We start from the raw sequence: 112,751 nt of genomic DNA on the forward strand, positions 1-112,751 counted from the left end.
GAGTTCCTTCCCAGAGCACATGCGGCCTTGGGGAAGAAATATGACTGTCGGGAGGAAAGGGGTCAAGGACAGGTCTAGGCTGAGGGAATAATGGGGTTTTACAGTTAAGAAGAAAGTGGTCAATGGTGGTGGTGGTGATGATGATGATGATGATGATGATGATGATGATGATGGTGATTTATTGGCCTTCTGTACCCTGCACCACAGCCTGAGAATAAGAAACATTACTGCCAGGATTTTCACAGGTGGACCATGAGATTGGAGTGTTGGCAAACACTCTATGCTGTTACACAGTGCCTGGGAGGGAAGGAGGAAGTGAAGATGAGGGGAAGGAAGGGAAGGAGAGAGGGAAGGAGGGAGGGAGAGAGGGAAGAAGGGAGGGAGAGAGGGAGGGAGGGGTCCTTTTCTGGTTCCTTTGACCCAGGTATCTCCCATCTCAGGGGTCTGGTTACCTCCTCTCCTGGAAATGGTGAGTCTTCAATGGTCCCCCGAAGACCCACACCTCCCATAAGGGAGGGACAATCACCATTTTAGCACCAAGATGATTTTAGGAAATTTCTTTGTTTGGCCTTAATTTATTTCTAATTACTTGTAATTTGATTTTGCTTTGAACTGTGTGATTGTCAAGGGCAAGATTTGATTAGGTTTTTTTAAAAGATTTATTTATTTATTTATTTATTTAACGTACATTGGGGTTTTGCCTGCACGTATGTCTGTATAAGGATGTCAGATCCCCTGGAACTGGAGTTACAGACAGTTGTGAACTGCCATGTGAGTACTGGGAATTGAACCTGGGTCCTTTGGAAGAGCAGCCAGTACTCTTAACCACTGAGCCATCTCTCCAGTCCTAAAATTTCATTTTTAGTAAGAAGGATAGAACACATCCACTAATGCATGGCATTGTTTCTCATTGTTTGTATCTTTATTGTATTTATCTTTAAGGTCTATCTCTAGGATATAGATGGGTTTTGGGGTGTGTGTGTGTGTTGTTTTATTTTTAAAATAGGGTCTCATGTAGTCCAGGTGTCTTAGGTTTTCTATTGCTACAACAAAACACCATGACCAAAAAGCAAGTTGGGGAGGAAAGGGTTTATTTGGCTTACGCTTCCATATTGCTGTTCATCATAGAAGGAAGTCAGGACAGGAACTCAAACATGGCAGGGATCTGGAGGCAGGAGCTGATGCAGAGGCCCTGGAGGGGTGCTGCTTACTGGCTTGCTCAGCCTGCTTTCTTATAGAACCCAGGACCACCAGCCCAAGGATGGCTTCACCCACAGTGGACTGGGCCCTCCCCCATCAATCGCTAATTAAGAAAATGCCCTACAGCTGGATGTTTGGAAGCATCTTCTCAATGGAGGTTCCCTCCTTTCAGATAACTCTAGTTTTTGTGTTAAGTTGATGTAAGACTAGCCAGCACACCATGCTAGCTTCCAACTCACCTGTAGACAAGGATAGCTTTGAACTTCTGGTCTCCTGCTTCTACCCCCCAAGACTGAAACTATAGTTTTGTGCCACCGTTCCCAGTTTCTTCTGTTCTGGATTCAAACTCAGGGCAAGTCCTCTATCCACTGAGTCACAGCCCAGTCATGGTCTAGGTTACATGCAGCTGGTCTTCCATCCAGGGTGAGGATGTAATTTCCTTTGGATATTAAAGGGCTTTGGGGTGGGTATTTATTTGTTTTGGTTTAGTTTTTGAGACAGGGTCTTGTTATGTATATGGAAGGCCTAGAACTCACTACGTAACCCAAACTGACCTCAATTTTGAGATCTGCCTGCTTCTGGTCCCACTCCCACCCCAAGTGCTGGGATTACAGGTGTCTTAAGTAATTTGCTTTAAAGGAATGGGAGGACAGAGCCGGGAGGACAGGGGAGCACCAAGTGTAAGGACAGATGCTCCTGTCAATTCCGTTGGCAGAAGACCGGCTCTATGATGGGCTGCAGCGAGTGTACCCATCATCCTGCCCTCCCAGAACCCTCAACTCAGTCTTGATTCTTAATTCTTCAAGGCTGGATTTTTGGGGGTCTTTTGTTTGTTTGTTTTTGTTTGTTGTTTTTGAAATTCTGAAGATTTAATACAGAAGATACTCATTTACAGGAATGGGAGGCATGCTAAGTTCCAGCCCTTCCCTGTGTCCACTGCCTCCAGGAGTGGCCAAGTCACAAGTCACTAGAACCCAGGTTAGTTGAGAGCTGGGCTTTGGGAGTCAATGCTGCGTAGTCCACAGATGATCCGGCCCAGACTGGACAAGGGGCCAGACTGCATCAGTCATCCATGGGGTCAAGTTCTCACTCTCCACCTTGCCAGAGGGAAAATTCAGTTTCCACACCTCTCCAAGGGGATTTTGGGGAAAGGGGCCTGAAACATCACACTAGCTTGTCTGATGGACACAAGCTTCATAAAGTGTTCTGTGGCTTTGGGGACCTAGAATTTTTTTTTTAAACAGGGTCTCATTATGTAGTCTTGGTTGGCCTATAACTATACAGACCAGGTTGGCCTCAAACTCACAGAGATCTGCCTATGTCTGCCTCCCAAGCTCTGGGATTAAAGATGTGTGCCACCACACTCAGCTACCTAGAACTTTCTGTGAAGAAAATGTATCCTCTTCCATGGGGTGAACAAAGCTACCACATAGGGTTCTCAGGCACTTGAAATGTGACTGGAATAATTAAGGAACTAATCCACCCCGTGCAAAATCTCATGTAGGCCAGGCTGGCCTCCAGTTCACTATGTAGCTGAGGATGACTTTGAACTTTCGACTATCCTGCCTCCATCTCCTCAGTGCTGGTATTACAGGGGTTCACCACCACACCCAGGTCATACAGCACCGGGGATCAGTCAAACCCAGGGCTTTGTGCATGCTGAGCAAACACTCCGCCATCTGAGCTACATCCCAGCCCAAGAACTGAATTCTTCATTTGCTAAATTAGTGCTCACAGGAGCACTGGAGCCATAGCTTCCTTGTGTATGAGTGTGTATAAAAACAGAACAGTGTGTTTGCATCTATGCAGGTATGCACAAATACGCCCATGTGTCTGTGGGTCGGGCAAATAAAGTGCCTGAGACTAAGACACACACACACATACACCGTCACCCAGAACGGCAGTTTCTAAGTCGTTACTTTTTATTTTGAAAGATTCGTCAAGCTCTTCACGTCATTGTGAGAGTTGGCATGATTAATGAGAAGCAGCTTTTTCATGAAATGCTTGGAGGTGAACAAATTCTTCGCCTGTGAGATCCGACCATTCCACTGACTTGGAAGTTTCTCTTGATTAGTAGATGGTTAGTAGTGGGGTAGGGGTGGAGGGCGTGCTAGAAACTTCATGACAGTCATCTAGATGTGAAAATCAAACCAATTCGCCAGCTTCACTTTCTCGACGTTACAACCCTCTTTGTCTTCCTCTCGAGTCTCACTTTCCTGAAACAGCCTCCCAGTGCCTGGAGCCCCCAGGAAAAGGCCTGAACGCCCATAACCGGCAGAATCCTGTGAGATGTTCTGGTCCACCCATAGCCCCATGGCTTGCCAAAATTTGAACCAACAGCCAAACATGGAAAGAAACTGCCTGAAGAGTGGAGGAGATAGTGAGGTCTTGGGCTGCTGAGAGTCTGCACATGCACATCACAGCTCTGGAATATTCTCTCAGTCGTTGACCTATGCTACCATGACTATCTGGGTTCTGACTGGTGGATCCTCAGGTCTCAGAACATCCTTGTATCCTGTGTCTGTAACTTCCCTTTGCCTACCTCCAAACCATCAGGGGAAGACTCCCCATGTAGCCCCCACCCCAAAATGAAATAAGCACAGAGTCTGAGTGGGTGAGTGTTAGAGTCAAGTGGAGAATAGAAATGAAAGCTGAACACCTCATGCTTGTGGAAGGCAAACTTGTGCGACTCCATTTCCAACACAGCCCGTGAGACACTGGGCAGTGCAGAGGAGGAGGGGCCTGTGGATGCGTCACACCCCAGAGTCAAGTTATGTGGGGAAATGTCATGGCTTAGGTTATAGTATCCTTTTTTTTTTCTTTTAGCACCGTTAATGTATTCAGTTAAGTCTATGTTAGCACCTTATCCCCAGGCAGAACAGCCAACCATCCAAACATTTTAAACAAGGGGGGGAATGGAAGAGAGGGACATCAGAGGGAGAGAGAATCCAGGACTGCAGAGGGTGGTGTGAACTTAGATCACCAGGTCCTTGTTGATGTCCTCTGCAAAGGAAGAAGAGGTGGAGTTAAAATGAGGCTCAGCCACAGGAAAGCAGAAGGGGCTGGTTGAGAAGCGGACAGTAGGAGTGGGAGCAGGCGAGGGTAGCGAGCCGTGAAGACGATCAAAATATACTATGTAGATGTATGAAAACGCCATAATGAAAGCCATCACTGTGTATAATCACTATGCGCTGATAAAACAGAGAGGCCGGGTGTCCATCCTAGGGTCTGTTAGATTCCCTCCCATCCCAGGACCAGTGACCAGTCAAGGCCACTGAGAAGAGGGTGAGTGGGACCTTGATCTCCCTGACCCTAGCCTGTTTCTGTCTCTTGAACTGGCTGCCAAGTTAAACTTCCTGTTTCCTCTCCCCAAGCCAGTTCCCAAAATAGCACTTAGATGGAGTGAGGACTAACGTGTGACGTCCAGGAAAGAGACGTCCAGGGCGCAGAGACTAAGAGAGCAGAGCTGAGTTAAACAGGCAAAGGAGACAGGACAGACAAACGCCAGACAGAGCCACCAGAAGGGAAGTGACAGCATCCCATCCCTCGGGGGCACTTCTTCACCCTGAGCCCCGACACTTACGCTCCTTGATGCCGAAGCAGCCGGCCCACTCGTCCAGGGCAATGTACTTGTCACTGTCCAAGTCACAGGTCTCGAAGAAGCGTGTGGTGCAGTGTTCCATGGGGATCAGGGGAGCACGCAGTGGGGCCAGCTCAGTGTGGGACAGGTACCTGGCAGGGAAGAGAAGAGAGGGTGTGAGCATGTGAGAATCCACAACCAACATGGGAAGCCAGTGGTCGGAGTCCAGGGCTGGGATCCTGGCTTTACCCGCAGCTCTGCCCTGGGCCTATAGTGCTATACTGCCTGACTCTGAGCCTCAGTTTCCTACTCCATCTGACAGGGGAAGGAATAGGCTGTTCCAGTTCTGAGTCTCAATGACTTCTTTGTAAGGGTCAGTTGGCTGAGTGGTGGGGACATAGAAGCAATATATTCAGCTCCCGAGTTATAGTAAGTCAAAATCTAGTGAGATCACACTATAGACTTTTCAGTGTTCATACATCGATATATAGATGCTGGTACCCAGAAAAGGGTCTAGAAAGAGATCCATCAGTCCTGTAACAGGGCTGAGTTATAGCTAGGATATAGCTATAACTAGTGTGGAGTTATAGGCAGTGGAGCCCCTGCCTAGAATCCCCCACTGAGAATCCACCAGTAGAGGATTGGGGGACATGGCCCAGTGGTAGAGTATTTGACTAGAATCCTCTAGGAAGGGGCTATGGTGTGAGGTGGCTCAGGGGTCGAGCACCTTCCTAGAATTCCCTAATGAGAGGCTTGCCCAGCATGTTCCAGGCCCTGGGTTCCATTCTCAATGCCAAAAATAAGAAATAAGTGAACGTCAGGTAGTGGTGGTGCATGCCTTTAATCCCAGTACTCAGGAGGCAGAGCCAGGCGGATCTCTGTGAGTTCGAGGCCAGCCTGGTCTACAGAGTGCGTTCCAGGAAAGGCGCAAAGCTACACAGAGAAACCCTGTCTTGAGAGGAAAAAAAAAAAAAAGTACAACAAAACTGGTGATGGTTCTGACTCCTGGGAGGGGCTGAGCCAGGGCTGGCTGGGCAGCGGGATGGGAAGGGCACATGACCTTCTTGCATCCTCTGTGTATCATGCAATGAATGGCTTCAGGACTGCCCTCTGAGGTCCCTCCCACTGTCCATCCTGCTGGACTCCAGAGCATGACCTTTTCTTCTTTTCCTTTTCTTTCTTCAGAATCCCAATTAATTGTCCCTAGGACGCTATTACCCACAAGGGACTTCAGGGGACACCATGACTCCAGTGTTCCTCACAGCCTCCTGTTTACAAGAGGCACCATACAGAATCTGAACTGGCCAGGACCCTCCTTCACTGTCCTGTTTGAAAACAGGTTCAGGCGGCTGCAAGACCACCAGCAACTCTGACCAAGAGGAGACTGGAGCATTTTCCCAGCCATCCAGCTCCAGCAATCCATCTAGAACTTTCTCTAGGCCACTTGGCTCATGGGATCTGGATGTCCCCTAGGACTCTCCCCTCCTTACCCCCCCCCCCCCCGTGTCACTCAACTGGATCCCAGCCACAGCAAGAGCTTGGGAGAGGAACAGCTAAGAGCTTCCCAGAGCCTAGGGGAGCCAGGCAATGGGGGTGGGGTGGGGAGGGTTGACCAGCAGGGTGGGCAAGTGTCCTGGCGCACAGCCGGACACAGAGCGAGCAACGAGCATTTCAGAGAGGAGCCTTCCTGGCCTGGTATCTCTCTCCCAGACTTGCCAGCAGGGTGGCCCTGCCGGTCGCCTGAGTGACCATCTGTTTCTGACATTCAAAGCAAAGGGCAGAAATGGCTCCAGGAAGGATCGAATGAGTTGCCTCTTTGGAAGCTAAACAGGGCCTCTTACTCTCAAATTGTTGCATAAGGAGACCAGCAGTGACAGCGGGTGGAGGGGTGGGGGTGGGAGCAATGGGGAGGTGGGGGTGGGGAGGGGGGGCAGTTTTGCAGTGTCAGCTCAGGTACTGCTCTTCAAACTCCCTGCAGTCTCCTTAGTGCCCAGGTCATGTACAAGAGCACCCAAGTCAGGAATTTGTGCTGTGGAAGCCATTGACTGAAATTAGGGGAACTTCTGGAGCTAAACCTCAGGCTGGATCTGGGACAGGGCCGTTGGGACTTCTGCCCTCTTCTGCTGAAGGACCACACATGAGCGAGCATGAATGAGGCATGAGCACGGCTGCTGTGCCTTGGCCCTGGGTCACACAGGAGTCTGTTCCCGGATGCTCTCTCTCTGCATACAAGGGTCCCCTGGCCCTGCCTTCACGGGTATAGGGACCATTCTTTGTACTGCTGATTCCTGCTTCTGCTGTTAGAGGGCCTCGGGGCGTTCTTCCTCCCAACCCATCATCTCTCCTCAGACTGCTTGTTCCATCTGCTCTAACCCTAAACAGACCGTGGAGTCTTGGGCTGAGGAGCAGCAAAGATTGCCGAGGAGCCTGGTAGACTCACCCAGTACCCCTCCCAGCCTCAGCCCAGGCCAGAGCTGAACCTATGGTCCTGAGGATCCTGACTCTTACCCATCACTGGGGTGCTGGTCCAGCTGGCCAAACTGCCAGTGGACAGGGAAGATGTACATGTTGTAATTCTTCTCGAAGTCTCGGGCCAGCAGCTCCACAGGGTGATCTCCAGCCTCCAGACGCTTCTCATTCTCATGGATCTTCTTCACCTGTAGGTATGGAATCATCAGGTGACCAAGGGTCCAGGCCCGCTTCCATGGGTGACAAGAGGCCAGCCCAGGCCAGAGCCCACAGTGAGAGGAAGAGAGAGATGCTGGCGGGAGCCAGCAGCTTGTCCATAGATGGGGAGGCCATAGTACCACCTGCCTCAAGCCACCAATGCCTAAGGAGGCTTAAGAAGAGGCTGAGAAGTCAACATTCAGTCTCTGCCATGGGGCTAAATATGCCCGCTGAAGGAGAAGGCCTGTTGACTCAGATGCGGAAGGAATAAATAGGGTTACACTTTGGGTCTGTCCGCTACAGACCTTCTCAGAAAGGCAGCTGGAAGTTTGTGTCCTGGAATCCAGGGTGAAGGCACCCTGCAAAGTGAGGCATGGGTCACCTCGGGGCCTGGTTCTAGGAACTGGCCCTTAATCTCCATCAGCAAGGTCCAGGAAAGTCAATAGCAGGCACACTGGTCCACGCTGGGAGGAGACCACTTACCCGCAGCTTCTGCTTCTCAGTGAGGAGGTTGTTGCCCTCATCTCTCTCGTACAAAGTGACCAGGACATTCTTGAGCCAGTCACGCATGCGCAGAGGGAACTCGGTCAGCTCGGAATCCAGGCAGGGAGGGATGACTAGGGCACAGACGACAAGATTAGTCAACCTGGACCTGCCAGAGGGCAGACACACTCCCTGGCCACTCTCTCCTTCTTGTCCCCACTCCCCCCAGGCACTTCACTGGGCAGCCCCGGCCATGGTGCCTCTGGCCCTCTGAGCCAGACCCTTCACAACTCGGTAAGTAAAGAAGGCTGCATGGCGAAGCTCAAGGGTCTGGCTGCTTCCCAGCTTGCACCTAACCCAATGGGGCACACCGCCACCCCAGATGCTCCTGCATCTTCCTAGGTGATGGGCAGCCTGTGATCTCAGCAACAGGAAGCCGAACTCTGGAAGATATTTGAAGCAACCTCTATTCATAGGTCCAGCATAACGGCCCTGGGGAGAAGGCTCAAGAATGCACAACCCCCAGAACCTCTTTAGAGATCATCACCCCAGAATGTCACACCTGGAGAATTCGTTCAAGTTCTCCTGTCGCTGGACTTAGCAGTGGGAAAGAGAAGGCTCTTGCTTGCAGCCAGATTATCAGAACATGAGCCTGCATCCAGTTAGGATGGATACCTGGGGACCTGGTGTGTGCTCTTCCACTGCTTTGAATCCAAAGAATGTCCCCCTTTGAGGCTAGGACCACTGCCCTCTGGGAGTGGAAAGCCCCACATGGAGCTGGCCTGGGGAGGTGGGTGGCCTCAGAGGCGGCAGCAGCCACTTGCTAAGGGCTCCTTAGAGCATGCCTTGCCTCACAGCTCAGGCCTCTCCACCAATGTTCTCTACCCTGTCTTTCCTCAGGCTCTCTAATCTATGCCTTCCCTTTCACACCCCAGCCCAGTCATTAAGAGCTCAGGGCTAACTATTGGAACATTTGTTTCCTGACCTCACTTCCTACAGCTGAAAGCCTCAGGCAGGGGAGGGGCTTCCCTTTGTTTAGTTTGGTTCGGTTTGGCTTGCAGAGCTGGGGATGGGATCTTGTGCACAGCAGGCAATCATACTATCACATAGTTATAGTCCCAGCCCATCCGGAAGGATGCTCCCTATGTAGAACATGCTACAGATACACAGCTTAGGCTGTCTCACAGGCAGTGAGTATGGCTTGGGAAACCCCAGAGCCAGCAGAATTTGTTGCTTGGATCACTAACAATGGGCCAGTCAGAGCTCCTGACATCCCTCTTCAAAATCCCTAGGCTTCTAGAAAAGGAGGATGAGGAGTATGACGGAATAAGGAGCTAAGGGTCTGTGCCAATACAGAAGAGCAGAAGAAAAGGACAGGTATGCCCCTATTTTTAAATGCATTTATTTATTTATTTTAGTATAGATGTGTGCTCACAGTCATGTGTACATGTGTCCATGTATAGAGGCCTGAGGTCAGTCTCAGATATCACACCTCAGGGGACATCCTATTATTTTTTAAGACAAGCTTTCTCATTAGCCTGCTGCTCACTGTTTAAACTAAGAGGACTGGCCTGTGAGGCCCAGGGAACCTCCAGGCTCCACCTCCCCAGTACTGGGAGTCCAAGTGTGTGCTACCACACCTAGCCTTTTACATAGGTTCTGGGGGTGGAACTCAGTCCTTATGCTCATACAGCAAGCATTTTATCCTCTGAGCCATCTCTCCAGGCCCAGGCATGCTGCTATTTGAAAAGCATTCAAATTGAAAGATCTTTAAAATATTCCTCAGCCCAGGTCAAACATTGTTTTGGTTTTACTGTGTTGATGCAGGAAGGATTTGAGTTAGCTGCTGTGGGACGGTCTGTATGTCAAATTGCTCTGATTGGTCAATAAATAAAACACTGATTGGCCAGTGGCCAGGCAGGAAGTAGGTGGGACAAGGAGAGAGGAGAATTCTGGGAAGCAGAAGGCTGAGGCGGAGAGACACTGCAGCCGCCGCCATGACCAGCAGCATGTGAAGACACCGGTAAGCCACCAGCCACGTGGCAAGGTATAGATTTATGGAAATGGTTAATTTAAGATAAAAGAACAGTTAGCAAGAAGCCTGCCACGGCCATACAGTTTGTAAGCAATATAAGTCTCTGTGTTTACTTGGTTGGGTCTGAGCGGCTGTGGGACTGGCAGGTGACAAAGATTTGTCCTGACTGTGGGCAAAGCAGGAAAACTCTAGCTACAAATGGCGCCCAACGAGAGGGCAAGAGTTTCTACCTAAAACCTGAGAAAAGATTCTAAAATGGAGCTAAAAACAGCTTCCTAATTGTCTCTCTCAAAGGAGCGGCAGCCTGCCGGTTTGAGCTACTGGCGGGTTCCTAGCGTGCGAGCTTGATCTGCAGTATGGCGGGAATGAGGCCTCTGCAAGTGGCACATTAAGCTGCATGGTGGATTTAACCTTTGCTAGTACAAAACAAAAAGAGGTTTCTGGGCTACACACTGCTTGGATAAAAGCATAGACCCAGGATGGCTCCCAGAGCTGGCGGAAAAGGTACCATCGCCATGTTGGGAAGCTGAAGTGGGTGGAGCCAGCAGCCACAGCACCATTTCAGGCTTAGAAGGCTGAGTTTAAAGCAATAGGCTCAAGGTAATATAAAAAAATAAGCCACGTAAAGATGGCTACCACACAGAGAATCTGGATTATGTTCTCTTTGATATTCGTAACTGAAGAGAAACATTTGATTGCAAAAGCTGTTGAGTTATGCCAAAATGTGTATTTTAAAGGTACCTTAACTTCAAAATTTGGATGTAAGGATATGTTGCTTTGGAAAGGAGTCTCTGCATTTGTTTCCACAGAAAGCCAGAGGCTATGGATTTGTTCCAGATTAAGATACGTCAGGTTTGACCAGCCAAGACCACCTGAAAGGTCTCCGATGACACCATGGCCCAGATGATCCAACATCCAGAATCGTTTCAAGGCAATTGGCTCAGACGTTAAGGTCTCACGGACTACTCCATGATCCTAAAATTTTCTTTGTGTCCCCATAAGATACAGCGCCCCCCTCCAGCAGGAAGTAGTAAGAGAAGCTACGCCCAAATTCCCAAATATACCAAGCTGACTTTGGAGATGTGTAAAAGTTAAAACCTTCCTTTTAAAAAAAAGAAAGGGGAAGTGCTGTGGGACGGTCTGTATGTCAAATTGCTCTGATTGGTCAATAAATAAAACACTGATTGGCCAGTGGCCAGGCAGGAAGTAGGTGGGACAAGGAGAGAGGAGAATTCTGGGAAGCAGAAGGCTGAGGCGGAGAGACACTGCAGCCGCCGCCATGACCAGCAGCATGTGAAGACACCGGTAAGCCACCAGCCACGTGGCAAGGTATAGATTTATGGAAATGGTTAATTTAAGATAAAAGAACAGTTAGCAAGAAGCCTGCCACGGCCATACAGTTTGTAAGCAATATAAGTCTCTGTGTTTACTTGGTTGGGTCTGAGCGGCTGTGGGACTGGCAGGTGACAAAGATTTGTCCTGACTGTGGGCAAAGCAGGAAAACTCTAGCTACAGTTAGCCTTAGGAAAGAACATCCTTGCTTGGTGCTAGTGGCGCATGCCTTTAATCTCAGCACTCTGAAAAGCAGAGGCAGGCAGATCTCTGTCTGTGAGTTCGAGGGCAGCCTGGCCTACAGAGCAAGTTCCAGGACAGCCAGGGCTACACAGAGAAACCCTGTCTTGAAGAAAGAAAGAGAGAGAGAGAGAGAGAGAGAGAGAGAGAGAGAGAGAGAGAGAGAAGGAAGGAAGGAAGGAAGGAAGGAAGAAGGAAAGGAAGAAAGAAAGAAAGAAAGAAAGGAAGGAAGGAAGGAAGGAAGGAAGAAAGAAAGAAAGAAAGAAAGAAAGAAAGAAAGAAAGAAAGAAAGAAAGAAAGAAAGAAAGAAAGAAAGAAAGAAAGAAAGAGAAAGGGAGAAAGAAAGGAAGAAAGAATCCTCAATCTTTTCTAAAATGAGCTCATATGACAGCTAAGGTTCCTCCTAGGAGAAGATGGCCTGAATTCCCTTATGAATGGGTACACTGAAGCTCAGAGAGCTGACTGTGTGTGTGTGTGTGTGTCTTTTCCACAGCCCTACCTCTCAGTGTCCTTGAAGTACCTTTCTTGTCTTGGCCATGACTCGGATGAGCTGTCAGTGAGGACATAGAGCTAGCTCCCTGAGAAGGAGGCTAGAAGGTGTGAAGACACTCACATTTGCATGGCCCGATGTAGTCCAGGTGCAGCTTGTGACCCTTCTTGGTGCCCTCCAGGGTGCACTTGGTAGCGAAGAAGTGGCAGGAGGAGTCAAAGGTCTTGTTGTCATTGCTGCACACCTGTTGGCCAAGCACAGGGCACCTGGTCTTCACCCCAAAGCCCGACCTGGGATCCCTGTCCTTGCCCCTTTCAGAGATGGGGACACGGGACCCAAATGATGAATCATAACAGCCAAGTGCTCACACACATGGTGAACTAGAGATTGGGGAACAGAAGCCCACAGTGGTGGTCTGGAAGAAAATGGCCCACCTACGCCCAAAGGGAGTGGCACTATTAGTGATGGCCTTGTTGGAGGAAGTGGTCCTTGGGGTAGGGGGGCTTTGAGTTCTCAGATGCTCAAGCCACACCCTGTGTAGCAGTCTCTTCCTTCTGTCTGTGGATCAAGATGTAGAACTCTCAGCTCCTTCTCCAGCACCATGTCTGCCTTCATGCCACCATGCTTTCCACCATGATGATAATGGACTAACCCTCTGAAACTGTAAGCCAGCCCCCAGTTAAATGTTTTCCTTTATGAGAGTTGCTGTGGTCATGTGTCTCTTCACAGCAACAGAACAGTGACTAAGACAGTCACTCTAGACCCCACTGTTCCACCATGTGAGAGCGATGGGTGATTCTGGAGCAGAAGCACATCCGAGTCATGGCCAAGACAAGAAAGGTACTTCAAGGACACTGAAAGGTAGGGCTGTGGAAAAGACACACACACACACACACACACACACACACACACACACACACACACGGAAAAAAGTACACAGCAAGCCAGGAACCATGGTGGTGCACACCTTTAATTCCAGTACTCAGGAGGCAGAGGCAGGTGGATCTCAATGAGTTCAAGGCCAGCCTAGTCTACAGAGCTAGTTCCAGGACAGCCAGGGCTACATAGAGAAACCCTGCCTCAAAACAAAACAACAAAAACAAAAAAAACAGAAAACTAAGCAAAACAAAACAAAAACTTGCCACCAAGCTTACTGAACTGAGTTTGATCCTGGGTAGAAGAAGAGAATTGACTCAGCACAAACACACACGGGCACACACACAAACACAAAGAAGGAAGGAAGGAAGGAAGGAACAGAGGGAGGGAGGGAGGGAGGGAGGGAGGGAGGGAGGGAGGGAGGGAGGGAGGGAGGGAGGAGGGAGGAAGGAAGGAAGGAAGGAAGGAAGGAAGGAAGGAAGGAAGGAAGGAAGGAAGGAAGGAAGGAAGGAAGGAAGGAAGACAGCATAAGGGTGGCCATGGCCTGGGCCTGGAGCTTGGCTGATGGCAGGGCCCTAGTTGACAAGGATGTTCACTGAACATGGGCTACTTTAGGTGGAGCACCCATGCTCCCAGTGGGAGTCTGGAACTGGTCCCCGCTCAGAAGAAGGCAGCTATGGGACCAGTCCCTGGTGCAAACATTTTTGCAGTGCCAGAGCGGAATAGCTTGCGCATGGTAGGTGGATGCTCTATCACTGATTTAAAGCCTTATCCCTTCATTGTTTTAATTTAAGACACCGTCTCACTGCATTGGCCAAGCCAGCTTTAAACACACTGTAGTAGAGGGAAGCCTTGAACTTTCAACTGTCCTCTTAGTCCAGCCTCCCTGTACCACCAGGGTTTGCCCAAAGAAAACTGAAGGGCCAGTGAGACAATTCAGCAGGTAAAGGTACCACATGGTGGAAGGAGAGAGCTGACTCCAGGGGCTCCTCTAGGCAGGAGCATCACTGCCCCATGTATGGAGCTGGGTAAGAGAGACCTCTGTGTAACCCTCCCTCTGTGAAGACTCCCTGGATGCTGCAGCCTCTCTGCTTCCCATGTGGTCCAGATGGCTCTTCAGAATATGGACTGGGGTGAACCTCAGCTGGGCCAACTGACTCATTGAGTCCTGCCGGAAAACCTCTGGTCATAAAGGAACCAGAGAGGCTGAGGGTTAAGCAGGGACACAGACAGGAGCAGCCTTGGATAGCCCTTGGGTGTGGAGTCAGTAAAGGCTTACACGTTGCTGTAGGGGGAGACTGCAGCACCAGAGAGCAGTGGGATTTGGTGTGGGGGGGGAGTTAAAAGTAAAGCTAATATTTGAAGCCCAGAGGCAAGGTTTGTCTTGGAGAGATATTTAAGAATGAGCACCTAGACTGGAAGTTGCTGGAAGAATATTGGTACCAGGTTTTCTGCCCTGAGACAGATGGTCACTACCAACCACAATGGTTGACATAAGTAAGAGTTCAAAAGATATTTGCTTGAATGGCTGCATAGATGAGTATGTAGATAGATAGATGGATGGATAGATGGATGACTATATAGATGGATAGGTAGATAGATGAATGAATGGATGATGAGTTTTGAATGGATGAGTAGAGTGAGTGAATGGGTGGTTAAGTGGGTGGGTGGGTGGATAGATGAATGAATGAATAGATGGATGAGTGGATAGGTAGAAAGACAGATGGGTGGCTGGATGGGTGGGTGGGTGAGCTGATGGGTGTCTGAGTGGGTGGATGGATTCATGAGTGGATTTGTGGTGGTGTGGGTAGATGAATGCATAAGGATGGGTGCATATATACATGATGGATGTGTGGATGGGTGGGTGGGTGGATACATGGTGGGTGTGCGGATGAGTGGGTAGATGGATACATGGTGGGTGTGTGGATGGATGGGTGGATGGATACATGGTAGGTGCGCGCATATTGGAGATAGAATGGATAGGTTTGAGAAATAACAATGCTGGGTCCTTGTCACATACCTGGCATCCTTTAACAAACGCACAGCAGCTCTAGGAGTTCAGGATTCTCTCTCCCTTTTCAGTTGTGAGGGTACTTAGAGATACTCAGTACCTTAGCTGAGATCTCACAGCCATCAAGTGATGGAGATGAGGTTGGCAGTCAACCTTCAAGCAGACCCTAGACCCCCATCTCTGGGCACAATGCTTTGCTGACTACAGAGAACGCATGACAGGGCCAGTGAGATGGCTTAACAAGGAAAGATGCCTGTCACCAAGCCTGATGAGTTGGAATCCTGCACCCCACACGGTGGAAGGAGAGAACAGACCCCAGCAAGTCCTCTGACCTCCCTGTGTATGATACATACACTCATACCCACAAAATGAATAAAATGTAAAACTAAAAATAATAAAATTATGAGCAAGAGTGCATTCCATGCCAGGTGATGGTGGTGCATGCCTTTAATCCCAGCACTGGAGAGGCAGAGGCACGTGAATCTCTGTGAGTTCGAGGCCAGCCTGGCCTACAGAGTGAGTTTCAGGACAGCAATGTTATATAGAGAAACTGTCTTGAAAAAGAAAAAAAAAAAAGAAAAGAAAAAGAAAAAAAGAGTGCATTCCATCTAGGATTACATAGCACTTAGTGATCACGTTCAACACAGAGCCTGGAGCTTGGTGGTACAAGTAAATTCTTTTGAATTCTCAGCAGCCGCCAGAAGGGTGGGTGGGGCCAAGCAGGCCCTCAACTATGACTCAGCCCCACTTTCCTGTTGTGACTGGTCCTAGAGGGAGGACTTCCAAGAGCAGAGCTGCCCTGCCAGGTCCCCCATGCCCACAGATTCCTTAGCACACGGTGCTTCGCGGGGCCCAGGTCCCCACTCTTACCTTCTCGAACTCGCCGATGGGAGCAGGGCAGCTGGTGGGATCCTGGCACACACACATGGGGGTGTTGCTCTCATCCAGCTCGCACACCTTGCCGTGTTTGCAGTGGTGGTTCTGGCAGGGGTCTGGGAGATAGAGCATAGTGTCAGCTCACCAGGGTGGCACATTCCCCCACACTACACAGACGGGAGTTTGGGGCTGACCGCTTTGGGCTGTACTGGACTCCCAGCACCAGAGTTTTAAGCATCTCCCAATCCCCTGTGCTCAGTCACAGAGTTCAGGGGAGCAGTTGGCCCAGTCTACGGATTAGAGATTCAGTTCAAGGTCGGGACTAGGCCCCTTTTCAGAGGGCTAGAACCTCAATCTGGGACTCAGAAACCTAGGGTGCCTATGGATCCCCCAATGACTGAAACAACATCTAGATTCTCAGCTCTCTGCTGAGCAACCACAGGACAGCATTTCTCGATTCAAAGCACTCTCTAGAATGACTTGGAAGACTGAGCTGTTGTCATGGATTCAATGGGCTGTGAGGTCCAACAAAATAGAATCAGGTGTCCACAAAGGAAAAGGAAGAACCCAGAACCACAGTAGACAATGGGCCCAGCTATGACAGGAAACAATGGCTGGGCATGGAAGAGGAAAAGGATATGACTCAAGACCCCATGCCCAGCCCCTGCTTCAGCAAGCCTGCCCAGCTCTCTCCAGACACCCTTAACTGTCCCCTTGAGAAAGCTAAAGTGGGTGCTGGGGATTTGAACTTGGGTCTTCACGCTTGTGCAGCAAGTGATCTTACCCACTGAGCCATTTCCTTGGGGCTTCCATCTGCACCACTGCTTTGTTAAGACATAGAAGCCCTGGTTCAAGCCAGGCGGTGGTGGCGCATGCCTTTAATCCCAGCACTCGGGAGGCAGAGCCAGGTGGATCTCTGTGAGTTCGAGGCCAGCCTGGGCTACCAAGTGAGTTCCAGGAGAGGCAAAAAGCTACATAGAGAAACCAAAAAAAAAAAAAAAAAAAAAAAAAAAAAGAAGCCCTGGTTCAAAGGATTCAAATCTCGTTTGAATCTCTACTTCCAAAGTCCATGCCCTTGATCCCTTGGACACAGATGCCTCAGCCTATAGGCTGAAGCCTGGGGCCCTGAGACACTCCCTCTGTACTTGAGCCATCAGACTTTACATCCGGTTCCTTTCCTATAGGCCCTGCTTCCTTGGGCCAAGTGGAAATTGAATGAGCCAGTCAGCTTTTTCAGATGGGCTCCCGGGAGGAGCTTGAGCCCAGGCTGAGGCCCTGGGGGAATCTTGGTGACCAGATGTGACCATGACTTCTGTGGGAATGTGACACCCAAGTGTGGAGTTTCCTCTGCCCTTCACAGCTTGGACGGGCCTGGCTATAAATAACTCTATCCCAGACTCCCCTGGCCTGAGGATTCCCAGCTGGCCTTCCACAGCTACCAGGGCCCCACAATGCATCTCCTTGGTCAGAAACTTCCTGTGAGCTGTCCTTGGGCCTCCACGCAGGCAAGGGCAATCCAGATGTGCCAAGTGTCAGAAGAGACTTACTCTCAGCCACCACCTCCTCGACAGTTTCCTCAGCACCATCCTCAAACTCGCCCATTTCCACCTGGACTGGATTGGCACCCACGGGCACCTGCCATGGAAAAGAGAGAATGAGGCCAGGGGTCCCTACCCACCCCCAGACCTGGGAGAGAGCTGCAGAGAAGGAAGAGGGACCTACATGAAAGCTTCAGAAACCCAAAGAGGGTGTGAGGGACACACCGGAAAAAAGTGAGCTGGACCCAGATCACAGTGCAAAAGCTAGGGTGGAGAATTTAGGGGAAAGCCTATATTTATTATTAGTTTGTTCAATTTATTATTCTAGACTAAATATGTCTAGAGCCCTGAAATTCCATAAAGATAAATCAGAGGCCTCCCAGATGTTAGGACAAACAGCATACCAAGCCCTCTACTCCTGCCAGGCCCAACTGTATGGGTCCCTTTGTCTCAGACCAGGGGAAACTGCGGGTAATAAGAGAAGAAATATGAAACGCAAACATTTCTGAATCCTCCCAACCCCAGAGCTCCACTGAAGCTTTGGGGAACAGTCAGGAGTGTCTGGGGATATTCAGGTTAATATCTGTGTCCTGTGTGCACACAGGGAAAGGATGTGTGTCCCATTCCAGTGAGGAGACCCACTACACTTGTCTGGATGGCCCAAGGAAGGGAGTAGGCAGAAGGGGGTCGGGGGTGGGGGTGGGGAGTGGGGCGGGGCAGGGGCAGTCACCACCACTACACCACATCCGTACCCCAGTCTCCTCGACCACGGTTTCTTCTGCCACTATTTCCTCAGCCGCTTCGGTCTGCTGCTGCTGGAAAAGAAGACAGGATTCCGAGAGTTGGTCAAGGCCAAGGCCAGCTTCCTCTCTGAAGCGTCACTGGTTAGGAACGCAGCCTGGGGGCACTGAGGTCTCAGGCTGGACCACACAGTGCAACTCCATTCTCCTTCCTTCCTTTAAAAAATTCGTTATTACATTTCTTTTATTTGTATGTGTGAGTTATGTGTGTGGGATGGAGTAAGCACCCATGCCACAGTGAGGCAACTTGTGGGAGTTGGTTCTCTCTTTCCACCATGGGGATCCTGGAGATCGAACTCAGTTTGTCAGACTTGGCTGCTGAGTCATTTCACTAGCCCGCTCTTTATTTCTTTTTGTAAAGTGTGGGATTCTTCATGTATTCGTGTGTCCCCTTGCACTGGGGCTGGGCCAATCTTCTCTGTATCCTTCCAACTTTAGTCAATCTACTGCTGGAGCAAGCCTTCATCTCATTATTTCATTTCATTTGGACAGGCTCTTGCTACAGAGCACAGGCTGGCCTTGAACTGGCCAGTTATGTTTCAGCCTTCCAAGAGCTGGGACCATGAGCATGAGCTACCACACTTGGCTTTTTTATACTTTCCACCAAACCATCTAGCCCATCTATTATTTTACTGACAGGAGCATTTCTGCTGGTCAAGTCTCAATACAGCCTGAAAACAAAAAACACAGAAGAACTCGCAGATGGGGAAACAGAGACCCAGACAGAATGAACACCCTCTGTGACTTCTAACAGATGTCAAACCTTCCTGCCCCTCATGTGTGACTCATTTTATTGTTATTAGAAAATTGCCCTCCTGACATTTCAGACTCCAGGAGGAGCGGGACGGGGTGTGGCCAGGGGAGGGGGTGACACAAAACTTGGAGGCCCCTGATTGGCCGTAACTGCTTCCAAAATTATAGGCCACTGCACCAAGTCTTCTGCCTGCCTGATGAGCTTGGCCAGAAGCTGCCATCCACCCGCTAGTGAAGAGGGCAGGGAATGCCATTGAAAGAAGCTGTTTCTAGCCAGGCGTGGTGGCGGCACACGGAACCTAGGATTGGGAGTTGAAGGCAAACTGTATATAGAGAGACTCTGGAAGGGGTAGGGGGGCTAGGACCTCATTTGGCCAGATGGGCTCTCTTTAAATGTCTTTCTTCTTTTTTTTGTTCCATCTTGTGTTACATCCACACATTCCTGAAGATGGAGTAATGGCCATTTCTGGTTCATTCTGATGGCAACCTCTCCCTCTCCCTGAAAGCCTGCCCAGTTCCAGCCTCAAGATCTGATTGGGGCTGCCCCATCCCAGGCCTCCTACAGCCTCCGATGTCATAATCTCTGTCTGCATCTCCTCTACATCCAGACCTCACGCCCCCACCCCCACCCCCGTCGCCCCCGCAACTCACCTGGAGTCTGTTACATATAATCAAATGGCTTCATAGACTCAGAAGCCAACCTGTTCCTTTCCCAGGACCTACGTCCTTTCCCAGCTTCCTTCCCACCAACAGGCCTTCATCCCTGCTTTGACACCCTCAGAGAAGAGGTTCCAGCTAATGGGAGCCTGAACTGCTGTGTAAGCTCTGACCTGTGGGGTACAGAGAGCTCTCTCTTTTGGAACCTTTTCCCAATAGTTTCTTCCCATTGTTTCTCCTAACCATGCTGACTTAAGAAAAAGACTTACATATTTTTTCTTTAATTTTTAGATTTCTTTATTTTATTTTATGTGTATGAGTGTGTTGCTTGCATGTATGTCTGTATTCCATATGCATGCCTAGTACCCACAAGATGTCAGAAGAGGGCAACAGGGCCCCTGGTTGTAAGCTACCTATGGGTGCTGGGAATTGAACTTGGGTCCTCTGCAAGTGTTCTTAACCACTGCATCATCTCTCTAGCTCCTTTTTCTTTTAAGACAGGATCTCATGTAGCCCAGGCTACCCTCAAACTTACTATGTAGCTGAAGATGACCTTGAATTCTGGAACCTCCTACCTTTACCTGCCAAATGCTAGAATTATAGGTGTGTTCCATAAGTCTGGGTTTACGAAATGCTGGGGACTGAACCCAGGGCCTTGTGCATGAATGCTAAGCAAGCACCCTACCAACTGAGCCACATCCCAGCCCTGCTGTCTCCTCCAGCACCTAGAGAAGGTTCAGAAGCTGGGGAAAGTGGGGTGAGTTAGAACTCAGGCAGCATCTTTGGGTACTTACAGGGGCTGCCAAGGCCCTCCCGGCCAGGCAAAGGAGAAAGAAGATCCAGGCCCTCATGGTGCTGGGAACCCTGTGGGGAGAAGAGAATATGGGTCAGCAAGAGACACTTCCTTCTGCGTTCCTGAGATGTGAAAGGTGACTTCAGGTGGGACTGTTAGCCGAGACCCGACCTGTATTAACCTCTTGGCAGTGAAGAGGAAGCCTCATTTACGGCTAAGATGCCCTTTGTACCTCTGACGCCCATTGTCCTACTTCTTAATGCAAAAAGCAGACATGGCCTGGAGCCTCCAAGGGAAACTATGCAGCTGCAGTGAACGGAAGTGGTTTGTTTGCTTCGTGGTTCTTCCCACCTCCCAGTTTCCTTCTATTGAGGATAAAGGTACGGGAGTTTTCCATTTATGGTCATGAGATGAAGTCTCCATTCTAAGTACACTGATTGCGGTTTTTTAATTGGTTGGAAAAAACGATGGGCTAAAAAGTCAAGTTTGGGCTCTTTGATCCCTCTTTGTTCTAAGGCTTTTTCCCCCTATTCAAGCTCTCCCTCCTCCACTCCTCCCTCCTAGCCCCTCCCTCCCCCTCCCCCTCCCTCCCCCTCCTCCCCTTCTTCCTCCCCACTCCCTCCTCTGCAATGGGAGAGGTCAACAGGAATCAGAGACAATGAGATACACTTGAAAGCAAAGCCCAGGGCTCTGGGGTGGTGGGAACATTTTCTCCACTCTACCCAGAGGGATCCTCCAGGGACATGGCCCAGCAGTGTCCCTGTGTTGAGCTAAGATCTAGAAAGTCCCCCTGGTCACTGCTCTGACCCAGCTTTCCGGATGTTGAACTTTGAACTCCTACACTCAAGTCTTGGAAGGGACCTTGGAGCAGAGACCTCTGCTAATGACCTAGGGACCTGAGGTGGGGACATCTGACTCCTTGTGCTGACCAGACGGGCTTCTGCTACCAAATGATCTAGAAAGTTCTTCCTAAATCTGCCTCTCTCAAGCTTGTGGTCTATCCTGTCTCTTTCTATAGACTCACCAAGCAAACTTGCTCCCTCTGCCTCTCAAGAGCTTTCAAAGGAGCAACGGCGATGCCTTCCTGATCTGGTTACCCGAGAGTTCCCTATCAGCCCCACCAATCCTAGCTTTTTCTAAGACATTCTCAACCAACAAAACTTGGTGCTGGGAGATGCCTTGGCAGCATGGGCAAAACTATTAAACTTGGATTCGATGCCCAGGGTTCTCACTCTACCTCGATATTGTCTCCATGTGTGGGTTAAATTCCTTGTTCTCTCTAAACCTTGGCTCCCTATCTGTCAAGAGAGAGGGTTAGAGGAGGCAAACTTTGAGATAATGGATGCAGTCTTTAAAATGCTTACAGTAAGCCGGGCAGTGGTGGCACACGCCTTTAATCCCAGCACTCGGGAGGCAGAGGCAGGCGGATCTCTGTGAGTTCGAGGCCAGCCTGGTCTCCAGAGCGAGTTCCAGGAAAGGCGCAAAGCTACACAGAGAAACCCTGACTTGAAAAACCAGAAAAAAAATAAAATAAAATAAATAAAAATAAAATGCTTACAGTAATGGAAGGCTCGGGGTGTAGCAGAGGAGTGGAGCATATGTTTAGCTTTCTTTCAGTCCCTGACACCAAACAAACACACACAAGGAAAGCTGTCTTGACATATCCCCTCCTCCAGTATCCACCGTCTTCCCTTGGGTAATAGTATTTGGGAAAAAAAAAGGTCCAGGTTCCAAACATCTTTGAGCTGAGGACAGCAGTACAGAGCTTGGCTAGAATGCACAAGGCCCTGAACTCCATCTACAGCACCACAGAACTATTCCGATGGGACCAGAGTAGCAGAACAGGTAGAGGAGAAATGGACCACAGCGGTCCGGTGCTAGCTGAAGCTGGAAAGAGCCTCACCCCCCCTTCATGGTGTCGGCACGAAGCAAAGCTATAAAGGAGTCAGTGAATTGGTTTGGAAGCTTGTCATTGCTTCAGGACAGCTCTGGCTTCCTTTCCTAGTCAGTTTCTGGAACATTCTTCCCCCTCTCACAGCTGTTCACTTGTTTCCCTTCTCGCTTCTCCGTTTGGAAAACACGAGTTCAACATCCTCCGTGTGTGGCTTTGGGCCGACGGACCAGGAGGGAGAGCATCAATGAGGGACTTGTCTGAGGCTGTTTGGAATGGAAAGATCAAAGCGGGGCTGGCAGCTAGAGCCCACGTGTCACCCAGGCCAGGCTTCAACAGCAGAGAAGCGAAGTCACTGGAGAGAGAGCCAGGCTAGGACCAGGCATGCCTGGTTTCAGTTTTAGGTTAGAGGGTTAGAGAGACGACTCCTGAGTCTGGGTGCCCCGTCTGAGCAGAAGAAGGAGGGGATCTTGGGACCCCAAGACGGTCCTTCTTCCACCATCCCACTCTCTCATATGCCCTGTCTCAGGCACTAAGTCCCAGTGCTTCATGGCCTTAAGGCCCGAGGCTGGGTAAGGGTAGGGAGAAAACAGACATACAAACTCTCATTGTGGTCATTGTCCACATCTTAGTTCTGCCTTGTGCTGCTCCACCAATCCCAGAATCCTTTTCCTCAAGATGTCAGGGTGAGCAGATAGGGGAGCCCCTTAACTACTCTGGATGAAGAGCTACATTCCCGGCTTGCCCGTGAGACACATCTCTGAGGTTCTATATTATACCTCTAGCCAAAGAGGCTGGGGACCACCCTTCAGAGCCAGCTGGAGGCGCAACAGTCACCCCAGCCAGGTCAGAGCACAGGGTTAAGACCCTGTAGTCAGTACAAGGTAGTCGTGATCTTCCACACTCAAACCTGGGTCCTACAGACTGGGGAACATACAAACACCTTCAGAGTCTTCACAAGCCAACTTTCCAGGGATGGCCTGAGGCAGGTCTTTCTGCCCAAGAGAAAAATGAGGCCTAGAAAGGAAGATCCATACCCTTGCTAGCAGCCCAGCACATGAGTGACAGGTCTCAGCATGGTCTCTCAACCCTGTGTGATGTTTCCCTTGGCAGCTACCTGCTCCTGGGATGGTCATCAAGATGGTGCCCACTTGGGCCAAACTGGCCTGAGGCGTGGGTAGGAAAAATGCCCTGGGCAGGGGAGGAAGTGGAGGTGTATTACCCTTGGCTTGGTGACCGCCAAATACAGACACCCCTGGTCGGCACCCTGGCACCCCCTCCCCTGTTCCGTACATTGAGTCCCTTCCTTCTGCCTTTATTTGTTCTGGAGAGAGCTGAAAACTCAGCCTGGGCTGCCAGCAGGACCCGAAGCAGAGGTCACTGGTCTAGCTCTTCGGATGGAAGAGTTGGGATGGAAAAGTACAGCCAGCCCCCAGCTCACTTCCCATCAAACCTAAAGGGGCTCCTGGGAGCTCCCTGTGTACATGGAGAAGCCACTGAGTATCAAAACCCAGGGATAACCTTGGAACTGCGGGCGTTTAGACAGTGTGACTCAGAACCACAGACTCTTAGGACGACCGACCTTGGATGGAAAGTGTGTGGAGAAACGCAATCTCAGAAAACTTCCTAAGGGTCTCAGGGAGCTAGGCTGGCCTTGAACTTGATCTGTAGCCAAAGATGGTCTCAAATGCCAGATCCTCCTGCCTCTACCTTCCAAACACTGGGATTTATAGGCCTGAATCACTACACCCACTTTGGTTGGTTTGGGGGTTTTGGGGTGAGGGGGCTGTTTTTGTTTTTTGAGACAAGGTCTCACTATGTAACCAAAGCTAGCCTCAAATCTGTGATTTTCCTGCCTCTGTTTCCTGAGTGCTGGGCACTACCAGGTCAGGCCACAGGGGTTACTGAACCTTGAAATGCTGCCAGTGTGAAGGCCTTGTTGAGAAAGCCTGCCCCGGAAGAGCAGTGCCCCTAACAGACCAAGGCCTTTGCTGGACCATATGACTATGTCTATGCATGAAATTAAAAATACAAACAAACAAAAACAGAGATGAGGGTGTCAATTGATAAAGTGCTTGCTGTGGCTAGCATGAGGACCTGAGTTTAGACCCCCAGTATTCAGGTAAAAGCCAGGCGTGGCAGCACACGCCTGTAACTCCAGCACTGGGGAGAAGCAGAAACATAGGAATCTGGGACTTGCTGGCCAGCCAGTCCAGCTGAATCTGCAAGATAAAGGCCAGTGAAAGACCCTGTCTCAAAAACAAAGTACAGGGAGCTGAGGAGCAACAGCTAAGGCTGACTCTGGCTTCCACAAGCGCACTCACGCACGCACGCACGCACGCACGCGCACACACACAGGGAGAGCTCAGTATAATAGAAGTGGAATTGCATACCCCAACATCCCAAGCCTCTTGAAATAGCTCTAGGTTCCCCTAGAAACAGCCAGATACCCTTGGACAAGGAAGCCCCTAAGGTCCCTGTCTGTTCTGAGTTAGCGCAGTGGATTTTGGAGTGCCCCCTCTCCCCCCTTGCACCAGATTCTTTGTTTTTATTTCTATTTCTTGTTGGAAGGGATGAAGCTATGGGAAGCGGTTGGGGTGTCACAGATGCTAAAACCTAGAATTGGTTCTGGGCAGCTTAGAGGCGGCTCCAGAGTTTGTGGCTGGACACAGCCCTGCTGAAATTCCACAGAGTCTCCTAAAGTGCCACGTTTCACTTTGTCTAGACCAGGCTGGAGGAGTTCCTGATGCCTCTGCACCCTCCAGACCATGTGACTGGGTCCTGCTGGCGGCCTGGGCTGAGTTTTCAACTCTCTCCAGAACAAATAAAGGCAAAAGGAAAGGACTCAATGTACAGTCATCCCTGTGGCATCAGGGGTGACCACAAATGGAGGGGATAAGAAACATCAAATATCCAAGATGTAACATCTGGAAAGGACTAAGGGATTCCAAAAGCAGCAGATATGCAGCACACCAACCTCCCCATACCCCTCTTGTGTATGTGGCAGACATTACTAATCAATCATACAGTATTTTCCCCTCAAAAGTCTGGAGTGGCATCAGAAATTTGAACACCATTCTGACAGCCACTACTAGTGGCTTGCCATTGTGGGCCACATGATAGTTCTTTACCAAGCCTCTACTAGACAAAGAACTCACAACTTAGGGAGAGAAAATAATTCACTCAAATTCCTTGGGCAAGGTGGTTTCTGAGCCAAAAAATCAGAACTATCTATACTTTTATTGCAATTGGTTTTTTTCTATTGAAGTCTGACATCCTAATGTTACAATTAGTACAAGATGATCCAAAGAGGTCCTTTAGCCCAGGACTTTATATCAAGTCACTATCTCTGCTCATGGCTTCCCCACTAGATATCTATGGCCTGGCAGGCGAAAGCAGAGCTGATTTGCTGCCCAATACCCCTGGCTAGGGCAGAGGCTGTTCTCTAAAAGCTTCTGTTAAGTCATCATTTGCTGGCCCTGGCCCTACCCTGTGCAACCCAGCTGTCCCTGGAGTGGAAAGTGAGGCTGGGAGGGAGCAGGGATTGACACTCTACCGTGTAGGGGAAAGGTAGCTCCTCTGTCCCCAGGGATGGCTGGAAGCTGTGCCAGCCTCCCCTTCTGTCTGTTTAGGTTGGAGACTAAGGAGGGGCCAGTGCAAAGTAACTGCCTTGGGCCTAATGACCAAGTCACTGGGGCTGGGGTAGGCCACTGTAAGCCAGCAACGGGGGAGAGGAATTGCCCTCTCATGTGTTATGCATGATTCAGGGTCTACAGAGCCAGGTCAACTCCAAACTGACCAGAGCCTGGTAAGGTTTCAAAGATCTGGAGGCTGGACTCAGCCACCAACCTGCTGTATACTCTCAAAGTGAGTTACTTTCCCTTTCTGAGTTTCAACTTTTGTATCTTGGAAATAAAGGGGGCACTCGTGTGTGTGTGTGTGTGTGTGTGTGTGTGTGTGTGTGTGTGTGTGCGTGTGCATGTGTGTGTGTGTGTGTATGTGAGTACAATGCCTGTGGGTGTCCTCAAAGACCAGGAGGGGGCACCTAAATCCCCAGATCTAGAGTTACAGATGGCTGTGAGCTGCTGGGTCTTTGATAGAGCAGTAAGTGCTCTTAATGGCTGAGTCAGTTCTTCAGCCACCGTGCCCCTCCCCAGGTACATCTTGTGAGTATGAAAACCCTGATCCTCTTCTATTAACAGATGCTAGACATACATATGTTCACATAAATAAAAACAAATATTTTTTTTTAAAGATGTACTTAAAGAGCCAGGCGGTGGTGGCGCACATCTTTAATCCCAGCACTCAGGAGGCAGAGCCAGGTGGATCTCTGTGAGTTCGAGGCTAGCGTGGTCTACAGAGCAAGATCCAGGACAGGCACCAAAACTACATAGATAAACCCTGTCTCAAAAACACTAATATATATATATATATCTTCCTCTGTGGTGTGTGTGTGTGTGTGTGTGTGTGTGTGTTGCTCAGGGAGAAGAACATGAGGGTGTGGCTGCATTCCACACTTATTTTTAGCCATGCTTGTGGTAAAGTCAGTATCTACTTATTTAAACTCTGTGCCCCATGTGTTTGCCTGTTTATCTCCCCAGACTCATCCGCCAGCCCAAAAGGCCTCGACCGGCAAGCATTCTTTGCCTCACAGCCGCTGCTATTTAAAGCTTATTTTCAACATGGAAAGCTGCAGCTGGAAATGAAAAGCCCAGCTGTGCACTGGGCTGCAGAGCCCACAGCTGGATGAGGGTCCACCCAGAGCTGGTGCCAGCAGAGCCTTCTTTCCTGTTCCTCTCCCAAGACAAGAAAAGAGGCTGCTATTAAACGTGAAGGGTGCTGCCCCTTCCAAGGAAATCAGTGCCTGGGACTGGGTTCATGGGATATCGAGCTCAGCTTGCCCCCACCTGACAGATTGGGAAACCGAGGCTAAGACAGGTTGCTTTCACCAACAGCAAAATACCCTTCCTTCCTTCCTTCCTTCCTTCCTTCCTTCCTTCCTTCCTTCCTTCCTTCCTTCCTTCCTTCCTTCCTTCCTTCCTTCCTTTCTTTCTTTTCCTGTATATGATGTGTATATGCATTGTGTGCATACGTGTGTGCACGCGCGCGTCCTCTGTGTGTGTGTACACACTGTGTGTTCATGCTCTTTGTATTTGTGTGTGTGTGTGTGTGTGTGTGTGTGTGTGTGTGTGTGTGTGTGTTTAGAGACAAGATCTCTCTATGAAACCCTGCCTAGCCTGGAACTCACTTACATAGACCAGGCTGGCCCCTACCTCACAGAGATTCTTCTACTTCCTCTACTTCTTCTACTTCCCATGTGCTGGGATTAAAGGCTTGTGCTACTCTGCCCATCTACTTTATTTTTTGAGACAGATCTTTCACTAACCTGAAGCTAGTGAGCCAGCGAGGCAGGCTGGCCAGTGAGCTCTAGGAATCTGCTCTTCTCTGCATCCACCACGCCTGGCTCCCCATGTTGGGGCTGAGGATCAAAACTCAGGTCCTCAGGAGGCTTACAGCAGCAAGCACTTCAGACTGAGTCCTGGTCCCAGCCGGGATCGCCAGACTTTCTGTAGTGGAAGGCGCCCGCTCTTGGGAAACTGAGAAGAAGACTCCCAAATTGAAATGAATTGAAACAATGTATTTTTAAATACCGCTGTCAGCACTCTTGTTCTCTGGACCCTAAACGTTGGAGCTGCCAGAAGAAAAGGGACTTTGAATAATCCTATCTGTGCTCAAGTTGATTGTGCATCGTTCCGTTCCATCAAGCACCCTCTCCTGCCGTGACTGCCCGAAATAGGGAGGAAACCAGAGTCCAGGAAGAAGACAGATTAGTTCAAGGTGAAACAACACCTTCTGAGCACAGACCCAAGCCCCCTGTCTTGCAATGGGCCGCACCGGAGGCTTATCGCAGTCCTGGGGCCCCTGAGACGTGGGAGATGGAGACGGGGCTAGGAATTTGCTGTCGTCTTTGTATTCGGGGCGGGGATGGGATGGGGTGGTGGCGGTGGCGTGGGGGACTGGAACCTGACGGTCCCTGAATGTTCCCAGAGTCCCCTCCCAGTCAGTAGGCAGACCCTAGGGGAAAAAAAGGTTACCGTGGCAACTCGCATTCCTCTCCGAGTGAGTCACCAGGGAGAAGAGCCTCTTGGTGGGTGGGGCTTGGAGAAAGTTTCAAAAACTGACTCCTCAGAGCCGCCCCCTCCTCCCTCCCTCCCCCCTCCCCCCAGTGCAGCCTGTCGATGTGGCAGCTGATGGCTGAGTTAACTCTCTCGTCCCCTAACCGCTCCTTTCTGGTTTAATCCTTGGCAAATAAAAATTGGTTTCTGTTCTCGGCATCACACCCTTGCACCATTCTGGAGGTCTGATATCTGTTTGGGAAGATCTTAAGCCTGAAAACTGTGGACACCCATCATCTCTTTTACACACACACACACACACACACACACACACACACACACACACACACCACTACACTGTGCACACAATTTTCAGGAACTTTCAGAGACTCCCTGAAGCTATTCAAAGTCCAATTTATAGGCTTCAATTAGTTATCTGGCTTGGAAAGTCTTACAGGAATTCAGGTGCTCCAGGGACTGACCGTCTTCCTTGGGACAGGAAGACTAAACCCAAGGGAGATGCCTTTATGAGATCGCCCACAATCTGTGCCTAAAGCTTGCCACCCCACGTACATGCACTCACTACATGGACGCAAATGGTTCAAGAAACTTAACCTAGGGGATTTCCAGTGGAGGCACTTTCTCCCCTCAGGTATGCTAGCTGTCCCTGAGGAAGATGCCTGATGCCTGTTCCCTTTAGGCGAGACTTATCTCAGCTTTCCTGGGTGTTACAAACAGGAAGTTCACAGAACAGCTCGGAGCAGACAAGCATCCAACAGGCTGGTCTGAGTCTTGGGTGGATTCAGCAGTGAGGTGTGAAAGGTGTCCTGGAGCCCAAATCCCCCAGTCGCCCCCACCCCCATGCCCGGTGTCCCTCCTCCAATCACCTCGCTCCCTCTGTCTGGATTGTATCAATTGTTGGTTTTCTCAGATGTCTAGATACAGTAAAAACAATTGTTGGTGGGTTCCTGTGATGACCAGCTCTCAGAATTAGGATGGGAACAATGGCAATCCCAGGTGGGGAGAGACAATAGTATCTGACGCCACCGGGTGATGTGGGGGTGGACAGAGACTCCAGGGACCTGAGCCTTCCCAGAGGAGCTGAGTAAAGGGAATGCCTTGCCTTTGCTGTCCGCAGATCGGTTTATCCTTCTCAAAGTCCCATTTGGACAACAGCACTCTGACCCAGAACTAGCTGTCTGTTCTCCTGGACTAGGGGGCCAGCCAGATCCAGCAGGCTACCAGCCAGACTCTCCAGGCTGGCAGTGTGATGGGCAAAGGAGGATCAGATTCCCAGAAAAGGAGACAGCTGCCACCGAGGGTGACAGAGGACCAACGGCCTCTGCCACCGGAGAACATACAGAGAGAAAGTGCTCCCTGCAAATCCTGTCTATTTTCTCAGCAGAGCTACGGAGATGGCAAGTTCCCCTGTGAGTGAGCAACAGGCTTCCAGCCTGTGCCCTGAAGGGAAGCCTCCCTTCAGCTTACCTCCCCACACCCCCAGGCTAGTCAAAAGGAAGGGGCAGAGGGATGGATGCAGCTTACAGAAGGGCAGGGGTGGCGGGGTGGTGCATACCTCGGCGCAGGCAGGCAGGCAGGCAGCAGAACAGTTCTGGCAGTCTGAAGGGCTGCAGGAATGTGGAGGGCTTTAGAGGCAAGCAGCAGGAAGCCACTTGGAGCTCTGGGCAGGGTCTGTCTCACCCTCCGCCTCCACCCAAAGGCCCTCCTCCTCTTCTGTCTCCTCCTTCCCCTGGCCTGCCTCCCCCTCCTCCCCAGAGCCAAAGCTAACTGTCTTTTCTTCCTTCTTGCCTTGCCTTGTGGCAGGCTGTGCTACCCAGACACCCTGGCCCCACCTGCCTCATCTGTTCTGGGGCTGCTGCCTAAACAGACATGAGGGTCAGAGCTGGAACAGCCGCACGAGTCACCTAGAACAGCCCCGGCCTTGTTCAGTGCTAGGCCGAGGCCCGAAGAGTCCAAGGCATTACCCAAGAGCCGCAGGGGCACAGCTCAGCCCAGTGTCCTGGCTTTCTCGCCTGCTAGTGAACTTGACTGAACCCTCCCGCAGACTTAGGTGATGTGGAGATGGGCAGAGCAATTGGAGGAGTGGGGAGTCTGAGGAAACCAAATGCCGGATTTTCTCAGTGCCAACAAAACAAGCTGCCACTGGCGACAAGGGTGGCATCATCCTTGATGAGGAAGTGAGGTCTTGGTCTAAAAAGTCCCCTCTCACTCCAGTGGCACCAACCATAGATAAGTGAGGGGTTGGAATTTAGCTAGGAGACTGGCATCACCAGTACCTGACAAACCCAGAGAGCAATAATATTGATAGATCAGAAACAATAGGCAGGGTTGGTGGGGAAGCCATTGTTGACACAGCAGGCCTTCCACTTAGGAAGTTTGTTGTTCATTTTGGGACAAGGTCTCACATAGCCCAGGCTGACCACTTACTCACTACGTTGCTGAGGATAACCTTGAGTTTCTGATCTCCCTGCCTCTACTCCCTGGGTGCTGGGATTGCAGGTGTGTACCACCATGAGTAGTTTATACGGTGCTGGGGATTGAATCCAGGGATTAAGGCATGCTAGGCAAGCACTCTACCAATTAAGCTACATTCCCAGCCTGACTTAGATACTGTTAAGAGACCATTTAATAACAAGGGCACAAGCTCACACAGGGCAAACAGCTTGAAAAACAACACTTGACCAAAAGTGGTCCAAGAAAGCTGTCTATCATTTCAGCCTGGTTCTTCTTTCGGGAACGTGAACTGCCCCATCCATGCAGCCGCTCTTGACTGAGCACTTCGTGCCTGCCGACTTCAGGAGGTACCAGAATGGATGCTGCAGGAGCTTTGGGTGTGGCTAAAAGGATGTACCTCATGCCCAGAACCACTTCCTTGGTGATGCAGATCCTAAGGCTTCTCCTAGAGGGCCAGACTGGCAGAGCCTTCCTGAAAGCATAGATATTGAAGCAGTCATTGGGTTTGGATAACATGGAATTGGAAAGGGCAGGGAACAGTCTAGGGATAAACTTCTGCACACCAGGACCGCTATCTTGCTTGCCATATCCTCACTTACCACACTCCTCCTGGCCCACTTGGTCCAGCCAAAGCAGCTTGCCCTTAGTTCATCGGGCCCTCCAAAGCCATCCCTATGCCCAGTCTCTGTTCCTCACTCTTTTCTCTGCACAGCACTTTCCTGATCCTGGACTTTCTCAACCTTCAGAACTCTATTCTAATGTTGCTCCCTAGAGAGGCCCTTCTTGGCCACTCAACTCTCTTCTCACCTCTCTCACAGCAGGGTGGGTGCCCTTAACATCATTTCCCTTCCTCTTCCTATCTGTCACCATGTACTTTCTTCTCTTGACAGCAGCCCAGGAAAATAGGGGCTTCATGCGTCTTTCAGTCTGAAGGGTTTTAGTTAGCTAGTTTTGTTTTGTTTTCAATCAATAAATGGCCTTCTACTATCCCACCTGAAAAAAAAAACCAGAATGGAGTCTTTTCTTGGGGTTCTAGCCTGGGACAGAGACCCTCAGACCTCCTCCCTACCCTATGTACCTGGGCATTTTTCTGCAGAGAAGTCATGGCTTCCTCCTGGTTCTCCAAAGGGCCTGTGAAGAATCCAGAGACCTTTTGACTTGTAAGGCCCTGAACCCTCTCCCTGACCCAACAGCCAGGAGCTTTAGGTCGCCAAATCTGGGGGGCCAGCAGACTCCCCAGACATCTAATTTGTCCTTGGTACAGGGGTCTATTTTCATGGGATCGGTTGCTATAGCTCCGGCCATCGTGGAGTCTAAAATCAACTGCGGTCTCAGTTTGGTAAACCTAAGCAAAAGGGTCTACATCTGGTATCGACCTTGGGCTCCCAGTTAGCCTTGGGTGCAAATGTTGGAAACACGTTTGGGGCCAGGGGTTGAGGTAGAGTATGTGGGAATGCTAGTCAAGGCCCCTGGGAGGACAGAGGAGCTAGAATCTCATGGACCAGCCAGGTGGCTCAGCAGGTAAAGGCATGTGCCACCAGGTCTGACAACCTGAGTCCCACCCCACTAGCGAATTGTCCTCTACCCACAACTCACTCACCCAAGGTGGTGTGTTCACCCCACCCACCACCACTCAAATAAATAAATAAAAAAGAAATGAAAAGAGAGAATGATAGAATTCCAGGGAGGATTTGAATTCAGCATTAAAGAATGCTGAGGCACAGGAGTCCTGTAGCAAGGATGAGCCTGATCAAGACAGGGGGTCGCAGAGGTTAGAGCTGGGTCTCCTGCTTCACCCAGGGCTTCATGGGAAGGGAAGGAAGCATGGGAGGCCTGGTTGAGCTCCCTCTCTGCCACTAAGTCTCCATTAACGTTATACCTCAAAACCCTTAATCTTCAAAGTAAATTTATGCTCATTCCTAATCCTGTCTGAACTATTTTTTTTTTCCATTTGTGAACTGGAAAAGGCAATTGAATAACATTTCTTTTTGTGTGTGTGTGGTTTTTTGAGACAGAGTTTCTCTGAGTGTATTCCTGGCTATCCTGGAACTCACTTTCTAGACCAGGCTGGCCTTGAACTAAGAGATTTGCCTGCCTCTGCCTCCAGTGCTGGAATTAAAGGTGTGCGCCACCACCGCCCAGCTTTGAATAGCATTTTTTTAAAATGTGCATTTGTTGGGTCCCCTGGAACTGGAGCTACAGATGGTTGTGAGTTGCCATGGAGGTGCTGGGAATTGAACCTGGTTCCTCTGGAAGAGCAGTCGGTACTCTTAACCACTGAGCCATCTCTCCAGCCCCATGAATAACATTTCTTAAATACATACTTTGGATCAAGCAATAACCAAGTTTTTGCATAGATTTTCTAATGACCCTTACAACAAAACAGGAAGTGTGTGTGTGTGTGTGTGTGTGTGTGTGTGTGTGTGTGTGTGTTATAGAGGCCAAGAAAAGGTGTCAGGATTTCCCTGGACCTGGAGTCACCAGCGCTTGTGAGCTTCCCAATATGGGTGCTGGGAATCAAACTTGGGTTCTTTGCAAGATCGGCAAGCACTCAACGACTGAGCCACTGAGCCAACACCTGGACCTGTTTTTCTTTGGGCAAAATAAGAAGTCAGGACCTTGAGGTCCTTGTTCCCAGCCAACACCCCCTCCAGGTCCCTCCAGCCTGCTCCAGTTGCATCCCTCTATCCCACTGCCTTGGGGATGCCCTTGTGACATGACCTTCTGTTCCACATGCCTATTTTATGTGATGCTGAGGATGGAAACCAGGGCATCCTGCAAGCTAAGAGAGCATCCTGCAAGCTGGTGAGCTACGTCCCCAACTGCTTCCCTCTGCCTTCTAAGTGCTCCACTCCCACCTCTACTTCTGCTCACATTTCTTTGTCTGGCTTTGATCCTCCTGCCTCCATCTTGTAAGGTCCCATGATGATGTTACTTCACCTCAAAATTCGTAATCTACAGACTTCAATCCAGCCCCTTTCTCCTTGAATGGCTAGGAAATAGAGTTTTATAAGACCGTTGAGACAGTGTGGATGACAAAGCCTGGGGCCTTGATATCCTAGCCCAGGCTGAGCTGGTGCCAGCTTGGCCTGCTCTAGACGCAGGGCCAGGATCGTGTATCACAGCCTTCATGGCTGTGCCCTCTGTGTATCTGGCTCAGAGCCAAGGCTGCTGGGCTCACATGGCCAGGCACACCAGAGACTGATTCAGCCCATTGCCTTGTTACTGCAGCTTTCTCCAGTCAGATCTTCCCATTGGCTGGAAGACACAAAGATCCCATTGTCATCCAGGCCTTGGTCCCCTGGGCACAAAGGCTGCTGATCAGGGCAAGGCCAGATACAGCGGAGGATGAAATTTGACTTCAGCCCTTCCTTCCTCTTACCACACTCCCCCAGGCAGCTAGGAGCTCTCCCTCAGTGCTGTGCAATCCACAAAGGACTTTTCTCTTCTGGTCTCATTGAGTGGTGCATTGATTTGATATGTAAAGTAGCGAAGCTGGAGTTCTCTAAGATTGCCTTGACCCAGGTAGACTGGACAGTACTAGACAGTGATATCAGGGCTGGCTTTGCAGTCAGAGCTCTGGGCTCGAACCTGGGACAAGTTATTTAACTCTGTTTAAGTTGAGGCATGTTACGTAACTTCCAGCCTCAGTTTCCCCAAATGTAAACTGTACCCCTTACATGTTACAAAGTTCTTGTGAGTATTAAACAAGGTGATATGAGATGCATTTGGCTCCCTGTCAAATGCCATAAGCACTCCATAAACATTTATTTTTTTTTAAGATTTAATTTGTAATTATGTTCACATGAGTACAGATACCCTTGGAGGCCAAAAGAGGGTGTTAGATCCCTTAGAGCTGGAGTTATAGGTGACTGTAAGCCACCTGATGTAAGTATTGGGAACCAAATCTGGGTCCTGCTGTGGATATGGACAAGTACTCTGACATGCTAGAGATTTGTGGGGGTGGAGCTGTCGATCATTGGGTAGAGTGATTGCCTAGCAGTCATAAAGCCCTGAGAACAGTCTCCAGCACAGCATGGTAGTGCATCCCTGTCACTTAGGATGATGAAGAAAGACAGGAGCTCAATGTGTGAATGCTAGAGGTTCATGTGACGGTTCTGTGGCTCTTTCATTTTCCTTCAGGGCCTGGACCCACGCCTTTGAGGTGCAGGGTCTGCTCTGGCCTGCACTGTCTCCTGCCTCTCTGGGCCTGAATGGAGGAGGTAGGTGGTAGATTGCTCCTGCCTTTCCAAGTCCTGGTCTGTAATAGTCTAGCTGCTGGTTGAAGGCCAGGAACATTCACAGGCAGGCACCAATTTTCCGAACCTCCTAGAACTCCTTTCTGAAGGGAAGAGGAAAGCTGGACAGCCCAGCCCTGATGCGTGGCAGCTTTACACGGCCCTGACGTGGCCCACAAACCAAACCTCTGTCAGTTTCAGTGGCTGTGTGGGAAGCCAGGAATGATGAGGACTACTCAGAGGCCGAGACGTGGCAACCCAGCCCATGACTCAGCCATCTGGCCCAGAGGCAGCCTGGAGACTCCATGCATCTTCTGGGGATCTCAGATGCCCTAGAAGAAGAATCTAGCCCAGTCTCTACTCTGCATCCCTAGCTGGCCCCTAGTGGAAGGTTCTGTCTCCTGACAGTGCCCTGTTGTGCCACACTCCCCATTTCTAGCTCCTGGACCCTCTCACAGGCTCTCAGATTTCTTACTAGTAGCTTGCTTAGGGTCTGTGAAGTCCTAGGAATCCCACATGGAAGCCTACAGGGGCAAAAGGGCAGGGCAGGTTTCCAGATCTCTACCCGGCCCCCACTTGACTGCGGTGTCCTGCCTAACAGATCAGGGTTTTGACTAAGATTTCACATCTGAAAGTAATTTTACTACTTGAAAACAAATTTTGGTTTTTTGGGTTTTTTTGTTGTTGTTTTTTGTTTTTTGAGACAGGGTTTCTCTGTGTAGCTTTGCCCCTTTTCCTGGAACTCACTTGGTAGCCCAGGCTGGCCTCGAACTCACAGAGATTCTCCTGGCTCTGCCTCCCGAGTGCTGGGATTAAAGGCGTGCACCACCACCCGGCTGAAAACAAAATTTGAGGGGACTGGAGAAATAGCTCCATAGCTAAGAGCACTTGCTGCTCTTACAGAGGACCCAAGGTTCGGTCCTAGCACCCTACATCAGGAGGCTCACAATCACCTGCAACTCTAGCTCCAAGAGACCCAAAGCTCTTCTGGCCTCTGAGGGCACCTGCATGCATGTGTGGTGTACACACCACACACACACACACACACACACACACACACACACACACACACACACACATCTATCTTACTGTTATAAAAAAAATTGAGGTCGGGCCTGGTGGCCTATGTTTATAATACCAACACTCGGGAGGCTCGGGCAGGAGGATTGCAAGCTTGAGAACAGCCTGGTCTATGGGATGAATTCCAACCCTCTCTTCTGCAGGGTGAGCTCCTGTCCTGACAAAGAAATAAGTAACAAAACTGAAAACATTTCAAGTGTGCTAACGGACGTCGAGCCTACCGACTCTCTGTGCATATGAAGGTTCTAAGAGGAGAGCAAGGACCCCCAAAGGCAAGAGACCCACTTCCTGCAAGCCCCTGGATACCACGGCCCCTTCAGCACAGGCTGAAACAGTAAAAAAATAAAGTGATTGCTTTCGACCCTGAAGCCCAATGTCTTCCACCCAGAGACTGGTTCTTTCTCCCCTCTCAAAAGGTTTTCTCTTCAAACAAAACCCACCCACAGCAGATAGTTCCCTTGGGGCCACCAGTGAGAAACTGGAGTCTACTTTCATTAAGAACCCAGCATCTCCCAGCCTCTCCTCCCTGCTCTCATTGTCTTCAGAGAGGAGAGACAGCATCCAACCTGGGTGTCTGGAGTTTGTTTTTATGATTTGGACACGGGCTCTCATTCTGGCTGACCTGGAATTCGCCATCTTCCCTGCCCAACCTCCAGAGTGCTGGGATCACAGCTGTCCATCACCAGCCCTGTAGCTTGGGTTTGAAAAGAGCGGCCTGCTTTCTTCTCAATCCATGTCTGGTCCTCCTCCTCCTCATCTTTCCTCCTTTCCGTCCTTCTCAGCCTTTGATTTCTGTTTGCTTTTAACTTTTAAAAAAAATTACATTGGGGGCGGGTCTACACCGTACATTTGGAGACAGAAGGATAACTGGATAGAGTCAGTTCTCTCCTTCCACCATGTGGGTCCCAGGAATCGAACCCAGGTCCTCAGCCTTGGCAGTAAGCACCTTGACCTGCTGAGCTATGTGGCTGTTTTCTCCACCTTTTAAAAAGAGCACGAGGTGGGAAGCCGAGAGAGCCAAGCTCCTCACTAGTCAGACGAGGACATGGGCAAGTCAACTCCCACCTTTCTGTCTTGCTTTACCCAAACTTGAGATGGGCATGCCAGCTTCAGCTGACCTTCTCAACAGCAGGAAACAAGGGGCAAGCAAAGTGGTAGCCCCAACTCTGTCTTTCTTTTTGTGTCTCCAGCCATTTTGCTGATTTAATTGTAAGCAGGGTTCTACAGCTAATAAGATGTCTGAAAAAAAAAAAATCAAATCCTTTAGAACTACCTTTACCCTTTAGAAATCACTTTTCTTTTAGACCGGGTCTCACGATGTATGTAGCCTTGACTGACCTGGAACTTGCTATGTAGACAAGGTTGGCCTCAAACTCAGAGATCTGCCTGTCTCTGCCTCCCGAACGCTGGAATCAAAGGTGTATGCCACCGTTGCCCATCCCAGAAATGTTTGTCTATAAAAGGACTGAGGATTGAACTCGGAGCTTTGAGCATGCTAACCAAGTCACCTACCACCAAGTTACACACTCAGCAATCTTTTAGACTTTAAACTCAGTGTTTGCCTTTCTTCCTCTTCCATCGGCCTCTCTCTCTCTCTCTCTCTCTCTCTCTCTCTCTCTCTCTCTCTCTCTCTCTCTCTCTCTCTCTCTCCCTCCCTCCCTCCCTCCCTCCCTGAATCCCTCACTCAGGGCTCAATGGTTGTCTTCTCCAGGCAGAGCTACGGGATTCTCTACCTCACGCCCCAAAGCTCCCCACTGACCTAGATTCTGGTCTCCTGTGTGGCCTTTTATTTGCAGCACAGCCTAAGATTCCAGAACAATGAGTGAGACCTGAGACCTGAGAGCGGGGGCAGATCCTAGCCAGATATCCCATCTGGTCCCAGGCTGCAGTCTCCGGCCCCGCCTCTCCCGCACTGAGCAGCCGCCTCTCCAGCCCCCGCCCCACGGAGTCATTCTCCTGATTCAGACATTTTTGCAGTGTGAAATCACCGCCATTGGGGCCAGCTGAAGCTGGGAGCGTGCCTCTGGCCACTGCAGCAGCTCTAGGCCCTCCCCTCCACTGCCACGTCCCCACACCCTCCTCTGCTCCAGGCCCTCAGAATCTCCCTGTGATTTCTCCCAGCTTTGCAGAGAAACACAGACCGAGTGACCAAGGCAAGCGGGATGGAGCTCTATGATCTCCCCATAGCTCCTGCTACAGACCTGGGACACAGTCCATCCCCCGAGTGAGGCCGTCAGTCGGATTTGTTAAATCAGGGCGGAGACAGAGTGAAAGGACAGGAGAGCCCCAGAAGGTGACAGAGAAGAGACAAACAAAGAGATGCATCAAGGCTGAGAGACAGAGAGGCATAACCTATACCACAGAGAAAGAAACAGAATGTGATCCAGTGACCTCTAAACTGGATGGGAGGACGGCACCCGAGCCCATCCAGGCACTGTCTTTGCTCAGGGCTTACCTTTGCTGGATTTGCTATTTCCTGTTGATTAGGGCTCCAGTTTTAAAGTTACATGTTAACCCATGGGTTTCTGTCCAGTGACACAATCTGATTTCCTTGTTGGACACTAATCAGTATCTCATCTGACCCAGCAGCCTTTCCCAGCATCTGCTCATTCATTCAAGGCCTGTCTGCACATAATCTTTTTGAATTCCTGAATTCCCTTTGTATTATCTGTCAGCTGCTTCTGTTTCTTCTTCTTCTCCTCCACCTCCTCCTTTTTCCTACTCCTCTTCCTCCTTCTTCTTTTCTCTTATTTGTGAAGTAGAAGTAAAAATAATAATAATAACTTTTTTGCTTTTGAGACAGGATCTAACGTAGCCTAGGCTAACGTAGCAAGATGTAGCCTATGTAGCCAAGAATGATCTTGACCTGATCCTCCTGCCTCTGCCTCCCAATCACTAGAATTAGAGGTGTGCTGTGTTACACTCAGCTCTGGCCAGCATCCCTACAGGAAATGCTGCCTCAAAAAACAACAAACAAACAAACAACAACAACAAAACCCTGGAAAAACAAACAAACAAAATCCTTCCTATTAAGGCAAGTGTGCATCTTTGGTGGCCCATACCTACATTCCTACCACTGGAGAGCCTAAGGCAAGAGTCTGAATGGTCAAGGCTAGTCTGGGCAACATGGTTAAGACTCTCTCTCTCTCTCTCTCTCTCTCTCTCTCTCTCTCTCTCTCTCACACACACACACACACACACACACACACACACACACACACACACCTATATTTTAATGAGAGGCAGACCTAACATGAGACTGGAATGAAAGGGAGAGAGGCCAGAGGAGAGGGCAGAAGCTATATGGGAGAGATGGGGATGGGGTGAGGGAGGGAGAGAGAGAGGAGAGCTGTCAAAAAGGGTTAGTAGGGCTGATGCAGATGCCTCAATGGATAAAGTCACTTGCCACCCAGCCCAGTGGTCTGAATTTCACCCCCAGGACCCACAGGGTGGAAGGAGGGAACTGACTCCCAAAAGCGGTCTTCTGACTTCCTCAAGCATACTGTGACCCCCACACACACACACACACAAACACATATGCACACACATAAATACATAAATAAATGCAATTAAGAGACTAGCATTAGGCTGGAGCAGCTCAGTGGGAGAGAGCTTGTTTAGCACTCATTAGGCCCTGGGCACAATCCACAGTGGCACAAACTCCTCCCCCTCCCCACTCCCCACCCTACTACTAGTGGAGACCTGAGACTTCCATGCACACACAGAAAGCTAAGAATGCCCAGAGGAGGGAGTAGAGTGGAGATGAGCACAATTTCATTTCCTTCTTTATACCTCCATGTAGAATTTCTTATTAGCACATAATCTTGTCTATTTCACCCTTTTAAAACTGGGGATCAAGGGGCTGGAGAGATGGCTCAGTGGTTAAGAGCACTGGCTGTTCTTCCAGAGGTCCTGAGTTGAATTCCCAGCAGCCACATGGTGGCTCACAACCATCTGTAATGAGATCTGGTGCCCTCTTCTGGCCTGAAGGGATACATGCAGGCAGAACACTGTATAGATAATAAATAAATAAATCTTAAAAAACAAAAACAAAAACAAAAACAAAAACTGAGCATCAAGGCCTGGCATAGTGGTACATGCTCAGCACTCAGGAGGCTGAGGCAGGAAGATCACAAGTACAAGGTTAGCCTGGGTTACATAGTATGACCCTGCAACCCCAGCACTCCTGAGGGAGAAGCAGATGGATTTCTCTATGTGTTGGAGGACAGCCTGGTCTCTATAGCAAGTTCCGGGCCAGCCAGTGCTCCATAATGAGACCCTTTCTCAAAAATGATTAGAGGAGATGGTTTAAGAGTGTGTACTGCTCTTGCTAAGGATTCAAGTTAAATTCCTAGCACTCATGACAGGCAGCTCACAGCCACCTGTGAACTCCAGCTCCAGAGGGCGCCCTCTTCTGGACTCCATGAATACCTGTACCCAGGTGCATATACTCACACAGAAGCACATATATGCCTATGATTTTAAAAATAATAAAACAAATCTTTTTTAACTTGTAAAAGAATAAGAAATCAGCTGGGCGGTGGTGGCGCACGCCTTTAATGCTAGCACTCGGGAGGCAGAGGCAGGCGGATCTCTGTGAGTTCGAGGTCAGCCTGGGCTACCAAGTGAGTCCCAGGAAAGGCACAAAGCTACACAGAGAAACCCTGTCTCAAAAAACCAAAAAAAAAAAAAAAAAAAAAAAAAAAAAAAAAAAAAATCAGAGAGAAGAGGCAAGCAAGACTGTAAGGGAAGCAGAGGCCAGCAGAGAAAGACAATATCACATCAGGAAGAGTAAAACGGGCGGGAGGGATAGCTCAGTGGGTAAAGGCGCTTGCTGCCAAGCCTAAAGGCCCAAGTTCAATGTCCAGGACCCTGTGGCAGGAGTGAACCAACTTGTAAGCAGTCCATTGACCTGTACACACTCTCAGCAATATTCATGCATGTGTGCTTACACACACACACACACACACACACACACACACACACACTTAATTAAAATGTAGTAACAAGGACAGGGGATGTAGCTCCATTCCATGATAACGGTGCAAATTTAGCTGGGAAATTGCTCTCCTACAGCAGAGGAAGGAGGTTCCTGAGGGCAGGGACAGGGTGGTTACATCAGAGCTTGTGGAGCTCTCTCTACATTTGACCCTGACACTCAGAGGTGCTGCCCATTTATGGAGGAGGCAGAAAGGAAGTTGGAAGGGGCAGAGAAGAGGCAAACACAGAGATGGCCAGACAGACACACAGCAGGGACAGATCCTCTGACCTTCTGGGACTGGCGCCCGGGAGACAGAAAGTCAAAGAGATTAAGTAAGGATGGAGAGCCTCCAGAATAACCCAGGGCTCAGCCAGCCGAAGGGTGGGCTGATGTTTCTCCTCAGTAGAATGAAACCCAGCTTCTGTCTCTAGGTCCTCAGAGCCCACTGCGACCCAGCCCAGCATCAGCATCACCTTGGCTCCAGCTGCCACTCTAACCAGTTCGTCACTGACCGGCTTCCCTCCCTCCTCTCATCCTGTATGCTAACCTGTTGCTGTTGGGAAAGGATCTCAACACGCAGGCCACGTAGGCCACGTAGGCCACGTACCTCCACTTCGAATCCTCCTAATCTTGGAAAGAGTCACCAGTAGCCAGCCCCTCCCCACATATCTCTGTTCTCCTACTCTGAGCTATTGTCTTCTTACTACCCACCACAAAGACACAATTATCTTCTGTTTGTTGACTGACTCTTCTCTACTACCCTCTCCCAGAATCTGGGCCATTGTCATCCTCAGTAACTGGTATGGCCTTATTTGACTGGGATTCGGCTCCAATCAAGAATTTACGTTATGGGGCTGGGCATGGGGACTGTTCTGGTTTGCTTTTCTGTGATAAAACACTGGCCCAGGGTCCCAGGCTGGATCAGGACCTCTGAATAGGTGAGACAGTTGATTGGCTTGATCAGTTTGGGAGGCATCTAGGCAGTGGGACCAAGTCCTGTGCTCATTTGCATGAGTTGGCTGTTTGAAACCTGGAGCTTATGCAGGGACACTTGGCTCAGTCTGGGAGGAAGGGACTGGACCTCCCTGAACTGAGTCTACCAGGTTGATCGCAGTCCTCGGGGGAGGATTTGCCCTGGAGGAGGTGGGAATGGGGGGGTGAGCTGGGGGTAAGGGGAGGGGGTGGGAGGGGGGAGAATAGGGGAACCCGTGGCTGATATGTAGAACTGAATGGTATTGTAAAATAAAATAAATAAAATAAAAAAAATTAAAAAAAAAAAAAACAACACTGGCCCAGTGCAGCCTGGGAGAAAAGAGTTTACTTCACCTTACACTTCCAAGTAATAGTCCTCTGTCACTGAGGGAAGGCAAGAACCTGGAGGCAGGACCTGAAGCAGAGGCCATGGAGGATCCCGCTTACTGAGTGACTCCCCATGGCCTGCTCAGCCTGTCTTCTTACACAGGCCAGGACCATGTGCCTGGGGAGGGACACAGCTCACAGTGAGCTAGGCCCTCCCACGTTAGCCATCAGTCAAGAAGATGCCCCACGGACAGACTGGCGGAGGCAGTTCCTCAGCTGGTGTCCTTCTTCCCAGGTGACTCTACTTGGCGTCAATTGACAAAAACTAACCAGCATGGCCGCCATGCCTGTCAATCTACAACCTAGCAGGGAAGGGAAGGGCAGAGGTGTGGAGTCGGGTGAATCTCTAGTTCCAGCCCAGCCTGAGCTACATACGTAGCGGTATCCTGGAGAGAGAGCAAGACAGAACAGAAAGAAATTTCCGTTACATTTCTTTTGTCACAATAGTACAAAACATCCTATAGGTAACAGGATTGGAAAGTTTAAGAAATACTTACTGGCCCGGGTGGTGGTGGTGGTGGTAGCGGCAGCGGCGGCGGCGGCGGCGGCGGCGGCGGCGGCGGCGGCGGCACATGCCTTTAATCCCAGCCCTCGGGAGGCAGAGGCAGGTGGATCTCTGTGAGTTCCAGGCCAGCCTGGGCTACAGAGCGAGATCCAGGACAGGCACCAAAACTACATGGAGAAACCCTGTCTCGAAAAACAAAACAAACAAACAAACAAACAAACAAACAAACAAACAAAAACCTGGTGGGGCTGAAAAGATGACTCAGGAGTTAAGAGCCTGGCTGCTCTTGCAGGGGGCTGGGCTTGGGTCTCAGCACCCTCATTCGGCTGACAATGGTCTCTAGCTCCAGTTGCAGGGGATCTGATGCTCTCTTCCGGCCTCCCCAGGCGCCGTATGCACGCGGTGTTCATACATTGCAGGCTTAACACTCATACACATAGCACTAAAATAAATAAATGTTTTACGATTCTTTTAAAAGCATATCACCCTAAAATATATTAGGAATTTGACCTGACTTTTAATTGGATCTTGACAAAGGACTCCTATCTCTTCTGAAGGACGGACCTATAAATATCTTTTGTACTTATTTTGGCTGGAGCATGTGTATGTATGCGTGTGTGCGTGCATGCATGTGCTCGTGTGTGTGTGTGTGTGTGTGTGTGTGTGTGTGTGTGTGTGTGTGTGTGTGCTGCTGTTGTTTTAAGCAAGGTCTCATGCAGCCCAGGCTGGCCTTCTGGCCTTGAACTTGCTTTTGCCCCCATGTTTCTGCTCTGTGTTCTGCCCTGCAGGCTGGGGTTGCAGGCATGCGCCCCCACACTTGATGAAGTTGGGCCTTTGGTATGTTTGGTTATTAGGTTTGCGTTAGGAGCTGTTCGGGCCTCTTTCTCTTGCTGGCCTCACAGCAGCCAACAGGCCCCCTGCTGTGGCTCTGAGTCTGTAAGCTTCAAGTCTCCAAAGGCAGTTTACTCTAACCAACCAGGGGCCGCAGGTGAGGCACCCATCTATCCTGTAAAACAGACACTCATTAACTGAAGGGCCCAATCTCTCTTTTGTCTCCTGGTGCTAGGGATTGGAGACAGTCTAACTACAAGTGAATATTATGGGCTTCTAACCAACTCAGGGCATGAGACTCTCTGAAACTTATATGAAGTGACACCATTCTCTCTCCCTACCCCCAGTTAGCCTTGTGGGCTTGAACTTGCTTCTGAACCTCAGCCATATCGTCATGGTATTAATAACTTCCCTAAATTTTGTTTTGTTTTGTTTTTTGTTTTTTCAAGTCAGGGTTTCTTTGTGTATCCCTGGCTGTCCTGGAACTCACTCTGTAGACCAGGCTAGCCTTGAACTCACAGAGATCTGCCTGCCTCTGCCTCCTGAGTGCTTGGGATTAAAGGTGTGACCCACCACTGTCCAGTTTATATCAGTTAGTCTTAATCTGCTTCCATTTCCTCCTTGAGCTTCCATTTAGAAACCTTATAAGGATCTCCCACAATTCTAGACTTCTGTGGGGCAGCAGGGTACGGGAGAAACAGGATCTCATGTGGTCCAAGCTATCCTTGAACTTGCTGTGGAGCTGGGGATGATTTTGAACTTCTGATCCTCCTGCCTCTGCCTCTCAGGTGCTGGGATTATAGGCATGGGCTCCCAGGCCCGGCACCACAGTTCTGCTTGGCTTTGGCCGGCCTGTCATTCCTCAAACTTTTTTTTTTTTTCTGTTTGACACTGAGGCCTGTGTCACACCAGCGTCACTCTGCCCAGAACAGACGGACAGGGTCCTGCCACGCCTGAAGTAGGTAAGGTTGTGTCCACACAGGCACAGTGCACACACGGCTGGAAAATCACCTTCCTGGCCCAGGACGCCCATCTTTCTGGAAAAGTACTGAACGATCCCAAACTCTGTAAGAATCCATTTCTTATAGCCCTGGGAAGGAACTGTGGAGCTGGGGAGGAGCTGACTGAGACCTGCCTAGTCTGGGGTGGATTCCCCGGGGAAGAGCTGGCTGGGTCCCATTGCTTGGCATCAGATGGACTCAGTGTACCAAGAGGCCAGGCCAGCCAGCAGCTTACCCAGTGTGTGTCTGGACTTGTTTTTCCTGCCTTTCGCTGCTCCCTTTAGAGCCTGGCTGAATGGCCCCAGTCTCTCTGTCCTGCCCAGCCAGCACTGGACCCCTCAGCGTCTGGCCAGCTCCTCTCCCACCCGCCTTGACAAACAACCCTCCTCCGGCTGGGAACCACAGCAGGAGGCTGTTTTCTCCCTCCTGCACCCCAGGATGCCTCTCCCTCATCTGGGCTGCCTTCCCAGGGCCTTGGCTGGGAACCTAGGTTAACTCATCCTTGGTTCACCTGAAGGAAAAGGGACTCCCAGAAGTTTTGTTTTTAGCAGGAAAATGTTTTCAAAACCAATTACTACCCACAGCTTGCCAGTTTACAGGACAGATAAATAACGGATGCTTATGGCAGACTTGGTAATTATGGGCAAATATTGGAAAGAAAGTAAATTTCCATCTGTGGGGACCAGGTTAAATAAAATGATGGTGAAGCTACATGACTGAACACTATTCAGTCCCCTAAAAGCCTGAGTCATACCCCAACAATAACAGCAAATGTTCTGGGAGAAAATCGCCATTTTCTATGGACAATATTCGCTTCACAGTTCCATTTTGGAGCAAAGACCAAGATGACTACTTGGCTTGTTAGATCAGATCACCTTTATTTTCACTCCTCAAATGTTTATTCCAAAGTCAAATGTGGCAACAGAACATCTTGTTTCATCCCAAACTCAAAGGTTTCTTGGGATATAAAGTCTTGGGACATTAAATGTTAAATTTGAGAAAATCCCAAGCAAAGACACGAGTGCCATTCCACCTTTAATAGCAATCAGACTTTTATATTTTAACTTTTTTTTTTTTTTTCAGGGTCTCACTGTGTATTCCCAGCAGGCCTAGAACTCACTCTGTAGACCAGGCTGGCCTTGAACTCACAGAGATCCACCAGCCTCTGCCTCCTGAGTGCTGTAAAGGTGTGAACCACCACACACGGCCTGGCACTTTACCTTGCAAAGAACAGGTAGAGAACTCCTAATTTCAGACCATGTTATTAAGCCAGCATAGTAGTCACAAGTGTACATGAACCAGTTGTATGCTTTAGGGGCGATTGCTTGTTGTTAAGATTTATTTTTAGTTTTATTTTTTTTTTTTTTTGGTTTTTCGAGACAGGGTTTCTCTGTGTAGCTTTGAGCCTTTCCTGGAGCTCACTTGGTAGCCCAGGCTGGCCTCGAACTCACAGAGATCCGCCTGGCTCTGCCTCCCGAGTGCTGGGATTAAAGGCGTGCGCCACCAACGCCCGGCCTATTTTTAGTTTTAATTATGTGTGTAGGCATATGCCCATATGTGCAGGTGCCTGAGGTGGCCAGAGGCGTCAAATCCTTTGGAGCTGGAGTTACAGGCCATCGTAAGCCTCCTGACGTGGGTGCGGGGAACTGAACTCAGATCCTCTACAAGAGCAATGTATTCTTAGCCAGCTCCATGTTCACTTGTTTTGAGATAGGGTCTCCCTACGCCCAGCCCAGGCTGGCCTCAAACTCTTATCTTCTGCTTCAGCCTCCTGAGTGCTGGGATGAAGGCATACATCACCATGGCCAGCACCCCACTTATTATTATTTTTTTTTCTTTCTTTTTTTGGTTTTTCCAGACAGGGCTTCTTTGTGTAGTTTTGCACCTTCCCTGGAACTCACTCTGTAGACCAGGCTGGCCTCGAACTCACAGAGATTCGCCTGCCTCTGCCTCCCCAGAGCTGGGATTAAAGGCATGTGCCATCACTGTCCCCCACTTATTTTTTGAGACCTGGTTCCTCACTGGAGGAGCTCACTGACTGTGCAGGACTGGCTGGCTGGTGAGACAAGTCACAATACAATATTATCCAGCCACTCAGACATGGAAGGACAAACCTGAGCTTTTCACATAATGTCTGTCAAGTAACATGTGTAGGGACTCCCTGCCCCCAGCCTGGGGAAGGGAGACTTAGTTCTCAGTCCCCCCCTTAAGTGAGGCTGGGCAGGAGACTTTCCTTCCTGAGAGCTGAGTATGGAAAGAGAAAAACAGTCGTTTTACAGGGAAGGAAAATGATACAGTCAATCTCAGTGCCCTCAGGTAACACGGTTAGTGCCAGGACACAGGACACAAGAGGCTCCTCCAGGACAGCACAGTAAAAGGGTATTTGCCCTCCCCCAGCTCCAGTATAATCCAGCAAACATGTTAGTCCACCGCACTAGTGAGACAGCTTATAAAATACCTGTCCAGTATTCTTCGAAAGTGGAAAATGAGAACATGACAAATGAGCTGATGACGTGGTGAGCCCCTGTGGCCCTGGACTAGGGTGGGGAGGGCAAAAGAATTTGGAGTTCAAGCCCAGCCTGGACTGTGTAATGAGACTGCTTCAGAGAAAAAGAAGAAACACGAAATGTAGGAAATGTCGGGAGTGAGGGCCGGGGTGTGGCTCGGCTGGCAGGGTGCTTGCCCCGCGTGCACGAAGCCCTGGGTTTCACCTCCAGTTCTGTCTGCCATGATGATGCATGCCTGTGATCCCACACACTCAGGACATGGAGGCAGGAGGATCGGAAATTCCAGGCCAACCTGAGCTACGTGAGCTCCTGTGTCAAACTGCCAGAGCGCCAATGTGAAGAGGTAAACGTGTACCCCAAGTGGAGCTGGGAGAGCAGGAAGGCTGACTAGGGGAGCTACTGGGTTCAGTGCGGCTCTGTCCAGCTCCAGACGCCCAAAGCACCTGCCACCACAGGAGGTTTGGTCTGCAGCGGAGGTAGAAGCTGAGGTGGCACTGGGAGGATCTTAGCCCCACAGAGGGGTGTGGCAATCGACGGGCTCCAGGCTGCTCATCCCCCAGTCTTCCGACCTCTCTTTCCTGCCATCCCTCACCATCTCTGTCTTTGTGGCCCTCTAAATTACTGGGTGCGCATAGGGACCACAGCTTCTGTTTATGTAAAACGGGAGCCACGTGGCCACAAACAGCTGCCTCTGGGAGGGCTATTTCCAAATTGAGCCTGGACTGAGGGCAGAGGTGGAGCCAGGCCCAGCATGGGATGCCAGTGATGGTGCACAGTGGAAAGATGTGGGGATGTGCTCTCGAGTGCGGAGCCCAGAAGCTGGTTTTGGTGGTGCACCTACAAGGCTGGGGACGTTGTGGGGTTATCTGCTCCACCAGGAGCCACAGGGTCAGGCTGAGGATAGACAGGGAACCCCCACCACGACCCCTTCTTGAGTGTCCTCCAGTTCTCTGGGTTCAGTGCATCGCCACATGAGGACCTTACTAGCTGGGCTAGGATCGGTGTGGCCCAGTGCCCCTTTGGCCTTTTCCACCTTTTCTCAGCTTTCTTTATGAAAAAGGCATCCAGAAGACTGGGCACAGTGGTACACACATGTAATTCCAGCACTGAGGAGGTTAAAGTGAAGGGAAGATCAGGAGTTCAAGGTTATCTTCAGCTGCAAAGCAAAGTCAAGGCCAGCCTGGAGTACCTGAGATCCTGTCACAGAAAAGCAGTGGTACTGAGAAAGAAAATATTGACCAGAGTCCCCGTTAATACAAGATTGTTTGATTTGGGATATTTATGGGGGATGGAATTTATAGGGGACAGAAGCTGGAGAGGGTGGCAGAGAGAAGAGGACTCTCCCTATGGCACCACCACTGAGAAGAGCTGGGCTAATGTCCACGTGTTGCAATTTACCAGCCCTAGGCATGAGGAAGGCCGAAGGTCAGGGTGGGCTTTCCACAGGAACCTCTCCAGAGCAGGATGCCTGCTCCAGGCTTTGTTTCTCACGGGCATCACACCAGGCAAGGCTGGGGGAGCACTCAACAGAAGCAGGGATACATGACCACCCCCACTGTCAACATTTCTGGCACCCTGCACACCCACAGACACACACAAACTCACACACACTCATGCACAGCCACATGCAGACATGCATACACACACACACACACACACACACACACACACACACACACACACACGCACACGCTGATGATAGAGAAAGTTTAAACCAACAGATTAAGGAAACTTCAGTCACTTACCTAAATTAAGTGAACACAGCCACCCTAAAACACAGAATTCTAAAAGCAGCCCCGATGGACACTCCCAAGAAATAACAGACTTGAACTGTGTAGAAGATAGGCGCTAATTAAAGGAGATGTCATGAAGAGGGCGGTGGCCCAAATGACCGACCCCCTCCCACATGGCACAGGGACAACCCTCCAGGCTCCAGTGTTTCATTTTCGTAGTCTCTCTCTCTCATTATCAACCTTCAGTTTTCCAACTGAAAGACAGCGTTCTCCTTGTGGAACTGACATCATAAAGAATCGTGAGAAGTCATCACTGTCGCAGGAGCTACGGTGGTGAGCCCCATGGTACAGATGCGGAAACAGTGTCACAGAAGAAGCCATCACCCTCCACCAGCCACAGCTACCCCGTAGCAGGGGAAGGATGTGAATACTGAAGACCAGAACACGCTGGCTGCAGGAGGAAAACCAATCCATAAAACCGAATCAAAGCTGGGTGCAGTGGCACCCTTCGATAATCCCAGCACCGGGGAGGTTGAGGAGAATCTTGAGTTGGGGGGGCGGCCAGCCTGGGCTACACAGTGAGATTCTTCCTTAAAAAGCAAACAGTTGGGGCTGGAGAGACGGTTCCATGGGTAAGAGCGCTTGCTACATAAACATGAGGACCTGAGTTCGGATCCCAGCAGCCATACCAAAAGCCAGGTGTGGCTGCATGCAGCTGTAACCTTAGTGCTATGGGATGGGCAGACAGGGTGGTTCGGGCTTGCTGGCTGCTGGGCTTGCTCTAGAATCAGTGAGAGACTCTGTCTCAAGGGAATAGAGCATCGAGTGATAAAGCAGGACACATGATGTCCTCCTCTGGACTCCTCATACACTCACAGGCATGCATAGCTGCATGTATAAGCAATACACGCATATGCACAAACAGTTCAGTGATAAAGTGCTTGTCTAGCATCTTCAAGGCCCTGGTTTGGTGGTCAAGATCAACAAAACAACCAAGTCAAGCTTCTTTATCTTGCATGTTTTGGGTGGATCAAATTGGAAGGGTCTATTCTATATTTTTTAAAAGATTCATTTATTTATTTTATGTATGAGTGCTCTATCTTCATGTATGCCTTTATGCCAGAAGAAGGTATCAGATCCCACTCTAGATGGTTGTGAACCACCATGTGGTTGCTGGGAATTGAACTCAGGACCTCTGGAAGAGCAGGCAGTGGTCTTAACCTCTGAGCCATCTCTCCAGCCCCAGAGGGTCTATTCTACATGAGTCTCCTGATGCCCTTGGGGAAACTTGGTGGCAACGGTGAGCAGCTTGAAAAACTGGAAACTGGGCCGGGCTGGGGCTAGGTTGGCATGCACAAAGTTCTAGGTTTGGTGGTGCATGCTTGCTATCTGGGAGGTGGAGGCAGGAGGTCCAGAAATTCAAGGCCATCCTTGACTACTTTCTGTGCTCCTTGACCATGTCTCAAAAACAAAATAAATAGGGCTGAGGGGATGACTCAGAGGGTAAGGGATCACATTGCTCTTTCAAAGGACCTGAGTTCAATTCCCAGCACCCACAAAAGGTGACTCACAACTGCCTGTAACTCCAGCTCCATAGGGACCCAACGCTTCTGGCTTCCAAGGTGACTTGAACTCAAGGCATATATCCACAGACAGACAGACATACATATATACACACACACTTAAAAATAAAATAAATCTTAAACAACAGCAACTGGGATGTTTGAGAACATCTGCCTAGTAACACCCTATCTCAAAAAGAAAAAAAACAAACAAAAAACAAAACAAAACAAAAAACTCTTGCAGGCCGCAAGAATATATTATAGAGATTCAGCTGTGTATTAAAGCTATATCTAGAAATCTCAAGGCATTTTTCTAGAGAAAGCCATCTATCATGGAATATTTGGTGTTATTCAGTTTTTAATATTTCAGCTGTCTTCCGCTATGAAATTCTTGTGGGCCTATATACTATTAGAACATTTGGCAAACAGTTCAGCTTCACACCTGCTGATCCTCCAGGTAGTTAGCTTCCCCACTGAGCCTAGGAGACAAGCAGGCTGTAGATGCATAGCTTTGCTTCTTGTGCACACGAAGCTCAGACCATCCCTTGCCTTCAGGCCTAGTGGCATTCCAGAGCTATTGACTCTTCACTCCAGGTGGAGTGAAGAGTGAGGCACAATTCCTGGGGGCAGAGAGTCACATGGCAAGGAGAAGAACAAGGCAGTTTTTCTGTAGAGGGTAGACAGAGCCGCATGGCCAGAGAAAAAAGGCAGAGATTCTGTAGATGGTAAGGCAGATCTCTTGTAGAGTTTATCAGGGCCAGGAGTAAGAAGCTAGGAAGGATAGATGGAGGGTGAGGGAACAGAGGATGAAGACAAGACCAAAAGCACAAGGCTTGGTGATTACTAAGGGCTATGAGGGGACAGAAAAAGTAGGCAGAGAGAGGATCTGAATGTCAGGACGGAACTGAAGCTGGGTAGACAGAATTTTGTCTTAGAGAAATAAAGTAAAAGGACAAAAGAGCTTGATGTACTTCGATTCTTTGCCTGAAAAAATAATTCTTGCCACTGGTAGTTTCTCTCCTGGGCCCCCTGAGAAGAATATTACTAAGGCTGGTCCTATAATACCAAACCAAATCAAAGACTTGGCCTTGGCAAGGGGGATGGATCACTGGGACTCACTGGCTAGACATTCTAGCTGGAGTAGTCAAACTCAAGGTTCAGTGAGAGACCATGTCTCAGATGAGAATTGAGGAAGATACCAGACATCAAGCTTGGGGATGGCTTCCCTTTTGAGGTGAGCTGGTCCAGTCTGCCTAGCCCATTGGAAACACCCAAGGCTTGAGATAGTGGTGCCTTTTAGGGCTAAGGGCTCCTTGGAGGCACCTTTGCCTCTTCTGTTCCAGTTGGAATCAGTACATTCAGCTGAGGCTCTTTGCTTTGTCCTTCAAGATGACCAAATCCGAAGCACACTGCCCTCTAGTGGCCAAAAAACACATACCAGGAGGCTTGGGAAGAAGCCCTTAGGCCCTAAGGGACCACAAAGGCTTGGTTGGTAGGCAGTTGATTGAGGATGTGATTTTATGCAGCTCTAGCTAGCCTAAAACTCTCTATGTACCTGAAGCTGGCCTTGCACTCCTGATCCTTCACTGTCTGAGTGCTGTGTCACAGGGATGTCCCTTCACATGATGCTACCACCTCTGCTCAAAGTGAAAGGATGCCTCAGTTCTGTCCCGATGAAGAAACTTCCTCTGGGAGAGATTACCTGACTAGTCCAAGGTTATGGTTGGCCGAGGGCAGAGCTAATCTTGTGCCAGGTCCAGCAGTATAGTACTCATTAAATGCCAGGGGATCCACCTTCAGTTCCCTTTACCCACCTAAGGGATCTCACAACTGCCTGTAACTCCAAGAGATCCAATGTCCTCTTCGGGTGTCCTCAGGTACCTGCATACACATGGCATATACTCACAGATACATACATACTCAAACTAAAATAAATCTTAAGGTTGGGCATAGTGGTGCATGCCATTAATCCAATCACTTGGGAGGCAGAGGAAGGTGCTTTTCTGAGTTACAGGACTAATGTCCTGCCTAAAACAAGTGAACAAACACGTAATAAACCTGCCTGTGCACATCGGTCACTTGCAGAGAGCCGGTTAGTTTTCTTCTGGCTTGGGAAAAATGGAATTCTGGTCAGTGTAGGCTGGCAAAAGATGCCACTTTTTTTGGGGGGGGGGTGGTGGTGAGGTGTGGTTTCCTCTTCCCAGCTCTCCCATCTGGGCCTGGGTCATGAGGTAATGACTTTGTCCAGATCACTAATTCTCCCCATAGTCTGAAATCTGTTTTGCTTATGTTCGAGGACATCTCAGACACCAAGTGTGACCTGCATGGTTTGGGGTCCATCGTGGTATCTCTCTGGTCCCCTGCTTGGCAGCAATATAACCCCTAAAACACTTTTTTTTTAAAGCTACACAAACGAAAACACTGTCTTGCTTTGCCAAGCAGCTCTGTGGAGGTGGTGCCCTTTGAGGGGAAGGATTTGCCATGTCTCCCTCCCTGATGCACGAAATATGTAAAAGCTTGTGAGTAGTGGATGCTTGCTACAGGATTTCTCTACTCCAAATAGTTCACACACTCTCACTGGTTCACTTTGTAACTGCCACCATCACAGACATTTGCGGAAGGCGCTGTTCTCTCCCAGGCCGTGAGCACTGAGAGGGTAAGCAGCCCGGCAGGGAGGCGCTGGAGCCAAACCCTACGGGGCAGCCGTTCTTCAGTGGCTTCCCATCCAACTGCTTCACAGTCTCGCTTCTTAAATGCAAGTCACCTAATAGCTTTTCAAGTATGGAGTCTCCATAGTGAGAAGAAAGGAAAATCACTGATCTGGCCCAATGACATTACAGAGAGGCCCAGAGAGGGCACTGGGCTGCTCAAGATCACAGAGCAGAGAATGGACACCGGACCTCGAATGGGAGCCTCTAACAACCTAGGCAAACACAACAGCAGCTTGTAGGCGAGCAAGCAGTACCAAGAACACACAACAGACATTTCTTCAACAAATGCAGCTTGACTTTATTGCAGGGAAGCCGGCAGGGAGCCGGCAGGGGTGGGCCTGTCTGGGCAGGAACTCCATGGCTGAGCTGGACTGAGCAGGTGGTGGTCCAAATCTGCAGGGAGACCAGATCAACGGCCTAAGAGAGAGGGAAAATTAGACGGGTCAATGGCGCCACCTACTGTGGATAGGAAACATTGCACCTCAGTCTCTGGATTCCTCTCTGTACTGCCCATAGTAATTGGTGCATGCGCAAGGTGAAACTTGGAATGCTACAAAGTAACCAGATCTGCTAGCTCTGGGTCTCAGTGACAGGCAGGAGCAGACTTCTTCCATACAGAGCTTAGACATGTTTGATACCTTCCAGGAGAACCTGGCTTGGTGGCAGACTTATGTAATACCAGCACTGTGGAGGTAGAAGGTGGAGGATCAGGAGTTCCAGGCAAGCCTGAGCTACAAGAACCCTTAAACAAGCCGGGCGGTGGTGGCACACGCCTTTAATCCCAGCCATCGGGAGGCAGAGCCAGGCGGATCTCTGTGAGTTCGAGGCCAGCCTGGTCTACAGAGCGAGCTCCAGGAAAGGCACAAAGCTACACAGAGAAACCCTGTCTCAAAAAAACAAAACAAAACAAAAAATGTTAAACAAACAACAAAACCCCCCCAAAAAACAGGCATGATGATGGTGATACAAGCTGGTACTTCCAGTCAGGGGAGGTGAAGACAGGATGATCAGAAATTCAAGACCACTAAATCTTGAGTTCAGGGCTAGCCTAGGCTACCCTATCTCAAGTGAGCAGGCAAGTAAATAAACACGCTGTATGATTCCCTTTGTAGAAAGTCTCTAGGCTAGCCAGGGGGTCGAGGAGCAGACTGGCATCGTCAGAGGAAGTAGTGAGGGTGACTGGGCAACCAGTGCTTGACAGACAGACAAGAGGTGTTTGTATCAGATAATGAAAACGCTCTGAAGTAGGTACCAGCGTGGCCGTGCTCCTCTGTTATTTACAAGAGTTCCTGTGTCTAGACCATGTCCAAACTGCAGGTGGGCATGGGCCACTCTACCTTCCAGTCCTTACCCACAGAGATCATGCTTACCAAATATAATCCCCTCCAAATTAAACAGAACATTTTTACTAGTATGGTGTGGGTGTGTGGGGGGGCACCATATGTGTGTGGAGGTCCGAGGACGAGTTTGTTCTCTCCTTCCACCTTGTGTGGATTCTGGAGATCAAACTCCGGGTACCAGGCTTGCACACAGATGCCGTTACCCACTGAGCCATCTTCCTGGCCCCAAATACAATCTTACACGGAGAAGCTGGGCATGGGGGCACCCATCAGTAATCACAGCATTTGAGGGCCTAGGGCAGGATTGTTGCAACTTCCAGATGGTTTAGGCTACACAATGAGACCCTGTTTCAAAAATGATTTCTAAAAATTAAAACTAATGGAACCCAAACAAAGAAAAATTTTAGCCAGGTGGTGGTGGTGCACACCTTTAATCCCAGCACTCGGGAGGCAGAGCCAGGCGGATCTCTGAGGCCAGCCTGGTCTACAGAGTGAGCTCCAGGAAAGGCGCAAAGCTACAGAGAAACCCTGTCTCGAAACACCCCCCCCCAAAAAAAAAAAAAAAGAAAAAAAAAAAAAGAAAAAAGAAAGAAAAATTTTACATGGATGTCCAAACACGACAGACAGGGTTGTTTGAAAGAGATGGAGGCCAGTGGCCCACCCTCACTTGACCCACAAAACCCAGGGATGGAGAGACCATGCTGGGTGTACAGGTCTAAAGCATGGCAGAAACTGCTGGCGTTGTTATCTCATTAGAGGACAAATCTTAAAGAGGCTGCACAGGGATCCGAAAAGGCAGTGGGACAGAGTGGAGGGTCCACCCACTTCACAGACCCAATCTCAGGCAACTAAAAAATGTCCCAGTCCCAGTCTGGAGTGAGAACAGAGCTGGCCCCTGAATCCCGGACTCCTTGTTGTTCACATTGGCTCGTTCCTGGCCATGGAGAACGTGGCTTTTATTTATTTGTTTGTTTAAGCTTCGTGTGTGTGTGTGTGTGTGTGTGTGTGTGTGTGTGTGTGTGTGTGTGTGTGTGTGAGAGAGAGAGAGAGAGAGAGAGAGAGAGAGAGAGAGAGAGAGAGAGAGAGTTGAATGTGCTTAGTCAGAGGACAACCTGAGGGATTCAGTTCTCTCCATCACGTGGGTCCTGGAGATTGAATTCAGGTTGTCAGTCAGGCTCAGCAGCAGGCACCTTCACCTGCTGAACCATCTTCTGGCCTTGTTATTATTATTATTATATTTTTTGGCCTTGTTATCGTTATTTTATTTTGAGACAGGATGTCTCTGTGTAACCGCGTTAGCCTTGACTTCCTGCTCCTCCTCTCTTGCCTTAGCCTCCTGTGAACGGGCTCATCCATGTCTGGGAAGTCACCATATACACAGAGCACACGGCTTGGGTTTCAAATGCTCACATATGAGGAAGGAGGAGTCTCTACTCAAAGGGGACCCTCCTACCCCCAGATGATTACAGTTGACATATGCCAGGGGCTCTCAAGGGTCACTTGCAGGGTCAGCGATACTGTAACCACCATTTGGGAATGCTCACACAGGAGGCCTGGCTCGTTCCGGCCTCTGCCACCCACCTGCCTGGACTCTGGTCAGGTCATGTCCATTCACCAGGCCTCATTTTTCTCAGTTCCAGAGAGGGTACAAACCACCAAAGAAGTGGCCGTCCTAATGCACAGGAAGTGAGACTGCTGGGCACAGCGGGAAGATGGCTGGGTGGCCAGGTGTGGTCTGTCCAGCAGGGAAGGCACTGGCCCTGGGCCACTTCCTGCCTCCCTGGGACCCACAAAGCAGAAGGAAGAGAGCTCAGATGAGCCACTGACTCTGCACCGGGCTGGGCTAGAGGCACATCTGGCTCCCAGCAGAAGGAAAGGCAGGGTGAGGATGAACTCTTGTACAGGAGTGCAAGGCTCAGGACACAGGGGTCAACCATGAAGGGACAGTCACTTCACCAAAGCAAGAGGCTCTCCATTCCAACAAGGTCAGATACTCTAAACTTAGACCCTGCTGACCAGGCAAGGTGGCCCTCAAGTTCCAAAAGGGACTCTGGGAACATAACACGAGGTTATGTTATGTTATGGGAACATAACAGGAGGTTATGATGACTGGAGGTCATCAAAACTCCTGAGCAGGCTGGGCAGTGGTGGCACACGCCTTTAATCCCAGCACTCAGGAGGCAGAGGCAGGTGGATCTCTGAGTTGGAGGCCAGCCTGGTCTCCAGAGCAAGATCCAGGAAAGGTGCAAAGCTACACAGAGAAACCCTGTCTCAAAAAACAAACAAACAAACAAAGACTCCTGAGCTTCTGGTTTGTCTGGACAATGATGATGTACTTGTGACCCTTCCAGAGGGGGGCAGTGGGCTGAACACATCAGGGCACCCTCCTACCTCACTTAAGAAGCCCAAGTTCAGGCTGAGCACCTCAAATCCAGGAACTCCAGTTACAGTGTGCTTCAAAATGAATGAGAACTTCCTGAGTGCCAATGTTTAAATGTTCAGGGTTTTCCTATTATGGATGCCCTTCGGGTGAGGTTAGGCAAAGGTTCCAAATCCCAGAGAAACTGCAATCTGAACTGCTTCTGGGCCCAAGCCTTTCAGGTGAAGGATCTGTAACCCGTGGGACCCCTGGAAAAGCAACAAGCTTGTGCAAGGAAGGCTGGGGCCTCGCCCACCTACCTTTTTAGTACTTCCAGAGGGACTGGCCCAGGTCCTGGTTACTTGGGGCCAAGGTAGGACACGGCCTTTCCTGTTTTGTTGAGCGTGGCCAGCAGGGTGTCTGTGCTGTGCTCAGACTCAATGCAGACCTTCTTGTTGGGCAAGTCAATGTTGAACTCCACGCCTGCAGGAAGAAGGAAACTGGGATGTGAGAGTGGGAAGCAGGACCCCTCCACCCACTGGAACAAAGAGGTGGACCTCCCTAATTGTTCCGGTAACACCAGGCCCCTCTCCTGGAGCCAGGGGGCAGCCAGCTCTTTCTGTTTTAGGCACCGTGAGCATGGCAGGCTCCTCTCTGTGTGAGGGGTTTGGGCGACAGGGATTGAACTCAACACCTTAAGCATCAAGCAAGCACGCCGCTTCTAAGCTGTTTCCTCAGCCCTCTGAGTTTTCTTTTCTCTTTCCTCCCTTTCCTTCCCCCCTCCCATCAGCTCCCCCCCCCACTCAACACAGCCATCACTAGTACCTCACTTTCCTATGCTCAAGCTAACCTTCCACTTTAGCAATACAGAGCTACTGGTACCCAGGGTATCAAAACATGCCAAGCAAACACTCCATCACTCAGTTCCATCCCCAGGCCTTCTTATACATTTTATTTTGAGGCAGTCTCACTAAGTTACCGAGGGTAGCCTTGAACTCACTCTACAGACCAGGGAGGCCCGAGTTTATGATTTTCCTGTCTCAGCTTCCTGCTCAGTGTGGAGACAAGCCTGGCTTCCTCTCTTGCTTTTCAACAGCTGCCCCGTCTTTCCAGTGTGGTGTCTCCACATCTGCTCACGGACTCAATCCTTCCTAGGACAGGGGATCAGTTGTGCCTGCCCGATACCGTTACCATTCTATAGCCAGCGCACCCAAGCCCACCTGGCCACACCCATGAAATACTTCCACACCATGAATCAGAGGAGAACTGGGGAGGGGGGGCACATGTGGGATGCTAAGAGCCATTGCCAAACTGCCTTCCTACTGTCCAGCCCCTACTCCCACCACAAAAGAAAATCCACAATGCTCTCCTCTAAAATGGTGTGCCAATGAAAAGGCCCCTGTGGCTATGGTCAGGGCCATTACAGGCGTTGGCTTTCCTAGCTGTCACAAAGGGGTTGGGGTTGGCCTCAATGCCTTTCCTTGCCCAAGTCATCCATTAGTCTCTGACTACCAGAGTCCTAAGCACTCAAAACACCTTGGCTGTCTTCAAGAGGAGAAGAGTGTCTTAGTTAAGGTTTCTATTGCTGTGATGAAACACCATGACCAAAAATCACACTTCCATATCACAATCCACCATGCAGGGCAGGGCAGGGCAGGGCGACAGGAACCTGAAGGCAGGAACTCAAGCAGAGGCCGTGAAACAGTACTGCTTACTGGCTCGCTTTGCTCCGCATGAGCTCCCACACCAATCGTTATCAAAAGAATGCACCAGAGACTTGCCCATAGGCCAATCTGATGGAGCCATCTTCTCAATTAAGGTTCCCGCTGGCCAGGCAGTGGTGGCACATGGATCTCTGTGAGTTCAAGGCCAACCTGGTCTACAAAGTGAGTTCCAGGACAGGCTCCAAAAGCTACAGAGAAACCCTGTCTTGAAAAAACAAAAACAAGAAACAAACAAAAAAAAACGTAAAAAAAAAAAAAAAAAAGGGGGGGGGGGGCTGGAGAGATGGCTCAGAGGTTAAGAGCACCGACTGCTCTTCCAGAGGTCCTGAGTTCAATTCCCAGCACCCACATAGTGGCTCACAACCATCTGCAATGAGATCTGGCACCCTCTTCTGTGTACATAATAAATAAATTAAAAAAAAAAAAAAAAAAAAAAAAGGTTCCCGCTGCCCACATGACTCTAGCTTTTGTCAAGTTGATATGAACTAGCCAGCACAGGGACAAACTTATCAAAGGAAAGGCCCCTCAGTCCCAGCAGGGCTGTTCAGCACATGGTGCAGGGCACAATTGCAATCTCTGAATCTACATATAACAAAAAGTTACTGACAGTTGTGAGCTGCCAAGAGGGAGCTGGGAATTGAACCCTGGTCCTTTGGAAGAGCAGTGCTCTTAACCTTTGAGCCATCTCTTCAGCATATGCTATTTTATTTCTGAAGCATCTCCAGCATATGCTGATATGGACTGACATTCTCAGATCATAGCTGGGGATGCCCAAACCCAGGGGACGGAAGCCCGTGGCCTTGTGGGAAGTCAGCAGCCGGGTTCTCCTTGGTATCTCAGATTCCTGTGAGCAGATATCTCAGTGTAGCTGGGCGTGGTGGCTCATGCCTGGAAGCCCAGAACTCATGACACTGAGGCAGGAAGACTTAATGGTTTGAAGCCTACCCTGGGCTACCATGGGAGACCCTGTCTTGAAAACAAAAAGAAAACATAAAAAGAAGCTATTCCAGCTCACAAAGCTCAGAATGGAGTCCCTGAGCCACTGACTCACTCTCACTGTGGGACTTGGCCAAGACACTTCCCCTGGGCACTGGTGTCATCAGCCTCGCCCCACCTTGTAAAAGTCCCACCACTTTGTTGACTGACCATGTGTGGCAGTCTCAACACTCAGTGGTATTGTTACCCTAGGTTTTATTTATTTATGATTTGTAGAGATAGGGTCTCTCTCTGTCGTCCAGGCTAGCCTCAAATCCACGGCAATGCCTATGTATTGTCTCGGCCTTGTAATTGCTGGGATTACAGGTGTGAGCGGCACACCGGACTTTGCTTTAATAAACTTGTTATTGTTTTTATTTTATTGCAGTACTGTGGATTCAATCCAGAGTGTCACACATGCTACTCAAGCCCTTTATTTCTCAGCTACACCCCCGGCCTCTTTGGTCATTTTTACTTTGAGACAAAGTCTCCCTCAATTGTCCAAGCTGGCCTAAAACTTTTGATTTGGGGGTTTCCTGGGATGCACCTCCAGGCCTGGCTATTGTTAATCTGTATATGATGTCACACTGTGGATCACCAACATACTAACACCTCCAGGGCCCCAGAGCTTGGTGGTGTGGCCAAATGCCCACTCTGCCCTGCTGGCTCTGTGAATCCAGCCACGTCATTGACCTCTAGACAGTTCTTGCCTTCATAAAAGGAAGACAGTTGCTGTGCAGTGGTGGTGTGTGCCTGCAACTCTAGCAGAGGCTGGATGACGGAGTCCATGACACCAGCCTGGGCTACACAGAGACCCCAAAGAGGGAGAGGGAGGAGAGGAGAGGTGAGAAAATGGACAACAAAGTGGAGTTGCCTACGGAGGCATGGCGGCACATGTTTGCAGTCCCAGCATTTAGAAGGCAGAGGCAGAAGGATTATCGCAAATCTAGCAGCAGCCTCGTCTATATGGTGCATTCCAGGACAGCCAAGGCTACTTAGCCAGGCTTTGTCTCACAAACAAGACAGAACTAGGAGGGGAGGAGTGTAGTGAATGAAAGAAACCTGAGGTGGCTGCAGTGAGGTGCAGGACATCTCCACATAAGCCACCGAGCAGAGGCCAAGCAAGGTGTGCACGAGGCTCTCCACACACTTCAGTATCAGCTGACCTGCAGCCGATCCCGGGAGGCCTCATGTATCTGAACACGACTCCCCACGTAACCATCTCCCCATCCCATCCCCAAGGGAGAGCCACTCACTCACCTCCCAGCTTGTTGAGGACTCGGGAGACGGCATCAGCACATCCCCCGCAGGTCATGTCCACGGAGAACTCGTGCTTCTGCAAGAAAGGGAGATATGAGTCAGGCCCTGCAATGACCCATACACAGTCTGAGGGGCTACTTGGGCTGACAGGGAGCACAGAGGGCGGGCACAGTCCCACTGGAAGCCTGTCTGTGAACCTAGTCTAGTCAGCAGAGGAGGGGTGCAGGGTTTCTTTGTATCACAGGCTGTACCAACAGAGACAATCTCCATGATGCCTTTTGAAGGCCTGGCACAGGATGGACGGACTCAGGTCTGTGAGAGAAGCTCTTTTCCGGTTCGCCCTTGAGATGACTGCCTCTTGAGTGAGCTGTACCCCACTCTCAGCAGAACTGATCTGGGACCTGGTTCTGTATCAGAATATTATTTTCCACATTGCAGTCACTGGAGCTCAGCAGCCTGGATCGCGACATCAATGATGCCAACAGGCAGGATACTCAGGTATGTGGCCAGCCACCACTGCTCTGACAGAAGTACTGCCTGCTCAAAGGTAGCACCAGGAAGGGGAAGGGTTTCCTGGGCTCCCCAGCACACTGGAGGCAGGTGAGAAAGGATTCCAGGTATTCACTGTTGCACCCCAAATACTGGGAACAGCAGCAGGCACAGAGGAGGGGCCTCACCCATTTTATGAGTGAGTTGATGATCAACATCACTGCTGGACAATGCCTGGGTCTCTGGCTGTTTTCAGAAGAACTATGCCAATAATCCCTTCCCTCATAATATCTGGAAATGAGAACATCTCAGCTCCAACACTTGCAAGTGGTATGACCTCAGTAGCTTAACTCACAGGGTACCAGTCCCTTCTCCAGGGTGAAGAAAGGGACAAACACAGGATTTGACATGTGGCGGCCAGGTTGCTCTGTCACCCCCATCTTCTCTGCCTCCTGGTATTTATGCTCTTGAGAGTTCATTCCATAACATCCCAATGTAAGCCTGTGTGTATTCAACATAAGGCTGAAGCACCGCTGTATGACTAAGCTGGTCACAGGGCCAGCTTCTGCCCTGCTCCCTTCTCGGGTCACTCTGGAGCCAGCCAGCTGCCATGTTAAAGGACACTTTCCTAGAGGTCTACCTGGTGAGAGACAGAGTCTCCAAGGTCAAAGTCAAGGAGTGCACCAGCCCAGCTGGGCCAGCCTCTGTCCTGCGCTGTTGTCCGTAAGTCCCCAAGCCTAGTCACTCTGCTCAGCCACTCCCAGGTCCTGACTCTAGGTTTGGAGATAAATATTAGAGGACAATAGATAGCGAATAGGTTAATAAAATGAGCCAGGAGGTGGTGGCACATGCCTTTGATCCCAGCACTTGGGAGGCAGAGCCAGATCTAGGACAGGCACCAAAACAACACAGAGAAACTCTGTCTCTGGGGAGGAAAAAAAAAAAACCCAAAAAATAAAAATAAAAAGATCATCAGACTAGATGCCTCTAGGTGAAAGTAACTGGATTATGATAATTATTTTCTTCCATTTCTCTCTTGCTTTTGGAAAACAATGTCTAGGCCCCAGGAATGTGATTCAGTGGTACACTGCTTGCATGGAGTGCGCAAGACCCTGGGTTTACTTCCCAGTACTGAGACAGCCAAGCATAAGGAACGGCTTGGGCTATACACAACTGTCTCTTGACAGTGAACCTAGCACCCTGTTAGCAACCCAAGACTGACTCTCACGCTTGCTTTAAGCATTGGAAATAAGTTACTCCCCCTCAGCAATCCCTGATTTCCCCATTTCCATCCAAACATCCTGAACCACAATCTGGAAACTACTAGCAATGGGCTGATCTGGCTTAGACTGCTTTGGAGCGCATGCACAATGAGGCAAACTGTCCTCGAAGTGAAATTTCAGAGGATTCCTTATTTACCACCCTACACCTATGCGTAATTGGGTATACATATGATTCCAATCAGATGCATCAGCTGGGCGGTCGTGGTGCACACCTTTGTTTCCAGCACTCGGGAGGCAGGCAGATCTCTGAGTTGAGGCCAGCCTAGTCTACACACAGAAACCCTGTCTTGAAAAATCCCAGTAAGTCAATATAGTGAAGTGACCAAATTATGGCCCCAGCAAACAAACTTCTCCTTCTCTTGAACCCCAGAAAAGGAAGCCCCAAACAATAAGTAGGGCCCTTGAGTACCCTCACTCAATGGCAGACTGCTCTGCTACAGTATATTCTGACCTGTTTTGTGTATTGCTGTGTTGACTAGTTTCCTTGCTATTTTGTGATCTATATGCACCTTTACTTTTTAATTCGTTGAAGATGCTAAAAGCATAGAAACACCCAGCCTAGACCGCAACCACCAGTAACAGTACTGCAAACAATAACAATGGCTCTCCCATGCTTTCTTTCCTGCTTTTTTTTTTTTTAAAAAATTCATCTATTTATTATGTATATAGTGGTCTGCCTGCATGTATACCTACGCACTCACTAGAAGAGGGTACCAGATCTCATGATGGTGGTGCTGTTCCTGCTGCTTTGAGAACAGGGTCTCATTAATGTAGACCAGGCTAGCCTGGAACTCACTATGCAGTCCATACTGGGCCTTTAAACTCTGTATCTTCCTGCCTCAGAATCTCAAGTACTGTAAACAGGTGCCCAACAGTGTACCCAAATTCAACACCCACCTTCCCCACAAAGTTCATCAAAATATCTCTAGGACAGGCTGAGTGTTCTTTATCTGAGTGCTTGGGAGTAGAAACGCCCCTCATTAGGGAATATTTGCATACACATAATGAGGTATCTTGGGAACGGGATGAGTCTAAACATGAATCATATTTATACACACAGACTGAAGGCAATTTTATGCAATGCTTTTAATGCACCATGTTTGGGCACACACTACTTGGGGCATCAGACCCTGGCTGGTCAGAAACTCCCTATGTAAATCATGCTGGCCACAAACTCACATTGATCTGCCTGCCTCTGCCTCTTCAGTGCTGGGATTAAAGTCAGACACTACCCCAGCACTCAAGAGGCAGAGGCAGGCAGATCGCTGTGAGTTCAGAGGCCAGCCTGGTCTACAGAGTGAGTTCCAGGACAGCTAGGACTGACTGTCACACAGAGAAACCCTGTCTCGAAAAACAACAACAACAAAAAAGTCATACCCTACTGTATCCAGCATACTTCTTAGGAAAAAAAAGATTTACTTATTTATTCTTTTTTTTTTTTTTTCCTTGAGACAGGGTTTCTCTGTGTAGCTTTGCACCTTTCCTGGAACTCTGGAGACCAGGCTGGCCTTGAACTCACAGAGATCCGCCTGCCTCTGCCTCCCGAGTGCTGGGATTAAAGGCGTGCGCCACCACTGCCCAGCTTATTTATTCTTTTTATGTGTACATGTGTGTGCCTTCATGAGTTTATACACACCAGGTATGTGCAGGACTGCACAGAACTCAAGAGTATGTAGCATTCTCTGGAAATGGAATTAGAGGTAACTAACTATGGTGATAGGAATTGGACTTGGCACCTGTGAGTAGCTAGTGCTCTCATCCTCTGAAGGGTGGTAACTCAGTGTGGTAAAGAGTTTGCCTACCATGCCAGGTGGTGGGGTGGCGCACACCTTTAATCCCAGCACTCAGGAGGAAGAGCCAGGCAGATCTCTGTGAGTTCGAGGTCAGCCTGGGCTACAGAGTGAGTTCCAGGAAAGGCGCAAAGCTACAGAGAAGCCCTGTCTGGAAAAAACAAACAAACAAAAACAAACAAGCAAAAAAAAAAAAAAAAAAAAAAAATGGCCGGGCGGTGGTGGCACACGCCTTTAATCCCAGAACTTGGGAGGCAGAGGTAGGCGGATCTCTGTGAGTTTGAGGCCAGCCTGGACTACCAAGTGAGTCCCAGGAAAGGCACAAAGCTACACAGAAAAACCCTGTCTCGAAAAACCAAAAAAAAAAAAAGAGTTTGCCTGCCATGACCTAAGTAAGGCCGGGGGTTCAATCTCCAGCACTATCAAGTAAATAAATTAGGCTACCTTCCGTTTGGAAAATTACATTTGGGGACTGGAGAGATGGCTCAGTTAAGAACACATACAGTTCTTCCAAAGGACCCAAGTTTGAATTCCAACATCCACCTTAGCAGGCTCACTCTAGCTCCAGGGAGATCTGAGGCCTTATTCTGGACTCCACAGGCACCTACACTTATGCGCACAGGCACAGGCACAGGCACAGGCACAGGCACAGGCACAGGCACAGGCACAGGCACAGGCACAGGCACAGGCACAGGCACAGGCACAGGCACAGGCACACGCAAAGCCAGGCAGTGGTGGCACATGCCTTCAATCCCACCAGGCAGAGGCAGGCAGATCTATGAGTTTGAGGCCAGCCTGGGCTACAGAGTGAGTTCCAGGATAGTCAGGGCTATATAGAGAAACCCTGTCTCAAAAACCCAAAACAATCAATTTTAAAAATGGTAATAAAAATAGGGCTAGAGAGATGGCTCAGTAGTTAAGACTTGTTTGTACTCTTCCAGAGTTCCTGAGTTTGGTTCCCTGAACCATGTCGGATAGCTCACAACCACTTGTAACTCTAACTCTAGGGGATCTGAAGCCCTGTTCTGATGTCTGCGTGCGCGGGCGCACATACACACACACATAAATCTAAAAGATATTAAGTATATTGTACTTATTCACTTATTTGCATGTGGGAGTGTGTGCCATGGAGTAAGTGTGGATGTCAGAGGCCATGAGGCTTGGCAGCAAGCATCCTTATCAGATGAACCACCCTGCAATCTTCAAACCCTCTTTCTGCAGTATTTTCCTAGCTGGAAAAGAGAACCATTCATTTCCTCTTGTTGGGGCTCACTAAGGTGATTGAGGTCATGGGTGCAAAGGTGAAAGGCTTTCTTTGCTCCATGGAATCTTGCTGGTTTTAGAACAGCCAAGTGCCCATCCCCACATGCTGACTCTGAGCAGAAGCCCTGAAGGGGGTTTCTGAGGATAATTTTTGCTGCCCAAAGATCTAAAGTCAACAGTTAATCTGAGCTCCAAACTGAGAATCCCAACAAGAAAGTCTTTCACAGTACAGAGGTCAGAGGCCGGGGGGCAGGTCACAGAAGGCCAACATTCCAACTCAGAACTCCAACCTCCACCTACAAATTGTGCAACTAAAAACCAGAGGATGACAGAAAGTCTGCCTCATGGACAGGAGATCCAGTCCTCACAAGAGTATCTCAAGACCTGCTTCTGGATATCTCCCCAGTGCCTCTAGACCTCTGTTTTCTCTTACAAAAGGGTTGTGGCTCAGTAGCAGAGCACATACACAGCATACATGGGCCTCAAATTCAACCTCTAGCATCACAAAACAAAACAAAACTTTATGCCTGGCGCTGGTGGCGCACTCCTTTGATCCCAGCACTCGGGAGGCAGAGCCAGGTGGATCTTTGTGAGTTCAGTGCCAGCCTGGTCTACAGAATGAGAACCAGGACAGGCACCGAAACTACATAGAGAAACCTGTCTCAAAAAACAAAAAAAAGCAAAACAAACAAAAAAATCAAAACTTTAAGCCAGGTGCGGCAGCTCACTTCTGTAATCTCAACACTTGAGAAGCCAAGGCAGGACCATTGCTATGAGTTTAAGCATCAGCTGAGCTACATATTCACTTATAAGCCACCCTGAGCTACAGTATGTGACCCTGTAACAACAAGCAAGCAAAATGAATCTCTTAAATATAATGTTTATACATTAATGAATCCTCTTAAATATAAAGTACATATTAATGTTATATGGTGCTGGGTGGTGGTGGTGGTGGTGGTGGTGGTGGTGGTGGTGCATGCCTTTAATCCCAGCACTCAGGAGGCAGAGGCAGGCGGATCTCTGTGAGTTCGAGGTCAGCATAGTCTCCAAAATAAGTTCCAGGAAAGGCACAAAGCTACACAGAGAAACCCTATCTTGAAAAACAAAACAAAACAAAAAAAGTTATATGGCAACATGTTGTATTATCACAAATACTATTACTTCAGAGAGCTAGTAAGTTGTACAATTCTTTTTTTGTTGTTTGTTTTTTTTTTTTTTTTTTTTTTTTTTTGGTTTTTTCGAGACAGGGTTTCTCTGTGTAGCTTTGCGCCTTTCCTGGAGCTCACTTGGTAGCCCAGGCTGGCCTCGAACTCACAGAGATCCGCCTGCCTCTGCCTCCCGAGTGCTGGGATTAAAGGCGTGCGCCACCACGCCCGGCTTGTTGTTTGTTTTTGAGACAGGGTTTCTCTGTGTAGTTTTTGGTGCCTGTCCTGGACTCACTCTGTAGACCAGGCTGGCTGCGAACTCAGACATCCGCCTGGCTGTGCCTCCCGCGGAGTGCTGGGATCAAAGGAGTGTGCCACCAACGCCAGGCTTAAATTTGGTACAATTCTTTAACAGACTCTCTAGAACTGGAAGAATCTCTGGGAATGGAGGAGGATACTTTGTTTTTCTAGAGAATGAGGTTGGGTCTTTGGATGCTGGAGTCTGGATTCCTGATCACTAATATCTAAGTATCTCTGATGTGCTGCACCTTCTTCTAAAGACCTTGTACACTGTCTCGTTTAATAGCTACAATGATTTCATAAGGAAACTCTTGTTGGGGTACACTGCATAGTGCAGGTCAGTTGAAGAAAGAAGGCACTCCCAAGATGAAATTTTAAGGCCTGTGGCAGCAAGAAGGTCCCGCCTCTTCTGATGGACTGAACCCCCAAAACAGCCATACAAAGGCATATTTATTGATTATTACACAAAGAATTTCCTCATACCAAGGTCCCTAATCTTAATATACATGTCTTACTGAAGAGCATCACATGCCTCCTCGACTCCAGTTTTTTATTACGTATCCTGTGCAATACATGCTAATACAAGAACCTCAGGTGTGCCTGAGGCGTCTTGTGACCAAAGTCATGGGATGGCTGCAAAGTCTCTTCAGTAAAACACAATTCTACAGACAACAGGAAACAATCACTGTTTTCCATAAGGATTCTTCTCTAAAAAAAGTTGCTCATTCTAATATCTATCCCATACAGTGCTTCTGCTAAACTCCGACCACATTTCCTCTCACAGGCTCTAAGATCCCTTATTGGTGGCTTGCTCAGGGAAGAGAAAGCTGAAGCTCTGAGGGTAGGTGCTGACTCAGGGAGACGCAGCTCATGCAGGGCCTGGGTTGGACAGAGTACACTAAGGTCCATGTTAAAATGGGCTGGAAGCCCGCCGACACAGTTCTACCCGACTTGTCCTACATCTACAGAAAAGTTACCACTCCTTGGGGACAGGATGGGTCCCTGGGCTGTGTTATATATTTTGATGACATGATTCTAGTTAATGCTAACCACAGCCCTGCAAGATCTGCTTTCAGTCCCCATTTTACAGAGGAAGAGATAAAGACACAGAGAGGCAGAACAACCTACCTGGGGTTGCCCAGCCAGAAAGCCAAGGGCACAGACTTTCAGGTTTCTGGGTTAAGCTTTGGTCTGCAAACCATCTTGGTTAAGATTCATTTCCCGGCACTCGGGAGGCAGAGGCAGGCGGATCTCTGTGAGTTCGAGGCCTGCCTGGGCTACAGAGTGAGTTCCAGGAAAGGCACAAAGCTACATAGAGAAACACTGTCTTAAACAAAAACAAACAAACAAAACAGCCCCCCCCCATTTGTTTCCCTGGCTAGACTGGAGACAGCACTTGACCAAGACCTCTGCCTTTAGCTGTTGTTCATTTTTTTCTTCTTCTTCGAGACAGGGTTTCTGAGTATTGCTTTGCACCTTTCCTGGAAATCACTCTGTAGCCCAGGCTGGTCTCGAACTCACAGAGATCCGCCTGCCTCTGGGATTAAAGGCGTGAGCCACCACCGCCTGGTGCTCGCTGTTGGTCTTGAGATAAGGTGTCTACTATATGCCTCACTCCCATCAAAGTCCCCAGAGGCAGACACAGAATAGAGGGGTCCTCAAACTTTTTTTTTTTTCTTCACTGCTGCCCTCTGGAGAACCTGGCAGCCTCCACTCTGGGATCCCAGGGTCATGAATGATTCTCACACGGCAGGCAGACAGGCTTGACTGGCAGGATGGATTTTATCAAGTCTTTTGTCTGTGCTTTGTGCGATCAGAGGAAAGGTCTCAAGAAATGACACCTGAGGTTTAAGACTGCATCAGGAGGGAGCCTCCGCTTCACTCACAGAAGACAAGCTGCTAATAACATTCAATACCCGCGGGAGACCTCAGGGTTCAGAGGCACCAGGAGGAAAATGCTACCGACCAAATCCCTAACCATTATCTCAGGAACTTAACTGGGATCAGAGCTTCCCTCCAAGCCAGTACAACTGGTTTTGCCCAGCACTTCCCAGTCGGCCTGGCCACATCCTGGATCCTACCTAGCTAGCTCCCAACAATAAAGGCTTTCCAACAAACACTGGGCTTTTCCTTCTCTTCTTGTGTAATGTGTCAAAGGCCCTTATTTAACTAAGCAATGAGGTTAGAAGCCACCATGCATAGGAGTGGGTGAGTTCAAAGGCAAGATAAGCGCTGCTCGGCTCCCGAAACTCTGCTCCGAGGTTTGGGAACTCATGGCTGGAAAGGAAGAAAGTATCCTTTCCGTTCAATGTTGCCCAGTGCTGATGTGGACGCGGCCAGAGTGGGCTGGGGAGGTGGAGCGAGACCTGATTCTCTGAAAACCCGCCAGCTCTGCTGCAGGGGCATGCATGTGGAAAGGGCAGGTACGGAGATCTCTGCCCCACCTCCCAGCTTCAGTTTCCCCATCGTGCAGGGAGAGTTGGAATTGCCCCCCGAAAGACTCTCCGGAGAGATCTTGAGGCCTGTGTTCTACATCACAGTGCTCTCTGCAGCTTTCCCGAGGGTCGCGAAGCTGGAGAGTCGGTGCGGAGAGTAAACTGAGGAACGACTGCAGCTCCGGCGACCGCCTGCGCCCAAACAGCAGCGTCTGGCCGGGCAGCGGTGCATCGGGCTGGAGACAACGGTTCGCACGGGCGGAGCAGCGAGGCCACTTACCGGCATGACTGAAGCGGCACGGGAAACGACGGCAGCGACGACTGGAGCGCTGGAGCGCCTCTCCGGTACAGCAACGCGGATCTTCCGGAGAGCGTTCTTGGAAGCCCTACCTTTAGGCCGACCCAGCCTCGGCTAGGCCCCGCCCTAGGGCTGGGCTCCGCTTAGTCCCCGCCCCTTCCGGGTTCAGCTACGGCAAGGCTCCGCCCTCTGAGGGAGGCTCTGCTTACTTCCCGTCCCTTCTGCCCAAATTACAGCTCGGCCCCGCCCGCTGGGCTGGCCTTCACCGAGTTCCTGCCTCTTTCTTGCCTGGATATATTAGGCCCCGCCTCTTTGGAACAGGTCACGAGCCCTCCGGAGGGGTGCAGAGGGAATGGATTTTTTTTTTTTAAATTATTTTTCGAGCCAGGGTTTCTCTTGTGTAGCTTTGCGCCTTTCCTAGGACTCACTCTGTAGCCCAGGCTGGCCTCGAACTCACAGAGATCCGCCTGCCTCTGCCTCCTGAGTGCTGGGATTAAAGGCGTGCGCCACCACCGCCCGGTTTTTTTTTGAGACCTATCCAAGATTGTCACGTGAGATCTTAGGATGCTGGGTCATTTTCAGTGTAGGGCTAAGGAATGCAAGGCCAAGGGTCCTGGGAAGGAGGGATCCCAGCATTCTCTAAAGATACAGTCTTCCTTGCTTATCACTCAGTCCCTACACTAGAGTGGCCTGGCCTAGGGCTGCAGGCCTGTTCCAGCTACTAGAGAGGCTGAGGCAGAAGGGTCCCGGGTTCAAGGCTTGCCTGGGCTGCAGAGTTAAGGCCTTCATGGGATGTCCAGAAAGCTAAGACATGGTGTCCGAGAAATAGGTCCCGTCCCCTGCACACCAGTCCCACACTGAGCTCTAAGCCTCATTGGGAAGGGCACAGCCGTGGCCCACTGAGTACAGAGTGCCTGGGCTCTGGCTGAGAAGTCTGGCTGGGAGGCTCCTGGGAAAATATCTGCATCCCTCACTAAGGGAACTGATACCACTCTGTCTCCTCTCCCCAGTTCTACTCTTGACTTCCAGAGAACAAGGACCTCCTGTCTATCTGTCCAAGCAGAAATGTCACAGAGGCTGATGCAAAAGCCACAGAGCCCATGCCAAGCACGGATGACCCTAGACTTGTTCTGGGAGAAGTGACGCTGCCATCTTTATGTCACCTACTGCTGTGAGCCTTCCTGTTACCTGCCCCTGACATGCCTCACTGACAGAGTCCCCACCCGACCGACATGCAAGTGCTTCCGGTCTCAGTGCAGTTAGTGTTACAGTGACACCATGTATATTGCCCTAAAATTCCATGTAGAATAAATTTGTATGTGAGGAAGTGTCTTATCATTTAAAGTTTTGATAGATTCAGCCAGACTGTCTCTCAAAAAAGGGGGGGAGGGTGTATTTATTTATTTATTGGGTTTTCTTTTTCTTTTTTTTTTTTAGGGTTTATTTTTATTTTTATTTTTTATTTTTTGGAGATAGGATTTCACTATGTAGCTCTGGGTGTTCCGGAACTAGCTCTGTAGACTAGGCTGGCCTCAAACTCCAGAGATCCCCCGACATAGAATTAAAGACATGTGCCACCACTGCCCTGCTTTATTTTTTAATTTGAAAGATTACATTTACTTATTTTGTATGTATGAGTTTTCACATGTCTGCCATGTCATGTGTTTGGAGGACAGAGGACAGCTTTCATAAGTGGGTTCTCTCATGATGGGAGTTCCTGGAATCAAACTCTGGTCATTAGACAATGGAAAAAGTTCTTGCTGGCCTGGTTTATTTTACTATTTTTTCTTTTCTTTTGATGGGGGGTGGGGAGGAGGGGAGAGAGAATGAGGTCTTACTATGTAGCTCAAGATGGGTTCAAACTCCTAATCCCAGACCCAAAGTGAAGACACACGCCTTTAATCCCAGCACTCAGGAGGCAGAGGCAGGTGGAACTCTGAAGTCCACACCAGCCTGGTCTACATATTAAGTTCCAGTCAGCCAAGGCTACATGGTGAGATCTTGTCTAAAAAAACAACAACAAAAAGATCTTTATATCCTGGGCCCAGATGATGATAACAATCTGAGTTTGCTCCCAAGGTCCCCAACAGTGGAAGGACAGAATAACTACTTACTGTCCCACTGTCCTGTGGCCTATGAGGCGGGCCACGGCTTGTGCACACCCACAAACTGAGCATGGTGATGCATGCCTGTTATCCCGGCACTTGGAAGGTGGAGACAGGAGGACCAGAAGTTAAAGGCTGGACTGTTTGGTCATGACTCAAACAAAACAACAAATTAAACAGAAAAAATCCCACAGTACCAAAGGGTACAGAATGAAAACTAAGCTTGTTTCTCCACTGGGACAGAGTTCATCCCACTATTAGTAATCATTAACTGTTTCTTGTGACTCAAATTCAATCATCACCAGGGCAAGCCCAGTGGACAGACAGGAGTGGATGGTCCTGGACTACCCAGGCTGTCCAGTGTTTCCATGGGAGCCTCTGCCATGTAGTCCAGCCTTGTGCCCAGTATAATGTTCCCATTCTTCCTCCTTTCCTTGCTTTCTCTTAAACCCCTCTATAATAGTACCTGTAGACTGGCCCTCATCTTCCGATCTTCTGGGTGTTTTGGTGACTATCCTTTGGAAGTGGAGGTTGTGTTATTGTGTCTGTTACAGTGTTATGTCTCTTTATGTAGCCAGATGTTTGGGTAGGGTTCTTTTCTTGTTTCCCCTTCCTTTCTTCCTTTTCTTCTTTCTCTCTTTCTTTCTTTCTTTCTTTCTTTCTTTCTTTCTTTCTTTCTTTCTTTCTTTCTTTCTTTCTTTCTTTCTTCCTTCCTTCCTTCCTTCCTTCCTTCCTTTCTCTCTCTCTCTCTCTCTCTCTCTCTCTCTCTCTCTCTCTCTCTCCCTTTCTTTCTTTCTTTCTTTCTCCCTTTTTTTTGAGGTATTCTCCCTACCAAGTCCAGGTTGGCCTTGAACTTGAGATGGTTTTCCTGCCTCAGCCTCTGGGAGTGGTGGAATTCCAGGCCCCGCCTTTCTTTTCTATCTTTGTTACAAACAGGGCTGCCTTAGAGATTACAGTAGTAAGCCCTTATTTACATAGAGGACCTCAGGCCTTGTGTGCCACCCTCAGACTAGTGAATCTTGTAACTCTTGCCGAGAAGTTTCTTCTTGCAGTAGATGTCAATTAACACAGAGCTTCATGATTTGGCCAGCACACTAGAATGAGAGGCTCGAGTTCTCAGCCCTGAGTGGGATGTCTATATTGCTTGTGCACCTTCAAGGCTCAGGGTTCTTTGCAGAAGAGGGGGCAAAAAGAATGTAAGAGGCTGGGCTGGAGGGATAGCTCCGCTGTTAAAGGCTAGGCTCACAACCAAAAATAAAAGAGTGTAAGAGGCAGAGAGTAGAGGACTCAGGACTGCATCAGGGCATCTGCACCTATGAACCCACGACAGGGATGGCGTGCACAAGACTTGGGAAAGTTCAAGTTCAAGTTCCACAAGGTCCCACCCTTAGCTGCAGAGCTATTGGCAGCTGGTGGCCACGGGAGAGGGGTTGTCGGTTTTCTTCAGGTAGGTCCCACCTGAGAGGCTACGATTGCTCCAGATGGCCCTACACCCATGCACATACAGAAAGTAATAAGTGGACCTTGTAGGAAAAACAACGTCAACGGAAAAAAAAATCGAAAATCAAATCAAACAAACAAAACCCCCCTTGGGATTGGAGGAGAGGGAATAGGGTGGCCTTGATCAAAACACTTCACATGCATGGATACAACTCTCAAACAATAGAAAGATATGTATCTTTATTCTCCCTTTAGGAATACATCTTTTCAACTTTTTTTAAAACTTATTTTTTCTTTTTCTTTAAAGATTTATTTATTTATTATGTATACAGAGGAGGGCGCCAGATCTCATTACAGATGGTTGTGATCCACCATGTGGTTGCTGGGAATTGAACTCAGGACCTCTAGAAGAGCAGTCGGTGCTCTTAACCTCTGAGTCATCTCACCAGCCCTATTTTTATTTTTCATTTTTTTGGTTTTTCGAGACAGGGTTTCTTTGTGTAGCTTTGCGCCTTTCCTGGAACTCACTTGGTAGTCCAGGCTGGCCTTGAACTCACAGAGATCCGCCTGGCTCTGCCTCTCGAGTGCTGGGATTAAAGGCGTGCGCCACCACCGCCTGGCTATTTTTTATTTTTAAAGCTGGCTGTGGTGGTGTACTGTTTTAATCCCTGCAGAGGCAGAATCAGGAGGATCTTTGTGGGTTCCAGGCCAGCAAGGGCTACGAAGTGAGACTTTGTTAAAAAAGTAAAAAGGATATAAAGAATGAAAGGAAGGCAAAGCATCCAGGAGAGCGAGAATTGCAATAATAATAATAATAATAATAATAATAATAATAATAATCCTTGTGAAAAATCTGTCAAAGTTCTCTGATTCCTTGGCTGGACTAAGTAAGTATCCTAGAGAGTTCTCCATGCAGAAACGTCCATGCCGCTTCAGGGCTTGGTGCTTGCGGTTCTAGAAGCCGGTTCCCACTGGAGGCTCAGCGCGGGCTGCCTGTAGACAGGCACCCTGAAGCCTCCCGCTGCGTCACGGCGGAAGATGCCGGGCTGCCGGGCTCCAGGGGGCACTAGCGACTTTTCACTTGGCTTCTGGCCTCCAGAGTTCCAGGTTCCGTATGGTTCTCTTTTCCTTCTATCCTGGGCTGGGCTGGCTCTGAGCCTTTCCTTTGCACTAGAGGACTGTCCACGTGTTCCCTTTTCGGAAATTCGCTGTAACACTTTAACGCCTGTATTCTCGGTATTAAGGAGGTTAGGGCAGGAGGATCGCCGAGTTCGAGGTCTACTTGGTAAATCCAGGTCAGCATTGGCTACAAGGGGAGACCCTGTCTCAAAAAGCATTAAAAAAAAAAAAAAAAAAAAAAAAAAAAAAAAAAAAAAAAAAAAAAAAAAAACCCAAAACGAATGCGAGATTAGCTTGTATGTAGCCCACGGTGACCTAAAATTCTCCTCTTGCCTCCACCTCCAGGGATCCCAGGGAACACAGATCAGGGTCCTGTCTGTACCTAGAATTCGGACCTCAGTTCTATTAAAGAGCTCCTAGTGGCCAAACAGAGGGCTCACAGAACCCCGATTTGCGGACAGCAGGAAGTGCTACTTGGTCCCTGGAGCGTTTGTAGGGGAACTTAAGGCGTGTCTGCCTAAGAGTTGGATAAGTTCCCATTTCAATTAGAAAAGCATGTGACAATGGCTGGCGGTGACGCACCCCCATGGCGCACGCAGGCCTGAGGGTGATCCGAGTGGGGATCTTGTCTCTGCAATCAAGGGGAAGGAAAAACCTGAAAACGTCCACGGGCCACTCGTGCACCACCTGCTAGAAAGCCATGGGGGACACGCGCGTCCCCAGCGAGGCTGCTGCACGGGATGCTTTGGAGTATCCTGCCTGAGCCAATTTCGCTGTCCTCTGTAGCCACTGCGTTCGTGCTGACTAATGCTAAGGGTCATCAGTGAGGGCTTTTCCGAAACCCATGTAGGAAAAAAAAAGTTTTGATGTGAAGAGGAAAAACAAAACAAAAACCAAGAAACTTTGTCACTTGGATCCCGGGTACCAAAGTCGCCAGGGAAGGCAGGAGAGGGAGTCCTCGGGGACAGGACTTGACCTAAAAGGAAGAGAAAAGAAAGAGAACGGAAGGCGCAGCTAGTACATCCTCTTAACCGCCCCGGAGGGCACGGCGGCCCTGGGGCAGTCTTTGGAGAGGTCCAGCCCTCCCTGTCAATTAGCTTCGGCTGGCGTTGCGATTGGCTGGTGGCTTCCTTGCTCCCCCGCGCCCACCTCCTAGTTGCATGGGGTTTACTTCCCCAAAGTACACGGGCCCCACCTTGTGGATCAACCGCTCCTGCCTGAACCGCGGGTTTCCGCCCAGAGGAAGCTATGTAAGCCAATGAGAGCGGGAGTGTACAAGTATTGGCCTGTCTGGGTGTCGCTCACAGGGCATCCCGCCCCCGTTTTCACAGCTCACTCAAGTATTGGTGAGGCTTCGTGTCCATCTGGGCTCTGGATCCCGTAGTCATAGGCAGATGCGGCAGCCACTCAGGAGCCCGGCCCCTGGACGAAGGCACCGTCCAATCGCAACCAAGGGGCGCGGCGGCGGGGCGGCCATTGGTCCCTGCGAGCGGCCGGGAGCAGCAGGTTGGGCTGAGCGCGGCTATATAGCTGGCGGCGGGCACGCGTGCCGCGGCATCGCGCGAGGGACGCTGCCACCTACTCCCGCGCTGCAGCCCGGTCCTCCCGCTCAGCCGCGCAGGTACGTGGGCCGCGGGTGGGGCGGGGCCGATGCGGGCCGGGCGGGAGCCGAGCTGGGGCCGCGAGCGGGGCGCCCGGGGAGGCCGCGCGGCGCGTCCCCACCCCCACCAACGGCCGGCGCGGCCTCCTGATTGCGCCCTGGGCCCCGCGCGTGGTGTGCCGCGCCAACGGCCTTATGGGGCCCCCCGGTGGGCGTCACGCGGCCGGGTGGCCCGCGTGCTTCACGCACACCTTCCGGCGCGCGCCTGCTCTGCGGGTTGATGTAGCTGGGCCTGGATCCCAAGGAAGCCTTCGGGATCTGGGGATGGGGGGGTGGGGGGATCCCCACGCTGAGAGCGCGATCGCGCCTCCCAGGTCTGCAGAGCGGAGGCGCGCGACCCCGGGACCAAGGGTTCAGTGGTGCAGGGACAGTCAGCCGCAAGACTTTATCTCTTCAAATCCCACTGTGTGCCCCTGCACTATGCTGAGAGCTTCCTCCTTTCCCGCCCTTCCCGGTCACCTGGGCGCGATCAGGTAGGTACAGTGACCTGGAAACGGAGGTGGGTGACTTGGACCAAGGCCCTCAGCCGGGAAGGGACTGTAGATTGCGTGGCTGCGGTACACCCTTGACCACTGAGCTCTTGAACCTGGGTGCAAACCTCAGCATGAAAAGACCTGCGGTGGCATCTGTACGTGCCGGTGTCGGACTTAGGAGAACGAGGTTGCAAGTGAGGTTTTGAATGACAAAGGAGGACTTGGCTTTCTTCGAAACTAGATGGATTTCTATTTGGAGAGTTGATAGATGCTCCTTCAGGTTACCTTCTGGGAAAAATAGAGAAGAAAATACAGCCAGTGTAATGTAACGAACGAGTGTGCCCCTCAGCATGTTCGAAACGCACCGCGAGGTAATGGGAAATTCCCGCCAGCAGGAAGTCAGGCTCTGACACTAGATCTTGACTTTTCCAGATCCCTTTTAACTTTTAATGTTTTCGTTTTGAATCAGAGCAAACTTAGATTAAAAACCTTTGAGAAGATTATAGTTCAAGGAAACGAAGAGTTTAAATTCTCACCGGAGTTGAGGTTAAAGTTTGAAATTGGATAGGACCCTGGATCTAGCTCAGAGGTGGAGCCCTTGGCATGGAATACAGGAAGCCCCAGGTCTATTCACCAGAGCCACAAATAAGTCACATCTGAAATTATTGGGGAAAGGATGGTGTCCAGTGTCCAGTGATTGTGAATTGGGACCCAATCACTGACTGGGTTTGTTCGCAAGCACAGCATTAGGTCTCCTGCCAAACCATCTATGATCAACTCTTTTTCTTCTCACTGTGGAGCTCTGACCGCGTGAACTCAGATCCTCCCGAGTGTAGGAGTTAAGGTGTATCCCACCAAGACCAGCTCAGCTATTTATTGTAGCCCTTATTTGGCTGGACTCCTAGAGTTTGCAAAGATATTTTCAAAGATTTGTGGTCAACCTATCTTTCTGTGTGCTGACTATATTTTTGAATGTTTAGGTCACCTATACTCAGGGCTTATAAAACATGTTAGTTTGTAGATCCAAGTCGTGGCAGATGTTTCCAACCGGAAAAAAAGACTACAACAAAGGTTTTTGGTCTAGCTCTCAAGGCACACACCCTTGCCAAAAGTTAAAAACCAAAGAAGTTTAATGTTGTGTTTCTATTTTCCAAATGAATACAAAGTGTCAATAAAGAACCAAACACGGTGAGGAAGAGTGCTGAATTGACTGGATTGCTTCTGAATATAACATTGTTTCCTTGGAACTTGCTCCAGTTAATCTGCAGGCAGGTAGGCGAATGTTAGTAATTCATCACATTTAAAAAAATAAGGTAGTGACCTGCCTTTAGCCTGGGAAGTTTGAGTCCAACTAGTTTTATTAACTGCTTGAGGTCAAATATATTAAGGTGAAATTATCTAAATGAGGGAAACTTTTCTTAATTTCATCTTCACGTGTTGGAAAGAGCTGTGCGCTTGGCCTCAGACAGATGGTTAGTACGGCAGGAACGGGAAACATAAACTACTCCCTAGCTTACTGTCAGAAAGAAGGGAGTTGAAGCAGTGATAGAAACCTTGGGCTGCTCCCTTCCAAGGTGGCCAGAGGCTACTGTTGTTGGAGTTAAGTCTTGTTGTTTTGAGACAAGGTTTTTGATCTGTAGGCCTGACCTCAGATCTGCCTGCCTCTGCTGGGACTGAAGGTATGTGTCACAAATGCCTGGCTGGCTGCATATGATTTTTCCAGTGGATGAGTTCAATGCTAACATGTTTAATAGAAAGCTGAGAATTTGTGACCCAAACCAAGTTTTTTCTCTATTTTTTTTCAATGTAATAAAACTGCCTAGTTTTTTTTTTTTTGTTTTTGTTTTTGTTTTTTTGTTTTTGTTGTTGTTGTTGTTGTTTCAGTACTCACATAGAAGATATACTTCAATTATATCATTGCTGACTTACAGAGGGGGTAGTAATTGTCAAATAGGTAGCTCAAGCTGGGTCTAGTGATGCACACCTTTAATTCTAGCACTCGGAGGCAGAGGCAGGTAGATCTCTTGAGTTCCAGGCAAGCCTGGTCTACATAGTGAGCTACAGGCCAGCCAGAGCTACACAGTGAGACCCTGTGTCGTCGTCCCCCCCCAAATTAAAAAAAAAGATCTGCCATGTCCCCCTTCCCCTGTAGTGGGGGGACCTCTGCCCAAGCTCAGGAATTAAATATAGATTCGGCAGCTGTCACCCCACCTGTAGTTAGTGACCAGTGTCCGTTGGCTAGAAATATTGCTATTCTTAGTTTTTGTTTTTGTTTTTTGAGACAGGGTTTCTCTAGGTAGCTTTACGCCTTTCCTGGAACTCACTTGGTAGCCCAGGCTGGCCTTGAACTCACAGAGATTCACCTGGCTCTGCCCCCGAGTGCTGGGATTAAAGGTGTGCACCACCACCGCCCGGCTAGTTTTTGTTTTTTAAATGTGCGACTTTTTCTGGGAACACGAGTTGCTATAGCTAGGTGATAGGGTTAAGAGCTAGGAATACTTGTAATGCATGGTTTGCATTATATATAAAGCAGAAAGCTGCAGCCTAGGGAGGGAGGTCTTGGCTTTGTAGTGATGTTCTTTAGCATGTGCTGCATTTTAGGTTAAAAAAAAAAAAGGCCAGTGAGGGGCCATGTGTCTTGAATTGGGGCACATCATTGTAGGCATCCGTTTCTGGTGGCTGGTCACTAAGTGGCTGCTTTGGTGTGGTGGACTGAAATTGGGACTTATATATGGACTCTCTCACTCAACCACAACCCCAGGTACTTCAGGTGCTTGAAAAATGGTCTCGGGCTGGGCCGTGGTGGCGCACGCCTTTAATCCCAGCACTCGGGAGGCAGAGGCAGGTGGATCTCTATGAGTTCGAGACCATCCTGGTCTCCAATGTGAGTTCCAAGAAAGGCGCAAAGCTGCACAGAGAAACAAAACAAAACAAAAAACAAAAAAAGAAAAAGAAAAATGGTCTCAGGGCCAGGCTTGGCTACATAGGAAGTTCAGGCCAGCCTGGATTACATGAGACACGCCCTCCCCCTTATCTTCAATCTTACCTGTGTATTGTGGGATCCAAGGAGTAGGAACTGTTGTTTGGGATTGAGTGACATGTACCTTTTGATCTAGTTAGACTTTCTCTTTGGTGATGCTTGGAATCAAACCAGAGCTAGGCCCTGTGCATGTTGAGCTAGTGTTCTGCCCTTGAGCTGCATCCCTTTACTTTGGGGTGTTGCTGTCTAGCACAGGCTGCCCAGGCTCTTTAAGGTGTGGGCTGCCACACATGGGTTATAGTTCTCTAACTTTAGAATGGGCAAGGGCTGCTGAGGGAGAGGAAAGCACATTGTCCATCTTGCTGGTACTTGTAGTTTTTCTTCCTGGAAAACTTAGTATTTGAGATAGTTTTAGATTTAGAGAAGAATTGCAACACAGATCTGTGTACCTCATCCTATGCAGTCAAATGTGTATTTCTCAAAACCAGTGAAGCTGGTGAAACCCTGTTGACATAGGCTTTATTTCAGTTCCTCGGGTCCTTCTGCAAATGTCCTTTCTCTGTTTCAGGATCCACCTGAGGTGCCTCATCCCTTAGTCTTGTCTCCTTTATCTCTTCTCATGTGAGTTTCTGTTCTTTGTCCTTCACAACTTTGACACTTCGGATCTCATTTGGGTCTGTCTTATGACTGGATTGAGTTTATGGCTTTGCGCGAGGACCACAGAGGTCTGTACCACAATCTCCATGGCATCCATAGCACTGTAGCTCGCGGTACCTTGATGTGTGGGGAGGGTGAGGTAGCATGTGTCAGCTTGCTGTGTTTTCCTTTCCACTCTTTATTAAGTCCGGACTCTTAACTCTAGGGAGAGAATCTGAGTTTGTAGGCATATATACCAAGGCTGCTAAGATTTATGGCTTTTTGTGAGAAACTCCCTCTGTAGACCAGGCTGTTCTTCAGCTGCCTGCCTCTGCCTCTCAAAGGCTTATGCATGCCACCATACCAGCTGGGGTTTTGTTTTTGAGATAGGGTCTCCTATAACCTAGTCTGGCCTCTAATGCTTGCTCCCCCTGCCTCTCCCAGGTTCTAGGATTAACGTGTATAGACTTCTGGTTTCGAAGAATGTTTTGAAGCCATTTTTTTTAATAGTCTTGCTTTTCCTTAAAGTTTTCCTCCTTGCCTGGTGGCGGCGGCGGTAGCCTTTAATCCCAGCACTCGGGAGGCAGAGGCAGGTGGATCTCTGTGAGTTCCAGGCCAGCCTGGTCTACAAAGTAAGTTCCAGGAAAGGTGCAAAGCTACACAGAGAAACCCTGTCTCGAAAAACCAAAAACAAAACAAAACAAAGCTTTCCTCCTTAATTATTTTGCCTGCTGGCTTATTTTTGTTCTGAGGCAGGATTTCTCTGTCTCCCAGGCTAGTCTTGAATTTGATCTGTTTCAACCTTTTGAAATGCTAGATTGCAGCACCCCCAGCTCCTCTTGTTAATTTTTATTCTTTGAGTTGTGCCCAGTATTATCTGAACTTTTTTTTTTTTTTTTAAACAGTCCCCCTGTGTAACTGCTCATGGATGTCCTGGAATTCACTTTGTATACCATACTGGCCTCCAAGACAGGGTTTTCTCTGTAACTAAGGCTAGCCTTGAACTCACAGAACAGATACCTGCCTACCTCTGCCTCCCAAACTGGGATTAAAGATGTGAGACACCACTGCCTGGCTATCCTATCCAATTTTTAATTATTCGTATGTTAATGTTTTGTTGGTATAATCACTCTGCCCCCTCCCCCCCCACTCCCGTTGATACTTCTCTTTTTGTGGTGTGGGCAATAAACCCGGGGTCTTGGGTGTGCCAGGCCAGCACTGTGACTTCGCTATGTTCCCAGTCCTCTTTACTTTTCACTTGAGTTGCTTGTTTTCCCTGCATGGTCTTGAACTCTGGAGCCTAGGCAGACTTTGAACTCGTGGTCTAAGTAGCTGGGCTTAAACGCATATACCCTGAAACCTGGCTGCTTCTCTGTTACTCAATTTAAAAGTATTTTCTTTCTTGCATTAATTAACTGGGTATTTTGCCTGTTCAGCTTAAAATTAGCCTTTCACCAGGGATTGTGGCAAGTAGGGAGCATAAAGAATTTAGGAGACAGATCACTTACTTTTTTTTAATTTGTATTTTTGAGACAAGGTCTTTCTTTCTTTAGTCTTTTTCAGAAAGATTCATTTATTTACTATGTATATAGTGTTTGCACACCAGGAGTGGGCACCAGATTTCACTATACATAATTGTGAGCCACTGTGTGGTTACTGGGAATTTAACTCAGATCCTCTGGAATAACAACCAGTGCTCTTAACCTCTGAGCCATCTCTCCAGCCTGAGACAAGGTTTTTCTGAATAACAGTCCTGGCTGTCCTGGAACTCATTCTGTAGATCTGCTTGCCTCTGCCTCCCAAGGGCTAAGATTAAATACCTGCGCCACCTCCCGGCAGTTTGCTTGCTTCTTAAATAAGGAGATTGACTTCTGTAACAAAGTTACTCTGGTCCTGGGAAGACATTGTTTCAGTTCCCAGAGCCTGATTTCAAACATTGGAATACAATGTATATAATCTTCAAACACAATTGATAACATTCTTATATTCTTAGTTTTTCTTAGTGTTTTTGATACATTTGTAAAATAGTCAAAATGACACTTTGACACTATTCAGAGGATAGTTAATACTTGGCATTGCTTGTAAAAGAATTCCTTCTGGGCAGTGGTGTCCTTATGTCTTTAATCCAGTACTTGGGAGGCAGAGGTTCTCTCTTAACTTCAAGGCCAGCCAGGTCTACAGAGGGAGTTCCAGGACAGGCACAGCTACACAGAGAAATCTTGTCTGAAAAGAACCCCCCCCCCAAAAAAAAAAAAAAAAAAAACCAAATGAGCAGATTCTAGTAAGTTGTCTTCTGACCCCCATGTATGTGCGTGCTTGTGTGTGTATATATGTATACACACTAAATAAATATAAAAAATGATAAAGCTGCCATGATGGTGTATACCTTTAATCCTGTCAGGAGATAGGCAGGTAGATCTCTGTGAGTTCCAGACCAGATACACACACACACACACACACACACACACACAAACAAAGATAAAAGACTTCTTTTCCGCCGGGCGGTGGTGGCGCACGCCTTTAATCCCAGCACTCGGGAGGCAGAGGCAGGCGGATCTCTGTGAGTTTGAGGCCAGCCTGGGCTACCAAGTGAGCTCCAGGAAAGGCGCAAAGCTACACAGAGAAACCCTGTCTCGAAAAACCAAAAAAAAAAAAAAGACTTCTTTTCCATGTCTGTTTTTGTCTTATGTGAGTTGTTTGTTTGTTTGTTTGTTTTTTCGAGACAGGGTTTCTTTGTGTAGCTTTGCGCCTTTCCTGGATCTCGATCTGTAGACCAGGCTGTCCTTGAACTCACAAAGATCCGCCTGCCTCTGCCTCTTGAGTGCTGGGATTAAAGGTGTGCGCCACCACCTCTCGGTGAGTTCTACAAGAAAGACTTGTAGGTTATTCTTTTGAGGCCCCATCTTAGCAGGCCAGCACCTACTCCTGCTGTTTTGTTACTGACTGAGGTGGCATGCTTGGGGATCTTGCCTGAGAAGTGATCCATCTTCAGTGTTTTGTTTGTGCATCGGGTACTTCCTAGGAATTGCCAGTTCTGCTTGAATTATGTGCCACCGTGCTCTTCTGGAATTGTTCAGTCCTGCCTTTTTTTAGGCAAGTGCTCTGTCCCCAAGCTGGGTTGTTGTTCTTTCATGATTTTCTGTCTTTGGTGCTGGGGACTGAACCCAGGGCTTTGCTCATGCCAAGCATGCTCCTCACCACTGTTCATTCTGAATAGTAATTTATTATATCATGTTGCTTAAAAAAAGCCCCTTAAAACTGTCACTTAAAGTGAGCTGTTGACATGCTATTTTTGATTTTGTTGCAAAGAGTAAGCAGAGCTGTTGAAACTTTGAATGGGGGGGTGTCTGGCCTTCGTCATTCCTACTCCCCATGTGTCAGCAAGTAGAGTGGACACTGGTGGTTGTCTGGGCTTAGGGGAGGAGCCTTAAGTGGCACTGTCCATTTCAGCAGAGAGGTCATGAGATCAGGCAACCTGAGGTCAAGTGAGACATTTTAGAAGTTTATGTGAAACTTGTAAGCCCGTCAGTCCCGCCAGTAGGAAATAGGTGCTAAACAAGAAATCACTGATTCGTGTGTGGTGTGTTACTGCCTTTTCTTGTGTGGTTCTGAGACTGACTCCAGGTCTATGCCAGGTAAACACTTTACCTCCGACTCCCACCTCTGCAGCCCTGTGTGTTTTGTGATTGAGTTTCTTTTGTTTAAATAGATTTTTTATACAATATATTCTTTTTTTTGGACAGCCAAATCTTTATTTTGAGGGGATGGGTCTCTGGGGGGTGGGCCTGGGGCCCTCACTGCACAAGCTTGTTCATTGGCACTGCCTCCGGAATCCTGTGGCTTCATCACATCCGGAAGCTCTGGAGGGCTGGAGAAGGGCTCTATGCGCAGGGCTTCAAAGGCATCATCTGCTCGGAAGGCCAGGCCTACGGTTGCTGGGGCTTGTGACCGTGCTGTCTGGCTAGTGAAGCCACACGCGCCCAGAGTTTTTCCATCATCAAGGAGCTGGTCATCCTTGTACAGCCACTGCTCATCCGGTGGCGGCTTGAGGATGCCTTCCACTATGCGCTTTAATTGAACATGGTACTCTACTCCCTGGCGTCCGTGAAGATGGTCTTGTGGCACTGGATTATGAGAAACAAAAGTCTATCCCGGCGGCTGCTTGATGTGCCGGTGCCTCATACAGTATATTCTGATTATGGTTCCCCTTCCCCAGTTCCTTCCTGATCCTCTCCACTTTCCACCCACCCAGATCTACACCTTTTCTTTCTCTTTCATTAGAATACAAACAGGCATCAATAATAATAATAATAAATAAGATAAAACAATCTGGAATAGGACAAATCAAACTGGAAAAAAAAAGAAACCAAAAAAAAAAAAAAACCATAATATATAAGCAGAAGATCTGTAAAGCTAAAAAAAAAAAAAAAAAAAAGCCCATATAAAGCATTGTGAGACCAAAAATGTCCAGAAATACCATTGAGTTGTGTTGGCCATCTACTGCTGGGTATAGGGCCTGCCCTTATAAGTGTGATTATATGAGACTTACTAAAGAAAATTAATTTTTCTTTTGTGAGGATTACCAGTTAGAGGTAGCTTCTGAGGGATTGGAGCTTTGTGTCCTCTTGCGTCTCAAGACAGACCCCCATCTGGCTCTGTGCATGCTGCCACAGTCTGGGGGTCATATATGGGTCAGCTTTGTTGTGTCTGGAAGGCCTTGTTCCTTGGTGTCTCCTGTCTCCACCTGCTCTTAGAATCTTTCTGTCTTCTGCAGGGTTCCCTGAGCCCTGAGGAGAGGGATTTGATAGAGACATGCCATTTAGTTAGGACTGAATGTTCCAAGGTCTCTCACTCTCTGCACATTGTCTGGCTGTGGGTCTCTGTATTTGTTCCCATCTGCTGCAGAAGGAAGCTTCTCTCATGATGGCTGAGCAAGGCACTGATCTATCAGTCATGATCAGAATGTCATGAGGAGTCCTTTTATTGCTGTGTTAACTGGAGTGGTTGGTTTTCCTCCAGGTCCATGTCTTACCTAGTCTCAGGTTCTGAGACTGTGTCAAGCCTCTCACTGTTCATCTTTTGGAGCGGGCCTTAATTCCAGTGATTGAGTTTATTGAAGGACTAGGTGCTCTGCAGATTGCTTAATAAAAATTAAGGAACTTGGGGGCTGGGGAAATGGCTTAGTGGTTCAGGATGTTTTATTCACACGTGCACGTGCATTGGCACACACAGTAATAAAATTATAAAACATCATTGGAATGTTAAACTTTGTTAAGTGAAAATGGCCTAACCTTTCACTTTTCCTAGACTAATTTTCTTTCATTTCTGGTTCCCTAAATCATAATGATTTAAAGGTAGGGTTCATATCCTTCCCCAGAGGTTACCCTCCTGGAGAAAGTGTAAGAAGTAGGGGTGGCCTCAAAGCGGCCTATTGAGCTTGCACTCTCTCTGGACAGGGCGTCTGTGCTTTTAGACTAGGCCTCCCTGGGTGTGGGCAGACTTGCTGGTTCCAGCTGAATCATCCAGCTGGCCTGCTTCCTGGTGCTGATCTTAGTAGCTTTATCGCTTGCCTGTTAGTTACATTGGGGATTGGGGCGGGGGAGGTTTGTATGTGTCGTATTTGTAGCTATTTCTAAAAGCTCTTTGGAGAGGACACAATGTAACGGAGCTCTGGCTGAGTGAGGGGGAACCCTGGAGCCTCCAGCTTGTGTTTTCATAGAACTTGACGGTTTTCACAGGTTTGCAATAGGTCTCCATTTGCAACCATGGAACAGTGACTGGCAGATGTGTTTCTAGAAGGAATCTGTTTGAATTTGTTTTTCATAATTGTTTTGTGTTGGACAGAAATTGATAGCCTGTTGAGGTCCAGCATTTGAGGCCAAGGCTGGAGGAAGGAGAATGAGTTCTGGGCCAGACTGGGCTACATAGAGTTAATCTGCTTCAGAGATTTGAGAGTTGACTAGTTTAAGAGTGAGAGAAAAGCATTCTCGGGGGTCGTTGTGTTATCCATGCTTCACGTTTAAGCTGGGAAAGGAAATGTAGACTACTTCAAACTCAGCAATCCTCCTGCCTCAGCTGAGATGAACAAGTATGTGCCACCATGACCTTCTGTGATGTCTGAGAATCCCTGATGTTCAGTGTGTGTGTGTGTGTGTGTGTGTGTGTGTGTGTGTGTGTGTGTGTGTGTGTTTTAAGGGAAGAGTTTATTTGCCTTACCCACTTCTAGGTCACAGTCCATTGAGGTAAATCAGGACAGGAACTCAGCGGGAGCTAGATGTTTGCTCTCAAAGTGGTTTGAAGTGGGGTTCTAGTGCATTCTTTTGTGTTATGCATGGGTTGCCAGTGTCACCTGAAGGAGAGAAGAAACATGGCCGAGGTTGCAGGGGACTCCAGACCATTAATCTGTATCTCAGTAGCTTTATGGGTGGCTCTGAATTTACAGCATGGAGACTATTTCTAAGGAGGCAGTGGAGAGTTTCCCAGTTACTACCTTGAAAATCTGAAGATCCTGGAGTCAGAATCTGAACTTAGATACTGTAGACAGACGGGGCCAATGCACTTCCATGGGTCTTCGTTGACTAGGATCAAAGTTTCTGTTACTGGTTTTTTTCACAGCTGATCAGGCCTTCAAGAAGGTAGACTGCTCTCCTGGTGCCACCTGGAGCTGCTCCATAGTCAGCTAGGGCAGGGTTTCTCTGGCCACATCATCTACCAAGTTCATGTTGGCAAACCACACAGTTGAATTAACAAAAGCAAAATAAGTGGACTGGAGAGATTCTTAGAGGTTAAGAACACTTGGTGTTCTTGCAGAAGACCTGTGTTCAGTTCCTGTCACCCACATGGTGGCTCACAGCTATCTAACTCCATAAATACCAAGTGCACGTGTGGCACACATACATTAAAATGTTTTAAATAAATGTACTTGTGATTTTTTTTGTTTGTTTTGGTTGGATCACATTCAGAAATGTCCTGACTAGATCCTTTTTTAATTCTTTTCTCATATATTACATCCTGACTGCAGTTCCCCCTCTCTCCTGCCCTCCCAACACTCTCCCCTCTCCCCAGATCCACCCCTCCTCCTTTCCATTCAGAAAAGAGCAGGCCTCCCAGAGATATCAACCAAACATGGCATATCAAGTTATAATAAGACTAAGCACATCCCCTCATTAAGGCTGGACGAGGCAGCCCAGTAGGAAGAAAAGGGTCCCAAAAGCAGGCAAGAGTCAGATAGCCCTTCTTCCCAATGTTAAGAGTTGCACATCACCAAGCTACACAACCACAATGTTTATGCAGAGGAACTAGGTCAGACCCATACAGGCTCCCCGACTGTAGATTCTGTACCTGATCTCACAACTGTAGTTGGAAAAGTGAACAACCCTTGGGGTCATTTAGTGAAATAAAGTAAGTGGGTCAGATATTCAAAAACAGTGCAGTAAGTGGGCAGTGCTGCAACCCAGCTCTTGGGAGGCTGAGGCAGGGAGATTGTGAGTTCCAGGCTAGCCTGGGCCATAGTGTGAGACTCTCAAAAAACCACACGCACACAGACAATCAGCCTTGCATGATGTAAGCACTGATTGGTAGTCTGAGCAATGGTGATGCTAATTAGGGGGATTACCCAAGCCAAGGAGTTTGAAAGTAGCCTGAGCCAACACACCAAGATCCTAGGTCAACAAAAGCAGGCACGAGCCAGATGAGGGTAGAAACTTAAAACAAGAACGTGATTGAACCAGTCCATCTTTCCCCACCTTACTCAAACCTTGATGTCCCATTTGACTACCACATTTTCTCTTGATAATAGATTTTAGTGGCTATGCTTATGGGATAGATTAAAGTTGCCATGATCTGAAGAGAGAGGGCTTTCCAGTGTTCTCCCTCTATATGAAATGGCTGAACAGTAACTACTGCTTATGACAATGGGCACTGGTGCTTGGGGTTAAAACCCAAAGTTTGAGTAAAGGAGTTTTCCCTCCCATATTTTATTTATTTTTTGAAGACAGTTTCTCTGTGTAGATCTGGCTGTCCTGTACTTCACTATATAGTCCAGGCTGGCCTTGAACTCACAGGGATCCATCTGTCTGCCTCTGCCCCCAGAGTGCTAGAATCGAAGGCATGCACCACTACTTCCCAGCTCCTTCCTGTTTTAAACAGGGAGCAGTATGCTCTGTCAGTGAAAACCCAAGTGTTAGCAGGGAACAGGGAACAGTATGCTCTGTCAGTGAAAACCCAAGTGTTAGCAGGGAACAGGGAGCAGTATGCTCTGTCAGTGAAAACCCAAGTGTTAGCAGGGGTGTACTTGTCTGATAATGCTGCTAAGATACCCATGTCTTCCCAAATTGGTGGAATAACAGTTTCTTCTTTAATGCATAGTAGATGCTGTGCTGCTGTTAAACACGCATATTAAAACTGAAAGGGGGCTGGAAAGATGTCTCAGGTTAAGAGCACTGTCTGCTTTTCCATAGGACTGGGGTTTGATTCTCAGCACCCACGTGGTAGTTCACAACCATGCATAGCTCTAGTTTAGGAATCCAGCGTCCTCTTCTGGCCTCCAAGGGCACCAGATGCACACAGAGACATATATGTAGGCCAGACACTGGTACCATATACTTAAAACAGCAAAAAAGCTGCTATTGCTGTGAATTCTGCACCTGATCTCGGAACTCTAGTTGGGAAAATGAATAGGATGCGATGTTTCAGCTTGGGAGATTGCTGCATGTACCAGGTCATGCCAGAGGATATTGAGGATTTACAGGTATCTTTGTAAATGGAAGTATTAATTGTCAGTCTCCATGGTATTTTGAGCTGTTAAGTTTTAGTAAAAGAGTATCTTCTTAATTGTATACTATTTGATTTTGATTATTTTATTTTTTACAATAAACTAATGGGAATGTTAAGAATTTTTTATTTGTAGGGGTTAACTTTTTTTTTTTAAAGATACTTTCCATAAACAGTCATGGTTTTTCAGGCAGGACATGGGCAGACAGTCATTAACAGTATACAAGAACTTCCAGACTCCCTTCTTGTATAGACTACCAAAATCAGAAAGCAATTGTAAAACCCGATGAACCCTCATTCGTTGCTTTGCAAAGGGGGAGAGCTTAGAGTGAGGGCTGACAGTTCACATTGAGGATGTTGTTTAACAACTTTTCACAAGCCGACCCTGACTTTCAGAAAACGAAATGAACTCGGCAGAATTCCATGGTGGCCACATAAGTCAACACCAGGACGTCTGTCCTGAGAGCCAAGAGGAGTCTTTCAAAATTATCAGGGAAAGATGTTTTCCGTCATCAACCATCATCAGTCCAGCTTGGGAGACATTTTGTTAGTGACACATGTTCCTTCCCCCAAAAAACAATGAAGTGTTCTGTGTGCTAACAACATAGCTTAAAAAAGGATTCTGCATTTTTATAAAATTTGATAAAAAAATAGTATTTCAAACTGTAGTCACCAGAAGTACACTGTTATCAAATGCACACATCTCACTTGGCATCTCCAGCACCTTCAGCTTTCTGTGCCTGCTCTGTTTTGGCGCCTCCATTTTCTGCAGGATTATTCGCACCCTTACCAGCATCAACTTCCCCCTTCTGCCCCTTGGGGACCTTCTCCCCCTTCTTTGCAGGGGCAGTTTTAGGCTTGGGCTTTGGAGGAGCAGGTTTAGCAGACAACCTTGGTTTTATCTCCTTTAGGATCCCTTTCAGCCTTTCTTTTGAGCATGGCAGTGGCGGGGGATGCAGCGGGGTGGGGGTTTGGTCCGTCGGGGGGGGGGTGGTGGTTCTCGTTGTCTTCTGTAGGGGTTAACTTTTTTTATTTTGGCTTTTTTTTTTTTGAGACAGGGTCTTACTTCGTAGCCTTGGCTTGCCAAGGTAGAAATGTAGGCTTGTCTCAAACTTGTAGATCTGCCTATCTCTGCCTTCTGAGGATTAACACCCAGTTAAATTTTTCTTTTATGTGTGTGTTTGTCAGTATGTGTGTATGTGTAACGTGTGTGCCCAGTGCCTATAGAGGCTAGAAAAGATTATGAAATCTTGGAACTGGAGTTACACATGTTAGCCACCATCTGGGGGCTGGAAACTGAACTCCCATCTTCTGGAAAAAGCAAAGGCCGAACCGTCTTTCCAGCCCCTATAGTGTGTTTTGTTTTCTTCTTTGTGACAGAGTTTCTCCGTGTAGCCCTGGCTGTCCTAGAACTTTCTTATAGACCAGGCTGTCCTTGAATTCAGAGATATGTCTGCCTCTGCCTCCCAAATTGGGATTAAAGTCGTGTGCCACCACCGTCTGGCCTGTAGGTTTTTTTTTTTTGTTGTTGTTGTTGTTGTTAGTATACTAGAACTGTCAGCTGTACCAGAGAGTGTGGTGAGTGGTACATGGGCATCAGCTGTAATGCCTGAGGTTGTTCTTGAGTCAAGGACAGGAGAGCAAGAAAGAGCTCAGAGTTAGTGGTGGAGGTATTGCCAGGTGTAGTGGCACATGCCTTTAGCCTCAATGGCAGCATGTCTGCAGATTTTGAGGCCAGCCTGGTCTACACAGCAAATTCCAGGACAGCCAAAGCTACGCATAGGAACCCTGTCTTGAATACAAGCTCCCCCCCACCCCCCCCAGCCAACAAAACAAAACAAAACAAAACAAAAAACCCCAAACCAAAAATGGAATGGAAGTCCTTTAAGTAAGCTTAGGAACTTAATAACTGGGCTGGTGCATGCTGGGAATGCACTGTTGGGGTTTTATCTCTAGTTTAAGAAAACTGAATATTTGGAATAATGAGTTTTTACATTTTTTCCCCTCATGTATTCATCTGACTACAATACATTTGGATGTAAGAATTATGGATTTAGTTTGTTCTTGTAATGTTTATTCCTTTTTAAACTTTAAGATTACCGGGTGTGGTTATAATCTTTACTGGTTGCATTTGAGAGGCTGAGGCAGGCAAATGTCTGAGTTTGATGCCATCCTGATCTACACAGTGAGTTCCATGGTAGCTAGAGCATGGCGGGGAGACTCGTAGGAATGCTGAAGTGATGGTGTAGAGCTGGCTTAGCACAGTGAGTCAGTCCTTTTCAAGCTCTTACAATTGGTTGACTGACTTGTTTGTTTTACAGGTTGAATCGACCAAAGCGATGGTTATGGAGAAGCCTAGTCCCCTGCTGGTCGGGCGGGAGTTTGTGCGACAGTACTACACCCTGCTGAACCAGGCCCCGGACATGCTGCACAGGTGTGCTTTCCCGTGCCTAGGAGGGGTGTTGTGGGATGATTCTTCACATAAGCGCCTATAAGTAGAGGTTTAGAAAGACCATAAGATCTTACCATGGTCGGTAGTCCTGCCCTGGCCTGGAATTCACAGAGCTCTGCCTGCCTGTGCCTCCTGAGTGCTGGGATTAAAGGGGTCCACTATGCCTGGCTCACACAGATTTACTTTGTAAAGCTGTATTAATTCACTAGCGAGGTGGTTAGAATCTGTCTGGTATTTTTGGTTGTTGTAGTATATAAAACTGTGTGGACTTAGATTGATTTTTCACACAAGTCCTAAGATGAGTTTGCTGGGCTAGAGCACTATATTTTCTTTTTTTTTTTTTTTTTTTTTAAATGCCAAATGCTGTTTATTGAAGGAGGGAAGAGGTCTTAAATACAGGTTTACAGCACAATGGGAGAACTCCCGCTACGCTACGCTACGATGTTTTACAATCTTGCATCTAAGCTGTTAACGCCCATTATGCAGGATAAACAGACAAGGAACTTCCCTTAAGCATTCTGGAGGGTGGAACCCAACAGGGAATTAGCATAGGGAGGATATCAAGGTCAAGGTCAGCAAGCAAGGCAACAGTTACCCAAAACGAGCACTATATTTTCTACTTCAGCCAGGCTGGATTTTTTTTTTTAAAGCTTTATCATTTCTAAGGCAGTATCTGCTTCTTTTGACAACCTTTTGGTAAAGCATTTCAGAATCTGGCCTCATCTTATAGATGTTGATTTTCAGAGCATTTAAAATTCTCTGGATTCACCTTTCAGCAGCAGAAAAGGTCTCTGCGTGTTTTTACCCTTCTTCCTTTTTTTCTTAATTCTTGCTGGGTTTTATGTCAGTTTGCTTCTCTGCTCTGCCTTGTAAATGAGTTAAATTTGTGTGTCAGAACCTGCATCAGTGCAAACCCAAGCTGGAGCTGGAAGACACTGCATGCATACCTCTCTTACTAATGCTGTTAGAGCCTACGATCTCCTTTTCCTGCATTTCCATTCCCATCGAGGGTGGAGTGGAGAGGGGCCTGGTGGAGAGAGCAGGGGCTGCTGAAGTGAGTTCCTTTAGTAATGTGAAAAGTAGCACGTTACCTGATGCATTGGTGCACGCCTTTAATTTCACTACTCTGGGGTCATAGGCAGCTGATCTCTTGAGTTCCAGTCACGTCTGGTCTACGTAGTGAGTTCCAGACAGTGCTCAATAGGAGAAACCCTGTCTCAAAAAGGTAGATGTGCATGTTGATAGAAAATACAAAGCCATAGCGTGGCTCACTTAGAGTTTATTGGACTGACCTCAGATGTCTTCCGGGATTGTTCTTGAGTTGGCATTTGGCTGTACATCTCTCTGATATCCTTTTAGTGAAAACAGGGTATTTGAGTGTATAGGCGGGAGAGCTAAAGGAATGAAAGTTGGTACCGCCCGCACACAGGACAACTGCCCACTGCCTTCTCAGGTGGGAAGGCACCGACTCTTGGGTCCGTGACAGGGCAGCTGTCCTCAGCGGAAGCAGGAACTTGACTTTGATTTTAAGTGCCTGGCTTTGCTGACAAACTCGAAGGTCCTTCCCAACATGATCATCCTGCCCTGAAACCTGGAAGTCCGGGACTTGAAAACCACACACATGCCTCACTGACTGAGACTGTTCCCACTCCGGGTGTGTGCAATGGATTTATCGTGCACAAACAGAGTCCCTGCTGTGAGTCTGCCAGTGAGGTGGATAGGTATCAAGCCTGAACACTAAGTACCTGCTCTTCGGGTCCTTGAAGATGAGAAGTAAATTGCCTTCTCTTGTACAGATTTTATGGAAAGAACTCTTCCTATGCCCATGGGGGCTTGGATTCCAACGGGAAGCCAGCGGATGCAGTCTACGGGCAGAAGGTGGGTGCTATGGACCAGTAGCAGCAGAGGAGATAGTTTCTTGTCTACCAGGCAGCTGGTCCTAGAGGGGTGACTCCTGTTTAATTCCTTGGTTTGCTGAAATGCCTGTGTGTTGTCACATTACACGTCTGTGTTAGATAGCTGGCTTCTGCATAGGAATGTCATTTCTAAACTTAAAAGGTGTTCATTTGCCGGGCGGTGGTGGCGCTCGCCTTTAATCCCAGCACTCGGGAGGCAGAGGCAGGCAGATCTCTGAGTTTGAGGCCAGCCTGGTCTACAGCGTGAGTTCCAGGAAAGGTGCAAAGCTACACAGAGAAACCATGTCTCAAAAAACCAAAAAAAAGGTGTTCATTCAAGACAGCTTTTTTTTCTCTCTCTCGAGACAGGGTTTCTCTGTGTAGTTTTGGTGCTTGTCCTGGATCTCGTTCTGTAGACCAGGTTGGCCTTGAACTCAGAAATACGCCTGGCTCTGCCTCCCAAATGCTGGGATTAAAGGTGTGCGCCACCACCACCTGGCTCAAGACAGCTTTTTGAAACATGATTTTTGATATATGTTTTTTGCTGTTCAGGAGCTTGCTGTGTATGTCTGTCCAGCCTCCTGCCTCACCTTCTTAGGTGCTTGAATTATACATGTGGCAGGACAATTATTTTTAAGGGGCTGAGCTGTGATCACTGGAACTAGAGTACACACAGACAGTTGAACTGTATTGTAACAACAGCGGAACTGGAGCACAGACAGATAGACAAACAGACAGACACACACACAGTTGGGCTATATTATAACGGCAATGTATGCATTCTCTTTATCTGTGTTGTGTTGGGAAATTTTTATTTTTTAAAGTTCTTTTAAAGATGTATTTATTTTCGTTTTTATATGTGTGTGGATGTTTTGCCAGCATATATGTCTGTGTACCATGCACATGCCTAGTGCCTGAGGAGGCTAGAAGAGTGCTTTGTATCCCCAGGAACTGGAGTTGCAGGTGCTTGAACTGCTGTGTGGGTGCTGGGAACCGAACACAGGTCCCAGGAAGTGCAGGAAGAGCTCTTAGCCATGGAGCCATCTCTCCAGCTCTGAAATGTTTACATTTAGTGATTTTTGGGGGAATATGACTGTCATGGTATGCATGTGGAGGTCAAAAAGGTCACCTTGTCAGGAGCTTTCTGCTTCCTCCTTATAGGCCCTAGAGATCACATGACTATGGTCAGACCCCATAGCAAACACCCTTACCTGCTGAGCCACCTCACCAGCCTGGGATCTATCAATCTGTCTGTCTGTCTTTCTATCTATCAATCTCTCTCTCTCTCTCTCTCTCTCTCTCTCTCTCTAGGTATGACTGGGTATTGTGTAATTTTAAGGTGTTAATTGCAGTACTAGAGAAGTCTGGTTGTGTTAACATGCTGTTCTCACTGCTGAGGCAGAACCCCTGGCAGAAGCAGCTTAGGCAAGAAGGGCTATTGAGGCTCAGGGTTTGAGGGTGTGTTCCATCATGGTGGAGAAGAAATATAGTAGAAGCACAAGGGAAGTGCTGGTGCTCAGTCCCCCTTCTCTTTTCTACAGTCCAGGACCCTAGCTTATGGATTGCTGCTGTCCATGTTTAGGATGGGTCTTCATTCCATGCTTGACCTAATTTGGAGAAATGCGCAGAGGATTGTCTCCTAGGTACCATCAAGCTGCTTGGATCCATGGGGCAGATTTTTGCCCTTCCGATGTTCTTGTTGTGTTGCTCTTGAGATTGCTTTGATTGCTTTGCTCAAGGACTGCTTGCAGGAACAGGCGGTAGGGCTGAGTGTCAAGGACCAGATCCAAGAGAACACAGGGAGGAGCTGGAGGATCTGCCAGGGTCTGTTTTTGGTGCTGGTAGCTGTTGTCTTAGTTTCTGAACTGCTGAGTTCCTGAGGGATTGACTCTTGCCTCCATTCCTCAGGAAATCCACAGGAAAGTGATGTCACAAAACTTCACCAACTGCCATACCAAGATCCGCCACGTGGATGCTCACGCCACTCTGAACGACGGGGTAGTGGTCCAAGTGATGGGGCTACTGTCCAACAATAACCAGGCTCTACGGAGGTTCATGCAGACCTTTGTCCTTGCTCCTGAGGTATGTTGCATGATGGCTGTTGGCTCTGTAGTGATGGAGCACGGAGATACTAAAAACTGTGTAGTCCCTGGATTTCTGGCAGCCCAGGGTTATAGGAATGGCTACAGGGGCAGAGCTGCTTTGTCCCTTCTGTCCTGGAGCTAGGGTGTTCTCACTGGCCCCAGGGAGCTGTGTTATTGGGGGATCTCTTCCTTCTAAACCATTTGAAATGAAGGACACTTTGTATCCATTCATCTGGCATCTTCTCAGGACAAGGAATTCTGTCCCATAACAGAATTTGTTAGCAAATTCAGGAAATACTACTCAGTATAACTTGATCCACATTTAAATTTCAGGAAGTGTGCCAGTATAGTCTTCCATAGTAGTTTGTTTTTTCCAAGCTAAGATTCTTTATCTAACTGTCCATTGTGTTCCTGTGGTAGTGTGTCTCTGGTTCTCCGTCATTTGTAGTACCTTCTTACTGTTCTGATTTGCTTGGCCTTGACAGTTCTGAAGAGCACAGTCACATGGTGTCCACACTTGATGTGGTTTTCTTCTAGTCATCATTCAGTGCCATGATGCCATTTAGTGGCTCTGGTTTCCCAGGTAATGTGTGCAGGTCTTGCCACTGAAGTCAGGTAGCTTTCGTATCTAGTTTATAAGTTGTGACCAATTCTTGGATCCTGTATAGACATGATGCTCGCTATCAGTTTTGTATGCTGTCATTGGTCTTCATGGGAGGCTCTTGGCTGAGTGCAAGGATGACAGATGGGAATGTCTGGTCCCATCCATTACTCTGTGTTCATTCATTGGCATTATCTTATAAAGAAACCCCCCACCATCATTCATGTATTTCTAGTATATTTAGTGAGTTATGATTCATTAATAACTCTTCAGCATATCCCTATGTCCTGGGCTTAGTCAGTGGGAACCCTTTGTGCTGTCCTGTTCTGGTGTGGGCACAGACAGGATGCTTATGTCCTTGTGCTGGCCCTGGCTCCTTAAGCCCTGTTTGGGAATTAACTTGTTCCGTTTGTTCATGGTGGTTCTTTGTAGTTAGGCTTCTGAAGGTTCCACAGGTGGATGATGAGGGATGCCATCTGTGCCTTCAGAGAACAGGGGCGGGAAGCTGCAGAAGTGTGGAATCTCCTTATAAGGACTTGCTGAATAAATGTTTTCTCCAGCATTCATCTAAAGAAAATTCTGTTTAGGATAGTGAAATCACTATCCCTATCTTTAAAAGAACTTTTGGTGGATGGGGCCTTTTTAAGACAGGGTTTCTTTGTGTAGCCCTGGCTGTCCTGGAACTTGTTCTGTAGACCAGGCTGGTCTCAAACTCAGATCTGCCTGTGCTGGGATTAAAGGCATGCACCACTGCCACCTGGCAGATATTTTGTTTTGAGACAGAACCTCATTATGTAGCTCAGGCTGTCCTGGACATCACAGAAATCCTCCTGCCTCAGCCCCCCAAGAGCTAGGATTGCAGGTATGTACCACCATTGAGTGTGTAGTCGAGATTTTTGAAGGAATACTTACGTTAAAGTGTAAAATACTCGACAGTCATGCTGGTGCATACATGTAATTCCAGTTTTAAAACCTTTTTGTTTTACGTGTGGGGGGTGTTTTGTCTGCATTCACACAGTGTGCTCAGAGGCCAGAAGAGGGCAGTGGATCTCCCTGTGGGTGCTGGAACCAGAGCCTGGTTCTCCTGCAAAAGCAGCCAATGCCCTTAACCACTGGGCCATCCTTCCAGTCCAGCAATTCTAGCTTTTGAGAGGCTGAGGCAGGAGGTTTGCTAGCTTGAGGTCAGTCTACAGTAAACCAAGAGGTGATGTCTCAGAAGGAGGCGGGAGACTGATGACTTCTGTATGGGGAGAATTTTACAGCCTTGTATTGCTAATTACAGGCTCATCATAGTTCCTTTTTGTCTTTCAATGGAAGCATTTATCTCCCTTAAGAAAATGTATTGTTGCATAAACCATCTCAATACACCAAGTACTATGGTATGTTTTGATATCCCACTTTTTGTGGTTGAGAGAATAACCTTAGAAATTGAACAGCCAATAAATAAGATGATTGAATTTGGGCTCAAGTGTGTCTAAACCCACATGAGAAATCTTTTGAGTTTTATTACCATAAGTACTTGTTCTTGGATTAATGTTCTTACCTAAGAGTTAGGGCATTTAAATACCTCCTTGAGTTGAGACTACAGTGCCTCTAAATGGTCGAAAAGTCTTTGGCATCCTGTGCAAGAGTTTTACTGATTTTTTTTATTTTCCTATGTGAGTGACCATCTGGTGGTAAGGATGAATATTTTAACAATATGTCTGCGTGGTTCTTTACAACTGTATGAACAGGATTTCACACAGTAGGGCATTCAATCTTGGCACAGATGGCATCTGCTGGCGTGAGTGCTGCTACCATTTTAGTGCTCTCCCTGTTCTTGCCTTAGCAGGTATCAGCCCCCATTGTTAAAACAGAAATGTTTCTAGATGGTGCCAGATGTCAGCTGGGGCAAAATCTCCTGTAGCTGAGAGCTGCTGGTGTAGGGATTTGGTTTTTGGTTTTTAAAGGAAGGAAGGGTGCAGTCCATCATGGCAGTGAAGTCAGGCAGTGGGAATGGGAGGCAGCTGCCTACAGTGCATCGGAAGCAGGAAGTAGAGAGATGAATGCTCATGATCCAGGTTTTTATAAGTCTGAATAACTGAAAACTTGTTGCTGACATTGCAGGGCTCTGTTGCCAACAAATTCTATGTTCACAACGACATCTTCAGATACCAAGATGAGGTCTTTGGTGGCTTTGTCACCGAGCCTCAGGAGGGTAAGTGTGAAGCTATAGACCAGTTACTTGTGTGGAATTTGTGAATGGCATTAGGTTGACTTATGAGAATGTTTTTTGTTACAATGTGTATTTTATTAATGAGTCTTATCGGCATGGGATCTGCAAGGATTATCTTAGTTAATGTGAATGATCAGTTTCTCCTGGGTCAGTGTAGACACCATGCAGAAAGCCTGGCACACCCGTGCTGCTCTGAGTGCTGGTGAGGTGTGCAGCCTCCTCACGGAGCCCCAGTTCTGTAGAGTGGGCAGTCGAGGAGCCTGCCTTTTCTCTGCAGCGAATGCCGTTCTAAAGCTGTGTGCTGGTGTAGATAACGGCTGGAAGAAAGGACAGGGTGGAGTGTGCAGAGTAGTCTCTGTGTCCCACCCGGCTCTAAATAGAGGCCTGTTAGGTCCACTCCTCCATCCTATAGGCTAGGTGACTGCTAACAAGGTGGGGTGGCCTGCTGCAGACGCACGTTGTGGTTTTTTTTTTGCCTTTTTTTTTTTTTTTCTTTCACTTTATTGAGCTCGTTCCACAGTGTTCCTCACAAAAGCTGACATTTTCTTTGAGAAGGGATTTTTGCATCAGTCTTTGTTACTGTTAACTGAATCCCTGGGAAAGGGGAGTCACTTTTAAGGGTATAGATTTGAGAGGTTCCCAGACCCACCGTTTTCCTCTGGGGTGTAGGCCACCCTGATGAGAACCATGTGACCACAGCAGTGGGCAAGGACTGAATTCACATGCCAGCTCGTTCTCTAGTCCCACAGTTTACTTGGCTGTATGAGTTCCTTCCGGGCTGGCCTTTGTAATAAACACAGGTGCTCTGGGGATCACTCTTCATTCCTTTTGTGTACTTGATTTTCTCAGCTAAGACAGATGGGAGGCTGAGGAGCCCAGTGCAGAAACCTTCCCTACCTATCCCAGAATTCAGAGCAATTACAAATCCTACAAATGTCTCTCTTGTGGTGATAAAAATACCCCAACTTTGGAAAGAAAGGGTTTATTTTGACTCACAGTTTAAGGGGGACAGGTCCGCCATGGTGGGGGAGGCATGGTGACAGGCAAATAGGGCATGTGGCAGGAGCAGGAAGCTGGCCCGTCACATTGCATCAACACACAGGAAGCAGAGAGCCTTTTCCTTTTTAAAGAGTCTGTGGTTAATTAAAATGCTTAATTTTCCCCTTAAAGTCTGTGCCTTGACTTTACCAAAGTGCCCTGCTTTCTTTCCTGTGTTTTTCTTTGTGTCTGTAGTAGAAACTGTAAATTAAGGAACTTGTGGGTTTAGAGTGATTATAATTATTTTACACATTTTCCTCTTAGAATCTGAGGAAGAAGTAGAAGAACCTGAAGAAAGACAGCAGACACCTGAGGTGGTGCCTGATGATTCTGGAACTTTCTATGATCAGACTGTCAGGTAAGGGAACTTCTCTTCACGTGCCTAGACTTGCAACAAGAAGTTGAATTGTGTTGGAGCAGACATGTTTTCTAAGGATTAATCTTAGGCAATGAGCAGGGGCTGGGTGTCTGTATCAGTGGGTAGAGGGATTGCCTAGTATGCCCCAGATCCTGGGTTTGATTCTTAGCACTGCCTAAGTTGGGTGTGGAGAGATACCTGTAATCCCACTGTTCCAGAGTCTGAGGTGAGAGGATTGCTGTGAATTTGAACATATCCTGGAGGGCCTTTGGAATGAGACTCTCCAATGAGGAAAGCAATGGTAATTTTCTAGAAAAATGTTTTGTTATTTCTGACTAGATAGCAATATGCAACTTGTTTATTTTTATGGCATATACTATGAAAACTGTTTAGATAATGTTTGAGTTACTTTTGGTTCAGGTTACTAATTGTCGTGGAGATAGGAGCTCACTTAGCTCAGGCTAGCCTGGAACTCTTACGATCATCTGTCCTAGCCTTCTAGATGCTGGGCTTACAGGTGTGCACACAAGTATCGGAAGAATTTACTTAACTAGATGAATAAAATTTCAAACCCGTAAGCTAACTAGTAATAATGAGAAGTTTCACAGCCCAGTAGTACTATGGCTCAGAGAAGGCGGGGTGGCTCAGGATGACCTGTGTTTGATTCCTGAAACACCCATGATGGAAGGAGAGCTCACTCCTGCAAGCTGTCCTCTGACCTCCGTGGGTATGCCAGGACACGTGTGCAGCCCTCCTCCCCGTAAGTCAGTGCAGTAAAGATTGTTAAGGCTGTCCTGGGGCTGGAGAGACTGCTCGGCTGCCATAAGAGCACTTGTGGCTCTTGCAGAAGACTTGAGCTTAGTTCCCACCACCCACATGGTGACTTAGAAACTCTTAACTCTAGTTTCAGGGGTTCTGATGTGTTCTTCTGGCCTCCAGAGGCACTGGCATGGATGTGTATACACTCAGAAACATACATAGACATATAAAAAATAATTTTTATTTTTTAGTTTTTGAGACAGGATTTCTCTGTGTAGCTTTGCGCCTTTCCTGGAACTCGCTTTGGAGACCAGGCTGGCCTCGAACTCACAAAGATCTGCCTGCCTCTGCCTCCCGAGTGCTGGGATTAAAAGCATGTGTCACCACTGCCCAGCCTAAAAAATAATTTTTAAGGCAAACTTTGGGTTACACCCTTTTTAAAATTTTTTTTCATGACCTCAATGAGTATAGTGTTGTCTTTGCTTTTTTTATTGTTCTGGCCCCTAGGGCAGAAATGTTTTTAATGGGCCAAAATGTGTACTGTTGCCATGGATGTCCCATGTGTCAATACTCAGTGCTCAAAGCCCCTTTCAGACCTTTATCAAAGTATGGTCATACCTGTTCACTCTGGCTGAGAGTGGAGAATGTGTTTAACCACAGACCTACTGAGGTCCATGGCCAGAGGAAAAAAATGGCCAGGGACAGTGTGTGTTAGCAACTGGTGTGGAAATGTAACCACTGTTTGGAGGTGTAACTGATGTCTTCTCTCCCAGAATTCCTTGTGGCTTTTTAAAAAAAGATTTATCTATGTATTTTGTGTATATGGGTGTTTTGTCTACATATATGTCTGTACACCAGAATAGGGTATCAACTCACATTGTGAGCCCTGTGTGAGTGCTGGGAATTGAACTCAGGACCTTGGGGAAGAGCAACCATCTAAGTCGTCTCTCCAGCCCCCTTGTGTGTTTTTTATGGGAGCTGCTTTGTGGCTAAAGCCATAGATAGTAACATTTGCTATCTTGGATTTTGAAGCTAGCTGGCTTCTAGCCTTGCTGTGCTTGAGCTAGGCCTCAGAGATCAGAGATTTTGATCTTTCTCCATTCAATACAATGGTTCTGTGATCCATATAAATAAGCTAACTGAGAAGCACTTGATTCATCAGAATTTAGCAAACAAGCTCTTGTCCTGAGACCTTCATCTTATGTCATAGGTGGCTGGAAGTGTCTGGGTGAGTCATAGAGACAGGCTTACGTTTCTCAAATTCTCCCGTGACAGCAATGACTTGGAGGAGCATTTAGAGGAACCTGTTGTGGAGCCAGAGCCAGAACCGGAGCCGGAGCCAGAACCGGAACCTGTGCCTGACATCCAAGAGGACAAGCCTGAGCCTGCACTGGAGGAAGCTGCTCCGGAGGACGTGCAAAAGAGCACTTCCCCGGCCCCAGCAGATGTCGCCCCAGCACAGGAGGACTTGAGGGTATGGGTTGTGGCTTAGCACTGTGTTCCTTCCTGTGCTGAAGAGCAGTCCTAGGGTGTTGGTAGATGTGCAGTGTCCTAGCATTGGCCGCTCCAGAGCTCTTTCTGTTTTGAGACTGATTCTCATGTCTCCTAGGCTGGCCTCAAAGTAATCCTCTGACCTCCCTCTCCTGAGAACTAGAATGTAGTTATGTCCCATCAGGCCTGACTTTGAAGACACTGGGGACTGTGAGCCACATCCTCACTCTCTACTAATTTGTTTATTTGTTTTGGTCTTTTGAGACAGGTCCTTTGTGTAGCCCTGGCTATGCTCTATAGACCAGGCTGGTGTTGAACTCAGAGAGAGATCCACCTGCTTCAGCCTTCCAAGGGCTGTGATTAAACACCTGCACCTAGCCTTCAGCTAGTTTTTAAAATCTCTTTTTCTCAATCGTAATTTCTTTGGTTGACTTTGAGCTGGTCTCAGTGTGTGTAGCCCAGGCTAGCCTTTCTTAGTCCCCTAAGTATTGGGATTGTAGGGGTGGGTATGCTTGACTGCTTCCAAGACAGTTTTGTAAGCTGTACTGTTTATAAGCTGGCACATGCTTGTAGACTCTGCCTGTGATTGATGCAGAAAGGTGTATGACATTAATGACTATGTTGCTCTGATGTGTCTTGTTCTTCTTCCCTAGACGTTTTCTTGGGCATCTGTGACTAGTAAGAACCTTCCTCCCAGTGGGGCTGTTCCAGTGACAGGGACACCACCTCATGTGGTAAAAGTGCCGCCTTCACAGGTGAGAGTCTGAATCTAGGACTTGGGGTAGACTTAACTGCTTTGTTAGGTTTTGAGAATGGGATCCTGGTGTACAGGGAAGGGGAGAGGCTAGCAGGTGGTGGTGTTTTACTAGTGTGGTGAACTATGCAGTAGCTAGAGTAGCACTTGGCCAGAAAGCAGGGCCTTTTTTGGTTTATATGACGTTCTCTTTCTATGAGGGTGGACACATGGGTCTGTGCATGCATGTAGAGGCCAGAGGCCAACACCAGATGTTCTTCGGGAGCTGTGCACTTTGGTATTTTGTTTTGTTTAGTTCTTGTTTTTGAGACAGGGTCTTTGTAGACCTGGAGCTCTTAGATTGGGTGAGGTTAGCTAGTCAGTGATCCTCAGGGAGCAGCTACCTATCCTCCTTGGAGCCAGAATTGCTATTTTCTAGCTTAATAATTTTGTTTAAGAAAATAGACCGGGGGTGGGGGTGGGGCAGGAGATGGCTCAGCTGTTAGGAGCATTTACTGCTCCTAAATGGGGATCAATTCCCAGCATCCACATGGGAACTCCAGTCCTCGGGGATCCAGTGTCCTCTTCTGGCCACTATAGACAATGCATGTACTTTGCACAGAGATTCATACAGAAACACATAATTAAAAAAATTATTCTTATTGTTTGGGTATGGTTATTTTGCCTACAAGTATATTTGTGCATCATGTACCTATCTGCTGTCCTTGGAGGCCAGAAGAGGGCATAGTGATTCCCTGGGACTGCATTTATAGTTATGAGCAACCAGGGGGTGCTGGGAATCGAACTTTGGTTCTTAATGTTCTTCTCCTGCCCTACATATATAATTTTTTTAAAGTTTAAGAAATGTGTATGGGTAGGTGGCTGGATTATGGCTCAGTGGTTAAGAGCTCTTACTGCTCTTGCAGAGGACCTGGGTTCAATCTGCAGCATCTAGTGCTTTCTTTTGGCCTTTTCCAACCCAAGACATACGCATAGTGCACAGATAGGCATGCAAGCAGAATGCTCCTACACATAGGAGAGGAAAACCCAAAACATATGCATAGTGCACAGATAGGCATGCAAGCAGAATGCTCCTACACATAGGAGAGGAAGAAATAACGAGGCTGGTGAGATGGCTTAGTGGATAAAGGCACCAAGTCTCATAGCCTGAGTTGGATATGTGGGACCTACTTGTATGTGTATGGCATGTGCATAGCATGTCTGCACTTACACACAATAAATGTAATTAAGTTTGTTTTAAAAGAAAATATCAGATAAGCAAAGGGTAATCAGTAACCTTTTTTAGCCCCGTCCAGAATCTAAGCCTGAGTCTCAGATTCCACCACAAAGGCCTCAGAGAGATCAGAGAGTTCGAGAGCAACGGATCAATATCCCTCCTCAGAGGGGACCCCGGCCAAGTAAGAGCTTTGGAGACTTGTCTAGCTGGTGGTTTGAGATGGGAACAACTTCTCTGGGTCTGCTTCAGGTGGTGGAATAACTTGGTTTGGGGCGGAGGGAAACTTGTTCATGAAGAGTCTCTGAGAGTCTGTTTTGTCTCTCAAGTCCGTGAGGCTGGTGAAGCAGGGGATGTGGAGCCTCGGAGGATGGTGAGGCACCCTGACAGCCACCAGCTCTTCATTGGGAACCTGCCACATGAGGTTGACAAGTCGGAACTGAAGGACTTTTTCCAAAGTAGGTGCTGAGTCTCCGTGTCCTGATTTCTTTCCTAAGCAGCCTCACACAGTGGAGGCACAGGTGTAGTGTCAGCTCTTCTAGTGGCAAGGAGCAGAGACTTAATGATATGTTTAGTCCAGTGCTTGAGTGAACCTTCACTTCCACAAACATGAGTTTTACTCCAAAATAACGGATGTCATAACTACCACTTCCCTAGAGCATGGCATCAAGTGGAAAATTCCACTCTGACCTCAGTATCATGAGATGTAGGTATACTACATGTAGTGTTGTATAAAACTCTTTACAGTGGCCTGTAAGGATCATGTGAGACATAATGCATTGTCTTTTACCCTTGGGTCCTCTCTCCAAGATCTAAAATTCACAAAGCCCATAGCCTGAAACACTTAGATCTTGGTTGTGAGATTCATCTGAGGGGCATTTGAACTCTTTGCATTTTAGTGTGACATCTTTGAAATCAAGTGTGCATTTTCCATTCATAGCACATCTTTGTTTGATGTGAAACCGAGTGCTGGGTAAGCTGGGTGTCTGCAGAGAAGTCATGAGCTCTTTGCATTTACAGATTATGGGAACGTGGTGGAGCTGCGCATTAACAGTGGTGGGAAGTTACCCAACTTCGGTTTTGTTGTGTTTGATGATTCTGAGCCTGTTCAGAAGGTCCTTAACAACAGGGTAAGCAACTTTGCATCTCTGTGTGTTTTGTCTGCATTGATATATGTGTGCCAGGTGTGTGCAGTGCCCTCAGAAGTGAGAAAAGTGGGGGGAACATCCCTGGAAATGGAGTTATCTTTTATTTATTTATTTGTTTGTTTGTTTATGGGACAGGATTTCTCTGTGTAGTTTGGTGTCTGTCCTGGATCTCGCTCTGTAGACCAGGCTGGCCTCGAACTCACAGAGATCCACCTGCCTTTTCTTCCCGAGTGCTGGGATTAAAGGCTGCGCCACCACCGCCTCCGGTTGGTAGAACTGGAGTTCTCTATTTTGATAACTCCAATTGTACTGGCAGGTGACACTTGAGGTGCTCTCGACCTTCTCTCCATGTTGCTGTGTGGGTGAAGGTTCTGCACTCACTTCATAGTCTGTTTGTTTTTTTTTTTTTCCTCTTTTTGTGGGTTCAGCACTAGCTCATTGAATATCACTTTCCATCCAAGAGGCCCTGTTCACATTCTTCTTCAGGTGCCTTACTTTCTTATCGTTGAGCTGTTTTCTCATTTTATTTAAGTCAGTTTCATGATGTTTTTACTTGAGGTACCGTATTCTGCCCAGTAACCCCAAAGCTGAGGAGGCATCTTTTTTTTGTTTTTGGAGACAGGGTTTTTCTGTGCAGCTTTGCGCTTTTCCTGGATCTACTTCTGTAGACCAGGCTGGCCTCGAACTCACAGATCCACCTGGCTCTGCCTCCCGAGTACTGGGATTAAAGGCATGCATCACCACGGCCCAGCCTGAGGAGGCATCTTTATGTCATCGTTTACCTGAAGTTTGCTTTAGTTACTAGTGAGTTACTTGTGTTTCAGGGCTGTTCAATTTGCCTCTTTTCTACTCACCTCATAGGCATGTACTGGTAACAGGGCGTTCAACAGGGAAGCAGGTTTGTGAGCTGGGTGAAGCTGCTTCTCTTCAGGGAGGCTTTGTTCCCTTTCCCAGTCAGGAGCTAGTCTCAGTGTGTGCTTTCCTTGTTCCTCACAGCCCATCATGTTCCGAGGTGCGGTCCGTCTGAACGTGGAAGAGAAGAAGACCCGTGCTGCCAGGGAAGGAGACCGCAGGGATAACCGCCTTCGGGGACCCGGAGGCCCCCGTGGTGGGCCGAGTGGTGGGATGAGAGGCCTTCCCCGAGGAGGCATGGTGCAGAAACCAGGCTTTGGTGTGGGCAGGGGGATTACAACTCCAAGGCAGTGAATTGCTTGGCCCAGATCTCCACACAGCACACAGCCCTGGCTCCTGCAGAATGGTGAATTCCTTCAACCAGCCTTTGGTGTCTCAGAGTAGTCTATTATAAACTGCTCGAGTTTGTACAATTTTAATTTCGCTTGTGTTCATGGTGTGTGCCCCCCCCCACTCCCCCTTTTCCTCCCTGACCTTTTAGTCCTTCACTTCCAGTTTTCCGGAACGATACTTTAGGAGGAGTAGGTTTTTAAAGAAGAGGGGAGGCTCGCCTTCCTGCCACACCGCAGATACAGACTGGAGTTTAACAGCCATTCCCCAAGGAGCGCGTCTCGCTTTTCACTGACAGTGGATGTTTCATTTGTTGGGAGACACAGGATTTGATAAACACTTTGGAAGCAGGAAAATCCATATTACCTGTCGAGAGTCACGACTCCTTTCTGGTGTGGAAAAATTGCCTTTTGGCAACTGCCACTGGGTCCCTGCTGGTGTGGCTAACTGAATAAAAGGTGTTTCCAGAACTTTGTTCTTTTGACATGTGATTACCAAACAGTTCTAAACCTCTGTTTTTACCATTGGATTTTAAATTGTGACGTAGCCTCTCAATGTCTAGAACGCAGCTAAGGATTTTTTGTTGAACTGTTAGGTTTTTTTTTTTTTTTTGAACTAGAGTTTTTCATGTTTTATTTGTATTTGTAAAAAAAAAAAAGAAAAGAAAAAAAAAAGGACAAAAAAATCCCCATGAGGAAACAAACCCCCAATCTGATAACAAAACCAAGCAAAACTGTGCCTTCTATTTATCTTTGATTCTGGTCCTGACAATTGTTTAAAGAAAAGTAATAAAGATTCTAGATTTGTGTTCAGATTCAGAGTATGTGGGGGAACTGTAGAATTTTTTTTTTTTTGGATCACGTGTATGTGTCGTGTTAACATTGTTCTGCCTTATCCTAAAATCACGCCTCAGACTGGACCGCTTTTGAGGAAGGTGCTTCTGCGAGGCCTCTGACCTCAGTGGCTGATGGCCACGTTCTACTCTGCTGTCTATCTGGGTTCCTGAGGGGCCCGTCAGAAGGATTTGGCTTGAATCTCGGACTTGGCTAATGTGCTCCAGGGTCTGCATATTTTTTTTTCTTTAAATCATAGCCATATGGTAAATTTTCTATTTTGTTACGGTTCTCTTTTACTGATGGACATGCAGTGGGTGTTTCTTGGAAAAGGCCAATTTTTATTAAAATATTTCTGGAAGAAAACTTCATCTGGCAATGTAGACTGCTAAAACTCACTTCACAGTATTGTGTTGAGTGGTGTGTGTGAGATGGGTGAAGGTTGTGTTTACACAGCTTCAGTGTGTGGATAACCAGATTGTCAAATCTGACTTTTCCTAATGTTTTTTATGTGTGTGTATGTATGGGGGGTCTATTCACACATGGGTGTACCACAGCGTACTTGTGAATATCGGAGGACAAATTGGGTGCAGTCCTTATATTCCACCCTGTTGGAGACAGTCTGTCCTTTCTTGCATAGGCCAGGCCAACTGGCCCCTAGCTACAAGTTCCCAGGGATCCTCTCATCTTGCTGTAAGTACAGGGACTGCAGACATGAGCCGCGCCTGGCTTTTCTGTGGGTTCTGGGGATTAATCAAGTCTTCACACTTGCACATAGCACGTCTGCCAGTCATCTCCCTAGCCCTCTCATGTTCGTTTTGAGAACTGTCATGGATGGGTAAGTGTTACAGTTTTGTTGTTAGAAAGGGTAGTTTGGGTGAAAATGATAAAGTTATTGGTCTGATCTCAGTACCTCACAGATCTGAATATTGGCAGCATCTATATGTGAGGTAGCTGAGTCACATGACTGTTTTAGGGTTAGTTTAAATATTTTCATTTGTTTTAGGCCAGTGATTATAGGAAAGTATTCAGCATATACTACTACAGAAGTAGATCACATAAAGATTTTGGTGACAAGAAAGACAACAGTGGTACATGACTTTAGTCCCAGTACTCAGGAGGCAGAAGTGTGTAGATCTGTGTGAGCCTAACCTGGTTTATGAAGCAGTGTCCAGTCTGGCCAAGGCTGCATAGTGTGACGTTGTCAAAAATCAAAACAAAAAGGCAGCCAAAGAAAAAAGGAACCCTAGATTACTTCTGAAAAAAATAGAGGCGGTGCACTTTGGCATAGGCCTGTAGTCTCAGATACTAGAGAGCCACAGGCACAGGAAAATTTCAAGTTCAAGGCCAGTCTGACCTATGTAATAAGGTCTGTCTCTAAGTTTCAGTAACTCGGGGTAAATCTAAAAATGATTTTCACAATTGTACTAAGTCAGATGGAAGTTCTCCCTCGCCAGGAGTACTAACCTACTGAGGCTATTGACATTTGGCAGTACAAGGTGAGGAGATGTCTTGGGATCAGCACTGCCCCTCATATTCTCTGTGGGTCAAGGGTGATCAGGATTGATCTGAGAAATAACAGTTTCCTGTGGGTACATGGAATGGTGGTGGGATCAGGAGAAAGAAGTCCTGTTTCTTTGGCCTCAGATAAGTGGGAAGTGTAGATGTCCATGACCTCTCTGTATTGCGTGTGTGCATGTGTGAGTGCACGTGTGCGTGTGTATAGGGATGTAGCAGTATGCCTGAATTGCTTGTGACTAGTCCCGCTTCGCAGCAGTGGGATTGGGATGGGGATGTGCTTTGAAAGGGCATGGGCCTGATGGGACTTGGCAGCACAGTTTACATTGCTGAGAATCTGGATGTCAATACTGACACCACTCGAATCCTAAATCTCAGTGCTTAGAGGCAGGTGTTCATCGCCACGTAGAAAGCACAGGGTTTTTCTGTATGTATGAGGCTGACTCTTATAGCCTCAGATCAAATTAAGATTTGATCTGTAGGGATGACTCTGGATAGTTCTTTGTTATTGAGGGGAGTCTTAACCTGGACCTGTGATGGATTTTTTTTTTTTAGCCAAGTGAGTCTTAGTCGTCTTTTATTTATGTGTACATGTGTGTATGTTTGTGTGAATGTTGGCCATGTGTGTGCAGGTGACTTAGGAGGCCAGATGATGTTGATGACTCCCTGGAGCTGGAGTTACAGGTAAGTGAGCCTTCCTACATAGGTGCTTGTACATGTGTGTATGTTTGTGTGAATGTTGGCCATGTGTGTGCAGGTGACTTAGGAGGCCAGATGATGTTGATGACTCCCTGGAGCTGGAGTTATAGGTAAGTGAGCCTTCCTACATAGGTGCTGGGAACCGAACCCATGTCCTGGAAGAGCAGCAAAATGCTCTTAGCCACTGGGCATCTCTCCAGCTCCGAGTTTTTGTCAGACGTAAGTAAATCTTAAGCAAAACTGTTTATTTGCTTTCATGGTGAGATGGTGTTCCCATGTTCTTCCATTCCCAGCTGCTGCTCTGGAGCAGTGGGAATTGGATAATTAAAATAAAGGCCTGTGGCACATACTTGTAATCCTGGTGTTCAGGAGGCCGAGGCAAGAGGATTGTGAGTTCAAAACCAACCTCTGTTACAAACCATGAGCCTGTCTCAAAGACAATGCAGCAAGGAACAAGTGAACTCACTTAATTTTCATGTCTACCCTGTGGATTATGGTACAACAACAAGGGGAAGATACGGCATGAAGCAGTTGAGTGAGCAGGGCTTCCAGGAACAGGTGGGGTTTCTAGGCAGTACCTAATGTGTTGAACCAGGAGCCCATGTCCAGCTGAGTGCCTGTGAACCAGGTATTCCTAGAGCGGGATCGCCACTGCACAGACCTGAGTTGCTGTAGCATTCAGAACACAGTAGCGCCCCTGTTCTTTTAGGAAAGTAAACTCACTGATTGCTTATAGAACTGGTGTTCTGCCCCCACTCCCCTTAGAGATGGATGCATTTATTGTCTCAGCCAGCTGTTTTTTTTGTTAAGAAAGGTGGGGGGAAGGGTACAGGTGTGTCTGTGCGGTGTGTGTCTGTGAAAGCCTTGAGTGTCCCCAGGAGTCATCCACTTTTTTTTTGAGATGGTCTCACTATGTAGCTGTAGTTTTGGAACTTGCTACATAGATTAGCCTCCTCTTTAACTCAGAGATCCATCTCCCTCTGCCTGTCAGATGTTGGGCCTGTGACACACTTGCAATCCTGGTGCTCAGGAGGCTGAGTAGGTGTACTGGGAGGCACCTACATTGAAGTCCCTAAGTGATGGCTGAGTCTGTGATTGGAGTCACTGAGGTGTGCAAGCCGGCATCAAGCTCTACCTTGTTCTTTGAAATAAGGCTTTCTCACTGGGACTTGTTGCTCTCATTAGGCTAGGTAGCTGGCCAGTGAGCTCAGGGCATCTACCTGTCTGCCTCCCCAATGCAGGGATTACAAGTGTGTCCCCCGACACCCAGCTTTTATTTATGTTCTGCAGACTGAACTCAGGTCCTCAGGCTTGTGTGGCAAGCATTTTACAGAATGGACAATTTCTCCAGCCTTGCTAATGTGATGCTTTAAGAGCTGAAACTCAGCTGCCATGTTCTCTGAGGTCTTTCAGCATTCTGTATTTGGTGTGTTGGTGCTTTGAGTCCCCAGGGGCAGTGTTTGGGGCAGGAGCTCTGCTCTGTCCCCTTCCTGCCAGGCTGTATGTGCCATGTTATGTATCCACGGCCTGCTGTTCTTTTTCACATGATTCACTCGTGAGGTGAGGCTCCAGCTCGTGGAATGACAAGAGTCCCCATGGTATTCCTGGACATGCTGAGCCCATAGCTTCCCGTGCCTTCTCTTCCCTGAACATGGGCATGTGTCCCCAGCCACATCTCTGTTTCACACCAGTTTTTGTCAAGACCCAGTTCACTGTTAGAATTGTAAGTGAACAAATTCACCTCCCTTTCATTTTGTTTTGTCCCTATTCAAAGTTCTGTCCCATTCATTGTCATAAGTAGTGTCTTCCTGGAGGACTCTTTCTCATGGTTCAGCCTGGAGTTGGAATTAGCTTTTTACCACTGTGTTAAGTTCTTAGGGAACTGAGAACAGATGCTTAATTTCTGTATCCCATGGGGAGGCACCTACCTTGAAGTCCCTAAGTGATGGCTGAGTCAGTGACCGGAGATAGCCTTCCATCAATTTCAGATTGTGTGACATTTCAGTACAGAAAATTCTTGGAAGACTGGGGTGGGTGGGTGGAAGTAGGGGGTCTATTGAGGAGGAAGTCTGTGGTCTGAGTATTCTTCCTGGATGTCCTTTGTCCATTGTAGGCATTGTCCCTGCGGGACAACTGATTTCTCACAAACTCATGCTCCGCCCTGCTAGAAGGGAGTGGTCAGTTTCCCTTCTTCCTCCCTGCATCCCTCCTTCCTGCTTCCTTCTTCGAACCTGCATCCACTCTTCAGAAAAGTCCCATCAAACTACCTCAACAGACTTGACACCGCACCCTCCCCCTCCATGACGTCACTGGTCTCCGCTCCATCAGATTCATCTTTCTGAAGCAGCCCCCGCCTTGTACCCCACATGCGTTTTCTCTCTCTTCCCACCCCCATAGACTGTAAGCTCTTTGTGGCAGGATCTGTGAGTGAGTCACCTTCGTTAACCCCCAGTGGTATCTACCAATAAATATTCTTGACTAAACAAATGAGTTCTCATTTCTCACTATGAAGTCCTAGTGAAATGCTTCATAGGTTATACACAGGTTCTTCTCTGGGGGTAACTGTAGGATTTCGGAAGTTCTCACAAGATTGGTGAAGTCTAATAATCAGGAGTTAATCACAGAAAATTTCAGAAAACTTTAATTTTTTTCATTAGAATTGGCATGGATATGTGTCTATGGATGGCTCAATAAATATACTTTTATATACAGCACAGAAATTTTACATTCCATCTTTAAATTGCAGAAATAGATTTTTTTTTTACAAGCCAAAAAGACCTGAACCCCAAAACAAAACAAAAATAACAAAAACAAACCCTGCCATAACTTTAATGACTTCATGCAAAAAAGGGAAGGGGCCAGAGAGAATTGCCTGTTCAAGGTTGAATGGTCAATGAGACGTAAAAATAGTACATTAAGGAAGCGGTTGCTTAGCACGCTGCTTAAGGTGGGAGCCAGACAGATCCTTAACTGCAGCTTTAAGGCCATACCTAGTTTATACATATATACAAAGAAGTTTCCATAGAAAACACATGGTCACATTCTCTTCTGGGAAAGGATGAGGAACTTCCGTGAGAGTAATTCAGACCCAATTTTCCAGGTCAATTCATCAGAGATGTCACCGGACTGCTACTCAGCAATCTGCTTTGGCTATGTGGCTTGTGGAAACCTCTCCCATTGTGGTGATGAAGTACTTTACAGCTCAGCTCACAGTGCCCAGCTAAGCACGGCTCTTGCATCTTTTGGACTTAGACAATTGTAGGCATCTTACCTTTAATGGACCC

At 48.2% G+C, this 112,751-nt stretch overlaps 3 protein-coding genes, 1 long non-coding RNA gene, 2 other non-coding genes and 1 pseudogene across 10 annotated transcripts; 3 read left to right on the forward strand and 4 right to left on the reverse strand.

Annotated features, from left to right (window-relative positions):
- Positions 1-3,100: 3,100 nt before the first annotated feature.
- Sparc (secreted protein acidic and cysteine rich) lies at positions 3,101-30,385 on the reverse strand. Of its 4 annotated transcripts, none has more exons than XM_006984880.4 (10): positions 29,915-30,385; positions 20,333-20,402; positions 18,081-18,143; positions 17,338-17,425; positions 15,785-15,906; positions 12,151-12,271; positions 7,931-8,064; positions 7,289-7,437; positions 4,784-4,932; positions 3,101-4,203 (listed from the first exon to the last, which is right to left on the reverse strand). In XM_006984880.4, the coding sequence occupies exons 2-10, from the start codon at positions 20,387-20,389 to the stop codon at positions 4,175-4,177; spliced, it is 912 nt and encodes a 303-aa protein (XP_006984942.1). In that variant the 5' UTR covers positions 20,390-20,402; positions 29,915-30,385; the 3' UTR covers positions 3,101-4,174. The 4 variants fall into 4 exon arrangements, with proteins under 4 accessions (XP_006984942.1, XP_006984943.1, XP_076434534.1 ...); XM_006984881.4 differs by having other exon boundaries at positions 18,081-18,140; positions 29,915-30,067; XM_076578419.1 differs by lacking the exon at positions 29,915-30,385 and adding an exon at positions 29,884-29,906.
- On the reverse strand, positions 18,485-18,586 carry LOC121831876 (U6 spliceosomal RNA). Its single transcript, XR_006075475.1, has one exon. It is a non-coding gene; the product is annotated as a U6 spliceosomal RNA (small nuclear RNA).
- On the forward strand, positions 29,342-36,499 carry LOC121831798 (uncharacterized). The gene is made up of 3 exons (XR_006075382.2): positions 29,342-29,768; positions 34,957-35,036; positions 36,275-36,499. It is a non-coding gene; the product is annotated as an uncharacterized LOC121831798 (long non-coding RNA).
- A 17,095-nt stretch (positions 36,500-53,594) lies between these two features.
- Atox1 (antioxidant 1 copper chaperone) lies at positions 53,595-70,106 on the reverse strand. The gene is made up of 4 exons (XM_006984882.4): positions 69,965-70,106; positions 60,980-61,055; positions 57,341-57,503; positions 53,595-53,738 (listed from the first exon to the last, which is right to left on the reverse strand). Exons 1-3 carry the CDS (start codon positions 69,968-69,970, stop codon positions 57,379-57,381), a joined length of 207 nt encoding a protein of 68 aa, XP_006984944.1. The 5' UTR covers positions 69,971-70,106; the 3' UTR covers positions 53,595-53,738; positions 57,341-57,378.
- A 5,694-nt stretch (positions 70,107-75,800) lies between these two features.
- Positions 75,801-107,616, forward strand: G3bp1 (G3BP stress granule assembly factor 1). Of its 2 annotated transcripts, none has more exons than XM_006984883.4 (12): positions 75,801-76,267; positions 91,489-91,601; positions 93,416-93,497; positions 95,423-95,596; positions 98,306-98,396; positions 99,717-99,810; positions 101,845-102,043; positions 102,714-102,815; positions 104,100-104,211; positions 104,357-104,485; positions 105,048-105,157; positions 106,172-107,616. In XM_006984883.4, exons 2-12 carry the CDS (start codon positions 91,507-91,509, stop codon positions 106,379-106,381), a joined length of 1,398 nt encoding a protein of 465 aa, XP_006984945.1. In that variant the 5' UTR covers positions 75,801-76,267; positions 91,489-91,506; the 3' UTR covers positions 106,382-107,616. The 2 variants fall into 2 exon arrangements, with proteins under 2 accessions (XP_006984945.1, XP_015858967.1); XM_016003481.3 differs by lacking the exon at positions 75,801-76,267 and adding an exon at positions 76,447-76,779.
- Positions 84,110-85,471, reverse strand: LOC102924559 (elongin-B pseudogene; annotated as a pseudogene).
- Positions 88,157-88,296, forward strand: LOC121831915 (small nucleolar RNA SNORA29). Its single transcript, XR_006075510.1, has one exon. It is a non-coding gene; the product is annotated as a small nucleolar RNA SNORA29 (small nucleolar RNA).
- Positions 107,617-112,751: the final 5,135 nt, after the last annotated feature.

The sequence above is a fragment of the Peromyscus maniculatus genome, chromosome 8 (genome assembly GCF_049852395.1).
Source record: "Peromyscus maniculatus bairdii isolate BWxNUB_F1_BW_parent chromosome 8, HU_Pman_BW_mat_3.1, whole genome shotgun sequence".
Lineage (NCBI taxonomy): Eukaryota > Metazoa > Chordata > Mammalia > Rodentia > Cricetidae > Peromyscus > Peromyscus maniculatus.

Bases quoted from the DNA above. Each gene is read 5' to 3' on its own strand.
- Sparc (XM_006984880.4), bottom strand. From the start codon at position 20,389: ATGAGGGCCTGGATCTTCTTTCTCCTTTGCCTGGCCGGGAGGGCCTTG. The intron at 17,426-18,080 runs GTACGGATGTGG...TTTCCATGGCAG, and splicing joins CCGTGGTCGAGGAGACTGGG to GTGCCCGTGGGTGCCAATCC. The intron at 4,933-7,288 runs GTAAGAGTCAGG...CTTCCCTGCCAG, and splicing joins GACCAGCACCCCAGTGATGG to GTACCTGTCCCACACTGAGC.
- Atox1 (XM_006984882.4), bottom strand. The intron at 57,504-60,979 runs GTGAGTGAGTGG...TTCTTCCTGCAG, and splicing joins AGTCCTCAACAAGCTGGGAG to GCGTGGAGTTCAACATTGAC.
- G3bp1 (XM_006984883.4), top strand. From the start codon at position 91,507: ATGGTTATGGAGAAGCCTAGTCCCCTGCTGGTCGGGCGGGAGTTTGTG. The intron at 91,602-93,415 runs GTGTGCTTTCCC...TCTCTTGTACAG, and splicing joins GCCCCGGACATGCTGCACAG to ATTTTATGGAAAGAACTCTT. The intron at 102,816-104,099 runs GTGAGAGTCTGA...AACCTTTTTTAG, and splicing joins TAAAAGTGCCGCCTTCACAG to CCCCGTCCAGAATCTAAGCC.